This window comes from Bombina bombina, chromosome 2 (assembly GCF_027579735.1).
Source record: "Bombina bombina isolate aBomBom1 chromosome 2, aBomBom1.pri, whole genome shotgun sequence".
Classification (NCBI taxonomy): Eukaryota; Metazoa; Chordata; class Amphibia; order Anura; family Bombinatoridae; genus Bombina; species Bombina bombina.
Genome location: NC_069500.1, coordinates 777173540 through 777317718, shown reverse-complemented (window position 1 = coordinate 777317718; position 144179 = coordinate 777173540). Strand labels below are relative to the sequence as shown.

General features: G+C 37.7%; 1 protein-coding gene across 1 annotated transcript; it reads left to right on the top strand.

Annotated features, from left to right (window-relative positions):
• Positions 1 to 34211: 34211 nt before the first annotated feature.
• On the top strand, positions 34212 to 98574 carry IL12RB1 (interleukin 12 receptor subunit beta 1). Its single transcript, XM_053700053.1, has 11 exons — positions 34212 to 34226; positions 34386 to 34452; positions 39567 to 39691; positions 56462 to 56669; positions 57761 to 57937; positions 67682 to 67771; positions 67909 to 68064; positions 73464 to 73607; positions 80265 to 80361; positions 84207 to 84291; positions 98206 to 98574. The coding sequence occupies exons 1-11, from the start codon at positions 34212 to 34214 to the stop codon at positions 98572 to 98574; spliced, it is 1533 nt and encodes a 510-aa protein (XP_053556028.1).
• Positions 98575 to 144179: the final 45605 nt, after the last annotated feature.

Below are 144179 nucleotides of genomic sequence, written 5' to 3'. Positions count from 1 at the left end.
TGTGGGTGGCATTAAAGGGGAGTTTGGGCATTTCTTTTAAGTCTAGTACAGACTAGAGAGTGTTGTTAACCCTTGCACCCACTGAACTAAATCACAAGCTGGTCTGGTGTGGCTAGATTGTGACATATTAGTGAGAGTACAAGGGGTCTGATAACCCTTTCTGTGCCAAATAAGTGACTGGCGCAGGGTTGGATAACCTTGGTTCATCATAAATTGGTGGGCAGCGGTGTAGATCAATTTTTTTAATAGATTTTAGTGCTTGTGGATTTGCTAGTTTGAAAATCCCGGTACTAAAAGAAATTGTTTCTTAAAATTTCCAAAGGCTAAAACTCAGTGCATTATATAGTCACACATTGCAAACAGTCCCCTTCCCTATTCTCTGTTTTTCTTTTCTATTTTATTTTTGCTATGGAGTCATATGAGCAGCAGACTAAAGAAGTGTTAACTCTTATGCCAGGAGCGTGATATTCCAACACGTGGAAAGAACAAAGATGGACTAATACAAGCTCTTTTGGAAAATGATAACAGCCAAGCCGCCTCAGGAGAGGTATCTGCAGCTGTGGGCAGTGATTCATCAGGATCTGAGGATCCATTGGACTGTTATTTGCAAACTGCTCTGATACATATGGGCTCCGTGGATGCAAGTTTGCGCATGGAGCTGATTGCCAAATTTTATGAGAGACAGGTTGCTGAATGACAGGCTGAGAGAGAGTATCAGCTACAGCTTGTACGGTTGGAGAGAGGGATGGTCTCACCTGTTGTTAGTGAACCTAGAGACCCACCTGCTCCCAGAGTGCGTGCAGAGAATTTTCCCACTCTGGAGAAAGATGGCGATGTGGATGTATTCCTGCGTAGCTTTGAGAAAGTTTGCAGACAGTTCCAGCTGCCAAGGGAGCAGTGGGCCAAGTACCTTACCCCTGGCCTGAAAGGACCTGCACTGGAGGCTTTTGCTGAACTACCCCCGAGTTTGATCAGAACTATGATTCCATTAAAGCTGCACTGCAGAGGAGGTATAATCTTACTCCTGAGGTGTACAGGAAGAAATTACGTTCCTCTGCAGAAAGGTTTGTCAGAGAGCTATACTGCAGCTGTTGGGGACTTGATGACAGCCTTTAAACAGTGGGTCAGAGGATTAAAAGTTGCCACTATGGAGGAGCTGGAAGATTTGATCGTGAAGGAGCAATTTATGCAGCTGTGCCCAGCAGAAGTTCAAGAATGGGTTTTGGACCGTAAAGCCATAACAGCATTGGAAGCTGGTGAGCTGGCTGATTTTTACACAGCCAACAGGTCACCAGGGAATGGGAGAAAATCCTTTTCTAAGGGGGGATCCACCTGGAAAGGAGCTGCTGTATGACCCCCCTTAACAAAACCTGCTGTGCCTTTATCTAGTGTGTCTGCTCCCTCTGGGAAAGGAGGGGCGGGTGCTGCACCTGGGCAGGGAGATACCCGCAAGTGTTTTGCTTGTAAAAAAAATGGTTCACATCAGCACTAACTGCCCAGAGAGGAAGAAACCTTCAGCATCAGCAGGAGGCGGCCGCTCCTCAGGATTATCATCTTCGGTTTTGTTTGTAACCCGGCCACAGGAAAGTACCAATGAGAACCTACAACCTGTGACTGTTGGAGATAAGGTAACATTGGGGCTTAGGGACATGGGTGCAGAAGTGAATATTGTGAGTCCAGAGCTAGTGAGCTCGGAGGACATTATCCCTGGAAAGACTCTAGCAGTAAAATGGATTGGGGGAGTACAACCTGCAGCGCCTATGGCACGAGTATATCTAGATTGGGGAGCAGGAAGAGGGTTAAGAGATGTGGGAGTGTCAGATAATATTCCTACAAATGTATTGCTTGGTACTGATTTGGGTAGATTATTGTCACAGTATATACCTGATCATGATACTTGTGGCCTAGGTAAACAAGATAGGGGTCCTAATGTATCAGAGACCATGTGTAACCATGCCCAGATATGAACTGAAGGGGAGGGGGGCAGGGTGTGTGTATGATGCAGCCTTTACCTGAACCAGACATGTCTGTAGGGCCCTGTGAAGATATGGGAGGAGGCACTGACAGAAGGAGGTGAGATTGACAAGGGAGAAAATGACTAGGTGACTGGGCCGCTGGATGATGTGTGCCAGTCTGTGCCAGGGCCAATTCAGTTCCCTGTGAAAAGACACAATATATGGGATAAATGGCAGAAGGAAGATGTGTGCTTGTCTAAACCAGTGTCAGAAAGATCCCAGATTCTGTGTGAGGACGCAAAATGGCAGACTGACTGTGAGAGAGAGCAGGGGGAAAAGCTAACCCACTCTATGACAGAAGCAGCAGAGCCATAGATTTCAGAGTGTGTGGGGGAGGAGGGTACAGGATACTCTTTGAGGGGCCCCCAGAGTGAGTGTGAAAGATTGTGGGTGACAGAGACCCCAGTAACCTCAGCTGTGACCTATAAACAGACTGCACAGACTAGGGGACAGAGACTGACACAGACTGCAGGCACAAGGGGGGGGGGAGTACAGAGAAGTGTATTTACACAGCCCCACAGTGCCATTCAGCAAATACACTGATAGGTGTGCAGCATCAGGGTCCCCAGCAGGCTCAGCAGCTAGGACCCACAGTGGAGAGGAGGGGGGGAAGTTAGTCAACCCCCTACCAACCATAACAGAGTGCAGGAGTACAGAAATTCTACTCCAAGCAACTTAAGCAGCAACTGACAGCACACAATATGTTCAGAGAGTACACCATAGGTAGCAAGACCCTAGGCTTCACAGGCACCTCTGTAACAGGGGATGATGTGTTATTCAGGGATAAGATGCAAGCCTTATTGGGGGAGGTACCTGCAAAACCCAGAGATGCCATATTCCCACAAAAACAGTTGCAGGATTTTACTGCCAGAGAGGGAGTATATGAGATGGAGCAAAATGTTCTGGTACTAACACCCATGAGGCAGAACCAGCTACAGGCTGCATGGGAGGGGCCCTGCAATATATTAAATCAGTTAGGTAGAGCAACTAGTGTGTCACTTTTAAAAGGAGGGCATCCTGCTGGCAAAACTGCTATGTGCAATTTGTTTGGCAATGGTGTTATCACCGCAAGGGAAAGCTCCCTTTGATACGCATCGGGAGTGGCTCGTAGCCACCCCCTTTTTCATCTCTTATTGGGGGAGGTGTCACGAATACCTCAGGATTCAGCTGAGAAAGGGTTAATTCTGTTTAGTTGTGAACTAAGAACAGTTGTTTGTTTTTTAAAAATAGCTGTGTACAGGGTTTGTTTGTGTTCTCTTTGATGTGCCAGAACCCCTCATAAATAGTTTCTAAAAAACCCTTCCTCCAAATGTTATTGTGTATGCGTTGAGTCAATCTGTCAGCGCCAGAGACACCACAGTGCTTCTCCCCCATATCCTGATGAGGTCAATAAAAGAACATTGGTCTAGCCTATATATGTTTAAAGACAGGGGGGTTTCTTATCCCGCCCAGGAGGGTGTGGTCAGGCAACCTGATCTATGGAAAATAGGTATAAGAATCTTATTTTTCAGCTATGAGATATCATTCTTACAAGGGAGGCTGTGACAACACAGAGTAAGGACCCATTTGCTTCATGCCATCTCTCTGGTAACAGATTCCAAAGACTAGTACAGTGTAAGGTTTCTAATTTTCTTCTTTGTATTTTGAAAAACTGTTTGCTAATGTGTAATTTTATTTGTAACAACTTTTTATTAATAATGCATTGTGCATAATATTTTTGGCATAATAAATAATTCTTTTATTAAGTTTGGCCTTTGTCTAATAATTGAACCACGTTACTGAAAGAGACTGGAATATTAGAACTGCATAATTTAGGTTATTTTCTGCTAAATGGTACTCAGAAAGTTAATGTGCAAGGCTGGGTTTTTCCTTAGGATTTTCCCTTTAATAAATCATAAGTGGTGGCAGCATTGTTAGTTTAGTGTGGGTGGCATTAAAGGGGAGTTTGGGCATTTCTTTTAAGTCTAGTACAGACTAGAGAGTGTTGTTAACCCTTGCACCCACTGAACTAAATCACAAGCTGGTCTGGTGTGGCTAGATTGTGACATATTAGTGAGAGTACAAGGGGTCTGATAACCCTTTCTGTGCCAAATAAGTGACTGGTGCAGGGTTGGATAACCTTGGTTCATCACAACTACTATGACATGTTTTTTTTGTGTCATCTGTTGAGTATGTATCTTTAAGTAAAGTTCTTCCCTTAAAACATTTTTGTTTGGTTTTATTTTTATTATAGTGGATTAAAATGATTGTCCTTTCTTTTCACATATTTTGTTATCTAAAAAAATGATTAAAGTGAATGTCAAGTTTGATGAATTAGTTCCCGGTTTTTAAAAACCCTATTAAAAACAGGGCCACTTTCAATCATCAAACCTTACACTTTACTCGTTTTGTTAAAATACTTACCTTTTAATCTTTAAAGCCGCTCCAGCGCAAGCCTCTTCATATGTCAAAAATGATGAATTCGGCTTCCTCCAATCATATTGTTGCGTCAGGCAATTATTCCCCTCGGGGGGAAGCCATGATTGGAGGATGCCGTATTCGTCATTGCTGATGTATGAAGTGACGAGTGGCAGGAGGGGGAATCACTGGAGAGGCTTTCAAGATTAAAAGGTAAGTATTTTAACAAAACCAGTGAAATGTAAAAAACGAATTCTGAAAGAAAAAAGCACAAAAAGAGACTCAAGTGCAATAAATAACACAGACGCTGCTGCTCTTAAAAAAATGCACTTACTCTCAGGGCTACGGTAGCCCTGAGAGTCCAAAAAGCAGAGTGTTCTATTCTTAGACTCTTCATCCTCTTGAGAAAGTCTGCACGATAGCAGAAGAAACGCGTAGAGGTACCACAGGACTGAATTTTGGATCTGCAGAGGACTCTCAGGGCTACCGTAGCCCCATCAACAAGGATTTCCCTTACACTGAAAGTTCCGGTGGACATTAGAAGGGAGCGGACATTGAAAGGCTGTGAAAACAGACCGGAGCAGCTGAGTATTTGGATTAATTACCTTGAAGGAGAAAACTGTTTTATACCTGCTTTATTATTAATAAACATTGTAAGTGCATTTTTTTAAGAGCAGCAGCGTCTGTGTTATTTATTGCACTTGAGTCTCTTTTTGCGCTTTTTTCTTTCAGAATTCAAGTTTTTTGCCCTACTTCATTTGGTGTGAAGGATCCATTTGGTTAACAAGCAGCAGAGGACTCTAGTGGTTTATGGACTGACATTTCTTTGGAAAGTGGTAAAACGTTTTTGTTATTCCATTTGTTCTATTTTTTATTTTTATACTCTTTTAAATATCATATAATTGTATACAGGTTTTTATCTATTTTTTAGAAATCACACATGTGGTTGTAAGAATTTACAGTAAGAATTGACATTAGTGTTTTTATTATATTTAAAGAGGGTGTTAGCGCCACTGTTATTTATTTTCTTTGTGTGTTATGCAGTGAAATGTAAAGTTTGATGAATGAAAGTGCCCCCGTTTTTAATAGGGTTTTACAAACCGGGCACTGATTCATCAAACTTGACATTCACTTTAAGACCAACAATTTGGTTTTAAATATAGGAAGAGTTTTCAGTGTGTGATAAGGGCCTACACTAACACAACTCTGTATACCTGGCTGCATTGTCTCTGCTGTATGAGGATAACTTAGAAAATTACACCACCGTCTTTTGGTCATCACTTGCAGATCTAATGGTAGATTGTGATTTTTACCTTCTGTCTCTCTCTCTGTCTGTCTCTCTCTCTCTGTCTGTCTCTCTCTGTCTGTCTCTCTCTCTGTCTCTCTGTCTCTGTCTGTCTCTGTCTGTCTCTCTCTCTCTCTGTCTCTCTCTCTCTGTCTCTCTCTGTCTGTCTCTCTCTCTCTCTGTCTCTGTCTGTCTCTCTCTCTGCCTGTCTCTCTCTCTGTCTGTCTCTGTCTGTCTCTCTGTCTGTCTCTCTCTGTCTGTCTCTGTCTTTCTTTCTCTCTCTCTGTCTGTCTCTCTCTGTCTCTCTGTCTCTGTCTGTCTCTGTCTGTCTCTCTCTGTCTGTCTCTGTCTTTCTTTCTCTCTCTCTGTCTCTCTCTCTGTCTCTCTGTCTCTGTCTGTCTCTGTCTGTCTCTCTCTGTCTGTCTCTGTCTTTCTTTCTCTCTGTCTGTCTCTCTCTGTCTCTCTGTCTGTCTCTGTCTGTCTCTCTGTCTGTCTCTCTCTGTCTGTCTCTGTCTTTCTTTCTCTCTGTCTGTCTCTCTCTGTCTCTCTGTCTGTTTCTGTCTCTCTGTCTCTCTCTGTCTGTCTTTCTGTCTGTCTGCCTCTCTCTCTCTCTCTCTCTCTCTCTCTCTCTCTCTCTCTCTCTCTCTCTCTCTCTCTCTCTCTCTCTCTCTCTCTCTCTCTCTGTCTCTCTCTCTATTTGTCTAACCAGTAAAGTATGTTATTCTTGTTATTATAGGAGCATTAAACTCCAAATTGTAATCCCTAACAAAGGCCTAGATTTGGAGTTTGACGGTAGCCATGAAAACCAGCGTTAGAGGCTCCTAACGCTGGTTTTAGGCTACCTCCGGTATTTGGAGTCACTCAAAAAAGGGTCTAACGCTCACTTTTCAGCCGCGACTTTTCCATACCGCAGATCCCCTTACGTAAATTGCGTATCCTATCTTTTCAATGGGATTTTTCTAACTCCGGTATTTTGAGTCGTGTCTGAAGTGAGCGTTAGAAATCTAACGACAAAACTCCAGCCGCAGAAAAAAGTCAGTAGTTAAGAGCTTTCTGGGCTAACGCCGGTTCATAAAGCTCTTAACTACTGTGCTCTAAAGTACACTAACACCCATAAACTACCTATGTACCCCTAAACCGAGGTCCCCCCACATCACCGCAACTCGATTAAAATTTTTTAACCCCTAATCTGCCGACCGCCACCTATGTTATCCTTATGTACCCCTAATCTGCTGCCCCTAACACCGCCGACCCCTATATTATATTTATTAATCCCTAATCTGCCCCCCACAACGTCGCCGCCAGCTACCTACACTTATTAAACCCTAATCTGCCGTCCGCACGCCGCCGCCAGCTACATTATCCCTATGTACCCCTAATCTGCTGCCCTAACACCGCTGACCCCTATATTATATTTATTAACCCCTAACCTGCCCCCCACAACGTCGCCGCCAGCTACCTACAATAATTAACCCCTAATCTGCCGACCGCAAAGAGCCGCCAGCTACATTATAGCTATGTACCCCTAATCTGCTGCCCCTAACACCGCCGACCCCTATATTAAATTTATTAACCCCTAATCTGTCCTCCCTAACATCGCCGACACCTAACTTCAATTATTAACCCCTAATCTGCCGACCGAATCTCACCGCTATTCTAATAAATGTATTAACCCCTAAAGCTAAGTCTAACCCTAACACTAACACCCCCTAAATTAAATATAATTTTAATCTAACGAAATTAATTAACTCTTATTAAATAAATTATTCCTATTTAAAGCTAAATACTTACCTGTAAAATAAACCCTAATATAGCTACAACATAAATTATAATTATATTATAGCTATTTTAGGATTAATATTTATTTTACAGGTAACTTTGTATTTATTTTAACCAGGTACAATAGCTATTAAATAGTTAAGAACTATTTAATAGCTAAAATAGTTAAAATAATTACAAATTTACCTGTAAAATAAATCCTAACCTAAGTTACAATTAAACCTAACACTACACTATCAATAAATTAATTAAATAAAATACCTACAATTACCTACAATTAAACCTAACACTACACTATCAATAAATAAATTAAATACAATACCTACAAATAACTACAATGAAATAAACTAACTAAAGTACAAAAAATAAAAAATAACTAAGTTACAAAAAATAAAAAAATATTTACAAACATAAGAAAAATATTACAACAATTTTAAACTAATTACACCTACTCTAAGCCCCCTAATAAAATAACAAAGCCCCCCAAAATAAAAAAAATGCCCTACCCTATTCTAAATTACTAAAGTTCAAAGCTCTTTTACCTTACCAGCCCTGAACAGGGCCCTTTGCGGGACATGCCCCAAGAAGTTCAGCTCTTTTGCCTGTAAAAAAAAATACGATAACCCCCCCAACATTACAACCCACCACCCACATACCCCTAATCTAACCCAAACCCCCCTTAAATAAACCTAACACTAAGCCCCTGAAGATCATCCTACCTTGTCTTCAACTCACTGGGTATCACCGATCCGTCCTGGCTCCAAAATCTTCATCCAACCCAAGCGGGGGCTGGCGATCCATCATCCGGTGGCTGAAGAGGTCCAGAAGAGGCTCCAAAGTCTTCATCCTATCCGGGAAGAAGAGTAGATCCGGACCGGCAACCATCATCTTCCAAGCGGCATCTTCTATCTTCATCCGATGAGGACCGGCTCCATCCTGAAGACCTCCACCGCGGACCCATCTTCATCCGGCGACGTCCAACTGAAGAATGACGGTTCTTTTAAGGGACGTCATCCAAGATGGCGTCCCTCGAATTCCGATTGGCTGATAGGATTATATCAGCCAATCGGAATTAAGGTAGGAATATTCTGATTGGCTAATGGAATCAGCCAATCAGAATCAAGATCAATCCGATTGGCTGATCCAATCAGCCAATCAGATTGAGCTCGCATTCTATTGGCTGTTCCGATCAGCCAATAGAATGCGAGCTCAATCTGATTGGCTGATTGGATCAGCCAATCGGATTGATCTTGATTCTGATTGGCTGATTCCATCAGCCAATCAGAATATTCCTACCTTAATTCCGATTGGCTGATAGAATCCTATCAGCCAATCGGAATTCGAGGGACGCCATCTTGGATGACGTCCCTTAAAGGAACCGTCATTCTTCAGTTGGACGTCGCCGGATGAAGATGGGTCCGCGGTGGAGGTCTTCATGATGGAGCCGGTCCTCATCGGATGAAGATAGAAGATGCCGCTTGGAAGATGATGGTTGCCGGTCTGGATCTACTCTTCTTCCCGGATAGGATGAAGACTTTGGACCCTCTTCTGGACCTCTTCAGCCACCGGATGATGGATCGCCAGCCCCCGCTTGGGTTGGATGAAGATTTTGGAGCCAGGACGGATCGGTGATACCCGGTGAGGTGAAGACAAGGTAGGATGATCTTCAGGGGCTTAGTGTTAGGTTTATTTAAGGGGGGTTTGGGTTAGATTAGGGGTATGTGGGTGGTGGGTTGTAATGTTGGGGGGGGGGGTATTGTATTTTTTTTTTTACAGGCAAAAGAACTGAACTTCTTGGGGCATGCCCCGCAAAGGGCCCTGTTCAGGGCTGGTAAGGTAAAAGAGCTTTGAACTTTAGTAATTTAGAATAGGGTAGGGCATTTTTTTATTTTGGGGGGCTTTGTTATTTTATTAGGGGGCTTAGAGTAGGTGTAATTAGTTTAAAATTGTTGTAATATTTTTCTTATGTTTGTAAATATTTTTTTATTTTTTGTAACTTAGTTATTTTTTATTTTTTGTACTTTAGTTAGTTTGTTTCATTGTAGTTATTTGTAGGTATTGTATTTAATTTATTTATTGATAGTGTAGTGTTAGGTTTAATTGTAGGTAATTGTAGGTATTTTATTTAATTAATTTATTGATAGTGTAGTGTTAGGTTTAATTGTAACTTAGGTTAGGATTTATTTTACAGGTAAATTTGTAATTATTTTAACTATTTTAGCTATTAAATAGTTCTTAACTATTTAATAGCTATTGTACCTGGTTAAAATAAATACAAAGTTACCTGTAAAATAAATATTAATCCTAAAATATCTACAATATAATTATAATTTATGTTGTAGCTATATTAGGATTTATTTTACAGGTAAGTATTTAGCTTTAAATAGGAATAATTTATTTAATAAGAGTTAATTAATTTCGTTAGATTAAAATTATATTTAAATTAGGGGGTGTTAGTGTTAGGGTTAGACTTAGCTTTAGGGGTTAATACATTTATTAGAATAGCGGCGAGATTCGGTCGGCAGATTAGGGGTTAATAATTGAAGTTAGGTGTCGGCGATGTTAGGGAGGGCAGATTAGGGGTTAATACTATTTATTATAGGGTTAGTGAGGCGGATTAGTGGCTAATAACTTTATTATAATAGCGGTGCGGTCCGCTCGGCAGATTAGGGGTTAATAAGTGTAGGCAGGTGGAGGCGATGTTGTGGGGGGCAGATTAGGGGTTAATAAATATAATATAGGGGTCGGCAGTGTTAGGGGCAGCAGATTAGGGGTACATAAGGATAATGTAAGTAGCGGCGGTTTACGGAGCGGCAGATTAGGGGTTAAAAATAATATGCAGGGGTCAGCGATAGCGGGGGTGGCAGATTAGGGGTTAATAAGTGTAAGGCTAGGGGTGTTTAGACTCGGGGTACATGTTAGGGTGTTAGGTGCAGACGTAGGAAGTGTTTCCCCATAGCAAACAATGGGGCTGCGTTAGGAGCTGAACGCGGCTTTTTTGCAGGGGTTAGGTTTTTTTTCAGCTCAAACAGCCCCATTGTTTACTATGGGGGAATCGTGCACGAGCACGTTTTTGAGGCTGGCCGCGTCCGTAAGCAACTATGGTATCGAGAGTTGAAGCTGCGTTAAATATGCTCTACGCTCCTTTTTTGGAGCCTAACGCAGCCTTTATGTGGACTCTCAATACTAGAGTTATTTTTATGGTGCGGCCAGAAAAAAGCCGGCGTTAGCTACGCGGGTCCTTACCGACAAAACTCTAAATCTAGCCGTAAATGTTTAATAACTTAAAAATAAAACAACACTGCAATATGAATTCATTATTTGTTTTTTGTAAAATACCTCTGAACATTGTGCTTATTCCACTCTTTCCAGAGATGTTGGATTCCCTTCATTACAATTAATTATGGATGTGGAATAATTAATTGATTCTGACCTGCAACATTCTGCATTATAATTAGTTAGATCATCACACAAACTCATATGCCTGTGTTATTGGCCTCAGCAAATAAGAAGAGGAACATGAATTCACCCTTTTTCAGTCATTCATTTATGAACTGCTCTGGATTCACAGAATATTTATTTCCTTAACAGATCTTTTTTTGTGCAGAATTTAATTTAAACATTTAAAGGGACACTGACACTTTCATGATTCAGATAGAGCATGCAATTTTAAGCTACTTTCTAATTTACTCCTATTATAATTTTTTCTTTGTTCTCTTGCTATCTTTATTTGAAAAAGAAGGCATCTAAGCTATTTTTTGGTTCAGATGCCATGAAAACCAGCGTTAGAGGCTCCTAACGCTGGTTTTAGGCTACCTCCGGTATTTGGAGTCACTCAAAAAAGGGTCTAACGCTCACTTTTCAGCCGCGACTTTTCCATACCGCAGATCCCCTTACGTAAATTGCGTATCCTATCTTTTCAATGGGATTTTTCTAACTCCGGTATTTTGAGTCGTGTCTGAAGTGAGCGTTAGAAATCTAACGACAAAACTCCAGCCGCAGAAAAAAGTCAGTAGTTAAGAGCTTTCTGGGCTAACGCCGGTTCATAAAGCTCTTAACTACTGTGCTCTAAAGTACACTAACACCCATAAACTACCTATGTACCCCTAAACCGAGGTCCCCCCACATCGCCGCAACTCGATTAAAATTTTTTAACCCCTAATCTGCCGACCGCCACCTATGCTATCCTTATGTACCCCTAATCTGCTGCCCCTAACACCGCCGACCCCTATATTATATTTATTAATCCCTAATCTGCCCCCCACAACGTCGCCGCCAGCTACCTACAATAATTAACCCCTAATCTTCCGACCGCAAAGAGCCGCCAGCTACATTATAGCTATGTACCCCTAATCTGCTGCCCTAACACCGCTGACCCCTATATTATATTTATTAAGCCCTAACCTGCCCCCCACAACGTCGCCGCCAGCTACCTACAATAATTAACCCCTAATCTTCCGACCGCAAAGAGCCGCCAGCTACATTATAGCTATGTACCCCTAATCTGCTGCCCCTAACACCGCCGACCCCTATATTATATTTATTAACCCCTAATCTGTCCTCCCTAACATCGCCGACACCTAACTTCAATTATTAACCCCTAATCTGCCGACCGAATCTCGCCGCTATTCTAATAAATGTATTAACCCCTAAAGCTAAGTCTAACCCTAACACTAACACCCCCTAAGTTAAATATAATTTTAATCTAACGAAATTAATTAACTCTTATTAAATAAATTATTCCTATTTAAAGCTAAATACTTACCTGTAAAATAAACCCTAATATAGCTACAACATAAATTGTAATTATATTATAGCTATTTTAGGATTAATATTTATTTTACAGGTAACTTTGTATTTATTTTAACCAGGTACAATAGCTATTAAATAGTTAAGAACTATTTAATAGCTAAAATAGTTAAAATAATTACAAATTTACCTGTAAAATAAATCCTAACCTAAGTTACAATTAAACCTAACACTACACTATCAATAAATTAATTAAATAAAATACCTACAATTACCTACAATTAAACCTAACACTACACTATCAATAAATAAATTAAATACAATACCTACAAATAACTACAATGAAATAAACTAACTAAAGTACAAAAAATAAAAAATAACTAAGTTACAAAAAATAAAAAAATATTTACAAACATAAGAAAAATATTACAACAATTTTAAACTAATTACACCTACTCTAAGCCCCCTAATAAAATAACAAAGCCCCCCAAAATAAAAAAAATGCCCTACCCTATTCTAAATTACTAAAGTTCAAAGCTCTTTTACCTTACCAGCCCTGAACAGGGCCCTTTGCGGTACATGCCCCAAGAAGTTCAGCTCTTTTGCCTGTAAAAAAAAAAATACGATACCCCCCCAACATTACAACCCACCACCCACATACCCCTAATCTAACCCAAACCCCCTTAAATAAACCTAACACTAAGCCCCTGAAGATCATCCTACCTTGTCTTCACCTCACCGGGTATCACCGATCCGTCCTGGCTCCAAAATCTTCATCCAACCCAAGCGGGGGCTGGCGATCCATCATCCGGTGGCTGAAGAGGTCCAGAAGAGGCTCCAAAGTCTTCATCCTATCCGGGAAGAAGAGTAGATCCGGACCGGCAACCATCATCTTCCAAGCGGCATCTTCTATCTTCATCCGATGAGGACCGGCTCCATCCTGAAGACCTCCACCGCGGACCCATATTCATCCGGCGACGTCCAACTGAAGAATGACGGTTCCTTTAAGGGACGTCATCCAAGATGGCGTCCCTCGAATTCCGCTTGGCTGATAGGATTCTATCAGCCAATCGGAATTAAGGTAGGTATATTCTGATTGGCTGATGGAATCAGCCAATCAGAATCAAGATCAATCCGATTGGCTGATCCAATCAGCCAATCAGATTGAGCTCGCATTCTATTGGCTGTTCCGATCAGCCAATAGAATGCGAGCTCAATCTGATTGGCTGATTGGATCAGCCAATCGGATTGATCTTGATTCTGATTGGCTGATTCCATCAGCCAATCAGAATATTCCTACCTTAATTCCGATTGGCTGATAGAATCCTATCAGCCAATCGGAATTCGAGGGACACCATCTTGGATGACGTCCCTTAAAGGAACCGTCATTCTTCAGTTCTTCAGCCAATCAGAATCAAGATCAATCCGATTGGCTGATCCAATCAGCCAATCAGATTGAGCTTGCATTCTATTGGCTGTTCCGATCAGCCAATAGAATGCGAGCTCAATCTGATTGGCTGATTGGATCAGCCAATCGGATTGATCTTGATTCTGATTGGCTGATTCCATCAGCCAATCAGAATATTCCTACCTTAATTCCGATTGGCTGATAGAATCCTATCAGCCAATCGGAATTCGAGGGACGCCATCTTGGATGACGTCCCTAAAAGGAACCGTCATTCTTCAGTTGGACGTCGCCGGATGAAGATGGGTCCGCGGTGGAGGTCTTCATGATGGAGCCGGTCCTCATCGGATGAAGATAGAAGATGCCACTTGGAAGATGATGGTTGCCGGTCCGGATCTACTCTTCTTCCCGGATAGGAGGAAGACTTTGGACCCTCTTCTGGACCTCTTCAGCCACCGGATGATGGATCGCCAGCCCCCGCTTGGGTTGGATGAAGATTTTGGAGCCAGGACGGATCGGTGATACCCGGTGAGGTGAAGACAAGGTAGGATGATCTTCAGGGGCTTAGTGTTAGGTTTATTTAAGGGGGGTTTGGGTTAGATTAGGGGTATGTGGGTGGTGGGTTGTAATGTTGGGGGGGGGTATTGTATTTTTTTTTTTACAGGCAAAAGAGCTGAACTTCTTGGGGCATGCCCCGCAAAGGGCCCTGTTCAGGGCTGGTAAGGTAAAAGAGCTTTGAACTTTAGTAATTTAGAATAGGGTAGGGCATTTTTTTATTTTGGGGGGCTTTGTTATTTTATTAGGGGGCTTAGAGTAGGTGTAATTAGTTTAAAATTGTTGTAATATTTTTCTTATGTTTGTAAATATTTTTTTATTTTTTGTAACTTAGTTATTTTTTATTTTTTGTACTTTAGTTAGTTTGTTTCATTGTAGTTATTTGTAGGTATTGTATTTAATTTATTTATTGATAGTGTAGTGTTAGGTTTAATTGTAGGTAATTGTAGGTATTTTATTTAATTAATTTATTGATAGTGTAGTGTTAGGTTTAATTGTAACTTAGGTTAGGATTTATTTTACAGGTAAATTTGTAATTATTTTAACTATTTTAGCTATTAAATAGTTCTTAACTATTTAATAGCTATTGTACCTGGTTAAAATAAATACAAAGTTACCTGTAAAATAAATATTAATCCTAAAATATCTACAATATAATTATAATTTATGTTGTAGCTATATTAGGATTTATTTTACAGGTAAGTATTTAGCTTTAAATAGGAATAATTTATTTAATAAGAGTTAATTAATTTCGTTAGATTAAAATTATATTTAAATTAGGGGGTGTTAGTGTTAGGGTTATACTTAGCTTTAGGGGTTAATACATTTATTAGAATAGCGGCGAGATTCGGTTGGCAGATTAGGGGTTAATAATTGAAGTTAGGTGTCGGCGATGTTAGGGAGGGCAGATTAGGGGTTAATACTATTTATAATGTAAGTAGCGGCAGTTTACGGAGCGGCAGATTAGGGGTTAAAAATAATATGCAGGGGTCAGCGATAGCGGGGGTGGCAGATTAGGGGTTAATAAGTGTAAGGCTAGGGGTGTTTAGACTCGGGGTACATGTTAGGGTGTTAGGTGCAGACGTAGGAAGTGTTTCCCCATAGCAAACAATGGGGCTGCGTTAGGAGCTGAACGCGGCTTTTTTGCAGGTGTTAGGTTTTTTTTCAGCTCAAACAGCCCCATTGTTTACTATGGGGGAATCGTGCACGAGCACGTTTTTGAGGCTGGCCGCGTCCGTAAGCAACTATGGTATCGAGAGTTGAAGCTGCGTTAAATATGCTCTACGCTCCTTTTTTGGAGCCTAACGCAGCCTTTATGTGGACTCTCAATACCAGAGTTATTTTTATGGTGCGGCCAGAAAAAAGCCGGCGTTAGCTACGCGGGTCCTTACCGACAAAACTCTAAATCTAGCCGTAAATGTTTAATAACTTGAAAATAAAACAACACTGCAATATGAATTCATTATTTGTTTTTTGTAAAATACCTCTGAACATTGTGCTTATTCCACTCTTTCCAGAGATGTTGGATTTCCTTCATTACAATTAATTATGGATGTGGAATAATTAATTGATTCTGACCTGCAACATTCTGCATTATAATTAGTTAGATCATCACACAAACTCATATGCCTGTGTTATTGGCCTCAGCAAATAAGAAGAGGAACATGAATTCACCCTTTTTCAGTCATTCATTTATGAACTGCTCTGGATTCACAGAATATTTATTTTCTTAACAGATCTTTTTTTGTGCAGAATTTAATTTAAACATTTAAAGGGACACTGACACTTTCATGATTCAGATAGAGCATGCAATTTTAAGCAACTTTCTAATTTACTCCTATTATAATTTTTTCTTTGTTCTCTTGCTATCTTTATTTGAAAAAGAAGGCATCTAAGCTATTTTTTGGTTCAGATGCCTGGACATCACTTGTTTATTGGTCGGTTAAATTAATCCACCAATCAGAAAGAACAACCCAGGTTTTTCACAAAAATTGGGCCGGCATCTAAACTTACATTCTTGCTTTTCAAATAAATATACCAAGAGAATGAAGAAAATTTGATAATAGGAGTAACTTATAAAGATGCTTAAATTGCATGCTCTATATGAATCACAAAAGAAAAAAATTGGGTTCAGTGTCCCTTTAAGTTGTAATAAACAGCTATCCTTTCTGGTATAAAAAAAATCTTACATTCTCCCGTGACATAGACTTAAATTCATGGTACCTTCTCTATTTCAGTAACAACAGAGACCAGGGATCAACATGCTATATCTGTTATACAGTGAACCAAACCTATTACAATATTCCGGAATATGTCATTTATTTCTCAGAGCCTATTACCATGTGGGTGGAAGCTACTAAGAATGGTGAAGTTTACAAATCTAGAAATATCACAGTGCTACTAAACAAAGAATGTAAGTAACAGTTCTATGAAATGTTTGTCTTGTAAAGGATAAGCAAAAGCATACTGTTAACATAAGGCTCTATTCACAAAGAGATGAATTGCAGGTAACTCTGCATTATCAAGGGATAAGCCCAGTGAGTATCTCCTGCAAGAAGAGCTGAGTTAGCGCTGTACATTGCATAGTTTATGCTAAAAATGATTCACCTGCAATTCTACTATTTTAGGTAAATTGTGCACAGCATTAACAATGCAATGTGCAGGGCTAACTCAGCTCTTCTTGCAGGAGATCCTTACTGGGTTTAGCCCTTGATCATGCATGGTCAATGGCAGGAATTGAAATGTTTCAATTCACCTGCCATTCACCCCTTAGTGAATAGACCCCATTGTTTAATTTTTAAATATGCTGTCTTTGAAATTTATAACAGCTTTTCTAGTAACTTTTACTATAAGTATTGGTCAAGTGCACACACATTAACCACTTGTACATGCACCAAGGGGTAGAGGTCATGCGTCACGTGACATCACAAGCACTCGGCGCATGCATGAAGAAATAAACATTCATGTGTTTTACCTCTGTATCACTACTGGGGTTGAATCCAGAGTCCTTTTACTCTGTTTTTTTGCTGTTATAGTTTGGATGGTCCAGTTGTTACATGCATATGGAGTACCATACAATATTCAAACAGCTTCTCCTTTCTTCCTGCAATACATAATGTCTTGCTATTGAGTAAAAAATGTTTTTACCTAACTCTCATTAAAGAAACCATAAATGAGATTCTGCTATTTAGAATTTCAAAATTCTGCAAATCAAATTGATGTTTTAGGTAATTTGCCGGATTTGGAAAACCTAGGTTATAGATTTAGCCTTTTTTGGGCTCGCTAGGGAGTGTGTAAATGTTTAAATTACTAATGAAGTCCCACTAACCCATATTTTATGTAGGCAACGTGCAGAAACTCAAAATTATATTTTCCTGTTCCAGTAAAGTTGGATCCCCCGGAAACAAATGACATCCAGTTTACTAAACAAGGCAGCAACCTGAAGATGCAATGGAAAAGAATAGAACACGAGTCTGTATCACACTTCCATAAAGAAGCGCAGTACAAGGCCTGGGGAGATTCGCAGTGGATAAATGTAAAATTTACAATTACCTTTATAGAGGAAGTATACATCTGTGCAGCATAGTGTTGGTTTTGTAACATTGTTTGTATCTGGGGTGGAATTACTCCACTTCACAATTAAACTTTTATAATTCAGTGTACAATGAAAAAAAAGAAAAATACATTTCAATTTACTTTTATTGTTACTGTACTTCTTTCTCTCGGCCACTCCATGTCTTGAGCAGCCGTATGCAGTTTCCACAAAAAATGTTGCCATTCGGGTGGCAATATGAAGTAGCCGGGTGGGGGCCGTGTAATATTTTTATTATAAAATTTTCTGATATTTTATAAATATTACTTAAGCTGTCTAAAGCACAAATTAATTAAATGATTTAACAAACACTCATTTAATGAATGAACAAATGTAATACTCGCTAATTTTAGCTTAATATTGGCTTACATTTTTGCTGGATTGTGTGTGCCTATGGGCCAGATTACAAGTGGAGTGGTATTTAACGCTCCCGCTCGAGCATTAACTCTGCTAGAAGTAAGCTGTTTGCGCACGTATTACAAGTTTTAAAGTAAACTATTTTCACTTGCGTGCTAACCCGTAGCGTGTAAAAAGACGAATTTAGAATATCGAATACACAATAACGTATTCCCCCATAGAAGTCAATGGAGCAAAAAAGTGGAAAAAAAACATAATATCCTACTCTTCTGCAAACCTGATTGCATATTCTCAAATGCGCAAACCAAACATGAAAATATGAATATTTCACATTTCAATGTTCTTCACATAGCAGAATATGTTCTATTAATTCAGAAATATATATATATATATATATATATATATATATATATATATATATATATATATATATATATATATATATATATATGCTTTTTGGGTACAATATATATCTATACCTATGATTTTATATATATATATATATATATAGTTATAGATATATACAGATATATGTAGGAATCTCTATTTAGAAATGCATAGAACATATTCTGCTATGTGTGGAACATTGGAATTTGAAATATTTACATTAAATACAGTATAACATTTTATAAAAAATTTTGCATACATGTTTTCATCTACTTAACTGCAAAGTCCTCTGATTCACTTCTATATATGTCTATATATGTGTACATATGTATTTATGTGTAAATATGTGTATATATCTCTGTAAATACATAAATGCTTCTGTACACACATACACACACACACACATATATATATATATATATATATATATATATATACACATACATATTTAGACATGTGTATGTATATATCTCTATGTTAAATCCCTTTGCCTGCCTTTTTTGAGACCTCATATATTTGAGCCCTTTTAACTTTTTTGTGCTTTTTTTTTTAAATTAATTTTATTCGATACTGTTATTGTACGTTGTAATGTATTTTTAATATGTTTTGTGACACTGAAAAAGTTAACCAGAGCTCTGAGGATATGCTATACCGACACGCGTTAACTTCAATTGTGCTCAAGCGATAGCATTTACTTTCATCTTGTAATATGAGCGAAAAACCCAACGTGCGCAAACAGCCGTTATAAACTCTTTTTCACTTGCGTGTAACTATGAGCGCTACACTCGGAATCTGGCACTTAATAAATCCTGTGGAGAACACTGTAAGCAGTGTTTGCATCAATGTTTCAAAGAATGTTATTCATTATTACATACACTGCTGACATTCAGTGTTCAAGGCACATGCACGCTCCTTAACCTACCTATGCATGTTATAATGGACAGAAGATAAGTTTTAAGAAACAAGGCAATTAGGTACATTTTATAACAAGTAAATTGGAAGTTTTTCAAATTGCATGCTCTATCTTCCATTAACATCTTTTTCTGCACCAAGACTATGAGCGAATGTTTTGCAAAATTTGTTATAATACGATTGATTTCTTGGAAACCTGTTTTTCCTGTTTTGAGCAGCATTTCCTGGCTGTTCGCAGAGCTCTCTTTCAATATCACTGTTTTTTTTTACATATTGAGTTCACACTTTAATTGTAAATTAAACACTAAATAAATGCATTCAAAGCAAATCTTATATTGAGAATACTATGAAGAGGTATTTGTAAAAATGATATTACTTGTTTAAAAATTAAATAAGAGTAATGCTGTTGTCTCCTTAAAGGGATATGAAACACAAAACATTTTCTTTCATGCTTCAGATGAACATGGAATTTTAAGCAACTTTCTAATTTACTCCTCTTATCATTTTTTCTTCATTCTTTTGGTATCTTTATTTGAAAAGCAAGAATGTAAGCTTAGGAGCTGGCCCATTTTTGGGTAGCGCTTGATGATTTGTGGATAAATGTAGCCACCAATAAGCAAGTGCTACCCAGGTGCTAAACCAAAAATGGCCGGCTCCTAAGCTTACATTCCTGCTTTTTCAAATAAAGATACCAAGAGAACAAAGACAAATTGATAATAGTAGTAAATTAGAAAGTTGCTTAAAATTGCATTTTCTATCTGAATCATGAAATAAAGAAAAAACAAATTTTATGCTTACCTGATAAATTTCTCTCTTTCTGGATATGGTGAGTCCATGACATCATCAATTACTAGTGGGAATATCACTCCTGGCCAGCAGGAGGCGGAAAAGAGCACCACAGCAAAGCTGTTAAGTATCACTCCCCTACTCATAATCCCCAGTCATTCGACCGAAGGGAAATGGAAAAAGGAATAACACGAAGATGTATAATTTTGAAAAAGTGTGCAGAGAGGACCAAGTTGCAGCCTTGCAAATCTGTTCCACAGAAGCTTCATTTTTGAAAGCCCAAGAAGACGAGACAGCCCTTGCGGAATTAGTCGTAACTCTCTCAGGAGGCTACTGTCCAGCAGTCTCATAAACAAAACGAATCATACTTCTCAACCAAAAAGAAAGAGAAGTAGCAGTAGCCTTCTGACCCTTACGCTTTCCCGAGAAACAAACAAAAAGGGCAGAAGACTGGCAAAAATCATTTTTCGCCTGTAAATAGAATTTTAAAGCACACACAACCTCCAAGTTGTGCAACAGACACTCCATATGAGAAGAAGGATTGGGACAGAGAGAAGGAACAACAATTTTCTGATTAATATTTCTAACTGAAACCACCTTAGGAAGAAAACCCAACCTTGTACGCAGAAATCTCCTCGCAGAAGAAATAGCAACAAGAAACAAAACCTTCCAAGATAACAATTTAATATATATGTAATGCATTGACTCAAACGGAGCCTGCTGCAAAACCTTAAGAACAAGGTTAAGACTCCAAGGAGGAGTAACTGACTTAAACACAGGCCTGATTCTGACCAAGGCCTGACAAAAAAATTGAACATCTGGCACAACCGCCAAACGCTTATGCAACAGAATAGATAAAGCAGAAATCTGATGTTTCAGAGTACTGACTGACAACCCCTTCTCCAGACCTTCCTGGAGAAAAGACAAAATTCTAGGAAACCTAACCCTACTCCAAGAGTAGCCCTTAGATTCACACCAATAAAGGTATTTACGCCATACCTTATGGTAAATTTTTTGAGCAACAGGCTTGCGAGCCTGGATCATGGTCTCAATGACGACTCAGAAAAACCACTCTTAGACAAAACTAAGCGTTCAATCTCCAAGCAGTCAGTTTCAGAGAAACGAGATTTGGATGGAAGAAAGGACCCTGAGTTAGAAGGTCCTTCCTCAGAGGCAGCCTCCAAGGAGGCAGAGATGACATGTTCACTAGGTCTGCATTCCAGATCCTGCAAGGCCATGCAGGAGCTATTAGAGATACTGAAGCTCTCTCTTGTTTGATATGAGCAATGACTCATGGAAGGAGTGCAAATGGAGGAAACATATAAACTAGACCAAACCCCCAAGGCACCGCCAGAGCATTTATCAAAGCTGCCTGCAGATCTCTTGATCTTGAACCGTACCTAAGAAACTTGGCGTTCTGCCGAGACACCATCAGATTCATTTCAGGGTTAACCTGGAAAACACCTCCGGATGGAGTGCCCACTCCCCTGTGATGAAATGTCTCTCTGCTCAGAAAATCCACTTCCCAATTGTCCACTCCTGGAATGTGAATGGCAGATAGACAACAATCATGAGCTTCCGCCCACTGAATAATCCGAGCCACCTCCCTCATGGCTAAGGAACTCAGAGTTCCTCCCTGATGGTTGATGTAAGCCACTGAGGTGATATTGTCTGACTGAAATCTGATAAAGCGGGCTAAAGCCAACTGAGACCAAGTTATCAGAGAATTGTAAATCACTCTCAACTCCAAGATATTTATGGGGAGAGCAGACTCCTCCCGAGTCCATAATCCCTGCACCCTTAAGTCTCAGACTGCTCCCAAGCCTAGCAGGCTAACATCTGTGGTCACAATCACCCAAGAAGGTCTCCAGAAGCGTGTGTCCGGAGACAGATGTTCCTGAGAAAACCACCACAGAAGAGAGTCTCTCATTGATACATCTAGAGCTATCCTCTGAGACAGATCCAAATGGTTTCCGTTCCATTGCCTGAGCATGCATAACTGCAGAGCTCTCAAATGGAATCAAGCAAAGGAAATGATGTCCATGGAAGCGACCATCAGACCAATCGCCTCCATATATTGAGCTACTGATGGCCGAACAGTAGTCTGAAGAGAGAGGCAAGCAGAGAGAATTTTGGATTTCCTGGCCTCCGTCAGAAAGATTTTCATAGATAGGGAATCTATTATAGTCCATAAGAACACCACCCTTGTAGCTGGAACAAGGGAACTCTTTCCCAGATTCACTTTCCAACCATGGGAATGTAGAAAAGAAACAAGATCTCTGTATGAGAGCTTGCTTGTTGAAAAGATGGTGCCTGAACCAATATGTCATCTAAGTAAGGCACCACTGCAATTCTGGGAGCTGCAGCAAGGACAAACGGAAGAGCCACAAACTGAAAAAATGGAAGAGCCACAAACTATAAAAGTTTGTCTAGAAAAGCGAATCTCAGAAATTTGTGATGATCCCTGTAAATGGGAACATGAAGATATGCGTCCTTCAGGTCTATGGTCGTCATGAACTGACCCTCTTGGAGCAAAAGAAGAATGGACCAAATGGTCTCCATTTTGAAGGACGGCACCCTGAGAAACTTGTTGAGACACTTTAGGTCTAAAATGGGACGAAAAGTTTGGGAACCACAAACAGATCTGAATAGAATTATAGACCCTGCTCCTGTTTGAAAGCAGAAGAGGAAGACTTTTGACCTTTGAAATTACGAAAGGAATGAAAATTACTTTGACGTCCTTTAAATCTAATCTACTTGTCTTGCAGTAGAAATCCTTTTCCAACCATAATATCAGATATTATTTCTGCCAGTCCAGGTCCAAACAAGCGTCAAAAGGAAGGAAGCGTCAAAAGCTTAGACTTGGAGGAAACATCAGTTGACCAAGATTTAAGCCACAAAGCCCTGCGAGCCAAGACAGAGAAACCATACATCTTGGCCCCCAATTTAATAACTTGCATGTTAGCATCAGAAATAAAAGAATTGGCTAGCTTAAGAGCCTTAATCCTATCCTGAATTTCCTCCAACGAAGTTTCCTCTAAAATAGACTCAAACTAAGCATCTCACCAATAAGATGCTGCACTTGTCACTGTGGCAATACAAACTGCAGGTTGCCATTGAAGACCCTGATGCACATACATCTTTTTCAAATATGCCTCCAGCTTCTTGTCCATTGGATCCTTACAAGAGTAACTATCCTCTATAGGGATTGTAGTTCTCTTAGCCAGAGAAGAAATAGCCTAGGAACCGTGCGCCAAGAATCTTTAATGGATTCAGCAACAGGAAACATTTTTTTAAAAACTGAAGAAGGGCAGAAAGGAATCCCTGTTTTTTTCCATTCCTGTGCAATAATCTCCGTTAAATGATCTGGAACAGGAAATACTTCAAGAGAGAAAGGGACATCATATAATCTATTAAGCTTACTAGATTTCTTAGGGTTAACCACATCAGGAGAGTCAGAATCATCCAAAGTAGCCAATACCTCCTTTAATAAAACATGAAGGTGTTCAAGCTTAAACCTAGAGGCATATTTATTAGACTTGTGCGCAGCGAAAAAAATTGTTTTGGTTCGTTTCGGACTGATTCAGATTTTTTTCGAATTCAGATACATTCAGATACATTTTAATGCATTGGTTTCGGATTATTTCAGATTCTAATCCATTCTGATCTATTAGTTTCAGATTTGATTCATAAAATTCGGAAGTTTACTACTATTTCAAACAGTATTAGACTAGAAATACTATTTAAAATTAGAATGTTACATTCAAATTAGAATGTTACATTCGAATTAGAATGTAGCATTGAAATTAGAATATTACATTTATTAAACACAGTTGTAGACTAGAAATACTATTTCGAATTTGAATGTTACATTTGAATTCGAATGTAGCATTCAAATTCGATTACATTAATTAAACACAGTTGTAGACTAGAAATACTATTTTGAATTTGAATGTGACATTCAAATTCAAATGTGACATTCAAATTTGAATATTACATTTAGAATGTAAGGAATAAATCCGAACTAATTCGGATTTATTCGGTACAAATGCATTCGGATTAGTTTAATTTCATTGCTAGAGTAATTCAGAAATTCAAATCAATCCGAATCTGCGAATTCGTCCGAATTTTGATTTGGAACAAAACGCACATGTCTAATATTTATCAAACTTCGTATGGAGCTTGATGCCCCGTGTTTCCGGCGAGCCTGAGACAGAAGTTTTCAAGAAGTTATGAAGCAGCGGTCTAAAGACTGCTGCTCCATAACTTGTCCGCCTGCTCTGAGGCAGCGTACAGAAATCAGCCCGATCGAATACGATCAGGTTGATTGACACCCCCTGCTAGCAGCCGCGAATCTGCAGAGGGCGGGATTGTACCAGCAGTTCACAAGAACTGCTGATGCAACGGTGTCAGCATTTATCAAGGGGCAGCGATGTTCAGCGGACATGATATGCTACTTCATATCATGTCCGCTCGCACATTGTTAAATATGCCCCCCTAAAGTTTACTTCTTCCACCTCAGACAAAAGATTAACACTGTCAGAATCTGAGATTTCACCCTCAGAAGGAACTGAGGTAACGTCCTCCCTAGAGTTATGAGGAAGATCAAACTGTATAGTAGCAGCTGACACAGGCACCTTACTATCTACTAAAGGACCAATAAACACAGTAGCTTTGCATAATAACAAATGCAAGATAACAAGGCAATACAACTACATTTACTCTGAAGTTCAAATGAGCAGTAGATTTTTTTCTAACAAATTTCAAAGTTATGTATATTTCCACTCCCCTTGTACCATGTGATAGCAATCAGCCAATCACAAATGCATATTAGACATGTGCGATTCGGTTCGGTCCGAATCGAAATTCGGATGAATTTTGTCGAATTCGGAATTCGGATCGATTCGAATTTACGAATTGTAGCAGTGCCGAATCTACCGAATAAATCCGAATCGATTCGAATTTATTCGGATGGATTCGGATGGCCATGTATTACACTAGTATTGTACAGTATACTAGTGTAATACACAGCACATCCCACTTAACAGTGCCGAAATTCCGAAAATCCGAATCGATTCGAACTGAACCGAACCGAATTTCACATGAATCCGAAAGAATCCGAATGAATCCGAAACAAATTCATTTGATTTCTACCGAATTCGAATCGATCCGAACCGAAATTCGAATCGGTCCGAATCGATCCGAACCAAACCGAATTTTTCACGGCTGCACATGTCTAATGCATATACGTATAGTCTGTGAGTTCTTGCACATGCTCAGTAGGAGCTGGTGACTCAAAAAGTGTAAATATAAAAGAATGTGCACATTTTTTTTTTAATGTAAGTAAATTGGAAAGTTGTTTAAAATTACATGCTGTAACTGAATCATGAAAATTGAATTTGACCCGAGTGTCCCTTTAAGTGTTTACTTTTCCTCTTGCATTTTCCTAAAACAGAAAAAGCAGATAATGCTGCAGATACCGCAGAAGATATCTGTGCGGCGAAAACTGCAGGCAAATATACCCCACCAGGAGGTTGAGAGGAACCGCAGGGCACTGCATGTGATGCCATAGAGGCTTGGGACGTTTGAGGAGAAGGGTGCGACATTGCCTGAACAGCATCATCCTGAGAGACATTGAGCTCAGAGGGCAACAATTTATTTTTAAATTGAAGTGTTCTAGCTAAGCATGCAGCACAGAATTGCATAGGCAAAACAATTTGTGCCTCTATGCATAACACGCATTTGTCAAAAGAGAGACATTAGGATCATAGGGCAATAATTTTTCTTTACATTGTAGCGTTCTAGCTAAACAAGTAGTACAAGATTGCAAAGGAGAAACAATTTGTGCCTCTAAACACAATAAACACAATATCATCATTATACATGTCTATAGCTTAGAAAAATCAGACCCCAGGAAAAAAATGAAAAAATAAATTTGAATAAAGGAAAACTGTCACATTAAGAGAGACCTAAAAACAAAAAGCGTTATAAAAAAAGGGAAACTTGAGAACCTCTATACCTCAGCAGCGCTGTGGTGCCTACCGCAACTCCAGGAAACTTGAAGAGGACACAGAGATCAACACACAACTGCACATACACTGAGATAAACTGCAGAAACAACACAGACGCTGATCCGTTCCCTATAACGGAAACACAAGGATTACATGACCAGCACATCTGGAAAAACGCAGACAAGAAAGAGCGTGCAATCCAAAAAAGAACATAGCAACACCGTTACTAATATAAACAAAACAAAACATTGCTGTCAATAAATATCTCCAAGCAGCAACCGGTCTCAAAAATCACGCATAAGAACAAAGTGAAAAAAACATACTTCCCGGATAAGGGAAAAATTACCCCTAATCAAATAGTGCCTGCATACTGCCTATAGAATCCTATTTAAAGGATTACTAAATCACATAATGCAACATGCAGAATTTAAATAATGAATTTTCTAAAGTGCAATACTTAGAAGACAAAAAAGCACTTACCTGCAGTCTAGCTGTCCAGCAGGAAGACAGCTCACAAGGCGTGAAAAGACACAAACTCCTTACACAGACCTGTAGAGAAAAGTAAGAACAGAGTGACCAACTCTGGCATTCTATACCTAGGGCAGCAATATGTTAGGAAACTCTCGGCTAGATTACGAGTTTTGCGGTATGAGTGAAAAAGCAGCGTTAAACCTCATAACGCTGCTTTTTCACTACCGCTGGTATTACGAGTCTTGCAGGTTTAGGGGCACTGCACACTTTTTTGGCCTTAACGCAAATTAACTTACGCAATTTGCGTGAAGTCTTTTTTCAATGGGACTTCCATAGCGCCAGTATTACGAGTCTGCCTGGGAGGCCAAAAAGTGAGCGGTACAGCCTATACGGCCAAGATTCGTAACGCATTCTAAAGTCAGTAGTTATGAGTTTTATGCTACAACGCCGTAACATAAAACTCATAACTAAAGTGCTAAAAAGTACACTAACACCCATAAACTACCTATTAACCCCTAAACCGAGGCCCTCACGCATTGCAAACACTAAAATAAATTTTTTAACCCCCAATCTCCCGCTCCGGACATCGCAGCCACTAGAATAAACATATTAACCCCTAAACCGCCACACTCCCGCCTCACAAACACTAGTTTAATATTATTAACCCCTAATCTTACACTTAATAACCCCTAATCTGCCGCCCCCGTCATCATCGACACCTACATAATGTTATTAACCCCTAATCTGCCGCTCCTGACTTTGCCACCACTAGAATAAACATATTAACCCCTAAACCGCCACACTTCCGCCTCACAAACACTAGTTAAATATTATGAACCCTTAATCTGCCGCCCCTAACATCGCCGCCACCTACCTACATGTATTAACCCCTAATCTGCCGTCCCCAACGTCGCAGCCACTATACTATATTTATTAACCCCTAAACCTAAGTCTAACCCTAACACACTATAAATTAAATATAATTAAAATAAATGTAAAGAAAACCTACTATTAATAACTAAATAATTCCTATTTAAAAATAAATACTTACCTATAAAATAAACCCTAAGATAGCTACAATATAACTAATAGTTACATTGTATATAGCTTAGGGTTTATTTTTATTTTACAGGCAAGTTTGTATTTATTTTAACTAGGTAGAATAGTTACTAATTAGTTATTAAGTATTTAATAACTACCTAGCTAAAATAAATACAAATCTACCTGTAAATAAAACCTAACCTGTCTTACACTAACACCTAACCTTACACTACAATTAAATAAATTACCTAAATTAAATACAATTACCTAAATTACAACCCCCCCCCCACTAAATTACACAAAATAAAAAACAAATTACAAGATATTTAAACTAATTACACCTAATCTAATAGCCCTATCAAAGTTAAAAAACAAAAAACAAAATAAAAAAAACCCTAGCCTAAACTAAACTACCAATAGCCCTTAAAAGGGCCTTTTGCTCTATTGCTGCCCAAACCCTAATCTAAAACTTTTTTAGGTTAGGGCTTTGGGCAGAAATAGATATACAATTTTTTTAGGCTACCCTTAACCACAACAAGAAAGTATTAAAGTATAATACTTCTTATCTATGAAACTGAAAAAGGTACATATATTTTTCTCATTTCATGGATTTTTTATTATTATTATCTAGTACTGCTGAGTCCTGACTGCAAATACAGGAAATCTTTAGAAATGTGAGACCAACACAATAATGAATGCAACTTTCGGGGAAAATGTTCGCTTATTAATCTTGAATCTTTAAGAAATAAGAAAAATAAAATATTAATAATGTGACACTCTTCAACACTGCTTCTCTGCATCAGACTTTATTTCATACACTGTTTTTGTGACTCATATCGCTACAGCACAGTTTACCAGACACACTCATTTAGATCAATTAAAGGGATACCGAACCCAATTGTTTTTCTTTCATGATTCAAAAAGAGCATGCAAATTTAAGCAATTTTCTTATTTACTCCTATTATCAATTTTTCTTCGTTCTCTTTGTATCTTTATTTGAAAAAGCAGACATGCAAGCTTACGAAACGACCCATCTTTGGTTCAGCACCTGGGTAGCACTTGCTGATTGGTTGTTAAATGTAGCCACCAATCAGGAAGCGCTTTCCAGGTGCTGAACCAAAGTTGGGTTGGCTCATAAGCTTTACATTCCTGCTTTTTCAAATAATTCACTTTAAAAAAGGTTTACCAAAAAGTATTTCATTTTACTGTAGCAATTATTTGGTACTTTCTCTGTTTTATATGTTGACAAATTCTCACTTTGAGATAAACTATTTAACTGAATTTAGCTGATTCTAAATCAGGACAATAAAAACAAAGAACTGATGGGAATTATTTTAAGTTTTCAAAGGTTTTTAAACCTTCTTGTTACATTTTCTTCTCATTTATAAATTTCCCTAATTACACTAAGCAGGGATAAGTTAAAGGGACAGTCTAGTCCAAATAAACTTTCATGATTCAGATAGAGAAAATAATTTTAAACAATTTTCCAATTTACTTCTATCACCAATTTTGCTTTGTTCTCTTGGTATTCTTAGTTGAAAGCTAAACCTAGGAGGTTCATATGCTAATTTCTAAGCCCTTGAAGGCTGCCTCTTATTTAAAGGCATTTTGACAGTTTCTCACCACTAGAGGGTGTTAGTTCATGTGTTTCATATAGATAACACTGTGCTCACAAACGTGGAGTTCCTATGAGACAGCACTGATTGGCTTAAATGCAAGTCTGTCAAAAGAACTGAGATAAGGGGCAGTCTGCAGAGGCTTAGATACAAGATAATCATAGAGGTAAAAACTGTGTTGGTTATGAAAAACTAGGGAATGGGTAATAAAGAGATTATCTATATTTTAAAACAATAAATAGTCTGGTGTAGACTGTCCCTTTAAGATAGGAGAGATACAGCTATAAAGATACGTTTTTTTTTTTTTTTTAAATATATGATAACGTTGTTACAACTGGACATTGACCGTTTTATATAGTGAATACAATTTTACACTCATTTCTTGAATATGTAAATTGGTTGTATATTTTGGCAAATGGAGCCCATTTATCAGCATTTGAGCATTTGAGGACTGTTAAGAAGTGTTAATAGCGACATTGTTAGCACAATTAACATTATTCAAATCAAGAACAGTTCAGGTTATACTCCTGTAGAAAAGCCAGGTGGAATCCAGGTTCCTAGTCTTTATTGCTGTGGCAAATCAGCCTGTGCCCTGAGGCAACCAGTTATTGTGTAGTGCGTAGCAGCGTCAGGCAAATTTAATCATTTTCATCTAAAACATCTGCTAAGCTCATAAACATAAATAATTTGTACATATGGAAGATTGGAGAGTTCAGCCTCGTTTATGAAAATGTTGTTACAGATTATAAACACATTTAATTGATACCACCTTAAGGGCAAAATAATTATATAGGGCTATATTAAAAGCAATATCGAGTTTTCACATGCATCAAAAATAGCATGCGTATTACAAGTTGAAAGTAAACGTGATCGCAAGGGAACAGTTTGTCATGTTAGCTAACTGAAACCCTCGCGTAAGGGTAGTGAGTTAAAAAAAGTTGCATAAAACACAACATAAATACATTCAAAATTACTTTCACACTCATATAATATATTTAACATTCCAATATTCTTCACTTATAGGATAATGTAAATTTTATTGTAAATACATATTTCTATATATATCTGTATATACCTATACTTATATAGGTAGGTATATATATTTATTTTACATAATCATTATCATATATACTGTATATATAGAAATATATATTTAATAATAAAAATTATATTTTTTTCTATGTGAAGAACATAGGAATGTAAAATATGAGTAACGAGCATCAGGGTTTTTGCTTTAGGTCTAACACGATGTCGGTTAAGCGCACATGAATTACTAATCTTACATCACATTATTGAAATATTAAATATGAAATATAAAACAAAAATATAATTGTTACAAATTATTATAGATTCTGTAATATATATATATATATATATATATATATATATATATATATATATATATATATATATATATATATATATATATATATATACCGGTATATATATATATATATATATATATATATATATATATATATATATATATATATATATATATATATATATATATATAAATTTGCTATAATAGTTATTATTAATTTTTAAAAATATTTAGGGCTAGATTACAAGTGGATTGCTAATTTATCGCGCGTCCGCAAATGGGCATTTTTACCTGTTTGTGGGCGCACAATAAATAGCCAGCCATTACAAGTGTCTGGTTATTGCTACTGTGAGCTTGCAGCAGCAATTAGCGCTTATAAAAATTAACCAGAGAGCAGATCTCTGGTTTATTTTATAAATGTGCCCCAAATGCCCCCAACATACAATGTAGTGTATTGTATTAACAAATAAAGATAGCAGCATTTTTATTTTTTAATAAAATAACTGCACCAGGGGGGTAAAGTTGGTGGGTGTGGGGTGTTAAAAAAAAAAAGGTACTGAAAAGTGCCTTTACATTGTGATCTATGGGAACTGTATGTTCCCATAAATATATATTTCTATGCTTATATACATATATATATATATATATATATATATATATATATATATATATATATATATATATTTATAAGTTAATATGAGTGTATCTATATATTAACAGGTAAATATTTATGTTTAGAAGCATATACATATATATTTAATATTGCTGCCATCCGTGCTACTTATCCCCTTCGCTTAGGTTCTGATGCTGTCCCTGATGGCATCAGAATGAGGCTCCCATTGGAGCCTATGGAAGCGTGCTCTCGTGAGTGCAATGCTTCCCAGCAATGTGAATGCGACCTCACATTCGTGTTGCTGTCAATTTCTAATAGCAGCGCACATTAGCGTGAGCTGGTATTACTCAGTGGAGCGCAAATATAGCTTTCATCTGGCCCTTAATATTTAATATTTCAATAACATGATGTAAGATTATTAATTCTTCATGTGTGCTAACCCAACACTGGAATTTAGGTGTAACGCAGTGTTCGGTTAGCGCAAATGAAGAATTGTTAACCTCAATGCGCATTTAAAATATTAAAAAATATTAATAACAATTATTATACATACTGTAAAATGTCTTTATATATTCTCTGGATTATTTAGAATTGTTTACAGTATATATCATTTTTAATAATTGTTATTAATATTTTAAAATATTTTATATGTAATATTTCAATAGCGTGCATTGAGGTAAGCAATTCTTCATATGCGCTAACCTGTCACTGCATTAGACCTAAATCACAAAACCTGAGGCACGATGTGTGCATATTTTATATTCCTATGTTCTTCATATAGATTTTTTTTTCATTTGTATTATTAAATATATATTTCTCTCTCTCTCTCTCTCTCTCTATATATATATATATATATATCTATAGATATCGAAATAACAGGAGTTTTGCATTGAGCAATGATACTTTTTTTATTGGACTAACTATACATTTATAAGTTTACAAGCTTTCGGAAGAGTTCCTTCCTTTATCAAGTCTAAAGCAATACTGACCAATTCAATGGAATTTACAGATTATATCTTAAAACACAGAATAGCTAAGAAGACAGTGCAGGGAGAGGAGGAGGTCTCGTACAAATCATGAGGGGGGCTTAGGTAACAGGCAGACAGTGTCCAGTGTAGGAGAACAGGCAGGGGAAATATATAGCTTTACATAGAGCATATACTGACATAAAGTTATATATCAACATTGAATCAATATCTATAAAGATGTGAAATGTATATACAGGGGGAATACAAAAGTTAAAAAAAGACAAAAGTGTGGACATAGGCTTACCTGTGTACCTATGTATAAAGAATGTGGAATATACAATGTAATTGACTAAATGAAAGTACATTACAAAAATTTTTGATAATGTGCTAAGAATCCAGAGTCCACATTTAGTCCAGAATTAAACAGGTTGAAGTGCATTATCATTTTCATTTCAAAGGTTTTTCTTTCCATGGTGTTTTTGAAGTTGCCTCGGAGAATTTTGATTTTGAGGTTTTGGATGGAGTGGTCAGGTTGGGTGAAATGGTGACCAACAGGGGTGCAGTATTTTGTTTCACAGTGGTTTTTGATTGAGTGTCTGTGTAAGTTCATTTGAAGGTGCATTTTTTTGTCTTGTTTCTCCAATATAGCATCCCATTTCACATGCAGTGCAATGTATCATGTATACCACATTTGGAGATATACATGAATATGCCCCTTTAATGTTATAAGATTTATTATTGTGATTTGCTCTGCTGCTTTCACAAACGTGTTGACACAGTTTGCAGAGAGCTTTATAGCAGCACTTGGTTCCATTTTGAGTGTTCCTTTTCTCAAGGGGTAGCTTCCTATGTACCAGTTTCTGCTTTAGGTTAGGTGGTTGTCTGTATGCCAGGATTGGGGGTTTTGGAAAGATTTTTTTGAGTGTGGGATCCTCTAAGAGTAGTAGCTGTAAGTCTTTTATGATTTTTCGTATCCCTTCCACAGCAGGGTTGTATTTGACTACTAGTGGGATACGTGATATGTTTTTCTTCTCCCTGTATTGTAGTAAGTGTTCATGTGGAGTATTGAGGGCAGAGTTAATTTTTTTATTTATAATCCTTGTTTTGTAAACTTTTTCTTTGAATGATTGGGACAGTGTGATGAGGTGTTTGTCACGGTCCTTGGTATCTGAGCAAATTCTGTGGTATCTTGTAGCCTGACTGTAGATTATGGATTTGTTTATGTGATTGGGGTGGGAGCTGGAGCTGTGGAGGTAGCTGCATCTATCTGTTGGTTTCCTGTATACAGATGAGTGCAGTTTGCCATTTGTGATGGATATTGTTGTATCCAGGAAGCTGAAACAGTCTCTAGAAAAGTTCATTTTAAGCTTGATTGATGCATGAAATAGATTAAATGATTTATGAAAATGTTCAAGGTTTTTTTCTCCTTCTGTCCATATGATGAAAATATCATCGATGTAGCGAAAGTATTTGAAGGGTTTGTGAGGGTGAGTGGCTAGGAATCTCTGTTCTAAGTCAGCCATGAAGAGGTTTGCGTACTGTGGTGCCATTTTGGTGCCCATGGCTGTTCCCATGGTTTGTAAGTAGATGGAGTGGTTGAAGATGAAATAATTGTAAGTATAAATTCTGTAAGTTTACTGACTGTAGAAGCACTATATGTCTGGTTAGGGCTGTTGGAGGAAAGAAAGTTTAAGCAGGCATCAATACCATCTTTATGTGAAATATTTATAACTCCTGTCGGGTTAGCAAGCGAGTTATAGATGTAAAGTTTTATTTTCTCCATTAACGCGTTAACAATATTTGGTTAGCACATGACGGGTTTCTCTTGTGCACAAACTTTTTACTTTCAGCTTGTAATACACGTACAACCTGATGCAAAGTTTATGCTCAAGCTAAAGTGCTAAATAGCACGCCACTTGTAATCTAGCCCATAATAGGATATACAAATATGTTCCTGAAGAGGGTAAATGAGAATATTTTTCTCAGAACAACCACCTTGAAATATTTAAGATTTACTGTTATACTTTTTGTGCATAGGTGCTAATTAATCTGTGGCAAATGCATGCAACATAATCATTTTTACTCCCAATGTAAATTGATTTTATATTTCTTTATTTTATAGCAAACATGTGATGAGGAAGACATCTCAAACTGTGAAAATACAGATGTGAACAACGGAGAGAAGATAGGTGAGCAGAAGTTAACTGAATATTCTATGTTGTGCATTTTTTATAAGCACAGGTTTGCAATCATACCTTGGGCCTTGATCCCAATCTCCCAAACTTTTTGATCAATAATCAAAACAATCACAGTCTTGTCAAGTCAAACACAGTCGAGCTTGATAACTCCACGAGATTCGCTCTATGTTTATGACCAATAATGGCTGTTAATCACCGAAAAACATGAAAAATACAACTGCTTCCCAGGCTGCCCTGCTACGCCAACCAAATGACCAGACCAATCATACTTAGTTTGCAGGTCCAGCATTTTCTTCCTTCTCCTCTCACTCTGCATGTCACAATTATTGATATCTTGTAAACAGTGGCGTAGCGTGGGTTGTCAGCGCCCAGGGCAAGGCAAGTATTGCGCCCCCTAACCCATAGAAACAGGATCATATTTCACAGAGCAGAGTGTGAGAAGGCAGATTTTTTTAGCGCCTTTGTCTCCAAAGGCTAATAGATTACCCTAAATCCCAGCAAACACACAGCACGCCGCACACTACAATACCCCGTGTGCACACAGCACGCCACACTACAATACCCCGTGTGCACACAGCACGCCACACTACAATACCCCGTGTGCACACAGCACGCCACACTACAATACCCCGTGTGCACACAGCACGCCACACTACAATACCCCGTGTGCACACAGCACGCCACACTACAATACCCCGTGTGCACACAGCACGCCACACTACAATACCCCGTGTGCACACAGCACGCCACACTACAATACCCCGTGTGCACACAGCACGCCACACTACAATACCCCGTGTGCACACAGCACGCCACACTACAATACCCCGTGTGCACACAGCACGCCACACTACAATACCCCGTGTGCACACAGCTAGGGCTATTAGATTATTGAACGAGTCAGAACGACTTATTTGCAGAGTTGCTACCTGCTGCTCAAATTATCTTTATAACGCATGAGCGGCATGACTCAAGAAATACCCTATTTACTATTATATTATTTACATTTTCCCCAAGTGCACACATGTACTTTGCAGCACGTATCACATATTTAGATTGCTTATTTCTATTAAGTTTATACTTATAGCTATCAAGACAGAGGTTAATTTATTCAACGTATAATCTTAATAGAAATAAGCAATCTAAATATGTGATACGTGCTGCAAAGTACATGTGTGCACTTGGGGAAAATGTAAATAATATAATAGTAAATAGGGTATTTCTTGAGTCATGCGAACAACCCCAGGCTGGATTGCTAAAGTGCACGGCCACTTTATAAGTTTTTTTACCTGAGTCTGACTCTGACAAGTGCTTCCTAAATTAAATCCGAATCCGTTCCACTGTCTCTATCAGTCTGTATCCACAGAGCACTCTCGCCGGCGCCGCTCATACCCCCAGCCCTCCACAGACAGTACTGTACATTTGAGAGTCCACCTGCCCCGCCCATCAGAAAAGTTACCGGGCAAAAAAAAACAACGTTTTTTTAATGTAAAATAACGAATTGTCTTGTCAAAATTGTAAAATGTTTTTTTAATAACCCCACATATTTAGTGCACTGTTACCAGTTAAAGTTCTACGGGCTAGGTGGCAGTAATAGCAGCAGTACTCAAAGAGCAAGGAGCCTCATGCCTGCATTGGCTGCTGTGATCCAATAACAACATATACATGCTGATACACGATGTCTCAGTTACTTTGGCACGTGCAGCAGCAGGTATATGTGATTGGAGAAGAATGTGCATCACATGGCAACGTAGGAGCCAATAGAAAGGCATTTTTTTTTTATTTCTAGTACAGCGCAGAGTGGCTCAGGGGTCGGGGGCAATGCGGGACTGTAGGGTGATCATGTCAGTGCGGGACAGACCCTTAAATTTGCTAATAGTGACAGTTGGGAGGTCTGCAATAAAATACATTTATATATATATAAAAAAAAAGATATATTTTTTTTAAAGTTTCCTCCCTTAGTGCTGCAGGAGGTATGATGTGAGACAGTAAGAGCGCAAATTTTGCGCCCCTAAGAATTATGCGCCCGGGGCAACCGCCCCTGTGGCCCCCCCCACGCTACGCCACTGCTTGTAAATATGTTTTCTTGAAGCTTTTACATTTAATTGATGTTGATGATGTGTTCAATATTGTTTTTTTATTTAGCGTGATTCAATTGTCATCAAAAAGGGCCATGGGCAGTGCCATTATGCACTTATCAGTGGCTGATATCATTAGCGTTTATCTGATCTGTGAGTGCTTTATCAAGGGCTTTTGGTTGCTTTTGGTTGTTGATTATAGTGTGTCCATTTTGTTGTTTATATTTAGTTGATAACTTGTGGTTCGGTATCAGGAGCTGAAAAACATGATTGACTAGACTGGAATCGACCCCGTGCTGTGTTCAGAATCTCTCTTAATGAATATATAATTGATTTTTAATACAGATTAGAAAAAATACTCATGGTCCATCAAATAAACCTAGTGTTTATGTTTAATTCTCCAAGTGGGTTACCTTTCATAGGGTATGATTACAAGTGGTGCAGCAAATCAGTTGCAAAAACACCACGCACGTTATGGCTTTTTCGCGATTCGGGTTGCGCAGCTATTACAAGTCGCAAAATAACTTTTTTTGCGCGCGGGTTAAGCCGCGTAATTGCAAACAGCCAAATCACGTGCACATTCACGTATTCCCCATAGAAGTCAATGGAGAAGACAAATAGAAAGAAAAAACACACAAAAAACCTTATATGTTGTGCAAAGCCCTTGACGTATTCTCCTCGAAAAGTGTACATGAAAATGCGAATATTTCTTATTGCAAAAATGTTTTCGTAATGAAAATATTTCTCTATATATGTGATGATTTTTGGAATGATATATCTATTTATAGAGAGATAAGTATATGAATATATATATATCTAGATATCTCGAGATCTACATGCGAATATCACATTGAAAATCCCTCTGAGATATTGTTTAATGTGCATAAGATTGTAATGTAAAATATTTTCATTATCTCCATAATTAAACATATATCTATACATATAAATCCATGTATCTCTATGTATTTGTATGTATAATGTAAAATCCCTGCTTCAATTTTTTTTCTAAAACCCAAGATCTCATATCTTTGAGCCCTTATATCTTTTGTGCGCAATTCATTTTAAATAATTTTTATTAGACAGTGTTAATAAGTGTAACTGTACTTTGTAATGTATTTTTGAAGTGTTTTGTAAAACTTTTATGTTGCACAAAACTGTTAACTACAGCTCATAGAGCAGGGTAAGGATTGTTGTGTAAAAGACGAATATGCGCACGTAATTTTTCAAAACTTGTAATATCTGCGCAATGGAAATTGATTGCATAAATACTACATAGGGGCATATTTATCAAGCTCCGGACAGAACGTGATGTCCTGTGTTTCAGGCTCGCCAGAAACAGCAATTATGAAGCAGCGGTCACAAAGACAGACATCGCCGGAAATCAACCCGATCGAGTACATCGGGTTGATTGACACCCCCTGCTGGCGGGTGATTGGCGCGAGTCTGCATGGGGCAGCATTGCACCAGTAGCTCTTGTGAGCTGCTGGTGCAATGCTGAATACGGCGAGCGTATTGCTGGCCGTATTCAGCGAGGTCTGTCGGACCTGATCCGGATCAGGTCCGACAGACCTTTATAAATTGGGGCCATAGTGCGCGGAAAACTCTTCATCCCGGCGGCTTCAACTTCTTCCAGACGGCATCTTCTATCTTCATCCCGGCGGCGTCTTCTATCTTCATTCCCGCGGCACGAGCGGGTCCATCCTGAAGACATCCGGCGCAGAGCACCCTCTTCATACAGTCGCCACCGTATACTGAATCTTCAATGCAGGGTACGTGATTCAAAATGGCATCCCTTGCATTCCTATTGGCTGATTTGATTTTTGAAATTCAAATCAGCCAATAGGATGTGAGCTTCTTCAAGCACCTATGCGACTGTGGTACTGTTCTCTTCCCCTTAAAAACTATAGTGTGCCACTCACCGGACAGTTGGAGACGGCTGTTAAATGAGCGCAAGTTGGTTCTTGAATTAAAATTCAGTTACACTTTCCATATCAGTGGGCAGTATGGTCTGCAGCTAGTGAATTTGCAAGTCTTATTAATATTAAATAAAATAAAATATTAAGGGCTAGATTACAAGTGGAGTGCTAAATTATCGCGCTTATCAGCCATTACAAGTGGCTGGTTATTGCTACTGCGAGCTCGCAGTAGCAATTAGCGCTTATCAGATCTCTGGTTAATTTTTTTTAAATCTGCCCCAAATGGCCCCAAAATACAGTGTAGTGTATTTATTAAAAAATTAAGATGGCAGCATCTTTATTTTTTTAATAAAATAACTGCACTATGCAGTATTTTGGCGTCTAAAGTTGGTGGGAGTGGGGTGCTAGAAAAATAAACGGCACTGAAAAGTGCCTTTCCATTGCGGTCTATCAGAACAAGGCTTTCATAGGAGCCTATGGAATTGTGAGCGCAATGCTTCTCAGCAATGCGAACGAGAGGTTAGCGTGCGCTGGTATTACCCAGTGGAGTGCAAATATCGCATTTTATTAAATATTTAGCGCTCCACTTGTAATCTGGCCATTAATATATTTATTTCAAACTGTCAATTGTATTTGCTGCCCACTGTGAATGATTAATATTTATCCAACTTCAAATACACTTTTCACATTGGTTACAAGATATGATGTTTAATGGTCCTTTAATCTACAATAGCACTTTGTGATGTGTGCATTTAACACACTCATATCATTTTGTGTTAGATTTTTAATTAACATTTTTTAAATGTCTATTGAAGTGTAATATGAACATACAGTCTGCTGATAATATTTTACACGTTTCATAGTTTAAATGTGTAATTTCAGTAATTTGGTTATTTTTTTTTTACTAAAATAAATAATGTTCCTGGAATATTCTACATTATTGAAATGATTCTTTTTACTTATCTAATAGACAACAGGGTGAAGAACAATTGCGTATAGTGCCACTGGCATATTCTAGGTCTGGAAGCTGCTGTGTAATTACACTAAGCATGAATAACTATTTATTTTAGCTGGTAAAAAGTGAACTATAAATGACTTACTTTTTTTTCAGAATGTTGCTTATTAGTCCTTCAAGGGAACACTGCATATAGCATACAGATACGTCAGAAGTATGAAGAAGGCATTTGGAGTGAATGGAGTGACTCTGTATTTGTACCTGCAGGTGATCATAGCTCTGTATTAATATAATTTAAAGGTACAATTACATGCTATAATTTGCAAGAATTATCTTTGAATATTTTTGAACTACATCAATTTTGCCAAGAATGTTAAACACATAGTAGAAGTACTACTCAGGATCCGCAGAGTACTTCTGGTCCCGAGCAGAAACTGCCTCTTATCCAATCAGCAGTGACTCAGCTGTGTGACTAAAGTGGACAATTGGATAAGCATTCTTTAGAGCATGTCATTTTAAGACTAGTGAGCCTGCAACTCTATGTATTTAACCCCACTTAGGGGTTAAACACGAAGAAAAAGTACCACTAGGGAACTGCAGAGTCCTCCAATTAGCTGCACTAGTCACACAGCTGAGTTGCTGCTTATTGGATAAGTGGCTGTTTCCACTTGGGTCTAGCAGTGCTCTGCAGGTATTGAGCAGTTATTTTACTATGTGTTTAACCCCTTGCAGGGGTTAAATACATAGCACTTGTAGGGTCGCTAGTTTTAAAATTACATGCTCTAACGAATGCTTATCCAATCGGTAGCACTAGTCACACAGCTGAATCGCTGCTGATTTGGATATGAGGTAGTTTCCCCTCAGGACCAGCAGTACTCTGTGGATCCTAAACAGTACTTCTGCTATGAGTTTAACATTCTTGGCAAAATTAATACAGTTAAAAATTGAAAGATAATTCCTGATGTTTTCTACCATCATATGGTCAATGTTATAATAAAAAAAAGAGTTTAGGAGGCTCTAATCAAATGTTTGATTTCTGCATTTGTCAATTTTAACAATAACGCCAAGATATAATATTGGTATTAGCAACCAGCTTATGAAAAGGCCATTAAAGAATTTTTTTCTTGGTTGAAGCTAAAAAGAGGGCATTTTTAAACATATTCTATTTTGACTTTTTTCTTCATGAACAATGCCCATTGATTTTCAAAACAAATCTTCAAAATAAATGTGATTGTTGTTTACTTACATACGGCTAGATTACGAGTTGTGTGTTAGGGTAAAAAAGCAGCGTTAAGAGGTCCCAATGCTGCTTTTTTACGCCCCCTGGTATTACGAGTCTTGCAGGTTTAGGGGAACCGCACACTTCTTTGGCCTTACCGCAAAACTATTTACGTAAACTTCGTAAAGTCTTTTTTCTATGGGAATTCCATAGCGCCGGTAATACGAGTCTGTCCTGGGAGGCCAAAAAGTGAGCGGTACAGCCTACCCTGTCAAGATCCCTAACGCATTTAAAAGTCAGTAGTTAAGAGTTTTATGGTACAACGCCGTAACATAAAGCTCATAACTAAAGTGCTAAAAAGTACACTAACACCCATAAACTACCTATTAACCCATAAACCGAGGTCCTCCCACATCGCAAACACTATAATAAAAATTTTAACCTCTAATCTGCTGCTCTGGACACTGCCGCCATCTACATTATATTTATGAACCCCTAATCTGCTGCCCCCAACATCGCCGACACCTACATTATATTATTAACCCCTAATCTGCCGCTCCGTACACCGCCGCCACCTACATTATAGTTATGAACCCCTAATCTGCTGACCCCAACATCGCCGACACCTACATTATATTATTAACCCCTAATCTGCCGCTCCGGACACCGCCGCCACCTACATTATAGTTATCAACCCCTAATCTGCTGCCCCCAACATCGCCGACACCTACATTATATTTATTAACCCCTAATCTGCCGCCCCCAATGTCGCCGCCACTATATTAAAGTTATTAACCCCTAAACCTAAGTCTAACCCTAAACCTAACACCCACTAACTTAAATATAATTTAAATAAATCTAAATAAATATTCCTATCATTAACTAAATTATTCCTATTTAAAACTAAATACTTACCTATAAAATAAACCCTTAGCTAGCTACAATATAACTAATAGTTACATTGTAGCTATCTTAGGGTTTATTTTTATTTTACAGGCAAGTTTGTATTTATTTTAACTAGGTAGAATAGTTATTAAATAGTTATTAACTATTTAATAACTACCTAGTTAAAATAAAGACAAATTTACCTGTAAAATAAAACCTAACCTAAGTTACACTAACACCTAACACTACAATATAATTAAATAAATTTAATAAATTAAATACAATTACCTAAATTAAATTAAATTAGCTAAAGTACAACCCCCCCCCCACTAAATTACAGAAAATAATAAACAAATTACAGATATTTAAAGTAATTACACCTAATTTAATAGCCCTATTAAAATAAAAAAGCCCCCCCAAATTAAAAAAAAACCCTAGCCTAAACTAAACTACCAATAGCCCTTAAAAGGGCCTTTTGCGGGGCACTGCCCCAAAGTAATAAGCTCTTTTACCTGTAAAAAAAAATACAACCCCCCCAACAGTAAAACCCATCACCCACACAACCAACCCCCCAAATAAAATACTATCTAAAAAAACCTAAGCTCCCCATTGCCCTGAAAAGGGCATTTGGATGGGCATTGCCCTTAAAAGGGCAATTAGATCTTTTGGCACCCAAACCCTAACCTAAAAATAAAACCCACCCAATACACCCTTAAAAAAAACCTAACACTAACCCCCGAAGATTCACTTACCGGGAGACATCTTCATCCAAGCCGGGCCGAAGTCCTCAACGAAGCCGGGAGACGTCTTCATCTAAGCCGGGTGAAGTGGTCCTCCAGACGGGCAGAAGTCTTCTTCAAGATGGCATCTTCTATCTTCATTCGCCGGATGGATGAAGATAGAAGATGCCGTCTGGATGAAGACTTCTGCACGTCTGGAGGACCACTTCGCCTGGCTTGGATGAAGACTTCTCCCGGCTTCGATGAGGATTTCGGCCCGGCTTGGATGAAGACGTCTCCCGGTAAGTCGATCTTCAGGGGGTTAGTGTTAGGTTTTTTTAAGGGTGTATTGGGTGGGTTTTATTTTTAGGTTAGGGTTTGGGCGGCAAAAGAGCTAACTGCCCTTTTAAGGGCAATGCCCATCCAAATGCCCTTTTCAGGGCAATGGGGAGCTTAGGTTTTTTTAGATAGTATTTTATTTGGGGGGTTGGTTGTGTGGGTGGTGGGTTTTACTGTTGGGGGGGTTGTTTGTATTTTTTTTTACAGGTAAAAGAGCTGATTACTTTGGGGCAATCAGAAAAAGAGTTCTGGAGCCGCAATAAAAAGTATTTTCAACTTTATTCCATAAAACAGATGTGATACAAAAAGACAAAAGACATGCCCTTTAGTGTGTAGATCATCTTACGCGTTTCAGCATATTTGCCGTACTCATAGCTTCCTAATCCCTTGTGGCTAATGGGCTTATTAAAGGGTGTAAAAACATTCAGTTGGCTAAAGGGCATTTAACAGGATTAACTCTTTCATCACTGTTTAACCTATTATAGACCTGAGGTATCTTCTGTACACTGTCAATTTAATGACTTGTTAAATTCTATCACTACTTTCCAGGTACTAAGGTACCACTCAAAAGCGTTATCTTATGTATAACTGGTGTTAGATATTATTTAAATAAAAGGGAAATATTAAGGGGAAATATTAATATGTATAATAAACCATTTGAATAGGATTATAATTTTATGTCACTATATTTCATATATCCTGATTCTAAAAAATGATTATTTTTATCTTGTTGCAATACCTATTCATTGTTTCCACCCTTACAATTTGTCAAAAATAAATAATTATAGTGTTATATTTGCCTTTCACAAAATCTATGAGCTAGCAAAAGCATTTCACACAGAATGTAATACTAAGTGCTGCTTCTATATTGTTAGAGCTCACAGATTGCACACAAATGCAGATCTGCCTTTATTATAAATATCACCCTATTATTCTTAATTCTAGCCCAGATAAACCTCTAATGCCAATGATTTATAAGGTCATAGGCTGAATTTAATCCAGTTGGATGCCTAGTCCTTAATTGGAAAATCCAAAACACCTCTCTTCCAGCAAGTGTTGCTTCTCTGTCCCCACCTCTTCGTCCAGCTCTTCGCCAAGTTTGCGCCGTCTTTCGCCAACCTCTATATGGGGTGGTGGGAGCTGTCCCGCATCTATGGAGATAGGAACCCCTTCAGGAGCAGCATACAATTTTACAGACGGTACATTGATGATCTGCTCCTGGTGTGCAGGGGAACGGAGGAAAGTGCAAAAATGTTTGTGGATTGGCTAAACAATAATGACATTGGTTTAGAGTTCACTTTGAACTCAACAAAAGAAAGATACATTTTTTGGATCTCACCTTGAGAGGGATCCCCAATGTCGGTATTGAGACTGAGGTATATAGAAAGACAATAACCGGTAACACGCTCCTCCACGCTAGGAGCAGTCATCCGCAACAGGGTTTTAAGTCTGTTGCAAAGGGTCAGTTTACTAGACTCAAAAGGAACTGTAGTAAGGCTGAACAGTATGAAATGCATGCAGACCAATTGTCTGACCGCCTTAAGAAAAGAGGGTATAAGTCACATGACATCTGTAAAGCTAGAAAGGACTTAGTATCCAGTAATAGAGAGAAATTACTAAATAAGGTAGGACCAAAGAAAGAGAAAAATGAAGGAGTTTTCTTTGTAATGGATTTTAGTGTACAATATCACAAAATCTGCCAAATAGTGAAAAAACATTTTAAACTATTGGCTGCAGACAATGCTCTGGCAGAGACAGTAGAAAAAGGATGCAAATGCTCCTTTAGGAGAGGAATTCCTATGGGTAATATTCTCGCCCCTACGCAACTTAAAAGCATACAGAAAGATGAGCCCAGTTCTTGGCTTAGATTTAAGGGCATATACAAATATAGCAATATAACATGTAAGGCGTGTGAACACCTTTTGATAGGTGAAGGGTTTAAATGCAGTGTCACCAACAAAAGGTATAGTCACAAAAAATGCATGAATTGCAGAAGTAAATTTACAGTATATTTAGCAGGCTGCACGGCCTGTGACCTACAGTATGTAGGAATGACAACCAGGGAGACAAGAGTACGTATTAGGGAACACCTCTCTGACATCAAGGCAGGCACCCTGACTACCCCGCTCGTACAGCATTTCAAATTGGCACATAATAAGGAGAGTGTAACTTTTAAATGGACCATAATAGAAACTGTGGATGCTGGACGAAGAGGTGGGGACAGAGAAGCAACACTTGCTGGAAGAGAGGTGTTTTGGATTTTCCAATTAAGGACTAGGCATCCAACTGGATTAAATTCAACCTATGACCTTATAAATCATTGGCATTAGAGGTTTATCTGGGCTAGAATTAAGAATAATAGGGTGATATTTATAATAAAGGCAGATCTGCATTTGTGTGCAATCTGTGAGCCCTAACAATATAGAAGCAACACTTAGTATTAAATTCTGTGTGAAATGCTTTTGAAAGCTCATAGATATTGTGAAAGGCAAATATAACACTATAATTATTTATTTTTGACAAATTGTAAGGGGGGAAACAATGAATAGGTATTGCAACAAGATAAAAATAATCCTTTTTTAGAATCAGGATATATGAAATATAGTGACATAAAATTATAATCCTATTCAAATGGTTTATTATACATATTAATATTTCCCCTTAATATTTCCCCTTTATTTAAATAATATCTAACACCAGTTATACGTAAGATAACGCTTTTGAGTGGTACCTTAGTTGGAAAGTAGTGATAGAATTTAACAAGTCATTAAATTGACAGTGTACAGAAGATACCTCAGGTCTACAATAGGTTAAACAGTGATGAAAGAGTTAATCCTGTTAAATGCCCTTTAGCCAATTGAATGTTTTTACACCCTTTAATAAGCCCATTAGCCACAAGGGATTAGGAAGCTATGAGTATGGCAAATATGCTGAAACGCGTAAGCTGATCTACAAACTTAAGGGGATGTCTTTTGTCTTTTTGTATCACATCTGTTTTATGGAATAAAGCTGAAAATACTTTTTATTGCAGCTCCAGAACTCTTTTTCTGATTGAATCCATTGGGACGTATGTATGGAGCCAGCAATTTAATCCCAGCAACAGTGTGCTCACTCTTTTGGATACGGTTCTACGAGGTGGAAGAGCCAGGACCAGTCATTGTTCTAGGATACTGGGAACAACTTACCCCCCTAGAGTCGGCAACCAGCGGTGACGTCACACCTGTAAGCCAGGGAGAACGAGAGGCGGGCGGCGTCTGACGCAACAGCTTGTTTGAGCGTGGAGGCTCCAAGCTCGGTGCACGGTACAACAATCGCCCAGGAAGCAGGCCACTCCACCAGAGGTTCTGGAACAGGTAACCGCTACAGAAGGGATAGCCGTGAAGACGGGAGTAAGCTGATGCATTAGCACATCACTGAGTATCCACACAGCTGACGAGTCACAAAAGGTTTTTGCTCCCTAGGGAACATTTTGTTGTTTACTTTGGGGCAATGCCCCGCAAAAGGCCCTTTTAAGGACTATTGGTAGTTTAGTTTAGGCTAGGGTTTTTTTTTAATTTTGGGGGGGCTTTTTATTTTAATAGGGCTATTAGATTAGGTGTAGTTAGTTTAAATATCTGTAATTTGTTTATTATTTTCTGTAATTTAGTGTGGTTTTTTTTGTACTTTAGCTAATTTAATTTAGGTAATTGTATTTAATTTAGTTAATTTATTTAATTATATTGTAGTGTTAGGTGTTAGTGTAACATACACTTAATATGAGATGCGTACACTTAATATTATACACTTAATATGAGACGCGTCCTGTTGCGCGTTTCACTCCCGATCTGCAGATCGGGAGTGAAACGCGCAACAGGACGCGTCGGCCGTGGGATACCCCTACTTCTTGTATGCAGAACAGCACATCCCAGTAGGACTGATTTGTTACTTCTGCCGGTCAGAGAGTTGGTGGTTATTTGTGTGGTGCGGTCGTAAGTAAGATCTGGAGGATCGCATGTGTGATCAGCATCAGGGGCTCTGAGTATTGTATAAACTGCCTTTCATGTGCTTTATCTATTTGCTATATACTCGCCCCCAATTTGAACTTTCATTTGAACTTTCATTTGATAAATTCTCCCCCACTTCTCCACCTATATGCTATTGATACACTGGTTGCTGTTTTGCTTTGTACTGTACACCTGCAACTTCACCTAGGTCATTTGATGTGTGGTCATCTTCATCATCAACCATCTAATCCATCTACTCATTTATCATCAATATTACTGAACAGTTCATATTGATTGTTCCTGCCATCATCATAATTCATCCATTCATTGCATTGGTTTGCTGTCATGTCATTTCTCATTTCATCAGTACATGGATGAAGTCTTTTGCTATGAACTTTTATTTGCCGGCTTAGGTCTAGTTCAGAGTTGCAAGTGGGGCCCATGTGAATTGTCTGTCTGTCCCTTGTGTGTATGTGGGGGTGTTGGTATGTTTCTGTTTCTTGCTGTTGTATTTCTTATTTGAAATTTACAGAAGCATTTATTGTTTGGTGTTCTTTTGTATTATAAGGACATTTGTTATTAATAAATCGCACATATTTTTGACTTATTATAGTATTTCATTAATTATATAGGCCTAGATTTGGAGTTTGGCGGTAGCCGTGAAAACCAGCGTTAGAGGCTCCTAACGCTGGTTTTAGGCTACCGCCGGTATTTGGAGTCAGTCAGGAAAGGGTCTAACGCTCACTTTTCAGCCGCGACTTTTCCATACCGCAGATCCCCTTACGTCAATTGCGTATCCTATCTTTTCAATGGGATCTTCCTAACTCCGGTATTTAGAGTCGTGTCTGAAGTGAGCGTTAGAAATCTAACGACAAAACTCCAGCCGCAGAAAAAAGTCAGTAGATAAGAGCTTTCTGGGCTAACGCCGGTTCATAAAGCTCTTAACTACTGTACTCTAAAGTACACTAACACCCATAAACTACCTATGTACCCCTAAACCGAGCCCCCCCACATCGCTGACACTTGATTAAATTTTTTTAACCCCTAATCTACCGACCGCCACCTACGTTATACTTATGTACCCCTAATCTGCTGCCCCTAACACCGCCGACCCCTATATTATATTTATTAACCCCTAACCTGCCCCCCACAACGTTGCAGCCAGCTACCTACAATAATTAACCCCTAATCTGCCGACCGCCACCTACGTTATACTTATGTACCCCTAATCTGCTGCCCCTAACACCGCCGACCCCTATATTATATTTATTAACCCCTAATCTGCCCCCCTCAACGTCGCCTCCACCTGCCTACACTTATTAACCCCTAATCTGCCGACCGGACAGCACCGCTACTATAATAAAGTTATTAACCCCTAATCCGCCTCACTCCCGCCTCAATAACCCTATAATAAATAGTACTAACCCCTAATCTGCCCTTCCTAACATCGCCGACACCTAACTTCAAACATTAACCCCTAATCTGCCGACTGGAGCTCACCGCTATTCTAATAAATGTATTAACCCCTAAAGCTAAGTCTAACCCTAACACTAACACCCCCCTAAGTTAAATATAATTTAAATCTAACGAAATTAATTAACTCTTATTAAATAAATTATTCCTATTTAAAGCTAAATACTTACCTGTAAAATAAATCCTAATATAGCTACAATATAAATTATAATTATATTATAGCTATTTTAGGATTTATATTTATTTTACAGGTAACTTTGTATTTATTTTAACCAGGTACAATAGCTATTAAATAGTTAAGAACTATTTAATAGCTAAAATAGTTAAAATAATTACAAATTTAAATGTAAAATAAATCCTAACCTAAGTTACAATTAAACCTAACACTACACTATCAATAAATTAATTAAATAAAATACCTACAATTACCTACAATTAAACCTAACACTACACTATCAATACATTAATTAAATACAATATCTACAAATAAATACAATGAAATAAACTAACTAAAGTACAAAAAATAAAAAAGAACTAAGTTACAAAAAATAAAAAAATATTTACAAACATCAGAAAAATATTACAACAATTTTAAACTAATTACACCTACTCTAAGCCCCCTAATAAAATAACAAAGACCCCCAAAATAAAAAAATGCCCTACCCTATTCTAAATTACTAAAGTTCAAAGCTCTTTTACCTTACCAGCCCTGAACAGGGCCCTTTGCGGGGCATGCCCCAAAGAATTCAGCTCTTTTGCCTGTAAAAAAAACACATACAATACCCCCCCCCCAACATTACAACCCACCACCCACATACCCCTAATCTAACCCAAACCCCCCTTAAATAAACCTAACACTAAGCCCCTGAAGATCTTCCTACCTTATCTTCACCATACCAGGTTCACTGATCGATCCAGAAGAGCTCCTCTAATGTCCTGATCCAAGCCCAAGCAGGGGGCTGAAGAGGTCCATGATCCGGCTGAAGTCATCATCCAAGCGGGAGCTGAAGAGGTCCATGATCCGGCTGAAGTCATCATCCAAGCGGGAGCTGAAGAGGTCCATGATCCGGCTGAAGTCTTCTATCAACGGCATCTTCAATCTTCTTTCTTCCGGATCCATCTTGCAGACCTCCGACGCGGAACATCCTGCTGGCCCGACGGACTACCGACGAATGAAGGCTCCTTTAAGGGACGTCATCCAAGATGGCGTCCCTCGAATTCCGATTGGCTGATAGGATTCTATCAGCCAATCGGAATTAAGGTAGGAAAATTCTGATTGGCTGATGGAATTTTTTTTCAGCTCAAACAGCCCCATTGTTTCCTATGGGGGAATCGTGCACGAGCACGTTTTTGAAGCTGGCCGCTTCCGTAAGCAACTCTGGTATAGAGAGTTGAAGTTGCGTTAAATATGCTATACGCTTGGAACATGACTAAGGGGTATTGACCCCGAAACGTTGTGGTGTTCTGTGTCTGATCCTGTTCAAATAAAATTTTGGTATTTTTAGCAAGAGGAGCTACCCTTGTTTTTCTTCTTCATATTCTGGCTAGAAACAGAGTTTAGGGATATGATTGATTGTGTTATATAGATCAGCTTTTAATGGTAATAAAATTAAATTAAATCCAAAGTTTCTTATGTGATTCAGCCAGTGCATAGATTTAAATAGAAGTACTTCTATTATCAAATTTGCTTTGTTCCCATGGTATTCTTTGTTGAAGAGACACATAGGAAGGCATCTGGAGCACTACATGACAGGGAATAGTGCTGCCATCTAGTGCTCTTGCAAATCAATAACATTCTTGTAAAACTGCTGCCATATTGTGCTCCCAACATGTGCACGACCCTGAGCTTATGTCCTGCTTTTCAACAAAACATACCAAGGGAGCAAAGGACATTTGATAATAGAAGTAAATTAGAAAAAAATTGGGTTTCATATCTCTTTTTTAATTTAAGCTAAAAAAAAGTAGGAACTATATAGTTTGAACTTGATCGACTTCTTTTAAATTCATCTACTATTTTATTATTATGGTAATGTAACATTTGGAACAAATATAAATGCAGAGCTAGATAATAAAACATGGAAATTATTTTTTTTTACTGGTTCTGATGTAGCTTGGCAACCCTTTTTATGAGTTATAAGGTTGACAGCTATCTCCTATGATGTTTACATAGAGTATCATTTTCTTTTTATTTCAGAAATTGGTAAGAGCCCTGAGATAACCTATACAGTGGAGAAACTGCAAAGAAGTGGAACAAGGAAACTTTGGATAAAATGGAATGTTTGTACAGGTTTCCTCTTTCACTTTAAACTGATATCCCTTATATAATTCATTATTTGTAATACAATTATTATGACTATAAGAAGGCACTATTACTCATACACATCTAGCAGTACACATACACATATACATCTAGCAGTACACATACACATACACATCTAGCAGCACACATACACATCTAGCAGCACACATACACATCTAGCAGTACACATACACATCTAGCAGTACATATACACATCTAGCAGTACACATACACATCTAGCAGCACACATACACATCTAGCAGTACACATACACATCTAGCAGCAGTACATATACACATCTAGCAGTACATATACACATCTAGCAGCACACATACACATCTAGCAGTACATATATATATATATACATCTAGCAGCACACATACACATCTAACAGTACATATATATATACATCTAGCAGTACACATACACATCTAACAGTACATATATATACATCTAGCAGCACACATACACATCTAGCAGTACACATACACATCTAGCAGTACACATACACATCTAGCAGTACATATACACATCTAGCAGTACACATACACATCTAGCAGAACACATACACATCTAGCAGTACACATACACATCTAGCAGTACATATATACATCTAGCAGTACACATACACATCTAGCAGTACACATACACATCTAGCAGTACATATACACATCTAGCAGTACACATACACATCTAGCAGAACACATACACATCTAGCAGTACATATATACATCTAGGAGCACACATACACATCTAGCAGCACACATACACATCTAGCAGTACATATACACATTTAGCAGTACATATATACATCTAGCAGCACACATACACATCTAGCAGTACATATATACATCTAGCAGTACACATACACATCTAGCAGTACATATACACATCTAGCAGTACATATATACATCTAGCAGCACACATACACATCTAGCAGTACACATACACATCTAGCAGCACACATACACATCTAGCAGTACACATACACATCTAGCAGTACACATACACATCTAGCAGTATACATACACATCTAGCAGCACACATACACATCTAGCAGTACACATACACATCTAGCAGTACATATACACATCTAGCAGCTCACATACACATCTAGCAGCACACATACACATCTAGCAGTACACATACACATCTAGCAGTACATATACACATCTAGCAGCTCACATACACATCTAGCAGCACACATACACATCTAGCAGTACACATACACATCTAGCAGTACATATACACATCTAGCAGTACATATACACATCTAGCAGTACATATATACATCTAGCAGCACACATACACATCTAGTAGTACACATACACATATAGCAGTACATATACACATCTAGCAGTACATATACACATCTAGCAGTACCCATACACATCTAGCAGTACACATACACAACTAGCAGTACATATACACATCTAGCAGTATATACACATACACATCTAGCAGCACACATACACATCTAGCAGCTCACATACACATCTAGCAGTACATATACACATCTAGCAGCTCACATACACATCTAGCAGTACATATATACATCTAGCAGCACACATACACATCTAGCAGTACACATACACATCTGGCAGTACACATACACATCTAGCAGTACATATACACATCTAGCAGTACACATACACATCTAGCAGTACATATACACATCTAGCAGTACATATACACATCTAGCAGTACATATACACATACACATCTAGCAGCACACATACACATCTAGCAGCTCACATACACATCTAGCAGTACACATACACATCTAGCAGCACACATACACATCTAGCAGTACACATACACATCTAGCAGTATACATACACATCTAGCAGCACACATACACATCTAGCAGTACACATACACATCTAGCAGTACACATACACATCTAGCAGTACATATACACATCTAGCAGCTCACATACACATCTAGCAGCACACATACACATCTAGCAGTACACATACACATCTAGCAGTACATATACACATCTAGCAGCTCACATACACATCTAGCAGCACACATACACATCTAGCAGTACACATACACATCTAGCAGTACATATACACATCTAGCAGTACATATACACATCTAGCAGTACATATATACATCTAGCAGCACACATACACATCTAGTAGTACACATACACATATAGCAGTACATATACACATCTAGCAGTACATATACACATCTAGCAGTACCCATACACATCTAGCAGTACACATACACAACTAGCAGTACATATACACATCTAGCAGTATATATACACATACACATCTAGCAGCACACATACACATCTAGCAGCTCACATACACATCTAGCAGTACATATACACATCTAGCAGCTCACATACACATCTAGCAGTACATATATACATCTAGCAGCACACATACACATCTAGCAGCTCACATACACATCTAGCAGTACATATACACATCTAGCAGCTCACATACACATCTAGCAGTACATATATACATCTAGCAGCACACATACACATCTAGCAGTACACATACACATCTGGCAGTACACATACACATCTAGCAGTACATATACACATCTAGCAGTACACATACACATCTAGCAGTACATATACACATCTAGCAGTACATATACACATACACATCTAGCAGCACACATACACATCTAGCAGCTCACATACACATCTAGCAGTACATATACACATCTAGCAGCTCACATACACATCTAGCAGTTAAATATACACATCTAGCAGCTCACATACACATCTAGCAGTACATATATACATCTAGCAGCTCACATACACATCTAGCAGTACTTATACACATCTAGCAGTACATATACACATCTAGCAGTACATATATACATCTAGCAGTACACATACACATCTAGCAGTACACATACACATCTAGCAGTACATATACACATCTAGCAGTACATATACACATCTAGCAGCACACATACACATCTAGCAGTACACATACACATCTAGCAGTACATATACATATCTAGCAGTACATATATACATCTAGCAGTACACATACACATACAGATCTAGCAGTACATATACACATCTAGCGTACATATATACATCTAGCAGTACACATACACATTTAGCTGTACACAAACACATCTAGCAGTACATATACACATACACATCTAGCAGTACACATACACATCTAGCAGTACATATACACATCTAGAAGTACACATACACATCTAGCAGTACATATACACATCTAGAAGTACACATACACATCTAGCAGTACACATACACATCTAGCAGTACATATACACATCTAGCAGTACACATACACATCTAGCAGTACACATACACATACATATCTAGCAGTACATATACACATCTAGCAGTACACATACACATCTAGCAGTACACATACACATACACATCTAGCAGTACACATACACATCTAGCAGTACACATACATATCTAGCAGTACACATACACACACACATCTAGCAGTACACATACACATACACATCTAGCAGTACATATACACATACACATCTAGCAGTATTCATACACATCTAGCAGTACACATACACATCTAGCAGTACACATACACATACACATCTATCAGTACATATACACATACACATCTAGCAGTACACATACACATACACATCTAGCAGTACACATACACATCTAGCAGTACACATACACATACACATCTAGCAGTACATATACACATACACATCTAGCAGTATTCATAGACATCTAGCAGTACACATACACATCTAGCAGTATACATACACATCTAGCAGTACACATACACATCTAGCAGCACACATACACATCTAGCAGTACACATACACATCTAGCAGCACACATACACATCTAGCAGTACACATACACATCTAGCAGTACACATACACATCTAGCAGTACACATACACATCTAGCAGCACACATACACATCTAGCAGTACACATACACATCTAGCAGCACACATACACATCTAGCAGTACACATACACATCAAGCAGTACACATACACATCTAGCAGTACTCATATACATCTCGAAACAGGCAAGTTCTGAGTTGATACAGCTAAACATATTTGCCAGATTTAATGAAGATTTTAGGGATGACAGCCCAGGTATAACAATGCAAGAAAAGGTTGTTCTCTCTAACATTCAGGTAAATAATTAATGAGACAGAGGGGGCATATACCAGAGAGGGCCCATAACAGGTGCTATTAGTAGTGGATTCAATTATAAGAAATGATGAAAGGCAATTTGTTGACTAGATTCATTGAATAGAACAGTTTGCTGTGTGCCAGTTGTTCAGGTTTGGCATATTATGGACAAATTGTTGGAAGGATCTGGAGCTGAATCTGCAGACATGGTACATATCCGTATCAATAAAAAAGTTTTTTTTGGGGGTTTTGTAAGAAATGACTTTAGTGAGCTAAGAAGAATAGTACTATTTTGAGTAATTGAAACTGAACAATTCTTATGTTAGGTAGAGCATTTAGTTTTAAAATACTTAAAATCCCATTTATTTCCATTATCAATTTTTTTATTCTCTTGGTACCCTTTGTTCAAGATTAGACCATTCACAGTAAATATATGTCTGTGATTGGCTGACAGCAGTCATGATATACAAGGGACAGAGAAATTAAGGGAAATTTTGAAGTTTGTCAAAAGAAAATATGCTGTTCATCTGAAATTTAAATCAAGTATTATTGCATTTGTTGATCATGCAATTAGACTGTATGTGTGTTGTTTTTTTAGTATAAGAATATTGATTTTCTATTTAGTGATAACATTTTTTTCTCAGATATTAACACACTGAAACTGTCACACAAACTGATAACCAGAAAATACTGATGCACAATAGTATTGATAGAATGGCAACCAACGATTAATACACATAGGGCCAGATTATGAGTGTTGCGCTATTTTATCACTTTCACTTGCACACTAACTGCACCAGAAGTAAACTTTTTGCGCACGTTGGGTTGCGCTCGTATGCCGCAGTTTGAATATTTTAGCCGATAACTATTCCCCCATAGAAGTTAATGGACCCCACTCTCGCGCTAACCAGAACGCCTATTCTCAAGTGTGTTATCCCGACATAAAATATGAATATGTCACATTCCAATGTTTTTCACATAGCACATAGCAGAATATGTTCTATTTATTCATAAATACAAATTTCTACATATATATGATGGTATTTTGGTACAATATATATGTAAACCTATATATAGATGATTATATATAGCTATAGATATATACAGATATATATATAGTAATATCCATTTAGAAATACTTAAAACATATTTCCCTATGTGCAAAACATTGGAATGTGAAATATTTACAGTAAATAAATAGTTAAAACATTTATTAAATATGATTAATGCATACATATGTTTTTACATGTTTTCATCAACTTGACAGCAAAGGGCACAATGCACTTATATGTATACATATGTATTTTTGTGTTTATATGTGTATATGTCTTTAAATACATATATACACATATGAATACAAAAATACATATATACACACATATAGACATATATTTATATATATACATGCAAATATATATTTAGACATGTGTATGTATGTATCTCTAACACCTGAGACCTCATATCGTTGAGCCTTTATAACTTATGTGTGCAATACTTTTTTTTAACCATTTTATTAGGTAGTGCTATTGAGTGTAACTGTACTTTGTAATATATTTTTGATGTATTTTGTGCCACTTTTAGTTTCTAAAAACAGTTAACCAGAGCTCTGATGTCGCAGTAATCCGTCTAGTGTAAATTGCGCTCAAGCAATCGCGTTTACTTTCAACTTGTAATACAACTTGTATTACAAGTTGAAAGTAAACGCGATCGCTTGAGCGCATTATACAAGCTCCACTCATAATCTAGCCCATAATGATGCTATTAATAATACTTCTGATACACATAAAGATATAGAATGACAGTACGGTGGTTTACTGAAACTAATGCTTATTGATTAAGAACCTTGGTAAAGCACATTGTATATTGATACTAGGTAGCACAGACGTAAATACATGTACAGAAACTACTAAATACTTTCTTTTGTATGTATAGTGCTCTTACTAAGAAGAAAATAAAGTATCACACTAACTAATATGTGTATACTACAGGATACTGGACAACGATATGGACGGGTTACGTATATGATTACTCTAACCTTGCTGCCTTGTGCTTGGAAAACATCAGAAAATTACTACACTGGAAAATATTCATCTAATGTAAAGATATCTGGAGCAGCCTACAATATAACAGCAGTGGCTTTTAATAAAGTTGGAATTTCCCCTATATGGTCAACTATTATTGAAGAAGATCAACCAGGTATAAATATAGTAACACACTGGATAGTGGGGGTACAAATAAAAAGAATGGGCTAATATTTAATATTTTCCACTAATTATATTTTGCATGTTATAAGATATGGCAAATAAATGCCCACGCAGCTCACATTTAAAGGGACATGAAACCCACATTTTTCCTTCATGATTTAGAAAGAGCATGCAATTTTAAACAACTTTTTAATTTACTTCTATTATCTAATTTGCTTCATTCTCTTGATATTCTTAGCTGAAAAGCATATCTAGATATGCTCAGTAGCTGCTGATTGGTAGATGCACATAAATGCCTTGTGTGATTGGCTCACCCATGTGCATTGCTATTTCTTCAACAAAGGATATCTAAAGAATTAAGCAAATTAGATAATAGAAGTAATTTGGAAAGTTATTTAAAATTGTATTCTCTACCTGAATCATGAAATAATTTTTTGGGGTTTAGTGTCCCTTTAAGGGCAATTAAAGTCAAATTTAAATTTTTACAATTCAGATAGTGCATGGAATTTTAAACAGATTTCCATTATATTTATATTTTCTAATTTTTGTGGTTCTCTTGGTATCCTGTGTTGAAAAGCATACCTATGTAGGTTTAGAAGCGGCAATGGACTATGGGGAGCAAGATACAAGTTTTTTTGTGCAATATTTTTTTGTAATAATTGTTATTATATAGTGTTATTTTAACTGTACTTTGTAATGTATTTTTGATGTGCTTTGTGACACTTCAAATGTGCTCAAGCGATCGTGTTTACTTTTAACTTGTAATACGAGCAATAAAAAAATGCAATAAACACCTTATCGCTCACGCATAACCATTAGTTCTCCACTAGTAATCTAGCCCTAAATTTGAAAAAAAGTTCTCAGCAATTGAAAGAAAAAAAAATGGCATGTAATATAGAGTAGACTATCAAACTTTAAATATGTTTGCAGCCACAGTATATCAAACAGTATATTTCTGTAAATGTCACATATAAAATGCGTAAATTTGAGAAGCACTGCTTTATTAACATAAAAAAGTAGAATTTGACTTTTTGTGGTTGGATGTAATATAATGTCTCTAATGTATGCAATCTGCCCCTTTAGGAATGTTTTCAGGAAATCTAAGTTTACATGGAAGTAATGCATTGAGACTCCAATGGGTAGTACAGAAAAATAAAAATGTTAATTATTGCATTGAGTGGAAACCCACTGCAACCAAAGAACTTCCAGTTTACAATTTAACAGGCAATTTTAAAACTGGAGATGTAACTATATCTACAGGTAAGTGCACTACATTTGCATGTTAGTTTTCTAACTAACATATGTCAATTAAGAGATCATTTATTTACCCTGCACAGTGGAAAATATAGTGGTGATTTGAAATGTGACATTTAATTACTATAAATTTTGGACAAGCTCATTGTGTAACCTAACTATATTGTGTTGGTATGATGACGAATATAAACTTGAGAAAGTGAGACGAGTTAAACAAAATAAACTATGCATTGCGCAGACATTGTGCATTGCTTATAAATTAATCAATAAATGAATAGGTTAATAATTAATAAATCAATAGATCAATAAGGATCACTTTACAATGTTGCATATTGACTTATTATGAATTTTGCATATTAAATAATGTACTTATCACTATGCAAAGGATATATGATGTGTGCCACTGACTTATACGGTGTTGATTAAAATTAAAGGGACAGTCTACATCAGAATTTTATTGTTTAAAAAGATAGATAATACCTTTAGTACCAAATTCCCCAGTTTTGCATAACCCACACTCTTATATTAATACGCTTTTTACCTCTGTGATTACCTTGTATCTAAGCCTCTGTAGACTGCACCCTTATTTCAGTTCTTTTGACATACTTGCATTTAAGCCAATCAGTGCTGACTCCAAGGTAGCTCCACGGGCGTGAGCACAATGTTATCTTTATATAACTATCTCCGTCTAGTTGTGAAAAACTGTCAAAACACATTCAGATAAGTGACGGCCTTCAAGGGCTAAGAAATTTGCATTTGAGCCTACCTAGGTTTAGCTTTCAACTAAAAATAGCAAGAGAACAAAGCTCACAAATTGATTATTGATTATAAAAGTAAAGTGGAAAGTTGTTTAAAATAACATGCCCTATTTGAATCATGAACATTTGCTTTTGACTAGACTGTCCCTTTAAGTATTCACCATTGGTACCGAACTGTGCACAAAAGTAGACTACTTATATCAGTTAATGGAAACAAATTATTATATCACAACAGAATTAGCGTACAATCCAAACTAGTGCATGTAATTATATATAAGGTAATTAGGTTATTACCTGGTTTAATGACTGTAGCCAATGAAGCAGGAGATGAGTTGCAGGAACCAGGCAGAGTCAGGGTGTAGAAAAATCTGAACAGGTGGTAGTATGTGTAGGAACACACAAGTGAATCAGCAGAGTATTCAGTAGGGAAGCCAGAGGTCAGCACCAAACAATTTTTCAGAAGCCGTGCATCACCACAACAATAGGAGAAACCAAGCTCATAAGCCAGGGTACAGTTCCAATGGTCTTTAGCTAGAAGGTCAATTCTCAGGTAATAATGTAGATAATGGTTAAACAGAAAATAGAAGCCAAAGAATTTACCAGGGTCAAAACCAGAAGAGCAGGCCAGGGACAGGATTACTAGAGTCTTCAAACAAAATAACTAAATGGGAGACAGAAACCCTCCTTACAGACTTGGCACCAAAGACACTGCAGAGGTTATTTCCTGTAAAGTGCATAAATAGCACTATCTTAGAGCACATACAAAGATGCAGCACAGATAGCACATACCATACCGTCTGCCCCGCTAAGCTGAAACTTTCTTAGCACAGCTTCAGGACCCAACGCCTGGTAGCGCAGTCCTTACTGCACCTTAACCCCTTAATGACCACAATGTACCCTGTATGTCACTGGTCGTTAAGGGTTTTTTCAGGACATAATAGCACAAGTCTAGCAAGAACACGCTATTAATGCCCTCCCTCCAGCAGGCTTTGTGGAATAGAGAAGTCTCAATGCTGGTGGTAAGACCGCGCTATAAAACAATCAAGTCCCAAAAAAAGGCCAGCGACATACAGGGTACGTCGCTGGTCCTTAAGGGGTTAAGGCCTGACATTATATGTTGCAAATAAGGAAGAGTGTGTACTATATATACATATACATCATAGTGGAAGCAACTGCAACAGCATGTCACTGGCGTAATAAAGAGAGTATGTCACAAAGAATGTATACAAGAAAAGGGGGGGGGGGAGAGTGCTGGACTTAAAAACACATAAGCCTCTTCTTAATCTATCCTCTTCTTGGATAGGATAATAAAAGTTTAGTAAAAAGTATAGAAGGGCACTAAAGCACTAAGTGTTAAAATCAGGAAATTGTATAACCTAAATGTTGAATAAATCCGGTGTCTTAAACTAATAAGATATAGACTTGAACAGTGCCTTTATATTAAAAACAACACACAAGTGGTGCCAAATCTAAAGTAGAGTATTATAACGATTTAATATGGTAAAACATTGAAATAAAATCTGCAATATCGATATATGAATTATCATAAGAACATACAAAATAAAGCATATAAAAATGTAAGAGCCTAAGTGCATATTCAAGTTTCTGTTTGTTACAATCTCTCAGTTATAAAATGGTCTCAACGTCATATCTTTTTCTTTTTTTTGTTATATAGGAGCAATTCACAAATCTTTTTTTGCGTTAAGGTAAAAAAGCAGCGTTATCAGGTCCTAACGCTGCTTTTTTACGCCCGCTGGTATTACGAGTCTTGCACATTTAGGGGCACCGCACACTTTTTTGGCCTTAACGCAAATCAACTTACGTAAATTTCGTAAAGGTTTTTTTCTATGGGACTTCCATAGCGCCGGTATTACGAGTTTGTCCTGGGAGGCCAAAAAGTGAGCGGTACACCCTCTACTGCCAAGATTCCTAACGCATTTTAAAGTCAGTAGTTATGAGTTTTACGCTTCAAAGCTGTAGCATAAAACTCATAACTAAAGTGCTAAAAAGTACACTAACACCCATAAACTACCTATTAACCCCTAAACCGAGTCCCTCCCGCATGGTAAACACTAAAATAAAATTATTAACCCCTAATCTGCTGCTCCGGACATCGCCGCCACTATAATAAACATATTAACCCCTAAACCGCCGTACTCCCGCCTAGCAAACACTAGTTAAATATTATTAACCCCTAATCTGCCGCCCCTAACATCGATGCCACCTACCTACATTTATTAACCCCTAATCTGCTGTCCCCAACGTCCCCGCCAGTATTCTAAATTTATTAACCCTTTAAACCTAAGACTAACCCTAACCCTAAAACCACCTAACAAATATAATTTAAATAAATCTAAATAAAATTACTATCATTAACTAAATTATTCCTATTTAAAACTAAACACTTACCTGTAAAGTAAACCCTAAGCTAGCTACAATATAACTAATAGTCTTATTTTTATTTTACAGGCAAGTTTGTATTTATTTTAGCTAGGTAGAATAGTTACTAAATAGTTATTAACTATTTACTAACTACCTAGCTAAAATAAATACAAATTGACCTGTAAAATAAAACCTAACCTAAGTTCAGGGATAGGCAAGGTGTCCGTACACGGACACTGGTGTCCGTGACTAGCCCTTGCAGTGTCCGCCACAACCTTAGTATATCTTTTCTTTCGGATTAAATAATAGGAATAAAAACAAATACGTAGTGTAAATAAAGTAAGTGGCTTGTCAAGAGACTGCTAGTGATATTGGGTGCTAAGTTATGGAATAAATAAAGCCTGAGTGAAATACTGGATGTGTATCTGCATCTGTATAATAACACCCAGCTCTATACAAAGACACAGAAGTGACACTGGCTCATCTGTATAGCCAGACAAGGGTTGGTTATAGAATCAGTGGTATCTGCATCAGTATAATAACACCCAGCATTATATAATGACACAGTAGTGACACTGGCACATGGGTATAGGCAGAGGAGGGCAGGTTATAGGGCCAGTGGTATCTGCATCAGTATAATAACACCACACACTATAAAATAATGTTTTTAATTTCAAATGTACCTTGGTGTCCTTCACTAAGGTCTGTACTTTGGAAAATGTCCGCCACAGCCTTTGTCTGTGCTTATCCCTGCCTAAGTTACACTAACACTTAACACTACACTACAATTAAATAACTTTCCTAAATTAAATACAATTAAATAAATTAAATACAATTAGCTAAATTACTAAAACAAACAAACACTAAATTACAGAAAATAAAAAAACAAATTACCAGATATTTAAACTAATTACACCTAATCTAAGAGCCCTATCAAAATAAAAAAGCCCCCCCAAAATAAAAAAAAACCTAGCCTAAACTAAACTATCAATAGCCCTTAAAAGGGCCTTTTATGGGGCATTGCCCCAAAGAAATCAGCTCTTTTACCTGAAAAAGAAATACAAATAACCCCCAACAGTAAAACCCACCACCCACACAACCAACCCCCCAAATAAAACCCTAACTAAAAAAACCTAAGCTCCCCATTGCCCTGAAAAGGGCATTTGGATGGGCATTGCCTTTAAAAGGGCATTTAGCTCTATTGCTGCCCAAAGCCCTAACCTAAAAATAAAACCCACCCAATACACCCTTAAAAAATCCTAACACTAGCCCCTGAAGATCCACTTACCGGGAGAAGTCTTCATCCAAGCGGCAAGATGTCCTCAACGAAGCGGGCAGAAGTGGTCCTCCAGACGGGCAGAAGTGGTTCTCCAGACGGGCAGAAGTTTTCACCCAGACGGCATCTTCTATCTTCATCCTTCTGACGCGGAGCGGCTCCATCTTCAAGACATCCGGTGTAACATATCTCAGCCTAATGTCACTATCCCTTTTAGAAATCCTTCTCTGACTGCTGCATTTGGGCAGTATTCACATTCAGCTTGCCTGCCTGCCTGATTAATCATTCATGCACCTGATTACCTCAGCCTCTTTTTAAGCCTTTTCAGGTCTAATGTGCCTGACATTAACATTGAAGTGTGATCCTGAACAACAGAGGTCTGTGACTGTTTCCTGTATGAATTTACCAACTATTTCAACCTACAGCATTTTCTATTCCAATGCCTAAAATCATCAAATCGCAAGTATCCAAATAATTCCATTTTCTGTTTCCTGGACACTGCTACTTAACAAACTCAGAACTTTATTATAAATCAAGCATACTTTTGGTTATCATCACTCTCTAATTACAACAGCATCCTACTCAGAACTTTATAACTATTTCTCTGCTACAAGTTGTCATTGCTGAAATATCCTGCTGCAAATATGTTAACATATTCTGAACTCTGCATCTATGTGTTCAATTAAAAGCTTTCCTGTGATTCTCCAATATATGTTCAAACAGTAATTGATGCCTTAAACTTAACTTTCACCTGTGCTGCTCTGCTAATTACTGACATACAGCTCTTTATAATAATATGTACTGTGAACCTGCAACAAACCAAGTTTGCATCTAAATGCACAAACAGTAATTAATGCCTAAACTTGCAGCTTGTCTAAGTACCTGTGCAGCTGTGCTTAAACTCTGACATACAGCTTTATATATTATGTAATGTGAACCTGCAACAAACCTTAGTTTGCATCTAAGTGTCAATCTTTTACCAGATTACTCTGAAGCCTGAACATTCCACTTTGCTATATTTTTCTCTCATTGAATCCTGCAGTTACTTCTATTAACTAACTATAAGTCACAGTGAACTCAGAATATATTGTATACAAATGTTGCACTCTCCATTTATTCTACAATAACTTCTAGCAACTATGAATCACAGAATATCATCTATCCACGTCCAGGATACTCTTCCCCGGGTCAGGGGTCGGTGTCTTCAAATCCCTACCACTGCCCCAAGGGTCTGTGTCCTGAGCGCATGTACACCGGATCATGACATCCGGCACGGAGCATCCTATTCAAATGACGTCTTCTTGCTGAATGAAGGTACCTTTAAATGACATCATCCAAGATGGTGTCCCTTAGATTTTGATTGGCTGATAGAATTCTATTAGCCAATCGAAATTAAGGTTGAAAAAATCCTATTGGCTGATCCAATCAGCCAATAGGATTGAGCTCGCATTCTATTGGCTGATTGGAACAGCCAATAGAATGTGAGCTCAATCCTATTGGCTGATTGGATCAGCCAATAGGATTTTTTCAACCTTAATTCCGATTGGCTGATAGAATTCTATCAGCCAATCGGAATCTAAGGGACTAACCCTAACCCTAAAACCACCTAAAGTTTGTATTTATTTTAACTAGGTAGAATAGTTACTAAATAGTTATTAACTATTTACTAACTACCTAGCTAAAATAAATACAAATTGACCTGTAAAATAAAACCTAACCTAAGTTACACTAACACCTAACACTACACTACAATTAAATAACTTACCTAAATTAAATAAAATTAAATAAATTAAATACAATTAGCTAAATTACAAAAACAAACACTAAATTACAGAAAATAAAAAACAAATTACAAGATATTTAAACTAATTACACCTAATCTAAGAGCCCTATCAAAATAAAAAAGCCCCCCCAAAATAAAAAAAAACCCTAGCTTAAACTAAACTATCAATAGCCCTTAAAAGGGCCTTTTGCGGGGCATTGCCCCAAAGAAATCAGCTTTTTTACCTGAAAAAAACAACAACCCCCCCAACAGTAAAACCCACCACCCACACAACCAACCCCCCAAATAAAACCCTAACTAAAAAAAAATAAGCTCCCCATTGCCCTGAAAAGGGCATTTGGATGGGCATCACCTTTAAAAGGGCATTTAGCTCTATTGCTGCCCAAAGCCCTAACCTAAAAATAAACCCACCCAATACACCCTTAAAAAATCCTAACACTAGCCCCTGAAGTTCAATCCTATTGGCTGATTGGATCAGCCAATAGGATTTTTTCAACCTTAATTCTGATTGGCTGATAGAATTCTATCAGCCAATCGGAATCTAAGGGACGCTATCTTGGATGACGTCACTTAAATTATATTTAAGTTAGGGGGTGTTAGGGTTAGACTTAGGTTTAGGGGTGAATAAATTTAGAATAGTGGCGGCGATGTAGGGGGCGGCAGATTAGGGGTTAATAAGTGTAAGATTAGGGGTGTTTAGACTCGGGGTTCATGTTAGGTTAGGTTAGGTGTAAACATAAAATGTATTTCCCCATAGGAATCAATGGGGCTGCGTTACTGAGTTTTACGCTGCTTTTTGGCAGGTGTTAGACTTTTTCTCAGCCGACTCTCCCCATTTATGTCTATGGGGAAATCGTGCACAAGCACGTATAACCAGCTCACCGCTCACTTAAGCAGCGCTGCTATTGGAGTGCAGTGTGGAGCTCAATTTTGCTCTACGCTCACTTCTTGCCTGTTAACGCCGGGTTGATAAAAATCTGTAATACCAGCGCTGCAGGTAAGTGAGCGGTGAAAATAAACTGCAAGTTAGCACCGCACCCCTGTTACCGCAAAACTCGTAATCTAGCCGTTTGTTAGCTAACACCATAAGTAACAATCCTCCAAGGGTAGTAAATTACAATGGGTATCGGTAGCAGTGGCCAGCAACTACCATACCTTATAATTTCAGGAGTCCTTTCTGTAATCCTGTTACACTGGTGGTAATAACATAAAAGGATATTTCTTCTGTTCCGGGTGCTTAACTGTGTTATCCTAGGTTAAGGCTACACACCTAGAGGCAAGATTATAACAATCCTGAAGTGCAGGTAATCTTACCACTCCTGGTGTCTGCTTCACTCTGGATACTTCTCTCGTTGGCCGCGGTAGCGTCCTTTGATGACGTCACAATTTGCTGGTAAAGTGATTCAAACTTGCGCAAGTTCTCCAAAGGTTGATTTAGTCTCCTATCTCCTGCACTTAGTACAGTCTGTACGGAGGGATACAACTTTCCTTTAAACCATGTATGGTAATCAGCAGTCTGCCAGGTGACTTTTTCTTCCCGTGGCAGAGTCTTTGAAAACAGTGCTAAAATGACACAGCTATGATCTACGCATTTCACCCCACGTTGGGCTTTTTCAAGATAATTTTTATATGCCTTATTTTGTATATTCTTATACTATTCATATATCAATATTGCATATTTTATTTTAACGTTTTTACCATATTGAATCATTATAATTGCTCTACTTTAGATTTGGCACAATTGTTGTGTTGTTTTTAAATATAAAGGCACTGTTCAAGTCTATATCCTATTAGTTTTACCACACCGGATTTATTCAACATTGAGGTTATACAATTTCCTGGTTTTAACCCTTAGTATTAAATATAAACAAAGGATGACTAAATCTAAATATTCATGACATGATAAAAGACATCCATATATAAATGTACAATATACAAATACATACACAAACTAGTAGACACCAAGTGCACAAAAATTGAAGTATAAAGTAAGACATAGGGCGCCATGTACTAAGCTTCGAAGTGACCGTCCGTCTGTATTTCCGCGTCAAAATTCGCTCACGATCTGCTTCTCGTATGTATCAATCTGCGATCTGCTCGAAAAACCACTATTTTTCATCAGCGATCGTAATTTTACTTAACTCATCGTTCCGAAGCCTTTTTCCACTTACTACATGTTCGATCGCATGTAAATTCGCTGTAATCGGAAATTATGAATGTTACAACTAATCCGCCCGCTCCAACTTTCACTGTAACTTCGCGTGATTTGCTTCGCGACCATTTAGGTAGCGAATACAATAGAAAACTATAGGGGGTATCAACCTGACGCCAGGTAGAAGTACTTAAGTGAAAGGACTAGACTACTATTTTAGCATTATTGGTTTTTGGATCAGTGAATGAAGATGGAGACAGTTTTACACATGTTTCTTTTCCGATTAATTCAATTACGAGGAAGAAGGGCTATACAGGCACCGGTTAACAACTTGCAGAGAAGGAGAGGTAGAAGAATTAGAGTATTCGAGTACTAGATCAACAAGTACAACATTCTGTTGATGCGAGAAGTTAGGGTTGCGAGTCTTCTTAGAAGTAGCAGAATCTCCGGAGCAAGCCATCTTGTCAAAGTGAATACCGAAAAATAAATAAACAATATTCTAAGATTTCTGGGAAAATGCACATTCTTATACATGTCAGCAGCCAGACGTTGCCGCTTGTCTGGCGATTATGACACCTAGATCGTCACGTGGGTAAAGAACTAAACCAATCAGGTCGCAGACTGCTTCTTAACTTTGCTCTTTCGCGCCGAACGAAGCTTCAAAGTTATCAATAATCCGATTGTCTTCGACACACAATAGACGCAAAATTTTACGGCTTGGTTTTTAGTACATTCATGTAACGAAGTGCCATCCGCATGGTGCGAATGCCGGCGGGTTATTTCGATACGGTCTGTGCGAAAAAATTGACGCCTTAGTACATGGCGGTGCCTGTATAGCCCTTCTTCCTCGTAATTGAATTAATCGGAAAAGAAACATGTGTAAAACTGTCTCCATCTTCATTCACTGATCCAAAAGCCAATAATGCTACAATAGTAGTCTAGTCCTTTCACTTAAGTACTTCTACCTGGCGTCAGGTTGATACCCCCTATAGTTTTCTATTGTATTCGCTACCTAAATGGTCGCGAAGCAAATCACAAGAAGTTACAGTGAAAGTTGGAGCGGGCGGATTAGTTGTAACATTCATAATTTCCGATTACAGCGAATTTACGTGCGATCGAACATGTAGTAAGTGGAAAAAGGCTTCCGAACGATGAGTTGAGTAAAATTACGATCGCTGATGAAAAATAGTGGTTTTTCGAGCAGATCGCAGATTGATACATACGAGAAGCAGATCGTGAGCAAATTTTGACGCGGAAATACAGACGGACGGTCACTTCGAAGCTTAGTACATGGCGCCCATGGCCTGATTGCTGAAGTAGTTTTTCCTATATTCTGATATATTGATATTTGATGGTTATAAAGAATGTCTGAGTTAATTAGATTTATTCTCTTTTACAGAAAACTTCAAGCCCATGCAATGTTACCAAATCACATTCCATAAATATAGGAACACTTACAGAACATTAGGATCAACATACTATTTCAAAAGTAAGCTTTCTTTTTTCACTGACCCCTAATAATGGAAAATTTGCATTCTACAAAATGAATCTTCAAAAATATTTATTTATACTTTGAAAACATTAGAAAAAAGGTCTCCAATACAAACCTTTACTTTTCTCTCTCAGCTTCAATGAATGTCAAACCAGGAAATTTCACCTTGACAAACCTCACTGCCCAATCTGTTCTACTTCAGTGGGATGGATTTGACCTCCATAAATGCAAAGAGCTTCTGAAGACTTGGGTCATTATCATCACGGAGCAAAATCAAAATATTTCAAGAGGTTAGACAATAATTTACAAGAAGTTTTTGTAGTGTGGAAAGGTTATGATTTTGTAGATAATTGACAACTTTCAGTTAAGATGATACTGAGATCCCAGAAAACAACAAAGATAAAGTAAAAACAAGGTTAGTATTCAACATGATTTTGAAACTTTTACTTCTATATTCAATAAAGATCATAGCAATATATTCATATATGAAGTAAACCATTTTGAAATCCCTAGAAAAATATGTTAGAAGTGAACAAAATGTGTGAAATTACATATAACTTGACTTACCCTTAACATTTAGCTAAGTAGCCTGAGATTACAGCTAAAATGCTATATCTCAAACTCTGAGGGCCCAATGACCAAAAACTCGCTGGCATGAAGAGAGATCACGCAAAATCTTTGGTGGCTTTCGTTGTGCATTATATTGTAACGTAGGTGTTTCTCGTTCTTATCCAAAAACCTGTATGGCGAGATTAACAATTCTCAAGCTAAAATGTGCCTTTCTAAAATTGTTTGAGGACCTCACAGTACTGACGAGACTCTATAGCTAATAATCTTACCAGACCAGAAAGCTTTAGATCATCAGTCTCTAAGGCCTAGATTTAGAGTTTGGCGTTAGCCGTGAAAACCAGCGTTAGAGGCTCCTAACGCTGGTTTTAGGCTACCTCCGGTATTTGTAGTCACTCAAAAAAGGGTCTAACGCTCACTTTTCAGCCGCAACTTTTCCATACCGCAGATCCCCTTACGTAAATTGCGTATCCTATCTTTGCAATGGGATTTTTCTAACTCCGGTATTTAGAGTCGTGTCTGAAGTGAGCGTTAGAAATCTAACAAAACTCCAGCCGCAGGAAAAAAGTCAGTAGTTAAGAGCTTTCTGGGCTAACACCGTTCATAAAGCTCTTAACTACTGTACTCTAAAGTACACTAACACCCATAAACTACCTATGTACCCCTAAACTGAGGCTCCCCCACATCGCCGCCACTCGATTAAATTTTTTTAACCCCTAATCTGCCGACCGCCAACTACGTTATCCTTATGTACCCCTAATCTTCTGCCCCTAACACCGCCGACCCCTATATTATATTTATTAACCCCTAATCTGCCCCCCACAACGTCGCCACCAGCTACCTACAATAATTAACCCCTAATCTGCCGACCGCAAAGAGTCGCCAGCTACATTATAGCTATGTACCCCTAATCTGCTGCCCCTAACACCGCCGACCCCTATATTATATTTATTAACCCCTAATCTGCCCCCATCAACGTCGCCTCCACCTGCCTACACTTATTAACCCCTAATCTGCCGAGCGGACCGCACCGCTATTATTATAAAGTTATTAACCCCTAATCCGCCTCACTAACCCTATAATAAATAGTATTAACCCCTAATCTGCCCTCCCTAACATCGCCGACACCTAACTTCAAACATTAACCCCTAATCTGCCGACTGGAGCTCACCACTATTCTAATAAATGTATTAACCCCTAAAGCTAAGTCTAACCCTAACACTAACACCCCCTAAGTTAAATATAATTTTAATCTAACAAAATTAATTAACTCTTATTAAATAAATTATTCCTATTTAAAGCTAAATACTTACCTGTAAAATAAATCCTAATATAGCTACAATATAAATTATAATTATATTATAGCTATTTTAGGATTAATATTTATTTTACAGGTAACTTTGTATTTATTTTAACCAGGTACAATAGCTATTAAATAGTTAAGAACTATTTAATAGCTAAAATAGTTAAAATAATTATAAATTTACCTGTAAAATAAATCCTAACCTAAGTTACAATTAAACCTAACACTACACTATCAATAAATTAATTAAATAAAATACCTACAATTACCTACAATTAAACCTAACACTACACTATCAATAAATAAATTAAATACAATACCTACAAATAACTACAATGAAATAAACTAACTAAAGTACAAAAAATAAAATAGAACTAAGTTACAAAAAATAAAAAAATATTTACAAACATAAGAAAAATATTACAACAATTTTAAACTAATTACACCTACTCTAAGCCCCCTAATAAAATAACAAAGCCCCCCAAAATAAAAAAATGCCCTACCCTATTCTAAATTACTAAAGTTCAAAGCTCTTTTACCTTACCAGCCCTGAACAGGGCCCTTTGCGGGGCATGCCCCAAGAAGTTCAGCTCTTTTGCCTGTAAAAAAAAACATACAATACCCCCCCAACATTACAACCCACCACCCACATACCCCTAATCTAACCCAAACCCCCCTTAAATAAACCTAACACTAAGCCCCTGAAGATCATCCTACCTTGTCTTCACCTCACCGGGTATCACACCGATCCGTCCTGGCTCCGATATCTTGATCCAACCCAAGCGGGGGCTAGACATCCACTGAAGAAGTCCAGAAGAGGGTCCAAAGTCTTCATCCTATCCGGGAAGAAGAGTAGATCCGGACCGGCAACCATCATCTTCCAAGCGGCATCTTCTATCTTCATCCGATGAGGACCGGCTCCATCCTGAAGACCTCCACCGCGGACCCATCTTCATCCGGCGACGTCCAACTGAAGAATGACGGCTCCTTTAAGGGACGTCATCCAAGATGGCGTCCCTCGAATTCCGATTGGCTGATAGGATTCTATCAGCCAATCCGAATTAAGGTAGGAATATTCTGATTGGCTGATGGAATCAGCCAATCAGAATCAAGATCAATCCGATTGGCTGATCCAATCAGCCAATCAGATTGAGCTCGCATTCTATTGGCTGATCGGAACAGCCAATAGAATGCGAGCTCAATCTGATTGGCTGATTGGATCAGCCAATCGGATTGAACTTGATTCTGATTGGCTGATTCCAACAGCCAATCAGAATATTCCTACCTTAATTCCGATTGGCTGATAGAATCCTATCAGCCAATCGGAATTCGAGGGACGCCATCTTGGATGACGTCCCTTAAAGGAACCGTCATTCTTCAGTTGGACGTCGCCGGATGAAGATAGGTCCGCGGTGGAGGTCTTCAGGATGGAGCCGGTCCTCATCGGATGAAGATAGAAGATGCCGCTTGGAAGATGATGGTTGCCGTTCCGGATCTACTCTTCTTCCCGGATAGGATGAAGACTTTGGACCCTCTTCTGGACTTCTTCAGTGGATGTCTAGCCCCCGCTTGGGTTGGATCAAGATATCGGAGCCAGGACGGATCGGTGTGATACCCGGTGAGGTGAAGACAAGGTAGGATGATCTTCAGGGGCTTAGTGTTAGGTTTATTTAAGGGGGGTTTGGGTTAGATTAGGGGTATGTGGGTGGTGGGTTGTAATGTTGGGGGGGGTATTGTATGGTTTTTTTTACAGGCAAAAGAGCTGAACTTCTTGGGGCATGCCCCGCAAAGGGCCCTGTTCAGGGCTGGTAAGGTAAAAAGAGCTTTGAACTTTAGTAATTTAGAATAGGGTAGGGAATTTTTTTATTTTGGGGGGCTTTGTTATTTTATTAGGGGGCTTAGAGTAGGTGTAATTAGTTTAAAATTGTTGTAATATTTTTCTTATGTTTGTAAATATTTTTTTATTTTTTGTAACTTAGTTCTTTTTTATTTTTTGTACTTTAGTTAGTTTATTTCATTGTAGTTATTTGTAGATATTGTATTTAATTAATGTATTGATAGTGTAGTGTTAGGTTTAATTGTAGGTAATTATAGATATTTTATTTAATTAATTTAATGATAGTGTAGTGTTAGGTTTAATTGTAACTTAGGTTAGGATTTATTTTACAGGTAATTTTGTTATTATTTTAACTAGGTAACTATTAAATAGTTCTTAACTATTTAATAGCTATTGTACCTGGTTAAAATAATTACAAAGTTACCTGTAAAATAAATATTAATCCTAAAATAGCTATAATATAATTATAATTTATAGTGTAGCTATATTAGGATTTATTTTGCAGGTAAGTATTTAGCTTTAAATAGGAATAATTTATTTAATAAGAGATAATTAATTTCGTTAGATGTAAATTATATTTAACTTAGGGGGGTGTTAGTGTTAGGGTTAGACTTAGCTTTAGGGGTTAATACATTTATTAGAATAGCGGTGAGGTCCAGTTGGCAGATTAGGGGTTAATAATTGAAGTTAGGTGTCGGCGATGTTAGGGAGGGCAGATTAGGGGTTAATACTATTTATTATAGGGTTAGTGAGGCGGATTAGGGGTTAATAACTTTATTATAGTAGCGCTCAGGTCCGCTCGGCAGATTAGGGGTTAATAAGTGTAGGCAGGTGGAGGCGACGTTGTGGGGGGCAGATTAGGGGTTAATAAATATAATATAGGGGTCGGCGATGTTAGGGCAGCAGATTAGGGGTACATAGGGATAATGTAAGTAGCGGCGGTTTACGGAGCGGCAGATTTGGGGTTAATAATAATATACAGGGGTCAGCGATAGCGGGGGCGGCAGATTAGGGGTTAATAAGTGTAAGGTTAGGGGTGTTTAGACTCGGGGTACATGTTAGGGTGTTAGGTGCAGACGTAGGAAGTGTTTCCGCATAGCAAACAATGGGGCTGCGTTAGGAGCTGAACGCGGCTTTTTTGCAGGTGTTAGGTTTTTTTTCAGCTCAAACAGCCCCATTGTTTTCTATGGGGGAATCGTGCACGAGCACGTTTTTGAGGCTGGCCGCGTCCGTAAGCAACTCTGGTATCGAGAGTTGAAGCTGCGTTAAATATGCTCTACGCTCCTTTTTTGGAGCCTAACGCAGCCTTTATGTGGATTCTCAATACCAGAGTTATTTTTATGGTGCGGCCAGAAAAAAGCCGGCGTTAGCTTTTCGGGTCGTTACCGACAAAACTCTAAATCTAGCCGTTAGTGTTTTTATGTCTGTATTCTATGAGGCTCATTTATCAAGCTCCCTATGGAGCTTGAGGGCCTGTGTTTCTGGCGAGTCTTCAGACTCGCCAGAAACACAAGTTATGGCACAGCGGTCTAAAGACCACTGCTCCATAACCCTGTCTGCCTGCTCTGATGAAGCGGACAGGAATTGCCACAATACAACCCGATTGGGTTGATTGACACCTCCCTGCTGGTGGCCCATTGGCCGCGAGTCTGCAGGGGGCAGTGTTGCACAAGAGCTGCTGGTGCAATGCTGAATACGGAGAGCGTATTGCTCTCCGAATTCAGCGATGTCTGTCGGACCTGATCCGCACTGTCGAATCAGGTCTGACAGACATATGATAATTCTGCCTCATTATGTCATATATTGTAAGAACAGTATAAGAATTATGATTTGATCCTTCAAAATGGTTGGTCAGTTGCTGAGCTAATTGTGCTATTGTTGATATATAGCCATAAAATCATGCTTGTCTGAAAAGTCTAGTAGACTGGAGAATAAAAGTTGACTTTAACAACATTGCTAACAAATATATCTTTCTTAAACAGTATTTTATACAGATGGTTTAATGACTCAGTACCTTGCAAGAAACCTGTCTTCAGAAACCTGTTATACATTGGAAATAAAAGGCATCACTTCATATGGGGAGGAGACTGGAAGCATCCACACATCTGTTATTACTCCCAAGGAAGGTAATCATACAATATAAGAGTAATTGACTTCATTACATTTGTAGAGCAATGCAGTAATCAACAAAATTATTTTTATTTTTTTATTTTAGGTTGAAATTTTTTTTATTAAACATTTTAATTTTTTTCACAAAGGTTTTACGTTTCGTTCAAGAGTGAATATGACAATAACACTACATTTGAACACCACTTAGACCATTATGAATGTTTTCATATACGCAGGTTCACCTCTCCGAATAGAGACTGTTTGAAGAGAGTTCAATGTGTGTTGGAACTGTGGTCTGAAGGGGTATCCAAACAATACCTTTTTTTGCTTCATATTTTTGCTAGCTCCTGCTGGATCTCCTTACCATAATTTGCCCAAAGTGGTGAGAACATGAACATATCTCAACACAACGTTCAAAAGAAGCATAACTTGTAAAAACCAATAAAAAAAAAAAGATCTAACTAATGAAACCAACTATTTGTCATGATGTGCATCATTTTACAGCTGAATAAGTTTTAATACACCTACCTGCGTATCAAGAGATCTCTGAGAAGTTCTACCATAGAAACTGTAGGGTATGAATGGCTAACGTGATTTCATTCAGGATTACCAGACTCCCTATTTCGTACAAACCTAGTCTGTAGCTTATCTTTATGAAACAATCAATAAGACCACACCTTATAGAATTTATGATTTCCCCCCCCCCCATGTAGGGACTCCAGTATTCCAATATTTTGCTATATTGATTCTCACAGTGGTGCAAATTATTTTTACAAAGTCCTTTATATGGGAGTTATACCTTGTGAGTCTATTGTTCACCAAGGCTTGTGTGATGGAAAGTGATATATGCTTGTCTAATATAATGCTTAACAGTATTGATATCTCAAACCAAATCTTGCGAACCAGGGGGCATTCCCACCACATGTGGAGATAGGTACCAACTGCATTACACCCCCTATTACAGTTTCTGGAACCTCCTGATATTAAGTGTACCATTTTCACAGGTGTGAGGTACCAACGGAATGATGTCTTAATGCAATTCTCTTTCATGTCCATACTAATTAGGCCCCTGGGAGAATTGAACAAAATTTTGTCCCACTGATCCATGTCTTTCACTTCTCCTATATCTGCCTCCGATTTTAAAAGGAAAGGATGCTTACTTTTTTTGGAGACTGATGGAAGAGCTACATACATATGGGATATCTCATGTTTAGGTCTGGATTGGGAAACACAAATTCGCTCAAGGGCATTAAGCTTAAAGGATTTTACATTTGAGATAAATTTGCGAACAGCTGAGGTAATTTGCAAATAAAGGAACGATTGTAGTGGAAGTGGGTCAATTGCCTGTTTAAGCTGATTGTAAGTCATGAAGGTATTATGAATGAGTATGTCAGCAACTCTATAGAGTCCCTTATTTTCCCACTTCTGTATCTCGGGCCTATAATCTTTATGTATCAAGTATTTCATCTGGGTTATAATTGAGTGAGAAGGCATAAGGCCACTGTTTTTGTTGAAGGATGTCCATTGTTGTGAGGATAGTTTAGTAATTGGGGAACAAAGATCACCCCCCCGATCCCCCCACTCCACTCCACAACACATCTTCTGATGATCCCAACCCTTCTATATTGGACTCCAGGAAAGGCCAAACCAAATTATTGTCATTTCTACCAAAAATAGAAATCTGGGCCAACCTAGCAGCCTTGTAATAATCCTCCAGATTCAGGACCCCCATCCCTCCTAGTTCCCTATGTCGTGTGAGAGTGAAGAATGGGATTCTGTTTTTTGTCTCTCAGGAATGCATGCAGCTCTGACTGAAGAATATCTAGGTCTTGTTTGGGGACCTTTATAGGCAATGCCCTGAAAAGATACATGATCCTCGGGAGAGCATTCATTTTAATAATGGATAACTTTCCATACCAAGAAAAATCTAGTTTTTGCCATCTAAGGACATCTGACTTGATAGATTTATATAGGGGAGAAAAATTGGCCTGGTAAAGTTGTGAGGAATGTGAGGTTAGTTTAATTCTCAAATATTGGATACCTGATTTTGCCCATTTGAGATCAAAGTTAGCTTCCATCAATTTGATGGTGTTCTGTGGCAGAGTTATAGGGAGAGCTTCACATTTATCTAAATTAATTTTGTATCCTGAAATGGTTGAAAAAATGTCAATAACTTTATACAAGTTAGGGAGCGAGATCAGGGGCCTAGTGAGGTTGAGTAAGATATCATCAGCAAAAAGCATAATTTTGTGATGGATTGATCCGATTTTGACCCCCATAATGTTTGGTGATTGCCTTATAGAGACCGCTAAGGGCTCTATACAGATAGCAAAGAGTAGAGGGGAAAGTGGGCACCCCTGTCTTGTGCCATTGACTATTGCAAAATTTTTAGACTGATGACCTATCGCTCTAACATGGGCCCAGGGATTAGAATAAATGTTTTTGATGGCTGTCAAGAAAGGTCCCCTGAACCCCATTCTATCTAGTACCGCCCACATATAAAACCAATCGACCCTATGAAATGCCTTCTCCACATCCAGAGATAGTCTAAATAGTCTACAACCGAGATCATCCTCCTAATATTTTCTGGGGCTTCCCTATCTGGGATGAATCCCACTTGATCTGGATGAATAATTCTGGGGATAATAAGCTTAAGTCTATTTGTGAGAATCTTGGTGATTATTTTTAGGTCTTGGTTGATTAATGATATGGGTCTATAGCTGGAGCAGTGTTTGGGGTTCTTTCCTGTCTTTGGGATAACAACTATGTTTGCCTGTAGCAAATCTGTGGGGATAGCATTATATGGTTGGTGAACTTAGCCAAATGCGGCACTAAGGAAGTTTTGACAGTCTATAATATTCTCCTGGAAAACCGCCAGGACCCGGAGCTTTCCCGGGTTTCAGATCTTTAATGACAGATATTATCTCTGCGTGTGTTATTTTGGGATTTAGTGCATCTCGATCTGTCTCTGAAAAGGTACTTAAATTAATCTGTTCTAAGAAGGATTGTAGTGTGTTTCGTGTCTCATCTGTGTAGGCTGTTTTGTTACCGTCATAAAGGGTGCTGTAGTACTGTGCAAACCAATCTACAATTTCCTGTGGGTTGGATGTATTATTCCCTGAGGAATCCTGTATCACAGGAATAGATAAAGACTGGTATGTATCTCTAATGTTCTTGGCCAAATATCTATCCAGCTTATTTGCATAAATAAAATAGTTAGTTTTGAGCCTGTGGGCTAGTTTAACTGAATGTTCATTGAGATATGAGGCCAAGATCCGTCTTTTATTCTGAAGTGACTGAAATATCTGTATAGATTGTGTTCTTTTATGGTCTGATTCTAAAATCACAATGTTGTTCTGTAATTGTTTGATATGTGAAGTAACCTTTTTTTTTAAATATTGATTTTTCTTTAATAAAGATACCCTGTACTACCGTCTTGTGGGCCGCCCAGACAGAAATGGGATTGTCAGTCAAATCCAAATTAATTTGCCAGTACTCTCCTATTGCCTTGATTAGATTGTGTGACCTGATTTTTGAGTCATAAAGGATCAAAGGTCCAAGAGGGAGTTCTATTTGGGTCATTCATATTCCCCAGCTTGACTAAGGATATGGCATGGTCCGACCAGACACAGGGCACCACCTCTGACAATTTAAGGATCGGCTGTAGCAGTTGACTTACAAATATGTAGTCTGTTTTTAAATAAATGTTATGAGGTGCTGAAAAGAATGTAGTATCTGTGGTGACCCCATAGAGTGTCCTCCATGTATCTATAAGAGAAAAGGGTGACAGTAGGTCAATGACTTCCTTCGCTATAGAGCTTAGTCTCCTCTTTTTTTTTTTGTAATGGTGGGGGGTTGTATCTAAAAGCTTGAAGATCTATGTTAAAGTCACCAGCAAGAAAAATCCTCACCTTAGACCAGCCTGTAAGTAAATGTATGATGTTACGAAAGAAAGTATGTTGACTCTTATTTGGAGCATAGACGTTACAAAATAGCACATCTATTCCCCGCATCTAGCCCTGGACCAAAACATATCTACCCTCTCTGTCAGCAATTGTTTCCCTGTGCACAAATTGCAAGGAGGAGTGTATCAATATTGAAACACCTATTTTTTTTCCTTTTTCCGATATAGCGTGATAATGTTGTGGTAACTCTCTGGTCCAATATTTAGGAATGGTCATACTAGTGAAGTGGGTTTCTTGTAGGTATATGACATTTGCACGTAATCTTTTATATTGAGTGAGTGCAGTACATCTTTTAATATCTGAGTGAAAACCTCTCACATTATGTGAGAGCAAAGTAATATTAGGGTCAGTCACAAGAGTTGTTAAGTGAAATGGCTTGTTGCATCTAGAATCATATATGTACCCCTTGACATCATAGATGTATGTGGGCTATATTCCCTTAAAGATAACCTAAGTCCCTGGGAGCTCATTTGGTCAGTAAGTGAGTACCTCTCTTGTCTAGGTATATAGCATTTGATTGCATAAGCAGGTGTTTCATCATGACAAAAAAAAAATAACAAAAACAGAAACCAACATTAAAAAAAAACTATTTGACACTGTGTAACTGTAGACAAAGCTGTGTAATTTCGGGGGAGTGGGATACGATAGAGGAACAAAGGAAAAAAAATATATAGAGAGAGCATCAAGTAGGTGGTAGGAATGTCGCTTCTCCTGGAAGAGATATACAAGAAGGAGGGGGGTGGAGATAGGAGAGACAAGGTAGGGAAAGGGTGAGACCCCACAGCATGTAGAGAATCTGAAAGTTCAGATATCTCGAGTACAAGTAGTGCAAAACTATTAATAACATTTTATCAACAATATACATGACAGGGATGAGTATACATTGACTTAGAAATACAAACCAGCCCCCCAAATATAAAGGAGTTCGAGAAGGGGGTTAACAGAAGTCCCCTCATCTTTGAGTCTATTATTTGTGCATGTAATTCTCTTTATCTTGGCAAACAGGGAGAAACATAGTGCAGCCACAAGGAAACCCAGCATTGTGGGTTTGAAGAAGGGATGACTAATCCTCATGTCTTCAGGTGTTTTTTGGTGACTCTTGTCCAGCCTGATTTGGGGTTTGATTTTCTTGGATCCAACCTGTTGGGGCCTCTGTTGGTCTGCAGTGGTGGGGGTAACTCTGGTGTATCCAACCCTAAGACACCACAAACCGTTGGTATTTCCTCCGCTTCTTTAATGTTATGAAGCAGCATATAGAAGCGACCTGACCCTTATTGAGTCGCAGGATTGTGTAACAGCTGTTCCCCATATTGCGGGACAGGAGAGCCTCAGATTAGTTGCGTATGCTGTTGTTAGTTGCCATTAAAATAGTGCCTTACCCACGTGGTGTCAGTGTAAGCAGCGGGGGTGTCACAAGCAGATCTCTCCATCTCCCTTCAGGTAGATAACAGTGTGTGACAGCCACATGGGATCGCCTGGTGTGTATCAGCACAGACGTATCTTCCTCATCTCCTCCACAGGTATGCAGTGCAACCGCTAGTCAGAGTGACAGTCCGGCTGAGATTTAGGCCCCAAGCTAGAGGCTTCCGAAACTAGCATCTCTCCTCTGACTTTTCAGCCGAATTGGTATCCGCTAAGATCCCACTGGGCACTGCTAGTAGATGTAAGTGGTTTTGGACTGTTTGATATGGCCCTAACCACCTTTAGCTATCGCCACTACCCGGAGCGCCTGACTTACACCTCCATCTTCGTGCACAGTCAGGCCCAGATCCTCATTTTTTTATTTTAAAGGGACACTAAAGTTAAAATTAAATTTCATGATTCAGATTGAGCATCCAGTTGTAAGAAGCTTTCTTGTTTACTTCCATTTTCAACTTTTGCAAAGTATTTTATATTCACACTTTCTGATGCACCCTACTGCTATATACACTGTGAACTCTTACACGTGCTCAGTGAGCATGTGTAAGAGTTCACAGTGTATATGTATATGAGTCTGTGATTAGCTGTCACATGATACAAGAGGATAGCAAATTGAAATAAATGTAAAAATGTGTCTGTTGTGGTGGTAGTTTGCCTTCTCGTAGTGAACTGGATTATTAATTTTTTGTATGTATGGAAGATTTTATTCATGAATCATAAGTATTTAGGTGTTGGAAAGGGTTTAAATTAAAGGGACAGTCTACTCAAAACGAAACTTTCATGATTCAGATAGGGCATGCAATTTTAAACAACTTTCCAATTTACTTTTATCATCAAATTTGCTTTGTTCCCTTGGTGGTATTTTTGAAAAGCTAAACCTAGCTAGGCTCAAACTGATTTCTAAACAGTTGAAAACCGCCTCCTAGCTCAGAGCATTTTGAAAGTTTTTCACATGTGTCATATAGATAACATTGTGCTCACTCCCGTGAAGTTATTTAGGAGTCTTCCCTGATTGACTACACTGCATGTCTGTCAAAGGCACTTAGATAAGGAGGCTGTCTGCAAAGACTTAGATACAAGGTAATAACAGAGGTAAAAAGTATATTAATATAACTGTGTTGGTTATGCAAAAACGGGGAATGGGTAATAAAGGGATTATCTATCTTTTTAAATCAGAAAAATGTTGGTGTAGACTGTCACTTTAAACAAAAACATTGCAGTCTTGCTTTAAATACAACATTAACTTCAAATAAAGTTGATTGATTAATAGAGACACATTTTATTTTGCAGATATGAATGCAGAGATATGGCCATTCATACACATATGCATTGGAATTATTCTTAGTCTTATAGCATTCACAGGTCTCTTAGTCGTTGGTATAAAAAGGTAAGAAGTCTACTTAAATGAACTGCTAAGCTTTACCCTATACACACATTCGGCTAGATCACGAGTTTTGTCGGTAAGGCTGTGCGGTGCTAACAAGCCTTTTTTTCTTACCGCTCCCTTAAGACAATGCTGGTATGACAAGTTTTCTGTAAGCCGACATTAGCCTCAGAAAAGTGAGCGTTGAACAAAATTTAGCTCCACATCTCACTGTAATACCAGCGCTGCTTACGGTAGCGGTGAGCTGGCTAAACGTGCTCATGCACGATTTCCCCATAGGAAACAATGGGGCTGAGCTGGCTGAAAAAAAACCTAACACCTGCAAAAAAGCAGCGTTCAGCTCCTAACGCAGCCCCATTGTTTCCTATAGGTAAAGAAAATTTACGTCTGCACCTAACACCCTAACATGAACCCCGAGTCTAAACACCCCTAATCTTACACTTATTAACCCCTAATCTGCCGCCCCCGACATCGCCGACACCTGCATTATATTATTAACCCCTAATCTGCCGCTCCGGACACCGCCGCCACCTACATTATACTAATGAACCCCTAATCTGCTGCCCCCAACATCGCCGCAACTATATTAAATTTATTAACCCCTAATCTTCTGACCCCAACGTCGCCGCTACTATAATAAATTTATTAACCCCTAAACCTAAGTCTAACCCTAAGTCTAACCCCCCTAACTTAAATATAATTTAAATTAAACAAAATAAATTTAACATAATTAAATAAATTAATCCTATTTAAAACTAAATACTTACCGATAAAATAAACCCTAAACTAGCTACAATATAACTAATAGTTACATTGTAGCTATCTTATGGTTTATTATTATTTTACAGGCAACTTTGTATTTATTTTAACTAAGTAGACTAGTTATTAAATAGTTATTAACTATTTAATAACTACTTAGCTAAAATAAGTACAAAATTACCTGTAAAATAAATCCTAACCTAAGTTACAATTACACCTAACACTACACTATCATTAAACTAATTACCTAAACTACCTACAATTAATTACAATTAAATTAAATAAACTAAATTACGGAAAAAAACCCCACTAAATTACAGAAAATAAAAAAGAATTACAAGAATTTTAAATTAATTACAACTAATCTAATCCCCCTAATAAAATAAAAAAGTCCCCCAAAATAATAAAATTCCCTACCCTATACTAAATTACAAATAGCCATTAAAAGGGCCTTTTGTGGGGCATTGCCCCAAAGTAATCAGCTCTTTCACCTGTAAAAAAAAAAAATACAATACCCCCCCAACATTAAAACCCACCACCCACACACCCAACCCTTCTCTAAAACCCACCCAATCCCCCCTTAAAAAAAACCTAACACTACCCCCTTGAAGATCACCCTACCTTGAGCCATCTTCACCCAGCTGGGCACAAGTGGACCTCCAGAGGGGCAGAAGAGGACATCCAGACCGGCAGAACTCTTCATCCAGGCGGCATCTTCTATCTTCATCCTTCCGGAGCGGATCCATCTTCAATCCAGCCGACATGGAGCATCCTCTTCAAATGAAGTCCTAACGAAGAATGAAGGTTCCTTTAAATGATGTCATCCAAGATGGCGTTCCTTGAATTCCGATTGGCTGATAGAATCCTATCAGCCAATCGGAATTAAAGTAGGAGAAATCCCATTGGCTGATGTAATCAGCCAATCGGATTGACCTCGCATTCTATTGGCTGTTCCAATCAGCCAATAGAATGTGAGGTCAATCCTATTGGCTGATTGGATCAGCCAATCGGATTGAACTTCAATCCGATTGGCTGATTACATCAGCCAATAGGATTTTTCCTACCTTAATTCCGATTGGCTAATAGGATTCTATCAGCCAATCGGAATTCAAGGGACGCCATCTTGGATGACGTCATTTAAAGGAACCTTCATTCTTTGTTAGGACTTCGTTTGTAGAGGATGCTCCGCGTCGGCTGGATTGAAGATGGACCCGCTTCGCTCCGGAAGGATGAAGATAGAAGATGCCGTCTGGATGAAGAGTTCTGCCTGTCTGGATGTCCTCTTCTGCCCGGATTGGATGAAGACTTCTGCCCCTCTGGAGGTCCACTTGTTCCCGGCTGGGTGAAGACGGCTCAAGGTAGGGTGATCTTCAAGGGGGTAGTGTTAGGTTTTTTTAAGGGGGGATTGGGTGGGTTTTAGAGTAGGGTTGGGTGTGTGGGTGGTGGGTTTTAATGTTGGGGGGGTATTGTATTTTTTTTTACAGGTGAAAGAGCTGATTACTTTGGCGCAATGCCCCGCAAAAGGCCCTTTTAAGGGCTATTTGTAATTTAGTATAGGGTAGGGAATTTTATTATTTTGGGGGGCTTTTTTATTTTATTAGGGGGATTAGATTAGGTGTAAATAGTTTAAAATTCTTGTAATTCTTTTTTTTCCTGTAATTTAGTGTGGTTTTTTTTTCGTAATTTAGTTTATTTAATTTAATTGTAATTAATTGTAGTTAGTTTAGGTAATTAATTTAATTATAGTGTAGTGTTAGGTGTAATTGTAACTTAGGTTAGGATTTATTTTACAGGTAAATTTGTAGTTATTTTAACTAGGAAGTTATTAAATATTTAATAACTATTTAAAAACTATTGTACCTAGTTAAAATAAATACAAACTTGCCTGTAAAATAAAAATAAACCCTAAGCTAGCTACAATGTAACTATTAGTTATATTGTAGCTATCTTAGGGTTTATTTTATAGGTAAGTATTTCGTTTTAAATAGGATTAATTTATTTAATTATGTTAAATTTATTTCGTTTAATTTAAATTATATTTAAGTTAGGGAGGGTTAGACTTAGGTTTAGAGGTTAATAAATTTATTATAGCAGCGGCGACGTTGGGGTCGGAAGAATAGGGGTTAATAAATGTAGGTAGGTGTCGGCGATGTTAGGGACGGCAGATTAGGGGTTAATAAAATTTAACTAGTGTTTGTGAGGCGGGAGTGCGGCGGTTTAGTGGTTAATACATTTATTAAAGTGGCGGCGATGTCCAGTCGGCAGATTAGGGGTTAATAATTGTAGGTAGGTGGCGGCGACGTTGGGGGTGGCAGATTAGGGGTTAATAAATATAATGTAGGTGTCGGCGATGTTATGGGGCAGCAGATTAGGGGTTCATAGGTATAATGTAGGTGACGGCGATGTCCGGTCGGCAGATTAGGGGTTAAAAAAATTTAGTTTAGTGTTTGCGATGCGGGAGGGCCTCGGTTTAGGGGTTAATAGGTAGTTTATGGGTGTTAGTGTACTTTTTAGCACTTAAGTTATGAGTTTTATGTTCCGGAGTTAGCCCATAAAACTCTTAACTACTGACTTTCAAATGCTGTAGTAGTCTTGACAGGAGAGGGTGTACCGCTCACTTTTTCCAAGACTTGTAATACCGGCGTTAGGCAAATCCCATTAAAAAGATAGGATACGCAATTGATGTAAGGGGATTTGTGGTAGCCTCGAGTCGCAGAAGAAAAGAGAGCGGTACACCTGTACCTGCAGGACTCGTAATAACAGCGGGCGTTACAAAGCAGCATTGGGACTTCTCAACGCTGCTTTTTAAGGCTAACGCAAAACTTGTGATCTAGCCGATTGTTTGTATACTTTAAAGGGACATTAAACATTTTGTAATTACAAGACATTTCTGTTGTGTTGTTATTGAATAATATATCAGCCAAGTCTTAATGCTTTTAAATCATGGAGTAGTTGTGCATATATATTTACTTATGGTTGACTAGGTAATTTAACAGACATACGTACCGCTTCACTAATTTCATTCTTGTGTTTACATTAATTTGATTCCGTATTTTGACCGGTTCCTAATATTTGTCTAAATGTTTCAGGTTCAAAGTATACCTGTTTCCCATTGTTCCTGATCCTGGTGGCAGCACCGCAATAACGTTTTTCCCAAATGAAAGGAAATATCATGTGAGTATGGCTTTACGTTTCTTACTTCAAGCTTGAAATATTAAGGTTAGGTTTTTATCATTACAGACCTCTGCCTAAATATGTAGGTGTGCAACTGTTATGGTGCATGTGGCAGTAATAGGCATCACATCATCAACAAAGCACGTTTTATTGATCTAAGATAGTTTTTATATGTAGATACCTCATATAAGAAATATCTGTTTAAACAAACTCAAAACTGTATTAAAGTGACATGCTCTGCAGGCCTGGATTGAGCATTGGGCAGATCGGGCATTTTCCTGGTGAGCTGGGCTGGTTAGTTATTTTAGCACTTCCCATTGGTCAGCATTGTTATTTTGGTATGATTTACGATTAGCTTTGCCCTTCATCTCACTGCTTTGCTGCTTCTGTGTACTGCTCCACACACTCTTTTCTGTAAGCAAGCTTAGGGCTTTGAATGCTTCTGAGCTAACAACCCATCCGTATAGCTGAAAAGTAGTATCTGAGATTCCTTGCTTCTCTTGTTCCTCCTTCCCTACCCTTACACAATGTGATATCAGCATTTCACGTAAATTAGGATACCCCACGGGCATACTCTGCAGAGAAGAAACACATCAATAAAGTAAAAGGGCGGAAGGAGCATCATCTGTTTAACTGATTTACTGAGGCAAGCACAGGGATCTGTACATAGAGAGGTCTTAGAAAATAAAAATTCTAATTGAGAAGGGGAGCATTTCCAGCCAGCCCAGGTACAGATTTAGGGGTCAAGTTGAGCGGCAACGCATGGGAACAGAGTTCCTGCACTATTTTTGCAGGAGGAACAGGAAGAGAAATGCTTCAGTAAACACTGCTGCTGGTGGTGGGAGGAGCTGGAGCACAGTCTTTTTAGAGGGATAGTGAGATCATCTAGTAAAGGGCAGTAACACTTCCTACAATTCACTAAATTCAAGTCTGTCAGCGGTCTTGCTGCGTGATCAGCCTGCACTGTGTGAGGTTATTTAGCTCCCCTTAGCCGAAATAGGACAACTGCACCTTAAGTGGGTGAGACTCTGTGACAGAGGAGGATTCTCAGACCCAAAGGCAACCATTTAATACTTTAAAGGGACACTGAACCCACATTTTTTTCTTTTGTGATTCAGATAGAGCATGCAATTTTAAGCAACTTTCTAATTTACTCCTTTTATCAAATTTTCTTTATTCTCTTGGTATCTTTATTTGAAATGCAAGAATGTAAGTTTAGATGCCGGCCCATTTTTGGTGAACAACCTGGGTTGTTCTTGCTGATTAGTGGATAAATTCATGCACCAATGAATAAGTGCTTTCCAGGGTCCTGAACCAAACAAATAGCTTAGTGGCCTTCTTTTTCAAATAAACATAGAAAGAGAACAAAGACAAATTGATAATAGGAGTAAATTAGAAAGTTGCTTAAAATTGCATGCTCTATCTGAATCATGAAAGAAAAAAATTGGGTTCAGTGTCCCTTTAAGGGTAAGAATTATCAAAGGTTTGGCTGTAGGCTCACGTGAGATCGCTGCTTCTTAATCACCTTAGTCTATTGTTATTTAGTGTATCACAATCCCCACAGACTTTTTCAACCAGGGAGATTGACAGCACCTGTGTGCAAGCAGGGGGTGGCGTTGCACACTAGCCGGGCGGACAGGGGTGAAGATGCATGCCCCTGTCTGCTATACTTTGTTAAATCTGGCCCTAAGGATAAACAAGGGAAGAGGAAATGAAAAAAAAATATTAAAGGGACAGTCTACTCCATATTTTTTAATTGTTTAAAAAGAAAGATAATCCCTTTATTACTCATTCCAGAGTTTTGCATAACCAACACTGTTATATTAATATACTTTTTACCTCTGTGATTAACTTGTATCTAAGCCTCTGCAGACTGCCCCTTATCTTAGTTCTTTTGACAGACTTGCATTTTAGCCAATCAGTGCCCTCTCATAAGTAACTCCACGGGCGTGAGCACAATGTTATCTATATGGCACACATGAACTAATGACCCCTCTAGCTCTGAAAAACTGTCAATTGCATTGAGATAAGGAGTTCCTGCACTATTTTTGCCGGAGGAACTTTGTTCCCTCTGGACAGAGAAGAGATATACTTCAGTAAACACTGCTGCTGCTGGTGGGAGGAGCTGAAGCACAATCTTTTTAGAGGGATAGTGAGATCCTCTAGTAATGGGCAGTAATATTTCCTGCAATACACTAAATGCAAACCTGTCAGCGGCCCTGCTGTGTGATCACCCTGCACTGTGTGGAACACATGGTGCTTGCATTTCTGTGTGGCTTGCTCTGGGTTCATTTAGCTCCCTTCAGCAGAAATAGGATAATTGCACCTTAAGTGGATGAGACTCTGTGACAGAGGAAGATTTTCAGACCCAAAGGCAACCATTCAATACTTCATTGAATTTAATTTGCTTTCATTAACCAAAGTGTATGGATTATATACAAATAAATACAGTGTGTGTGTGTATATATATATATATATATATATATATATATATATATATATATACAGTATAATCAACCATTGGAAATATATATATATATATATATATATATATATATATATATATACACACACACAGTATAATCAACCTTTGTAAATAGAAGATCCAGAACATCCTCTTCTTGACCACATCTGACGACTTTAATTATGCTAGTACAATATTTGTGAACTTCACCTTTTAGTAAGCATACTAACATGAACCTACTTACTGGTTGAATGGTGCAACCCTCCGCTTATGTATAGGGGTACATGTATGTATATGTACAAGTGTGATAGAGTATATTTATGTTTAAGCAGAACAATCAAACAGTTTATATGCACGTAAATTAATATCTTCCTCACACTGGAAGCAACACAGATTTTAGTTGCTCTTTTATACCCTTACACAAGCAGGCTAGGCAAACCATCCATCACATTCATAAACATATAGGGGTTCATGGCCTCAAGGTTCTGTTTTAGACCAGCAACTAAGGCTTATACTGTGAATCAATAAATACATCACTCAAACAACATTATTTCCCGTTTAGGGCTATGTTTACATATATAGGAACATTGAGACCCCTTAATGCCCTTTGAGATTAATGCTATTGTCCCATATATTTGAACTATAGATGTGTCCTGTGCTAATATAGGTATATTGAATACATCCTAGAGACACTGTGAGGATAAAAGATCCTTAAATATTAAAACAGTGATCATCATTGTATATATAGACTTTGTTACTCTAGGGGGCATTTGGACATATATCATATACAAGATACACTAGTATATACAACATTTATCCCATGGCATATATGTATTGCAAAAGTTTAGTAATACACCGACCAGGGTGACTAATGGGTTAATTATTTTACAAGGTACTATTCACACACTCCTACCATCTAGATCAGCTGATTGGTCCTTTGGTAACCAATAGGAAGTGGGCACTGCTCTTAAATTGTTTTACAGCAGGAGCATTGAACAGCTACGATTACGGCCTCCTGGCCGAAACATGTCAGCATTCAATGCTCACTGCTGAGTGTGTTTAACCTATATCTGCTGTAGACCCTCCGGGTCTTTTTTTACCAATTATTGTTGGAACCAATAAAGGAACTGTTTTTATTTAACCAGCTTGCGAGAACTTTTTCGTCTTTTGCCTACATTATATATATATATACACACACACAGTATATATATATATATATATATATATATACATACATACAGTATATATATATATATATATATATATATATATACATACATACAGTATATATATATATATATATATATATATATATACATACATACAGTATATATATATATATATATACATACATACAGTATGTATATATATATATATATACACAAACAATATTAATTGTGAGGGGTCGTAAGTCTTGTTTTTTTGTAAGACTTGACCCCTGCACAGACTGATAGATAAGCTTCCACCCCCCTCCTCGCTTGGGCTGTGGTTGATATGTGCGGTGCTGCTCAGATGTAATGCTGTATGTAGTCTCTCTACTTGCTTATTTAACCTCCAAAATTTGAAAAAACAGGCTATTTGTAGTAACTCTCTCTGCTAGGGATGGTGAATGCCTCTGATGTAAAATTGAATTGCATTTGCATTGACATTTGTTCTGCTATTCTAAATTTGATTTTTGGCATTTTTAATTTAAAATTTGAATATATAATGAAATATATATAAAAGATTACAATGTTAATTCTATATTTCGAATGCTTTTATTTCAGTCAAAATTAAACTTTCATGAATCATATAGAGCATGCATTTTTAAACAACTTTCCAATTAACTTCCATCATCAAATTTTACAGGCTTTTATATGTGTAACAACTTTCTAATATACTTCTATGATAATGATTTCCTTTTCTTAGTATATTTTGATGAAAAGCAGGAAGGTAAGCTCAGGAGTGTGCACATTTCTGTTGCACTATATGGCAGTAGTTTGGCAACAATGTTATACATTAGAAAGAGCATTACATGGCAGCACTATTTTCTGCCATGTAGTGCTCCAGACATGTGCACGGTACATATAGCTATCTCTTCAACAAAGAATAACATGAGAATGAAGCAAATTTGATAACAGAAGTAAATTGGATTTTTTTTTTAAAATAGTGTGCTCTGTCTGAATCATGAAAGAAAAAAAAATTGTGTTTTATGTCCCTTTAAAAAAAGCATTTAGTTATTTCTAATTTAGCACAAAGGAGGTAATCCTTTGTTTTATAATGATGGTGTATGAGAAATGTTAATGTTTGTGTCATTTGTTAAATATATTTATAAAATATTTTAATGTTATCTGTGTGACAAACCAATACACCACACATTACTTCTTTTTCAAGAAACATCTGGACATTTTAATGGTTGTGAAAGTAATACAAATGGGCAATATTGCTTTAGTTTCTCCCCTGTAGCGAAATGTGTGCGGGAGCACTCACATACTGAGAATAATGATTTGGACTATTTGGCCTTTGGTTGGATTTATTACATAAAATAAGTATGAATATTGAAATGATACTCTTCTACAATTCTCTGGCGTAAGATGACTGGCTCCCAATTCACAGCAGAATTAAATTCAAACTCTCACCCTGACCTACAAAGCCCTCACCAATGCTGCCCCACCCTACCTGTCCTCACTCATAAACAAATATACTCCAGACCGCCCCCTAAGATCCAACAATGACCTGCTCCTTGCCTCCTCTACCATTACCTCCTCACATGCTAGACTACAGGACTTCCCTCATGCGGCACCAACCATCTGGAACGCACTTCCTCGTGCTGTCAGACTTGCCCCTAACCTCTCCTCCTTTAAACGTTCCCTAAAGACCTTTTTGGTCAGGGAAGCTTATCCCCCGACTCATTAACAAATTAACTTCACTTATCTAACAGTTGCCCTCATTTATCTCCTCACTAACATCATTTTCACCTTTGCAGTCCCCACCTCCTGTTTCCCATCCTCCTACCCATCTAGATTGTAAATTCCCACGGGAATAGGGCCCTCAATTCCCCCTGTATTTGTCTGTAAAATTTTGTCTTTTATTGTATTGTTTCTCCATTGTAAATTTATCCTTGTACCCATGGGCAGCGCTGCGGAATCTGTTGGCGCTTTATAAATGAAGAATAATAATAAATAATAATAATAATAATTGATGCAAAAAGATATAATTTATATTGATAGTTTATTATACAGAAATGTGTACTTTGTACTGTTTTGTTTGCTTAGCAGTTGTTGTAAATGTTTAATAAGAATCATTACAAATAATAAAGCTTGTTTATAATTCTGTATATGTATAATTTACATTTTTGTTACATATTTAGTCTGCATTTCCTAACTGGTAGATTTAAGGAGCTATTAGTTAGCTTAGCCTTTATTATGCAAAGTTATTTGTCATAAACCAGGAAGATATCCATTTTCCTAAAAAATCAAAAGTTAAAGTTGGATTATCATAGACTAGTTGGAAATGCTGGCTTGATGATGCAATTTAAATGGACATGCAACCTAAAATGTTTCTTTCATGATTCAACTAGAGCACACAATTTTAAACAACATTCTAATTTACTTTCGCCTAGATTTAGAGTTTGGCGTTAGCCGTCAAAACCAGCGTTAGGGGCTCCTAACGCTGGTTTTGGGCTACCGCTGGTATTTAGAGTCAGTCGGGAAAGGGTCTAACGCTCACTTTGCAGCCGCGACTTTTCCATACCGCAGATCCCCCTACGCCATTTGCGTATCCTATGTTTTCAATGGGATCTTTCTAACGCTGGTATTTAGAGTCTTAACTGAAGTGAGCGTTAGAAATCTAACAACAAAACTCCAGCCTCAGCAAAAAGCCAGGAGTTAAGAGCTTTCTGGGCTAACGCCAGTTCATAAAGCTCCTAACTACTGTGCTCTAAAGTACACTAACACCCATAAACTACCTATGTACCCCTAAACTGAGGCCCCCCACACCGCCACCACTCTAATAAAATTTTTTAACCCCTAATCTGCCAACCGCACACCGCCGCAACCTACGTTATCCCTATGTACCCCTAATCTGCTGCCCCTAACACCGCCGACCCCTATATAATATTTATTAACCCCTAATCTGCCCCCCCCCCAACGTCGCCGCTACCTACCTACAATTATTAACCCCTAATCTGCCGACCGGACCTCACCGCTACTATAATAAAGTTATTAACCCCTAATCCGCCTCACTCCCGCCTCAATAACCCTATAATAAATAGTATTAACCCCTAATCTGCCCTCCCTAACATCACCGACACCTAACTTCAAGTATTAACCCCTAATCTGCCGACCAGACCGCACCGCTACTCCCACCTAAATTAAATATAATTTAAATCTAACTAAATAAAATAAATCTTATTAAATAAATTATTCCTATTTAAAGCTAAATACTTATCTGTAAAATAAACCCTAATATAGCTACAATATAAATTATAATTATATTGTAGCTATTTTAGGATTTATATTTATTTTACAGGCAACTTTGTATTTATTTTAACCAGGTACAATAGCTATTAAATAGTTAATAACTATTTAATAGCTACCTAGTTAAAATAATTACCAAATTACCTGTAAAATAAATCCTAACCTAAGTTACAATTAAACCTAACACTACACTATCAATAAATTAATTAAATAAATTACCTACAATTATCTACAATTAAACCTAACACTACACTATCATTAAATTAATTAAATAAATTACCTACAAATACATACAAATAAAAACAATTAAATAAACTAACTAAAGTACAAAAAAATAAAAAAAGCTAAGTCACAAAAAATAAAAAAATAATTTACAAACATAATAAAAATATTACAACAATTTTAAACTAATTACACCTACTCTAAGCCCCCTAATAAAATAACAAAGCCCCCCAAAATAAAAAAATGCCCTACCCTATTCTAAAATTAAAATTGAAAAGCTCTTTTACCTTACCAGCCCTTAAAAGGGCCTTTTGCGGGGCATGCCCCAAAGAAATCAGCTCTTTTGCCTGTAAAAAAAAACACAATACCACCCCCCAACATTACAACCCACCACCCACATACCCCTAATCTAACCCAAACCCCCCTTAAATAAACCTAACACTAAGCCCCTGAAGATCTTCCTACCTTGTCTTTACCACGCCGGGTATCACCGATCGGTCCTCCAGAGGGTCCCGAAGTCTTCATCCTATCCGGCAAGAAGAAGTCCAGAAGAGGCTCCAAAGTCTTCATCCTATCCGGGCAGAAGAGGAGATCTGGATTGGCAAACATCTTCATCCAAGCGGCATCTTCTATCTTCATCCATCCGACGACGAGCGGCTCCATCTTCAAGACCTCCGGCGCGGATCCATCCTCTTCTTCCGACGTCCTAACACAGAATGAAGGCTCCTTTAAGGGACGTCATCCAAGATGGCATCCCTCGAATTCCGATTGGCTGATAGGATTCTATCAGCCAATCGGAATTAAGGTAGGAAAAATTTGATTGGCTGATGGAATCAGCCAATCAGATTCAAGTTCAATCCGATTGGCTGATCCAATCAGCCAATCAGATTGAGCTCGCATTCTATTGGCTGTTCCGATCAGCCAATAGAATGCAAGCTCAATCTGATTGGCTGATTCTTCAATTCTTTTCAACAAAGTATACCAAAGAACAAACAGCCAGATTGCGAGTTTTGCGTTATGAGTGGTTCGGTAATAACTTGAAAGTTATTTCCACTGCTCACCTTTAATAGCGCTGCTATTACAGGTTTTCCAAAAACCTACGTTTGCGGGCAATATGGCAACATTGAGCTCCATACCGCACACAAATACCAGCGCTGCTTTGAACTGGTTTTACCTGCTTGTGCACGATTTCCCCATAGACATCAATGAGGAGAGCAGGCTAAAGAAAAGCCTTAACACCTGCAATAATGGAACGTAAAGCTCCGTAACGCAACCCCATTGATTCCTATGGGGAAAGAAAATTGATATTTAAATCTAACACCCTAACATAAACCCCGAGTCTAAACACCCCTAATCTGCCACCCCTGGCATCGCTGACATCTACATTACACTTATTAACCCCTAATCTGCCACCCCCGACATTGCTGACACCTACATTACACTTATTAACCCCTAATCTGCCGCCCCCGACATCGCTGCCACCTACCTACACTTATTAACCCCTAATCTGCCGCCCCCAACGTCGCCGCCACCACTATACTAAAGTTATTAACCCCTAAACCTCTGGCCTCCCACATCACTAACACTAAATAAATATATTAACCCCTAAACCTAACCCTAAGAGGCCTATTTATCAAGCCGTCAACTGTGCTGTATTCACTGGCACCAATACCCTCGCCTAACATTGCGGCCGCAGACCTGAATACGCTCTCCTTATTTATCAATAAAGCTGTCAAAAAGAGGCTCCAAAGTCTTCATCCTATCCGGGCAGAAGAGGAGATCTGGATTGGCAAACATCTTCATCCAAGCGGCATCTTCTATCTTCATCCATCCGACGACGAGCGGCTCCATCTTCAAGACCTCCGGCGCGGATCCATCCTCTTCTTCCGACGTCCTAACACAGAATGAAGGCTCCTTTAAGGGACGTCATCCAAGATGGCATCCCTCGAATTCCGATTGGCTGATAGGATTCTATCAGCCAATCGGAATTAAGGTAGGAAAAATTTGATTGGCTGATGGAATCAGCCAATCAGATTCAAGTTCAATCCGATTGGCTGATCCAATCAGCCAATCAGATTGAGCTCGCATTCTATTGGCTGTTCCGATCAGCCAATAGAATGCAAGCTCAATCTGATTGGCTGATTCTTCAATTCTTTTCAACAAAGTATACCAAAGAACAAACAGCCAGATTGCGAGTTTTGCGTTATGAGTGGTTCGGTAATAACTTGAAAGTTATTTCCACTGCTCACCTTTAATAGCGCTGCTATTACAGGTTTTCCAAAAACCTACGTTTGCGGGCAATATGCCAACATTGAGCTCCATACCGCACACAAATACCAGCGCTGCTTTGAGCTGGTTTTACCTGCTTGTGCACGATTTCCCCATAGACATCAATGAGGAGAGCCGGCTAAAAAAAAGCCTTAACACCTGCAATAATGGAACGTAAAGCTCCGTAACGCAACCCCATTGATTCCTATGGGGAAAGAAAATTGATATTTAAATCTAACACCCTAACATAAACCCCGAGCCTAAACACCCCTAATCTGCCACCCCTGGCATCGCTGACATCTACATTACGCTTATTAACCCCTAATCTGCCGCCCCCGACATCGCTGCCACCTACCTACACTTATTAACCCCTAATCTGCCGCCCCCAACGTCGCCGCCGCCACTATACTAAAGTTATGAACCCCTAAACCTCTGGCCTCCCACATCACTAACACTAAATAAATATATTAACCCCTAAACCTAACCCTAAGAGGCCTATTTATCAAGCCGTCAACTGTGCTGTATTCACTGGCACCAATACCCTCGCCTAACATTGCGGCCGCAGACCTGAATACGCTCTCCTTATTTATCAATAAAGCTGTCAAAAAGTTGTGCACCAAGTACGGGGTGATTAGCAGCGGACTGTTGTTAACTAACAGTCATCGATCTATTCTGCTTTTTCCCAACTTTATTTATACCCTGTCACTAAACACCGCCACTATACTAAAATGTTTAACCCCTATCCCACCGCTCCCGGACCCCTCCGCAACTAAATAAAGTTATTAACCCCCATCCCGCTGCTCCCGGAGCTCACGCAACTAAAGTTATTAACCCCTATCTCGCCGCTCCCAGAGCCCACTGCAACTCTAATAAGGTTATTAACCCCTATCCCGCCACTCCCGGAGCCCATTGCAACTCTAATAAAGTTATTAACCCCTATCCCGCCACTCCGAAGCCCACCAGAACTCTAATAAAGTTATTAACCCCTATCCCGCCGCTCCCGGAGCCCACCGCAACTAAATAAAGTTATTAACCCCTAAACCTCTGGCATCCCACATCACTACCACTAAACCTATTAACCCTTAAACCACCAGCCCCCCACATCGCCATAAATTAAATTAAGCTATTAGCCCCTAAACCTAACAAGCCGCTAACTTTACATTAAATATTAACTCATCCCTATCTTATAATAAATGTAAACTTACCTTTAGAATTAAAATAAACTATATTAAACTAATAATTAACCTACCCTAACTATTATACTACATTTACATTAAACTATATTAAACTATTAATTAATCTACCCTTACTATTATACTAAAATTACATTAAATTAACAATTAAATTAACTATATTACATATTTAAAAACCTAACCCTACTCAAGCTATTTAAATCTACAATAAAGAATTACTAAGTTACTAAAAAATGACAACTAAGTTACAAAAAATAAAAAATAAATGATCAAATATTTAAACTATTTACACCTAATCTAATAGCCCTATCAAAATAAAAAAGCCCCCCAAAATAAAAAATCCTAGCCTACAATAAACTACCAATGGCCCTTAAAAGGGCCTTTTGCGAGTCAATGCCCCAAAGAAATCAGCTCTTTTACCTGTAAATAAAAATACAAACACCCCCAACAGTAAAACCCACCACCCACACAACCAACCCCCCAAATAAAAACCCTACCTAAAATACCTAATCTCCCCATTGCCCTGAAAAGGGCATTTGTATGGGCATTGCCCTTAAAAGGGCATTTAGCTCTTTTTCTGCCCAAACCCCTAATCTAAAATTAAAACCCACCCAATAAACCCTTAAAAAAACCTAACACTAACCCCCGAAGATCCACTTCCGGCAGAAGTCTTCATCCAGACGGCATTTTCTATCTTCATCCATCCGGCGCGGAGCGGCTACATCTTCAAGACATCCGATGCGGAGCATCCTCTTCTTCCAACGTCTTCTGAACAATGAAGTTTCCCTTTAAATTATGTCATCCAAGATGGCGTCCCTTACATTACGATTGGCTGATAGAATTCTATCAGCCAATTGGAATTAAGGGGGAAAAATCATATTGGCTGTTGCAATCAGCCAATAGGATTGAGCTTTCATCCTATTGGCTGATTGGAGCATCAGCCAATAGGATTTTTTACCCTTTATTTCCGATTGACTGATAGAATTCTATCAGCCAATCGAAATTCAAGGGACGCCATCTTGGATGATGTCATTTAAAGGAAACTCTTGAAGAGCCATCGAAAGAAAAGGATACTCCCCCGCGCCGGATGTCTTGAAGATGGAGCCGCTCCGCGTCGGAAGGATGAAGATAGAAGATGCCGTCTGGATGAAGAATTCTGCCTGCCTGGATGAAGACTTCTCCCGGATTCGATGAAGACTTCTCCCGGCTGGATGAAGATGGATGTCCGGTCTTCAAAAACTGTAAGTGGATCTTCGGGGGTTAGTATTAGTTTTTTTTTAAGGGTTTATTGGGTGGGTTTTAATTTTAGATTAGGGACTTTGGGCAACGTAAAAGAGCTAAATGCCCATCCAAATGCCCTTTTCAGGGCAATGGGGAGCTTAGGTTTTCTTTGGGGGGTTGGTTGTGTGGGTGGTTGGTTTTACTGTTGGGGGGTTGTAAAAATGCTGATTTCTTTGGGGCAATGCCCCACAAAAAGCCCTTTTAAGGGCCATTGGCAGTTTGGTGTAGGCTAGGGTTCTTTTTTTATTTTGGGGGGGCTTTTTTATTTTGATAGGGCTATTAGATTAGGTGTAATTAGTTTAAATATTTGATCATTTCTTTTTTATTTTGTGTAATTTAGTGTTTATTATTTTTTGTAATTTAGATAAATGTATTTTGTTAATTTAATTTATTTAATTTTAGGGTAATGTTAGGTTTTAGTGTAAGACAGGTTAGGTTTTATTTTACAGGCAATTTTGTATTTATTTTGACTAGGTAGCTAGTAAATAGTTAATAACTATTTACTAACTAGTCTACCTAGTTAAATTAAATACAAACTTACCTGTGAAATAAAAATAAAACATAAGCTAGATACAATATAACTATTAGTTATATTGTAGCTATCTTAAGTTTTATTTTACAGGTAAGTATTTATTTACTTTTAAATAGGAATAATTTAGGTATTAATTGTTATTTTTATTTGGGATTATTTAAATTATGTTAAAGTTAGTGGGTGCTAGGGTTACGTTAGGGTTACATTTATGGGTTAATAACTTTAGTATAGCTGCGGCGACATTGGGGGCAGCAGATTAGGGGTTAATAAGTGTAGTTAGGTGGCGGCGATTTTGTGGGCTGCAAATTAGGGGTTAATAACAGTAATGTAGGTTGCAGCGATGTTAGGGACAGCAGATTAGGGGTTAATAAGTGTATGTAGGTGGCGACGACATTGGGGCAGCAGATTAGGGGTTAATAATATTTAACTAGTGTTTACGATGCGGGAGTGCGGCAGTTTAGGGGTTTATATGTTTATTATAGTGGCGGCAATGTCCGGAGTGGCAGATTAGGGGTTAATCGTTTTATTTTAGTGTTTGCGATGCAGTAGGGCCTTGGTTTAGGGGTTAATAGGTAGTTTATGGGTGTTAGTGTACTTTGTAACACTTTAGTTATGAGTTTTATGCTACAGCTTTGTAACGTAAAACCCATAACTACTGACTTTCAGGTGACGGTACGGATCTTGTAGTTATAGGCTGTACCGCTCACTTTTTGGCCGGACAGGCAAACTCGTAATACCGGCGCTATGGAAGTCCAAATGAAAAAGGACTTTATAAAAAGTGCGGTAGTAACGTTGTGTGATGGCCAAAAAAGTGTGTGGTACAGCTGTACCTACAAGACTCGTAATAGCAGCGGTAGTGAAAAAGCAGCGTTATGAGGTTTTTTCACTCATAACGCAAAACTCGTAATCTAGCCGAAAGCAAATTACAAAATAGAAGTTAAATGAAAAGTTGTTTAAACTTGTATAATTTACCTAATGAGGACAGAAACATGTGAGGTTTGATCTCCTTTTAAGTCGTAAATGAATACAATGTATATGTTAATAAAATATGAATTATTAACAGTGAGATTTTAAGTGATACTGAACCCAAATGCAGCAACCAATCAGCAAGTGCTATCAAGGATGCTGAACCAAAAATGGGCCGTCTCGTAAGCTTACATTCCTTTTTTTTCAAATAAAGATACCAATAGAATGAAGAACATTTGATAATAGGAGTTAATTAGAAAGTTGCTTAAAATTGCATGCTCTATCTGAATCATGAAAGAAAAAAAATGGGTTCCTTTAATGTTAGAATGCGCATTAAGAGACAAAGTTTTTTTTTTTTATAAGGTGAAGAGCAGTTATCAGGTTAGCAGACCTGGTATGGTATAGGTCATTTTCTAAAGTCCATCCTAGACTACAAATTCAGTATTGTTTTAGGTTCTTTTTGCAGAATTATTACTTCTCTACAATGTGAAAATTGTACGTATTAACTTCCCTGTAAATGTATATTTTCAGATGAAAAACCCCATATCTATTATTGAGCCAGATTCTGAAAATGGTCCAGCACTGCCCCTGACAATAGAGCCAAGGACAGAAGAATGCTACAGTACTATAGTCATGAAAGCTGGATCAGAACAAAGGGACATAACTGAAGAGAAACCCCTAATTTCCAAAGTCTTTGTGACTGAACTTGAATCTGATCTTCCATTTGAATACAGGAGACAAATGAATCTGATGTCCACTGAAAGTGACAAAATAACCCAAGGCCAGGAATTACTGAGATGCTTTAAAGTTTACAATCCATTTCATCAAGATAATACCACTAAAGACTCATTGTTATCCCATATTGTAGTTACTGCATATGTGGAAGAAACTACAGTTTAAAATTGTGCAAAATTTTTTATTGATCATTTTAATGTAAAGGGACACACATAGAGAATTCCATGAATTATCTGGTAATATTAGATCTCACAAATTGTTTATATCATAGTTAGTTATGGTAAGTAGTGAATAAAATTCCACAGCTGATAAACGAGTTCAGTTTTTGTCGGTGTGGCTTATTTGAATACTTTTTATTTTGTCTGTATTATGACAATCATATAGATCAGGGGTGTAACTGCTGGGGTTGTCACTGCTACCAGACCCTCAGTCACTGCTCACTCTAAGCTGTGCTGCTTGTGCAGGTCAAGGGTCAGGTCACATTCCAGCTATTCCAGCTTTCCTGTGTGCTGCAAACAGAGGTGAGTGCAATGTTTTTAACCCTTTCTTCTCTCTCTCTCTTCAAGTTTCTCTATAGCATTTAGCATCTATAGCTGCTGTTTTGTAGTTTGTAATCCATGGATATGCCTCTAATGATTTGTAATAGTAGATAATGTTTACTAAATGATCACACTTTCAATGGGATATTCTTAAGCAGCTATTTTACTATGAATATGTTTGTGCATGTGTTTATGTATGTGTGTTTATGTATGTATTTGTGTGTGCCTATTTATGTATCTGTGTGTGTATGTGTGCATGTATGTGTTTATATATGTGCATGTGGATATGTGTATATGAGTATGTATGAGTGTGTGTCTGTATGTGTTTAAGGGTGTGTGTGTATATATATATATATATATATATATATATATATATATATATATATATATATATATATTTATATATATATATATATACACACACACAGTTCTATGCAAGCGTCTTAGGCCACCATTAGATTATTTTATTTATCAATGGTAATTATTTCTCAGTCTCTTTATTAGGATACAACCAGGAAATACAGGATATTTGTATGTAGTATTAAAAAACAGAAAACAATCAGAATTTTTTTTTTATAGGCTAAAGGGGCAAGTATTTAGTGTGACCTCCCCTTACACTTGAGCAATAGCAGGACCCTGGCTCTCATAAACCTAAATAGAATGGAACCTTAATTAATGTAATTGGTAACACCTGTATTTGTCCTACTATTTCATGTCAAAATTTCATGGTCTATTACACCAGGTTTGTGCAAGACATGCTTAAGTATTACATACACATGTGGTAAGAGTTAAATTCATTGGAAGCTTGCTAATAAGACCAACTTTTAATCCCATCATACAATTCAAAATGCCAAATATTACAGCATTTGACATAAAATCATACTTTTGTATCAGTAAGGCCACTCTCAAAGGGAAAGCAGTAAACAAACTGGATACTCAAGATGTGGTATTCAAGCTGTTTGAAGAACCAGGAGAGGTCAAGGACAAAAAAAAGGACTGGAAAGCCAAGAAAACTTTCAAAATATCTGATGAGAAGTTTCTCAGAGTTTCTTCTTTGAGAGACTGGAAGAAGTCCATCAAGGACCTAGCTCAGCATCTGGCAGCTTCATTGGGTTGCCAAGTTGACCCTTCTACAGTCCGAAGAAGCTTGATCAGGAATGGTCTTTGTGGAAGGGTAGCAGCTAAGGAACCACTTTTTCGGGAGAGGAATAGGGTGAAAAGGCTAAGATATGCTAAAACTCACAAAGATTGGAATAAAGATTAGTGGAAAGAGTATTGTGGAGTGATGAATCCAAGTTTGAAAATTGTGGGTCCAATTGTTGACAATATGTGAGAAGAAGAGTTGGAGAGAGATGGAAGAATGAGTGCTTGCAACCTTCCGTGAAACCTGGTGGAGGGTCTGTCCTGGTTTGGGGCTGCATTTCTGCCAGTGGTGTTGGCGATATTGTCCAAATTGATGGGATCATGGATGCTGAAAAAACAACTGGTAACTTTAAATATACTATGCCACAAAAAAATGACAGAGGTTACATTTTGAAGCAAACCAAAATAGACTTAAACAGGTTTTTTACTCCCAAAAGCAAATGTAAAAGCTCAATCAGACATATATACAGGGCAACAGATATCAGCTGAGAGCGACAAGAGGCAGGGAGAAATACATCAATTAATAATAATTAACCTATCTACTAAAGAACTTACCATTGAAGACGGGAGAGCGCTAAGTTATGGGTTAAACTTTGTACCAAGTAACACATTTAACTTATGCTTTTGGATGTCAATAGATTGACACGGAAAAAAACATTATTTTCAGGTACCACAAACTGATGATGAACAACATAATACTCAATTGAGAAACATTGAGAAATAAAAAGATACATGTCTGGAGGGACAATTTCTAGACTTCTCAGATATGTGTACTAAAGAGACCCTAAGAGAACTTGAGAGTGAACAGTCACTAATATGGAGTTAAAGGATAATCACACAGGATTTAGAAATAGATCTAATTTTTATCCTGTACAAACAAGCAGTAATATCTTGGAGTCATTTCAAACAAGAATAGAGGATGACTTAGTTGAGTTGTTTGAGAAAACTAAACAAAATAGCAATAAATATAATTTAACCAAAAATGAATGGAAAACAATAAAAAATTTACAATCAAGATCTGATATCATCATAAAAAGATCTGATAAAGGTGGAAGTATAGAAGTCTGGAATATGAATGACTATAATAAAGAAGTAAACAGACAATTAAATGATCAAAATAGCTATGCAATCTTAGGCACTAACCCAGTACACCTCTATAAACATCAATTAACACACATGATAGATGAAGGTCTAGCTTAAGATTTTATAGATAAACCAACATATTAATTTTTGCTAAATGAGTATCCAAAGCAGGACTGTTTCTAGAGAATCTTGCTCCCAGGGCGAAATTTCAATTCAAAATGCGCCCCCCCCCCCCCCATTTTCCCTCCTCCCAGGCATCCATAGAGATTTACACATACTAAACGCACAGAGACGCAGTACTCCCACATACATATATACATACATACATATATACATACACACACATATATCCATGCACACACATACATACATATATACATGCACACACATATATACATACATACACACATAGATACATGCACACATGCATACACACACATGCATACATACATACATACATATATACATACACACACATTTATACATGCACACACATATCCATGCACACACATACATACATACATACATATATACATACACACACACACACATTTATACATACATACACACATAGATACATGCACACACATACATACATACATACATACATATATACATACACACACATTTATACATGCACACACATATCCATGCACACACATACATACATACATACATATATACATGCACACACACATATATACATACATGCATACACACACACACATATATATATATATATATACATACACACACATACATACATACATACACACTAGTGTTATATTTCTATAAATGTGTAAAATCACTATTTTATACTGAACTTCTTTCAAAATCCATGGTGAGAATATATCCAATCTCAAGCCTAAATATGGATATCTTGAGGGTTAATTGGACATTTCTAATCAAGAATAACAATTAAATTGAAAGGGCCTTTTATGTTGGAAATAACGTGGAGTTTAAAACAAACATTTCAAAAATGTATACACATTCATGTTTGTCTCATCATATGTGTTTGACCCTATAATAAACCCAAATCATATAAACATACTTTTAAAGGGACAGTCTACTCCAGAATTTTTATTGTTTAAAAAAATAGATAATCCCTTTATCACCCATTCCACAGTTTTCCACAGTCAACATGGTTATATAAATATACGTTTTACTTCCTTGATTACCTTGTATCTAAGCCTCTGCAGACATTTTATGTTATGTGCACTAGCATTCGGTGGTTAAAAGGAATGCTTCACAATAAAAAAAAAAGGTTAATACGGAAATCTTAATTAGTTCCTGAAAGATGGGGACAGATTTATGGCCTATTCCTGCCTTAGTACATAGAGCTAATCATATATATATATATATATATATAGCAAAGAATGGGTTTGTGATATCAGCGCAAATTAGGTGTAAGTCTCAGAAAATTCCTATTAAAGAATGCTAATATAACACTATGCAGCCCCAAATTACCTATTAGGACTGTGGGATCCCCAAACCCCACAATCCTAATATAGAGAAAATATTGAGCCAAGACAAAGTAAAATATGAGGGGCGCTCAGTGTGAAGAAGAGTGTATGTTGACAGAAACTGGGTGGTATGAACTCAGCCGAGAATATTGTCAATAATCGCAATAAGAACAAAAGAAAGTGGGAACAATGTATCAAGTGGTATAAAAAGTGTTCCCACAGTTGGTAATAACCAAATGATTGAAGGTCGGAGGGGTCTAGTTGTAGTCGCTATAAATTGTTACAATATACAATATTAGACTACGATTCAAATATGGAGCACACGATAATAAACCATAAACAATAAACACTCATAGATAATATATTGTGCAAAAGACCCCAAGTGACAAAAATACAAATGAAATGCGCAAAGTACAAGTGTTAGACACACAAATAGTGATAAAATGACAGTCCTTAGATGATACTAAGTAGAAGTGGTGAGAGTCCCAAAGCTGTGTGGCACACTTTCCCCTCAGGGGATTCAACTTACTCTCCTTAACCTCAATCAGTATGAGGTAAGTGTCGCACAGGGTAAGTAGAATGAGCTCCTTCGTGGTATCAGGTGTCCACCGGCTTGGAAATGTCTCCCGGCACCTCCGCTCACATCAAACACTGACCTGGTATTCTCTGTGGTCAGGTATTCTATGTTGCTTGATGCTCAGCCCCTCATTGTCACCCTGAAAAATGGTTTTCTTCTTGTTTGATTGAAACCAGCATCCTGTACATGAGCAAATGTGGAGCCTTTGGCAGTAGTTCTATGTGCAGCTGCAACCTCTCCCTTAATCTAAAATAGGACATTAGTCACTTTTCTACTTACCCTGTGCGACACTTACCTCATACTGATTGAGGTTAAGGAGAGTAAGTTGAATCCCCTGAGGGGAAAGTGTGCCACACAGCTTTGGGACTCTCACCACTTCTACTTAGTATCATCTAAGGACTGTCATTTTATCACTATTTGTGTGTCTAACACTTGTACTTTGCGCATTTCATTTGTATTTTTGTCACTTGGGGTCTTTTGCACAATATATTATCTATGAGTGTTTATTGTTTATGGTTTATTATCGTGTGCTCCATATTTGAATCGTAGTCTAATATTGTATATTGTAACAATTTATAGCGACTACAACTAGACCCCTCCGACCTTCAATCATTTGGTTATTACCAACTGTGGGAACACTTTTTATACCACTTGATACATTGTTCCCACTTTCTTTTGTTCTTATTGCGATTATTGACAATATTCTCGGCTGAGTTCATACCACCCAGTTTCTGTCAACATACACTCTTCTTCACACTGAGCGCCCCTCATATTTTACTTTGTCTTGGCTCAATATATATATATATATATATATATATATATATATATATATATATATATATATATATACAAAACACAATGAAGGATCCAGCACACATGTAGAAAGGTTCATCAAACTTTGTTTGTATGGTGTGCTCGTACGTCAGAGGCTCCTGCACACCTCTCAAACATAAAGCAAGAAATCCAAAGAGGAGACGTCAGCACCACCAATTCATCAAGGTATCATCTTTATTTACAGTTACATGAAGACAAAGCAGCAGCGACGTTTCGAGTCCATCTGACTCTTAATCATGCTATAGAATACTACCATTCAATCCCTTATATAACACCTGTGTAGCACTTAATTAATTCACCTGTTCATTATATAACAGCATATACATTTCATATTCCTCTCTCGCCACCTACTGGCTGTATATAATTATTGCTCAGTTTAAATGAACTTTTTTCCTTTTCACTTTTTAATATTACATTTTTTGGGGGGTATTACTGAAATGGTAGTTTGGATTATGTACACAATATATAAATTCTATAAAATACTAAATAATTAAAAAACCTCTAAATGCATATACAGTATATAGTATCTAAAACATACTTATAAAAACAAATGTAGGTCATAATCCCTATTTAATCCTACTGGATGCAGAGTTTTTAAATTTTGTATCCACCAGACTTCTCTCCTTTTTAGTAGCAATTCCCTATCACCAACCCTTCTTAATTTTGGAATGTGATCAATTACTTGAAATCTAAGTTGGCTCACTGTGTGACCTGTCTCAATAAAATGGGCCGATACTGGGAGGGATTTGTCTTCACATCTAATAGATGATTTGTGGGCACTGATTCTATCTTTAATGCGATTTATTGTTTCACTGACATAGCCCCGCCCACATGGGCATTTAAGTAGGTACACTACATATTCTGTGTCACGTGTATAGACCATTTATATATCGTTTTTTTCTATCATTTATTTGTGCTACATGTTTGCCCTTGATCATAGAGTTGCAACGTGCCCAATGTAGGCAGGGATATGATCCTTTGTTGGAACTGGTTAAATAATGAACTTTCTCTTCCTTTTTAGTGCCTATATCAGCCTTAACCAATATATCTCTTATATTTTTTACCCTCTTATAGGCATGTATAGGGGGATCTTGAAATTCCCTAATGTTGGGATTGTATTTGTTTAAAAATCGTCCAGATTACAAGTTTTGCGTTATGAGCTGTGCGGTGCTAACAAGCAGTTTTTTCTCACCGCTCACTTACCTGCAGCGCTGGTATTACGGGTTTTTACAAACCCAGCGGTAAAGGCAAGAAGTGAGCGTAGAGCAAAATTAAGCTTCATACCGCACTTAAATACCAGCACTGCTTAAGTCAGCGGTGAGCTGGTCGTACCTGCTCGTGCACAACACCTAACACCTGCAAAAAAGCAGCGTAAATCTCAGTGACGCAGCTCCATTGATTCCTATGGGGAAACACATTTTATGTTTACACCTAACACCCTAACATGAACCCCGAGTCTAAACACCCCTAATCTTATACTTATTAACCCCTAATCTGCCGCTCCGGACACCGCCGCCACCTACATTATACTTATTAACCCCTAATCTGCTGACCCCAATGCCGCCACCACTATATTAAATGTATTAACCCCTAAACCTAAGTCTAACCCTAACACCCCGAACTTAAATATAATTTAAATAAATCTAAATAAAATTACTATAATTAACTAAATTATTCCTATTTAAAACTAAATACTTACCTATAAAATAAATCCTAAGATAGCTACAATATAACTAATATATTGGTTGGTTTTTTTCTGTTGGGGGGTGTTTTTATTTTTTTTTACAGTAAAAAGAGCTGATTTCTTTTATTTTGATAGGGCTATTAGATTAGGTGTAATTAGTTTAAAGATCTGTAATTTGTTTTTTATTTTCTGTAATTTAATGTTTTATTTTACAGGTAAATTTGTATTTATTTTAGCTAGGTAGTTATTAAATAGTTAATAACTATTTAGTAACTATTCTACTTAGTTAAAATAAATACAAACTTGCCTATAAAATAAAAATAAACCCTAAGCTAGCTACAATGTAACTATTAGTTATATTGTAGCTATCTTAGGGTTTATTTTACAAGTAAGTATTTAGTTTTAAATAGGAATAATTTAGTTAATTATAGTAATTTTATTTATATTTATTTAAATTATATTTAAGTTAGGGGGTGTTAGGGTTAGACTTAGGTTTAGGTGTCAATACATTTAGAATAGTGGCGGCGACGTTGGGGACGGCAGATTAGGGGTTAATAAATGTAGGTAGGTGGTGGCGATGTTGGGGGCAGCAGATTAGGGGTTAATAAATATAATGTAGGTTGCGGCGATGTCCGGAGCGGAAGATTAGGGGTTAATAAGTATTATGTAGGTGGCGGCGATGTTAGGGACAGCAGATTAGGGGTTAATAATATTTAACTAGTAGAGAAAAGGGAGACCAATGGCACTACATATGAGTAGAAACCCTTAATATCTTAGTACAATCCACTAATAAATATTTAGTGCATTAGATACGGTGCTGTGTAGTAAGAACAAATTGCAAAAGGGGTTAAGGAAAGGTGCAAGATACCTATTGCTTAAAAGGACTACACAAATAGCACTCAAGGGGTTGAATATTCAAATATAAACTATTGCACCATGTGCATTTGAGATCATAGTGCCCTAATAAAGGGGAAAAGACGGACAAATAGTAATGCTAATGGGATGGATGCTTTAAAACATAGCTTTTATTATACACAAATTTCAAATATAAAAATGGAAAAATTGTTAAAATCACACTTAGGTTTATTTTCCAGATGTATATTATATCATAAAAGATGATAACTGTGTGGTTAATGTGCTTAGCTCAATAGTGATGATGTTGGATAAAGGTAATAAAGTGTCAGAATTGTAGCATGATCATGTCAACAGTCTGTCAAATGACATGATAAATTCTGTATTCATAAGTAAACATGCTTAAATAATCTGGCACTATAAAAGTGAAGGACTTGGATATCCTATTCACAATTTCTATGTCGAAATTGCTCACTGAGGGTTAATAGTGTGAAAAATGGTTCTAACAATCAGCGGAAAGAACACTGAGTGATATTACTCACTGGTCACCCTATATGATGAAAGCACTTGTTTACGAATATCAGATAATAATTACCTGCTCCATAATATCAGGGGTGGTAACTTATAACAAAGTATATATGTGTGAAGTGCTTATCCTGTGTTCCAACAATCAACAGAAAGTACACTGAATGTTATTACTCACTGGTTACCCTATGTGGTCAAAGTACTTATTTGCGAATATCAGGTAATGATTACCCGCTCTGTAGTATCAGTGTGGTAACTTGTAAAGTATATGTATATGAAGTGCTTATCCTGTGTTCTAACAATCAGCGGAAAGAACACTGAATCATATTACTCACTGGTTACCCTGGTAAAAACACTTGTTTGCAAATATCAGGTAATAATTACCCGCTCCGTGATATCAGGGGCGGTAACTTATAAAAAATATGTATATGAAGTGCTTATCCTGTGTTCTAACAATCAGCGGAAAGTACACTGACTGATATTACTCACTGGTTACCGAGTATAGTACAAGTACTTGTTTGCAAATATCAAGTAATAGGTACCCGCTCCGTAATTGTGTTTGCACCAGATAAACAGTATATTGAGCAGGTTAAATTCCCATCTATTACACTTATTTCAAACGGATAGTGTTATTAAGTACCGGAATTTAAATAACAACCACCAACTGGTTAATTTAACACAAGATCCGCTATTAGTCAAGTGATTCTAAGCACATTATAAGTAAAGCAGTTGAACAGCCTGTGACAGCTGAATCATCCTGTTATTATTACGATCAAAAAGTGAACTACATCGGCAAATCAGCCTAAGGCCATCTAAAACACAGGAGCTCCAGGACTCCTCACCAGTACCCTAACTACCCTGACATGTTTTGCCTGACTGGCTTTCTCAAAGGGGATTATGCGAGCCACGTTCATGGCGACTTTTTATAGTTTGTTTGGATACGCCCACTTGCATCGTATCCAGGCAGCCAATCCGGAGGACATCTTGGCCATCCTGGGTTTGTTGCGGATTTTACTTTGAAGTATCCTTTGCTAATATTCTAAACAGCAATTTGCAAATTCTATTTTTAACTACTTTGGCCGTGTTTATTGTACAAACACATCGTCATGATATCAAGGGGAGGAAAAACTTAGGCATAACACATGACGATTTCTGTTTGCAATGCAATCGATGGATAACTATTAAAAGAGCTTTCAGTCTACATTAGGTCCCACTTAAATAGTAAAATTCTACTGTATCCACATCAAGTGAGATTACATGTAGTATGATTGAGGCTGTAATATTCTATGTTTTGAATAGTGGTTTCAAAATTTATATACAAGTTTGTTTCTTATATTTACTATATACATCCTGTATGAATACCATCTTAAAATACATGATCAATGAATGAAACAATATGTGTATTATGGCTATTATTAGTGATGAATGAAGAATAAAAAATAAAAAATAATTTATTTATTTATTCATTATTTTTTATTCTTCATTCGTCACTAATAATAGCCATAATACACATATTGTTTAATTCATTGATCATGTATTTTAAGATGGTATTCATACAGGATGAAAGGGAAAGGGAAAAAAAGTTCATTTAAACTGAGCAATAATTATATACAGCCAGTAGGTGGCGAGAGAGGAATATGAAATGTACTGTATATGCTGTTATATAATGAACAGGTGAATTAATTAAGTGCTACACAGGTGTTATATAAGGGATTGAATGGTAGTATTCTATAGCATGATTAAGAGTCAGATGGACTCGAAACGTCGCTGCTGCTTTGTCTTCATGTTACTGTAAATAAAGATGATACCTTGATGAATTGGTGGTGCTGACGTCTCCTCTTCGGATTTCTTGCTTTATATATATATATATATATATATATATATATATATATATATATATATATATATATATATATATATATATATGTATATATATAAAAGTTCAAAGTAGACAAGCACTCCAGAGATCAAATCACAGGTGCCCTGGGTGCAACAGATAGGGAAATAGAATAAATGAAGGAGTGCACTCGCCAGGACTTTTCAGATATTTATCCCAAATATGTGAACGTTTTCAGGGGTTTAGCCCCTTCCTCAGACATACAAAATAACAAAGTGTGTGTATGTATATATATATATATATATATATATATATATATGTATATATATATATATATATATATATATATATATATATATATATATATATATATATATATATATATATATATATATAAAACACAGGAATGAACCGCACTTACAGACTGGACTGGGTACACATCCTAAGCCACTGTAAACTCCACAGCCCTGAACACTGACAGACAGTTGCACAGTTCCCAGCAACCCAGGCAGTTAACCCCTGAGCAGCCTGGGTGACAGGCCCACAGGGAAGCATTAAAAACATTATCAACACAACACACAGAAAACCTGGCACTCGTCAGCAGATACACATTTACGTTTTAAAGCAAAACTGGGGGAAATCAGTTACATTTGGTGCCAAAGGATCAAGCCCAGGACCACGTCAAGGTCTCCCCCTTCCTGGGTCCGTAATCCAGCACCCACACAATGCATGCTTTCAAACAAACCAACTGGGAACCTCCCAGGGTGACACAGGCTTTTGTAATCTTCCCTATGTAAATGCAAAACACAGGAATGGACCACACTCAGTGGCGGCTGGTGAATTTTTAGGATGGGGGTGCACAAGACCCTGCCCCTTTTAGAAAGCCACGCCCCTTTGAAAAAACACGCCCCTTTTTAAAAACCACGCCCCCTTTGACAAGCCACACCCATTTTTAAAAGCCACACCCCTTTGTAAAAGTCATGCCCATGAAATGGCCCCACCCATTTGAACCAGCAGTGTTTTTGGTCATCTTCTTCTTGAAATATCCAGCCCCGGCCTGGGGGTAACTTCAACTGAAGTTTGTGACTGATTCCTCAACATTATTCTCAAGTATCTGCTGATATTGAGTGGAATCCATGAGACCCTCAACAATATTCCCAGTAGTACAGGTCTTTGGAGGTGGTCTGTGGGCTGTTTTTGACCGTTCTTATCATCCTTTGCCTATCCTATATTTTACTTGGCCTGCCACTTCTGGCCTTAACAAGAACTGTGCCTGTGGTCTTCCATATCCTCACCATGCTGACTATGTTCCTCACAGTGGACACTGACATCTTAAATCTATGCAATAGCTTTTTGTAGCCTTCCTCTAAACCATGATGTTGAACAATCTTTGTTTTTAGGTAATTTGAGAGTTGTTTTGTGGCCCCCATGTTGCCACTCTTCAGAGGAGAGTCATAGAGAACAACTTGCAATTGGCCACCTGAAAACCTTTTCTCATGATTGGATACACCTGTCTATGAAGTTTAAGGCTTAATGGGCTCACCAAACCAATTTTTTCTTCCAATTAATCAGTGCTAGGTAGTTACAGGTATTCAAAGCAACAAAATAACAAGGGTGCACAAATGTATGTACCTGTCTAATTTTGTTTTGATGCATATTGCACATTTTCTGTTAATCCAATAAACCTAATTTCACTACTGAATTTTTACTGTGTCCTTCATTTATTTGATAGATCAAAATGAAATTACTGATCCAAACAGCCAATTATTTATAACTGAAAATCCTGGAAATTGTCAGAGGTGCCTAAACTTTTGCATACAACTGTATATGATTTCATGCACTCAAACTGTATTAAAGTAATGTACTCAGATATGAAATATATTTTTATGAAATGTAACATCAATTATATATAAATACTATGCTCCAATACAGCTCACAGGCACGATATCTAAAAAATATACAAAAGGACCATTTGTTAAAGTTTAAGCTTCAAAAGATTCTTTACTTCATCGCTTAATGAGATTAGATCTCTACAAACAAGATAACCATGTTACCTCTCTGGGGTGACAGAGAAACAATTCTGTACTTTAGTTCAGATATGCTCAATCTTCAGGAAATTAAGTAATTATCCCTTGTATGATATACAAATGATGAGACTAACAATACTTTTGAAGGTGTGAATCCACATATACGTCTGGAAAGGTTTTCTAGGTCAGAATCGATGCAAGCATATAGAAGACAAAATTTCATATGAAATGACTTGTACCTAATTTTCATATAGTTTTATATACTCCTATACTTTATTAAGCAATGACTTCAAATATGGAATATATTTATATTAAAGTGGGATAATAAGGAAATATAAATATTGTTACAATAAATTAATCACTACAGAATTCTAATTAAATGCAATGTAATATCAGAATATGAAATGATTAATCAATTGATTTCAAATAGTTAATAGTATAGCTGATTATTATTATCATACTAAGTATTAAATTACAATCCTTTTAAGTCTCCCAATATGTAATGAATCATCGCGTTCATCATGTCCTCGAAGTGAAAGCTCAAATGCGCCGGAAAATAGAATACAATTCATAATTTTGGAAAGAACATAACGATTTGTGGTTACTTGATCATTGTGTTTTTTAACATTCAAACAATATGCACTGACAAGTTGTTGGCGAATATCAATCCTTCATAGCAAATTAAACTCTAATGGGGAGTATAAATGTGATTGGTAGCAATTATTTATATTTTTGGAGTTAAATGTGATAAATCGGCGACACCATAACTCACCCAACTTGAATCACCACTTTGTTTTTCAAACAGGAGACAATAAAAACAAGATCCTGTTTGCAAAATGACTATTAAATTAATCTCTTAAGATATTATCAGTAGTAAGTATATATATATATATATTTATATATATATTTATAATATTTAATATTATGACCATGTCTAATATTTACATTAATATACAAGAATCCATACTCTTCAGTATACTCATGTCTAGTCTTAAAATATACATGCTCAGTTAAATTATATAATAACATATATATTAACCAAATGATTAATCAAAGCTGCGAAATAATAAGTATCTTGAATGTACATTTATGAAAATATATATATTCCTGGATTTAAAGAACCTTCCACTTTATAGAGAAATAAAACCACATCTCAATTATTGTTGCCCTAGCCCCCAGTGTTCGATATTAGGCAATGCAGCCAAAGGCCGTGGCAACATTTATATAAATACACCAACATTTTACTTTCTACAAAAGAAGATTATTTCTATTACACTAGTGCTTAATAATTAACTTCAACGGTAAAGATTAAAACAGAATGTTGATAACTCAAGTACAATTTTTGTAAATTAAGTCAATCCGCCTGTCTTTTTTTGAGGCAAATAAATCAATAACATTTTCGGTGAATGTAGGCATGTCATTGATCAATTGTTTTTCAATTGTGAGCATGGCTAGAGCAGTCAGTCTTTCCTCAGTCATGGTGCTCCTTAGAAATGTCTTAACTCGTTTTAAAGTTGAGAAACATCTCTCAGCCTCAGCAGTTGTCACGGGAATAGTCGAAATAATTTGCAACAGTTTGTAGGTCTCCGAGAAAGTACTGTCCAAGTTATTTTCTATTACAAACTGTAGAAGACTGATGGCACCATTCATATTTCGGAAATCTGGTCTTCTGTAAATTACTCCTAGTTCAGTTTTCAGGCGATCTTTCTGTAATGTGTGATAAACCGCTGATGTTTGTTCAAGAAGCTGATTTGGAAAATTTTTCTCGTAATCCGCAAATTTTTCCGCTTGGAGGAGAGAAACAGCCGAGTAGTGAGTTATAAAAGAAAATCTATCTTTTACTTGATTTGTGATAACATCGCATATCTCTTTAGCTGCCACAGTCTGAGCAATGTGAATATTTTCTCTCTTCCTTTTCCTAGATGTTTCCTCTGTTTCTGATATCGTCATGGTCACTGTGTCCATTCTATTCCTTTCGTTTTCCATTGTCTGCTGGAAAGTGTTAATATGTTTTCGAATAAGTGCCGCATCTGTTTGTGTTTTCTGAAGTTGGTTGTATAACACATCTACATGTGGCATAATATTGTGAAAAACTGTAAGCCAAAACACGAATACCGAGTCTTGTAACATACGCCGAATAGCCCCTGCTTGATTTATAGCTATTTCTTTTTTCGATGTTGACTCTATTTTTTCCATGCATTCAATTAACTGTTCCTTGTTTTCAAAAACTGTATTGACGGTTCGACTCTTGAAATTCCACCTGGTGGCTGAACCATGAGGTATCCTTCTTCTAACAGTTTCATCTAGAATAGCTATCCTTTGTGGCGAGTTACTAAAAAAGTTAGTAATGTCACTTAGATTTGAAAAAAATACTCGAACTTGTTGATTTTGACTGCTTGCTTGGCTGACAATTAAATTGAGCTGATGTGCATAGCAATGCACAAAATGTGCATTCTTGTAGGTACGTTTAATTATAGCCTGAACACCTGCATGCTGACCACTCATCACGCTTGCACCGTCGTAACTCTGCGATATCAGTTTCTCTGGGTTGTCTATAACTTTTTCCAAAGTAGCTTGAATACACGTAGCTAAAGATTCTGCATCATGTCCAGCTGGATTAGTGAATTCCCAGAATCTCTCAACCGGTTGTCCGTTACCTATAATGTATCTAAAAACAACAACCAATTGGAAGGCAGATGAAACATCAGTAGTTTCATCTGCTATCACTGCTACAAAACTTGCTTTTGAGATTTCCTTTTTTATTTGGTTCTGGCAAACAGTAAGCATACAGTCTAATAAATCGTTTTGAATTTCTTTTGACGTTCCTTTAAAAACAGTGGCACTAGCGAGATGTTCTTTTAGAGATGCATCAAGTTCTGCTGAGAAGTTTATAAGACCTCTGAAAATGCCTGGATTTAATGAATCATCGCGTTCGTCATGTCCTCGAAGTGCAAGTTCAAATGCGCCGCAAAATAAAATACAATTAATTATTTTCGAAAGAACATAACGATTTTTCGTTACTTGCTCATTATGTTTTTTAATATTTAAACGATATGCACTGTCAAGTTGTTGTCGAATATCAACCCTTCCTAGCAAATTAAACTCTAATGTGGAGTTTAAATGTGATTGTGAACAATTATGTTTATTTATTTTTTGATTTAAATGTGATAAATCGGCGACACCGTAACTCACCCAGCTTGATTCACCACTTTGTTTTGCAAACAGGAGACAATAAAAACAAAAGAGTCTGTTAGATAATTCACAGCCACAAATCCATGGATATTTATCATATACCTCGGGTTTGAATTCTCTTTTGAAATCTCTAGTTTTACATTTTGTCACCTGGATAAGGTTAAGCATAGGTGTTGGCCTGAGCATTTTAATTTCAATTTTTCTTTCCATGGGTAACGTTGAAAAATGTAATTGCTTTAGCTCAGACACACTGATTTTACTAAGTGCCATCTTAACTGTTAGTTTACACACAAAGAACAGTCCTTTGCTGTTATAAAATATATAACTTTAACTAGTTAAATTGCCTTGCGGCTCTTATAAAATATATAACTTGTAGGTTAGTAGTTTTGCTGTTATAATATAGATATATATATATAACTTTGAGACAAGTAGTTTTGCTGTTATAATCTATATATAACCTTTAGACAAGTAGTATTGCTGTTATAAAATATAAAACTTGACTTAATAGGCAAGTAGTTTCACGGTTGGTATCAAATATATAACTTGTAGGTAATTAGCTTTGCAGCTGTTGTAAATTATACAACTTGTAGGTAAGTAGCTGTGAAGCTGTTATAAAATATATAATTGTTTTACAAACTATGAGACTCTCTGCAATCTGATAATAATTCTAAACTAAAATAGTGTTTTAAATAGTATTATTACAGCATGCAGCAGTGGCCGTGACAGCCGTCAACGGGCAAGGTCAACTACAGTCTAAAACTAGTAGGCAAATAGTTTTGCGGTTGTTCTAAAATATATAACTTGTAGGACTGTAGGTAAGTAGCTGTGAAGCTGTTATAAAATATATAATTGTTTTACAAACTATGAGACTCTCTGCAATCTGATAATAATTCTAAACTAAAATAGTGTTTTAAATAGTATTATTACAGCAGGCAGCAGCAGCCGTGACAGCCGTCAACGGGCAAGGTCAACTACAGTCTAAAACTAGTAGGCAAGTAGTTATGCGGTTGTTCTCAAATATATATAACTTGTAGGACTGTAGGTAAGTAGCTGTGAAGCTGTTATAAAATATATAATTGTTTTACAAACTATGAGACTCTCTGCAATCTGATAATAATTCTAAACTAAAATAGAGTTTTAAATAGTATTATTACAGCAGGCAGCAGTGGCCGTGACAGCCGTCAACGGGCAAGGTCAACTACAGTCTAAAACTAGTAGGCAAATAGTTTTGCGGTTGTTCTAAAATATATAACTTGTAGGACTGTAGGTAAGTAGCTGTGAAGCTGTTATAAAATATATAATTGTTTTACAAACTATGAGACTCTCTGCAATCTGATAATAATTCTAAACTAAAATAGTGTTTTAAATAGTATTATTACAGCAGGCAGCAGTGGCCGTGACAGCCGTCAACGGGGCAAGGTCAACTACAGTCTAAAACTAGTAGGCAAATAGTTTTGCGGTTGTTCTAAAATATATAACTTGTAGGACTGTAGGTAAGTAGCTGTGAAGCTGTTATAAAATATATAATTGTTTTACAAACTATGAGACTCTCTGCAATCTGATAATAATTCTAAACTAAAATAGTGTTTTAAATAGTATTATTACAGCAGGCAGCAGTGGCCGTGACAGCCGTCAACGGGGCAAGGTCAACTACAGTCTAAAACTAGTAGGCAAATAGTTTTGCGGTTGTTCTAAAATATATAACTTGTAGGACTGTAGGTAAGTAGCTGTGAAGCTGTTATAAAATATATAATTGTTTTACAAACTATGAGACTCTCTGCAATCTGATAATAATTCTAAACTAAAATAATGTTTTAAATAGTATTATTACAGCAGGCAGCAGTGGCCGTGACAGCCGTCAACGGGCAAGGTCAACTACAGTCTAAAACTAGTAGGCAAATAGTTTTGCGGTTGTTCTAAAATATATAACTTGTAGGACTGTAGGTAAGTAGCTGTGAAGCTGTTATAAAATATATAATTGTTTTACAAACTATGAGACTCTCTGCAATCTGATAATAATTCTAAACTAAAATAGTGTTTTAAATAGTATTATTACAGCAGGCAGCAGTGGCCGTGACAGCCGTCAACGGGGCAAGGTCAACTACAGTCTAAAACTAGTAGGCAAATAGTTTTGCGGTTGTTCTAAAATATATAACTTGTAGGACTGTAGGTAAGTAGCTGTGAAGCTGTTATAAAATATATAATTGTTTTACAAACTATGAGACTCTCTGCAATCTGATAATAATTCTAAACTAAAATAGTGTTTTAAATAGTATTATTACAGCAGGCAGCAGTGGCCGTGACAGCCGTCAACGGGGCAAGGTCAACTACAGTCTAAAACTAGTAGGCAAATAGTTTTGCGGTTGTTCTAAAATATATAACTTGTAGGACTGTAGGTAAGTAGCTGTGAAGCTGTTATAAAATATATAATTGTTTTACAAACTATGAGACTCTCTGCAATCTGATAATAATTCTAAACTAAAATAGTGTTTTAAATAGTATTATTACAGCAGGCAGCAGTGGCCGTGACAGCCGTCAACGGGGCAAGGTCAACTACAGTCTAAAACTAGTAGGCAAATAGTTTTGCGGTTGTTCTAAAATATATAACTTGTAGGACTGTAGGTAAGTAGCTGTGAAGCTGTTATAAAATATATAATTGTTTTACAAACTATGAGACTCTCTGCAATCTGATAATAATTCTAAACTAAAATAGTGTTTTAAATAGTATTATTACAGCAGGCAGCAGCAGCCGTGACAGCCGTCAACGGGCAAGGTCAACTACAGTCTAAAACTAGTAGGCAAGTAGTTATGCGGTTGTTCTCAAATATATATAACTTGTAGGACTGTAGGTAAGTAGCTGTGAAGCTGTTATAAAATATATAATTGTTTTACAAACTATGAGACTCTCTGCAATCTGATAATAATTCTAAACTAAAATAGAGTTTTAAATAGTATTATTACAGCAGGCAGCAGTGGCCGTGACAGCCGTCAACGGGCAAGGTCAACTACAGTCTAAAACTAGTAGGCAAATAGTTTTGCGGTTGTTCTAAAATATATAACTTGTAGGACTGTAGGTAAGTAGCTGTGAAGCTGTTATAAAATATATAATTGTTTTACAAACTATGAGACTCTCTGCAATCTGATAATAATTCTAAACTAAAATAGTGTTTTAAATAGTATTATTACAGCAGGCAGCAGTGGCCGTGACAGCCGTCAACGGGCAAGGTCAACTACAGTCTAAAACTAGTAGGCAAATAGTTTTGCGGTTGTTCTAAAATATATAACTTGTAGGACTGTAGGTAAGTAGCTGTGAAGCTGTTATAAAATATATAATTGTTTTACAAACTATGAGACTCTAATATAACTAATAAAAAATTATAAATTATATTTAAATTTATAATAAAATGTATAATAAAATTATAGTTAATATAGCAACACAGGCAGCAGTTAACTGCTTTTTTGAGAAAAAAAAAAACTTTTTTATTTTTTTACAAGTTTGCAATCTGCAAATTAATTAATGACCTGCTTGCTGCTAATTCAACAAATTAAACTTCTTTAACTTAAACAAACTGAGTACTGAGTCAGTGTCACTGTCTGTCACTCTGATAAACTGAGTCTGAGCACTCTCTGTCTGACAATTGACAAAATAGAAAATTATCAGGGCAGGGACAGGGCCCCAGCCAGGCAAGAAACTAAGAACTAAGGATTAGGAATGGGATCCTCTCTCAGAAAATTAAATATATATATATATACTAATTAATTATTAATTTCTGCAGTCTCAGGCTCTCAGCAGGTTAACAATAAATTCTGCCCAAAACTTAATTGTTAATAATATTACAGCAAAAGATATATTGCTCCGGCTCAGCAGCAGCCTCCACTCCCTCTCTGAGCTCTCTCTCCTAGGCAAGGGAGGCAATCAGGCAAGCAAGCCGCTCTGTCTTAGCTGTCTAGGGGGCCTCTACTCTAGGCTACAATATTCAGTATAAAAAGTATTGGATTTTAAGAACTAACTATCTAAACTAACTAGGTAGGTAAAGACTAGTCAAAGTCAGTAACACACTGGCTGCTATTAGTAGCTACTAGCTAGTAGAGATCGATTATTAGCTCAGGCTTAACAACTCTGTAGAAATTCGACTGAGACACTGTGAGTCACAACACACTCCTCTCCGCTCAACAGCAAACTCAAATATGAAGTTTTCCCGCCGTTGATGCGGGGGAGGAGCTGTTGTGACGTCACGACACGTACCCGGCAAAGTGGCGTGCAGGCGCAGCCTCTCCACAGGCTGGAACACTTGTCGGAAGATCTCGGCGGGTATCGGATTACCTCGGCTCGTCATAAGCAGCATCTTGTTGTTGACAAGTTGTCCCTGACCCGCCTCCCCACTCTCTGACGTTTACGTGCAGCCTATCAGGGCACAGGCTGAACTTGTCCCTCCCCACTCTCGCACAGTTCAGCCTGTGCGATAAGGCAATGTATACAGCCTGGTTGATGCCTGCAGTGAACAAGTTAGAAATCACTGACAGGCATGATAGGGCTCTAACCGCACGTGCGATAAGGGACAAAATAACATAGATAACAGACAGACACAGTGACACTGAATTTTTTTTTGTTTATTATAAAAATAAAATCAGAATTTTTATTATAAAAATAAAATCAGAATTTGATATTTGGGGGTTAAAAATAAAATATAAAACCTTCCCTATGTAAATACAAAACCTAGGCTGCTCAGGGGTAAACTGCATGGGTTGCTGGGAACTGTGCAGCTTTCTGTCAGTGTTCAGGGCTGTGGCGTTCCTCAATTGGTTTGTTTGAAAGCATGCATTGTGTGGGGGAGACCTTAACGTGGTCCTGGGCTTGATCCTTTGGCGCCAAATGTAACTGACTTGACCCAGTTTTGCTTTTAACCATTACTGTGTATCTGCTGGCGAGTGCCAGGTTTTCTGTGTGTTGTATAAATAAATAAATATATATATATATATATATATATATATATATATATATATATATATATATATATATATATATATATAGGTTTTTTTGTGGGGTACTCACTGGTTCTGAAAAAAAACACTGTGTATATATATATATATATATATATATATATATGTATATACACACACACACACATATTTACACATACACACATAAACCATATTAGAAGTTTATGCAGCAATCTCTAAAATAAACACCTACAAATTTATGTAATAGCAACAAATACAGAAATTTTGTGTCAGTATGTGCAATATAATTAGCATCGAACATGTATAAATGTATGGCTCAGGCATGACAAAATTCTTTGAAATCTAGAACCAGCATTCGGTATATTACAGTGGAGATTTTGTTATGACAATTCAAATCAATAGAGCATATGGGCCCAATATGGCCTCATTTGAAGAAATATAAGTTGGTAGGGAGCAGCACAAGGAAGTGATTATTTAAAAAAAAAAAAAATAGCACGTGCCTCCCTGTGTGCAATATCAAGACTCAACCTACAGAATTTATAATGTGGTGCCACTGCCTTACATAGTTGTAAAAATACTGACATGTTCTCCCACACTGTGATATATCAATGAGAGACAATTTCTGCATCTAATGTTAATAATATTATACCCTGAACTGCTTTACTGTGAATTAAGCAAGTATAGATGAGACACATATGAGGTAGGATTATGACTAGCTCTTATGTTGAATTATATTTACTTCCTAGTAGCTCAGAGAGCTCTGTCTTCCTGTCATAGGATAGGAACTCGCAGAATCTCACAGAGACAGCCAGAGCACATCATATTTGTACGTTATAGAGGGGAACTTTACTTACCGGTTTATTTTTTCCTTCCTAATACATAGCAGCAACTCTCTGCACAGATCTGTGTCTGGCAGGCAGTGGCCGGGGATAAAGATACACCGTGCACAGGCAGCACTTTGGAATCAAGTGGATGATGCTGATGATTGCTGTCACTGTGATTGCTGTCAGACAGGCACGAGAAAAAGGAAACTAATTCCTCCCACACTAACTGCCGCCGCATTGCCATGCCCTCTGTTAACACATTAAAAAATAATATTTTTTTTAAAGTGCTCCCCACTGCTCCCTATTGCGCCCCGGGCCACTGCCCGGTCTGTCCGACTCTGGAAACGGCCCTGATCCAAAGAGCCCAGTGTTTCACATTTCCCCTTAGCTCCATAAAAGTCTTGAAAATGTAAAGGGACGACCCATTATATCAGGCATAGGATCTTTATTAGAACCCCTCTCAGAATAGATAGACTCTATATTACAACCCATAGTATTAGAATTAACAAGTTACTTTAGAGACTCAAAACATCTGATTCAGATTCTAGAAAATATAGAATGGTCATAAGAAATCAAATGGTTGACTATTGATGTAGTGTCCCTATATAGTACAATCCCCATGAAAAAGGATTACAAGCCATACAATTCTTTCTTTCAAAAAGACAAAGAATGACAGATGAATTTCAAAACATTTTTGAGAATTATTGAATATTTATTAACACATAACTACAAATTTTACCTATGAGGGCAAATTCTATCTCCAGAAGTTTGGGACTGCAATTGGAGCAAAATGTGCTCCCTCTTATGCCAACCTATATATGGGTTGGTGGTAATTGTCCCACATTTTTGGAGAAAATAATCCATTTAAAGGTCATATAGCAGTATATAGATGCTTCATAGATGATCTGATCTTTGTATGGAAAAGGGATGAAATAGCTCTTAAGAAGTTCATTGAATATCTCAATTTGAATGACTTGAACCTGAAATTTACCTTTGAAACTCATGATCTTGAAATAAACTATTTGGATTCACGACTGTATGTTGACATAAACACAAAGTGGAGTCAAGTATATACAGAAAAATGATCTCAAGGAATGCACTGTTTCATGCAAGAAGCAATCATCCCCAACAAGTTTTTAAGGCCATTGCAAAAGGCCAGTTCATGAGATTGAAATGGAATTGGGATTATTCTAGCTAAAGTGTAGATATAATCTAGATTTTATTAGACATGTGCATGGCGAAAAAATTCAGTTCGGTTCGGATCGACTCAGATGTTTTCGAATTTCGGTTCGGATCGATTCGAATTCGGAAAAATTTGAATCAATTTGGTTCGGATTAGTTTCGGATTCATTCGGATTCGAATCAATTCGGCTGGATTCAGATTGATTCAGTTCGGTTCGGAAATTCGGAATTTCGGTATGTGCTAGGTGGGATGTGCTGTGTATTAGACTAGTATTATGTACTGTATATTAGGTGTAACCCATAGCAGAGTGATATAACCTAATATACTGTACAATACTAGTGTAATCCATGGCCATCCGAATCTACCGAATAAATCCGAACTAATTCGGATTTATTCGGTAGATTCTGCACTATTTCAATTCGGAAATTCGAATTGAACCGAATCTCCGAATTTACTGAATTCGGCCGAATTTCCGAATCGATCCGAAACGAATCTAGATTTTATTAAGGACAAGGAGACAAGTATTTTGCTTTACTTTCTTTACTACTACCAATGCAGCCATTAAAAGTAAAACAGAACATAAACAGTTAACATTACAGAGAGAAAAAATGCCAGACATATTGAACCAATGAGAGCATTTTCTTAACGAATTTACGGCTAGATTTAGAGTTCTACGGCCAAAGGGGTGCGTTAGCTACACGTGCTTTTTTCTGGCCGCACCTTTAAAATAACTCTGGTATTGAGAGTCCACAGAATGGCTGCATTAGGCTCCAAAAAAGGAGCGTACAGCATATTTAACGCAACTTCAACTCTCGATACCAGAGTTGCTTACGGACGCGGCCAGCCTCAAAAACGTGCTTGTGCACGATTCCCCCATAGGAAACAATGGGGCTGTTTGAGCTGAAAAAAAACCTAACACCTGCAAAAAAGCCGCGTTCAGCTCCTAATGCAGCCCCATTGTTTCCTATGGGGAAACACTTCCTACGTCTGCACCTAACACTCTAACATGTACCCCGAGTCTAAACACCCCTAACCTTACACTTATTAACCCCTATTCTGCCGCCCCCGCTATCGCTGACCCCTGCATATTATTATTAACCCCTAATCTGCCGCTCCGTAAACCGTTGCTACTTACATTATCCCTATGTACCCCTAATCTGCTGCCCCTAACACTGCCGACCCCTATATTATATTTATTAACCCCTAATCTGCCCCCCACAACGTCGCCTCCACCTGCCTACACTTATTAACCCCTAATCTGCCGAGCGTACCGCACCGCTATTATTATAAAGTTATTAACCCCTAATCCGCCTCACTAACCCTATAATAAATAGTATTAACCCCTAATCTGCCCTCCCTAACATCGCCGACACCTAACTTCAATTATTAACCCCTAATCTGCCGACTGGAGCTCACCGCTATTCTAATAAATGTATTAACCCCTAAAGCTAAGTCTAACCCTAACACTAACACCCCCCTAAATTAAATATAATTTTAATCTAACGAAATTAATTAACTCTTATTAAATAAATTATTCCTATTTAAAGCTAAATACTTACCTGTAAAATAAATCCTAATATAGCTACAATATAAATTATAATTATATTATAGCTATTTTAGGATTAATATTTATTTTACAGGTAACTTTGTATTTATTTTAACCAGGTACAATAGCTATTAAATAGTTAATAACTATTTAATAGCTAAAATAGTTAAAATAATTACAAAATTACCTGTAAAATAAATCCTAACCTAAGTTACAATTAAACCTAACACTACACTATCAATAAATTAATTAAATAAAATACCTATAATTATCTACAATTAAACCTAACACTACACTATCAATAAATAAATTAAATACAATTCCTACAAATAAATACAATGAAATAAACTAACTAAAGTACAAAAAATAAAAAAGAACTAAGTTACAAAAAAATAAAAAAATATTTACAAACATTAGAAATATATTACAACAATTTTAAACTAATTACACCTACTCTAAGCCCCCTAATAAAATAACAAAGCCCCCCAAAATAAAAAAATGCCCTACCCTATTCTAAATTACTAAAGTTCAAAGCTCTTTTACCTTACCAGCCCTGAACAGGGCCCTTTGCGGGGCATGCCCCAAGAAGTTCAGCTCTTTTGCCTGTAAAAAAAACATACAATACCCCCCCCCAACATTACAACCCACCACCCACATACCCCTAATCTAACCCAAACCCCCCTTAAATAAACCTAACACTAAGCCCCTGAAGATCTCCCTACCTTGAGTCGTCTTCACCCAGCCGAGCCAAATTCTTCATCCAAGCGGAGCAAGAAGAGGTCCTCCATCCAGTAGAAGTCTTCATCCAAGAGGCATCTTCTATCGTCATCCACCCGGAGCGGAGCGGCAGCATCCTGAAGACCTCCGACGCGGAACATCCATCCTGGCCGACGACTGAACGACGAATGACGGTTCCTTTAAATGACGTCATCCAAGATGGCGTCCCTCGAATTCCGATTGGCTGATAGGATTCTATCAGCCAATCGGAATTAAGGTAGGAATATTCTGATTGGCTGATGGAATCAGCCAATCAGAATCAAGTTCAATCCGATTGGCTGATCCAATCAGCCAATCAGATTGAGCTCACATTCTATTGGCTGATCGGAACAGCCAATAGAATGCGAGCTCAATCTGATTGGCTGTTTAATTGTAGATAATTATAGGTATTTTATTTAATTAATTTATTGATAGTGTAGTGTTAGGTTTAATTGTAACTTAGGTTAGGATTTATTTTACAGGTAAATTAGTAATTATTTTAACTATTTTAGCTATTAAATAGTTCTTAACTATTTAATAGCTATTGTACCTGGTTAAAATAAATACACAGTTACCTGTAAAATAAATATTAATCCTAAAATAGCTATAATATAAATATAATTTATATTGTAGCTATATTAGGATTTATTTTAGCTTTAAATAGGAATAATTTATTTAATAAGAGTTAATTTATTTTGTTAGATTAAAATTATATTTAATTTAGGGGGTGTTAGTGTTAGGGTTAGAGTTAGCTTTAGGGGTTAATACATTTATTAGAATAGCGGTGAGCTCCAGTCGGCAGATTAGGGGTTAATAATTGAAGTTAGGTGTCGGCGATGTTAGGGAGGGCAGATTAGGGGTTAATACTATTTATTATAGGGTTAGTGAGGCGGATTAGGGGTTAATAACTTTATCATAGTAGCGGTGCGGTCCGGTCGGCAGATTAGGGGTTAATAAGTGTAGGCAGGTGGAGGGGACGTTGAGGGGGGCAGATTAGGGGTTAATAAATATAATATAGGGGTCGGCGGTGTTAGGGGCAGCAGATTAGGGGTACATAGCTATAATGTAGGTGGCGGCTCTTTGCGGTCGGCAGATTAGGGTTTAATAAGTGTAGGTAGCTGGCGGCGACATTGTGGGGGGCAGGTTAGGGGTTAATAAATATAATATAGGGGTCGGCGGTGTTAGGGGCAGCAGATTAGGGGTACATAAGTATAACGTAGGTGGCGGTCGGCAGATTAGGGGTTAAAAAAATGTAATCGAGTGTCGGCGATGTGGGGGTGCCTCGGTTTAGGGGTACATAGGTAGTTTATGGGTGTTAGTGTACTTTAGAGCACAGTAGTTAACCCCTTAAGGACAAGGCCATTTTTCAATTTCTTTCCCTTAAGGACCAGGGCTATTTTTACATTTCTGCGGTGTTTGTGTTTAGCTGTAATTTTCCTCTTACTCATTTACTGTACCCACATATATTATATACCGTTTTTCTCGCCATTAAATGGACTTTCTAAAGATATCATTATTTTCATCATATCTTATAATTTACTATAATTTTTTTTTTTAAATATTAGGAAAAAATTGAAAAAAACACACTTTTTCTAACTTTGACCCCCAAAATCTGTTACACATCTACAACCACCAAAAAACACCCATGCTAAATAGTTTCTAAATTTTGTTCTGAGTTTAGAAATACCCAATGTTCACATGTTCTTCGCTTTTTTTGCAAGTTATAGGGCCATAAATATAAGTAGCACTTTGCTATTTCCAAACCACTTTTTTTTCAAAATCAGCGCTAGTTACATTGGGACACTGATATCTTTTAGGAATCCCTGAATATCCCTTGACATGTATATATTTTTTTAGAAGACATCCAAAAGTATTGATCTAGGCCCATTTTGGTATATTTCATGCCACCATTTCACCGCCAAATGCGATCAAATAAAAAATATTGTTCACTTTTTCACAAATTATTTCACAAACTTTAGGTTTCTCACTGAAATTATTTACAAACAATTTGTGCAATTATAGCACAAATGGTTTTAAATATTTCTCTGGGATCCCCTTTGTTCAGAGATAGCAGACATATATGGCTTTGGTGTTGATTTTTGGTAATTAGAAGGCCGCTAAATGCCACTGCGCACCACACGTGTATTATGCCCAGCAGTGAAGGGGTTAATTAGGGAGCATGTAGGGAGCTTCTAGGGTTAATTTTAGCTTTAGGGTAGTGTAGTAGACAACCCAAAGTATTGATCTAGGCCCATTTTGATATATTTCATGCCACCATTTCACCGCCAAATGCGATCAAATAAAAAAAATCGTTCACTTTTTCACTAACTTTGGGTTTCTCACTGAAATTATTTACAAACAGCTTGTGCAATTATGGCACACATGGTTGTAAATGCTTCTCTGGGATCCCCTTTGTTCAGAAATAGCAGACATATATGGCTTTGGTATTACTTTTTGGTAATTAGAAGGCCGCTAAATGCCGCTGCGCACCACACTTGTATTATGCCCAGCAGTGACGGGGTTAATTAGGTAGCTTGTAGGGAGCTTGCAGGGTTAATTTTAGCTTTAATGTAGAGATCAGCCTCCCACCTGACACATCCCACCCCCTGATCCCTCCCAAATAGCTCTCTTCCCTCCCCCACCCCACAATTGTCCCCGCCATCTTAAGTACTGGCAGAAAGTCTGCCAGTACTAAAATAAAAGTTTTTTTTTTATTTATTTTTTTTTTTATTTTTTAAAAAATCATATTCTGTTGCGTAGGATCCCCCCATAGCCCCCAAACTCCCTGATCCCCACCAAAAAGCTCTCTAACCCTCCCCCCACTAACTATTCCCCACCATTTTGGGTACTGGCAGCTATCTGCCAGTACCCACTTTGCAATAAAATGTCATTTGTTTTATAAAAAACACTCGCTTTTTCTGTAGTGTAGCTGCTCCCCTCCATACCCTCCCCCCTCCCCCTCCCAGATCGCTTTTGGAAAGTAACCCCCCTCCTCTTCTGCCACCCACCACCCTCTCTCCCACTGCCCAGCACTTAGAAATTTTAAATGGTCCTATGCTAGATCGCAGGTGCGCGCGCACGCGCACGCGCGCACCCGCCTCTCACCTCCCGCGGGCGCTCCCGCGCGCACCGGACATATCTGCTGCCACAGAACAGGAAGTTCCCCAGCGATGCGCACCCACCCGCCTCCCTGAAATGGCTCCCACCCACCAACGATCGGCACCATCGCTGGCCGATGCAGAGAGGGCCACAGAGTGGCCCTCTCTGCATCGGTGTGCCAAAAAAGGTATTGCAGTGATGCCTCAATATCGAGGCATCACTGCAATACCTTGAAAGCGGCTGGAAGCGATCATGATCGCTTCCAGCTGCTTGAAACCCTTAACGACGTACAGGGTACGTCGCTGGTCTTTAAAGACCAGTTTGTGTGTGACGTACCCTGTACGACATGTGTCGTTAAGGGGTTAAGCGTTTTATAAACTGGCGTTAGCCCAGAAAGCTCTTAACTACTGACTTTTTTCTGCGGCTGGAGTTTTGTCGTTAGAATTCTAACGCTCACTTCAGACACGACTCTAAATACCGGAGTTAGAAAGATCCCATTGAAAAGATAGGATACGCAATTGACGTAAGGGGATCTGCGGTATGGAAAAGTTGCAGCTGAAAAGTGAGCGTTAGACCCTTTTTTGAATGACTCCAAATACCGGCGGTAGCCTAAAACCAGCGTTAGGAGCCTCTAACGCTGGTTTTCACGGCTACCGCCAAACTCCAAATCTAGGCCTTAGAAAAGAAGAATCAATCAGCTCGCTCCTATCCACCATAAAGTGACCAATGACCCCCAATTATTCCTCTTTCAAATTTTCTGCTGAGATAAAACAGGAAAAAGTAATTGAAAAACAGAACAAACAGGAACAGTCCAAACATAAAGATGAAATGAAGAAACATTTCAATCCCAAATTGAGGAAGATGAAGAAAAACCATTTCGATGGATTATGGATGATGCATGAGATGAAACTTGAAATGTAGGAAACCCAGATGAAGAAGAGGAGGATCCTGTAGAAGAATGTAGATTTCTGGAGTGTGGATACATCTTAGACTGTAGGAGCTAGGTGAATAAACACAATAATTAGTAATATATAAAGACATATTAATAATATATCCTGAGGAAGGGAAAAAACTTTCATTATGGGAGGAAAAATACTTGTCTCCTTGTCCTTAAGAAAATCTAGATTATACCTACACTTTAGCTAGGATAATCCCAATTTTATTACAGGACAGGAGACTCCTATTTTGCTAGTTTAAAGCTGAGTCAAAAAGGAAGAAGAAGGATGAGAAATGGGTTTGAACTAAAACTAACAAAATGTGGAGTCAGAGGACCAATTTGCAACGTTAAGTATATCCTGAAGAGAAGCTGAATTTACAAAGGCTTTAGAGGCCACAGAACCTCAAACAGAGTGGACAGAAAATATGGAGTCCACACCAGCTTCTTTCATGATCCACTTAACCCAGGGGGCAATGGAGGAAGATGTAACAGGCTTGTGAGGAGGAACAAAGGATAAAAGAAGTTGATCAGATGATAAAGGAGAACAAAAAGGATTAGTTCTTTTGAGATATTCTTTAAAACAGATGACTACACAAAGATTGGGAGAAGAAGGAAAATAAGGATAAAATAAGGTGGAAGAAAAAGTTTTTGTCCTACAAGAGATGAAAAATGGTAAACCTTCAGGGGAAAAAGAAATATAATTTAAATCAAGAGCTCTGACATCTGAGACTCTTCTAAAAGAAAGAAGGCAAAGAAATGTAGCAGGTTTGCAAGTAAGTTGTTTTAAAGAGAGATCATTAGAGGGCCAAGAGTTGAAAAAAGAAAGAACCAAATCTATGTCCCAAAATTGAGAATGTTTGGGAATAGGAGGACGTTTGATTCTGATGGCTTTGAGAACTCTACAAATTTGTGGGTGCCGACCCACTGGAAAATTATTAATAAGAGAATGTTGAGAGGAAATAGCTGATCTAATAATATTAATATTTCTATAAGATAGACCAGACTCATAAAGAGAGGATAGAAAAATTATAATTTGGGCTAGAGGGGCTGAAAAGGAATCCAGGTTCCTTTCCAAGCACCAACGATTCCATTTAGATTGGGCTGATGAATAGGATCTGTGGGTACCAGGGGCCAGGGATTCTCGTAATAGTTGTAAAGCCCCTGACGAAAGATCAGAGACAGGGAAGGGATTCCTGATATCTTCCAGGCTAGAAGATGAAGGGATCCTTGGTGGACTAGGCTGTGGGGATTGTCATTCGGATCTAAGAGGAGATCTGGAGTTGACGGGAGAAGAAGGGAAAGTTCTATTGACATCTCCAGGAGAGAGGGAAACCATGGTTGGGAGGGCCAAAAGGGAGTGATTAGAAGCAGGGAAACGGATTCCAGACGAACTCTGGAAAGGATCTTGGGAATCAAGATTGAAGGAGGGAAGGCATAAGCTCCAGACAGAGGCCAAGGTTGGAGAAAAGTATCCTTTGCTTGCGCCTCGGGATCTGGATGCCAACTGAAGAATGGGCGAATCTGACAATTGAGGCGAGACACATACAGGTCTATCAAGAAGAGGCCTCGGAGATGAAGGAGGCAAAGGAAAATCAAATGATTGAGTTTCCAGTCACTCAAATCTTTGAGAAATCTGGAACCCCAGTCTGACGCCGAATTTGAAAGTCCGGGGAGATATTCGGCCTTTACCATAATGTTTTGATCCTTAACCTGAGCGTGTAACCGGCTTCTGCATATGTATGCAGAAGCCGGTTACACGCTCAGGTTAAGGATCCGGATTACCATTACCTGATGTTGTTTGACTAAGAGCTGCAAGGAGAAGGACCATCTGTGCCACTGTTACAGGAGCTGCAGACCCAAGGAGTTTTGTTTTAATGCACATCATTTATTTTTATCTAGTAAGCGCAATCATTATTGTGCGTGTGTCACTTTGTTATTAAACGTTTACACTTGAATCGTGCCTTGTGCGCCTGTTTTTTCTGTTTTGTTTTATATTCATATTTGTTTATGTATTATGTTTTTTCATTGTTTGATGACCCTTTGATGTGCAGTTCATAATAGTTTGTTTCAATGCATTATCTTAACTAGCTTTGGGGTTATTTCCCCATCACACTATCTTGAACTGCTCAGCTAACAGGATCATTCTGATTGGATTAACTCTATTTAATTATTTAATTATGGATTGGCTCGTTAACAGTATATAAGCCAGTGATGTCAGATTCCCATCAGCCTCCGAAGAAGCGCATGTATGCATACGTGAAATGCGTCAGTCTTTTCCTGACTTTGACCTGTACATGTATACCTATGGACTAACCCAATGAAGCCAGTTTTTTGGTTACTTCCAGTTTCAGCGTGTCCTATTTTCTTCTATCAATTTGTTAGACTAAGCAGGTACCAGACCTCCCAGAACTCTCTTCCATTTTTGTTTTTGGCCACTGCCACTGGGGAGTGAGAATTCTGACCTCCTCTTCCTGGAACATGCTAAGCGGCTGGGGAGAGAGGTCAGCTACCTCCTCTCCCTGTGCCCTGTTTTGTTGCTGGGAAGAGAGGCTGGCTACCTCCTCTCCCTGGAACTGGTTCTGCCACTGGGGAGAGAGGTCGGCTACCTCCTCTCCCTGGAACTGGCTCTGCTGCAGGGGAGAGAGGTCGGCTACCTCCTCTCCCTGGAAACCGCTCTGTTGCTGGGGAAAAAGGTCAGCTACCTCATCTCCCTGGAAACCGCTCTGCGGCTGGGGAGATAGGTCCGCTACCTCCTCTTCCTGGAACTGGCTCTGCCGCTGTGGAGAGAGTTCAGCTACCTCTTCTCCCTGGAACTGGTTCTGCCACTGGGGAGAGAGGTCAGCTCCCTCCTCTCCCTGAAACTGGCCCTGCTGCTGGGGAGAGAAGTTGGCTACCTCCTCTCCCTGGATTCCTGGAGCTGCTGCAGGTGCCCTGTGGCCATCTCTTCTTCTGGAGGCTCACCAGTCTGTCCCTTCTCAGAGGAAAAGTCTATTTAATGATCAATCTCTGGAGCTTCTGGCGGTGTAGAGAAATCGACTACCTCCTCTCTCTGGGACTCCAGAGATATCACAGGTGCTGGACAGAGGCTATTGGTGCTCTGCCCTGTTGCCAGTGCTTCTGTGGCAAGCTCAGGGCTAGGCTGCTGATCGTGGTCTAGCAGCTCATGGTAGCTCATTACTGGTTGCCACTCCTCTGAGGAAAAGTCCAATAAATCCTTGATCGCTGCACCATAGCCTTCTGCAGGCTCAGACGCATTCTGCTGAACAAGCTTTAACAGCCTTTTATATGCCTTTTCTAGCTCCCATTCGTGAGCAGCTAGGTATTCAAGATCAGGTTCAAGATGAGGTTCAGCCTCAGCTCTCTGTGTTCCAGTATGTGCTACTGACGCCATACTCCTGCAGTGGGGGATCCTGGGTGAGACTTTCAAATAGCAATCCAGGGCCACCAAAGTCATAGCCCTCTGTAGGATCATCCTTCTCCATCTTCGGACACACCTGGGCCACATACCACTGCAGTGCCCGGTACCCTTTGTCCACCTCCATCTCTGTTTAAACCAACACGTCCAATTCGGCTATCCATTCCTTCCGGGGCTGCTTTCCCAGGAACGGCATTTGTAGATCCATCTGGAGCCAGTATTACTGCTCTGGAGTAGGAAGTGACTTCCCCTGATAGTCCTGTTCAAACTGTTAAGCCTCTTACCAGAATTTTCGTTGAATCATATGCTTCCAGGCCAGTTCATCCTCTGCGGGTCTCGGTACCCCACACTGGGTATACCCACTAAAGTCAGTTTCCTCCCACCAAACTCCAACCAATGAATAATAATAATAATAATTATTATTATAGCTATCCTCAAGAACATTAGCCGAGACTGAATGCTTGAGGGTCAAAATAGGAACTTTCCAGCAAAGGGGGGTAGTCACCACATTATCAATAGAAACAAATATTATACAATGAGACAAACATCAGACAATGGTTAGTTAAACAAGATTCTAATCACATCCTGACTTACAAAAGGACAATGGATGACTCACAAAATAACAGAAGGACACTTTACACCTAGACTAGATATGCAGACTAGATATGCAGACATATAACAGCAGGAGGTCCCAGCATTAGAGCAGGAGGTTGCAATCAGCTCAAACATTCTGAGTCTCTGAGTTTGGGGGGGGGGGGGGGTTGGAGAAGGCAATGCTGGATTGGGCTGTCATCTTATACTACAACAAAACACAGGAACCAAAACTCTGTTTCAGGGCCCTCCAGTTCTCAGAGTCTTTGGGAATTCATGGAAACGGGGTAAACCTGAATCCAGGGTAAAATACTTAAAATGTACACTGGGCACCCGCCTCCCAAATCATAGAATCCCCTCAAGTTCCAGGGTCCATAGCCAGTGGGGAGGAGGCTGGCCTGCAGTCCTCTCCAAGTACAAAAGTAACGGAAGCTTCCGTTACAGTACCCTTGCAGATTGTACCTTTCAAAGGCAAATATAAAACTTTGATGACTAAATCGAACCTCAGTGCTATGGTACCATAATGTACCCTTAATAATGGTAGAAATTTGGCCTTTTAATGGTACTACTCCAGTAACAAGCCCTTTGTACCTTATAATGGCAAATTTGTACTCAACACAGCATAAGAAAAATGCAAAAAAAGCTGCTCAATTAAACATATTAAATTGCATTCATATGTACATTCACTTACTGGTCTCTTGCTCAAATATCTAAGAATAGGTCTATCCTTAAAGGGACACTAAACCCAAGCATCACATAGCATAGCATCACACTGTTATATTATTTATTTATATCCATCTACTATGGGATAACATTATGATATATGTACTGACCAATTAACCATCTTACAGTGGTAACTTGAGTTTTTACCATTTCACTGATCTGATCATTTTGAATTATAGTCAGTTTATATCATTATTTAGTGATCCACCAGAACCCTTTTGCACCTAGTATACCTGGAGCTAACATTCTTAGTCCTTAGACTAATAAGTGACGTTCACTCTCTCACCTGAGTGAATATTACAAGGAAGGTTTATAACAGTGGGGTTCACCCCATTATAACCAGTCTAGGTACTGGCAATTTGCTGACATTTTAGTTTTAAATTCCCTGATTTTAAATATGTTCTAATAAAGTTTATTTTTTATTGTGTGTGACTTTCTTCACTATTCATATACCTTTAGGGTTCTATTTGAGTGCTTATATAGTATCTTTTTTGTTTAGTTCCTTTTACTAACAATTTTTTGTATGAGTTTTTTGATACTAAGCACCAATACTACAATATTACTAGTTATTAGCCAAGGCCGTTTAACTTTAATCTGAACAGTCACGAGCCCTACTCTAATATATTATTAGTAAGTGGTGCCATCATTTTTTACTTTAAAGGGACAGTCTACACCAGAATTTTTATTGTTTTAAAAGATAGATAATCCCTTTATTACCCATTTCCCAGTTTTGCATAACTAACACAGTTATAATAATATACTTTTAACCTCTGTGATTATCTTGTATCTAAGCCTCTGCAAACTGCCCCTTTTTTCAGTTCTTTTGAAAGACTTGAAGTCTAGCCAATCAGTGCCTGCTCCCAGATAACTTCTCGTGCACGAGCACAGTGTTATCTATATGAAATATGTGAACTAACACCCTCTAGTGGTGAAAAACGGTTAAAATGCAATCTGAAAGAGGTGGGTTTCAAGGTCTAAGAAATTAGCATATGAACCTCCTAGGTTAAGCTTTCAACTAAGAATACCAAGAGAACAAAGCAAAATTGGTAATAAAAGTAAATTGGAAAATTGTTTAAAATTACATGCTCTATCTGAATCATGAAAGTTTATTTTGGCCTCGACTGTCCCTTTAAATTCAGAATAGAATTACTCACCAATAAACAAGTGCTGTCCAGGTCTTAACCAAAAAATAGCTTAGATGTCTTCTTTTTCAAATAAAGATAGCAAGAGAACGAAGAAAAATTAATAATAGGAGTATATTAGAAAGTTGCTTAAAATTGCATGCTCTACCTGAATCAAAAAAGAAAAAAAATTGGGTTCAGTGTCCCTTTAAAAGACATGCATTAACCACACTGAAGATTAATGATTTCAGAAATTGTAGTCAGTAAGCAGATCCCATGGGGTCAATTTATGAAGTTCCACCTGAAGCGGAAGTTAAGAAGCAGTGGTCCTAAGACCACTGATCCTTAAAGGGACACTAAGGTAAAATTTAATTTTCAGGATTCAGATACAGCATGTAATTTTAAACAACTTTCCAATTTACTTCCATTAAAAAAAATGTGCACAGTCTGTTATATTTACACTTTTTGAGTCACCAGCTCCTACTAAGCATGTGCAAGAATTCCGATTATCCTAGCTTAGTGAAGGAATAATCTAGATTTTATTAAAGACACAGAGACAAATATTTGCTTTACTTTCCATTACTACTAGTGTGCAGCATTTTAAAGTACAATAAAACACATTACATAAATACAGAGAAAAAAGAGACAAGGTAGTTAACCCATGAAAAGGCTACAGTAGATAACAGTGTAATAATGGACCAATCAGAAGACCCATACTGTCCATAAACTGACCAATGAGCTCCCCATCTTCCTCTTTCTTGTTTAAAACTCATGAAAAAGAAGTTCCCGAAAAAACATAAAACACAAAAAAGTCCAACAATTAATAATAAGATGAACAGGAACCAAAAAACTTGAAACAACTTTGGAAACACTTGATTCGAGGAGATCTGGTAGTTGATAGAAGATAGATAATTAATCCATTTCAAATTCCCAAATGAAGATCGAGATTTGATTGAAGGTGCGAAGCCCGTCTTAATTAGAGATATTTGAGAAGTTGGTAGCTAAAATAAATATAAAAAATATTAATATCATATAACAAAATTGGGAGGGAAAGACAGAATAGTACAGGAGGGAAATATTCGTCTCTGTGTCTTTAATAAAATCTAGATTATTCCTTCACTAACATAGGATAATCGGAAGACCAGAGACTTCATATTTGCTAGTTTAAAGCAGTTATTTAAAAAGATTTTGAGAGGCGTGTTGAAAATAAAAATAATTAAAATAAAAATGTTTAAATGTAGAATCAAAAGACCAATCCGCCGCCTTTAAAATCTCCTGAAGAGGAGCAGATTTTAAAAAGGCTTTAGAAGCGGCGGATCCCCTTAATGAATGAGCTGAGAAGGAACAATTAATTCCAGCTTCAGACATAACCCATTTAATCCACCTCGCAATGGAAGTAGGAGTTACAGGAGCATGAGGAGGAACAAAAGATAAAAGAAGTTGATTTTTTGAAGAGTCTCTAAATAAAACTGTTTTAGAATCATAAGATTTTAAACATGAAACCACACATAGAGAAGGTTCGGAAGGAAAATAAGGATAAAAAATAGAAGAAGACAGAGTTTTAGTTCTACGAGAGATTAGAAAAGTAACACCTTCAGGAGAAAAAGATTTAGAATTAAAATCAAAAGCCCAAACATCGGAGACTCTACGAAAAGAGATAAGACATAATAAAGTAGCGAGTTTAGCGGAAATTTGTTTTAAAGATAAAGAATCATTAGAAGGCCAAGATCTGAAAAGAGAAAAAATCAAAAAGAGTTATATTTAGGAACAGGAGGATTTTTAAGTCTAATAGATTTTAAAAGAGGACAAATTAACGGATGTTTGCCAATGGGAGAATTATTTATAAAATCATGTCTAGCAGAAATAGCAGATTGAGAAAGATTAATAGTTCTGTAAGCAAGTCCACTATCAAAAAGATGAGAAAAAAATTTTCAAACTTGAGTCAAAGGAGCTGAAAAGGGATCCTAGACAAGCACCAGCTAGACCATCTGGACCATGCGGAAAAATAGGATTTATGGGTTCCCGGAGCCCATGATTCCCGCATGAGAGACTTAGCTGATTCCGAAAGTTCATGGAGACCTCTGATTTCCCCGTAATTGACCAAGCTATCAGTTTGAGAGACTGGTTTAGAATAAGATTGTGAGGATTGCCTACAGGATCTAGTAGAAGTTCTGGGAACAGAGGGAGAAGGAGGGGAGATTTGAACGACATTTCCAGAAGGGAGGGAAACCAAGCTTGGGTTGGCCAAAGTGGAGTTATCAGAAGAAGGGATAAAAGATTCCTGCGAACTACTAAAATTGTCCGAGCGATCAGTGAAAAGGGGGGAAATGCGTAAACTCTGTGAAGAGGCCACAGTTGAAGAAATGCATCTATAGCTGAAGCATCCGGATCCGGACGCCAACTGAAATAATGAGGAAGTTGATGATTGAGTCGAGATGCAAAAATATCTAGAGAAAAAGGACCATGAAGGGATTGAATTGAAAGAAAAATGTCCATGTTTAACATCCAATCGCTGGAATCTGTCAGAAAACGGGAACCCCAATCTGCAGCTGAATTTGAGAGACCTGGAATATATTCTGCTTTGATGGAAATATTCCTGTCTAGACACACATGGATAAAGTCTTTGGTAATCTTGGAAAGATTTTTTTATTTGGTACCACCTAAGTGATTGAGGTATCTGACTGCAGAAATATTGTCCATACGAAGAAGAATAGAAGCTGGGGCAAAAGATTTTACAAAACCTTTTACAGCAAAAGATCAGGCCAAAAGTTCCAAACAATTTATATGTAGATTTTTCTCCTCTAAGGACCATTTGCCTCCTGTTATAGACAGACCACAATGAGCTCCCCATCCAGAGAGACTGGCATCCGATTCTATAATGATATCCGGAGATTTTCCAAAAATAGCTCTCCCGTTCCAAGCTTCCATATGAGCAAGCCACCATGAAAGCTCCTCTTTGGAATCTGAAGATAAAGGAATGAGATGAGAATAAGAGAAAACTTTTTGAAGGTAAGAGATTTTCAAACGTTGACGTTCGCGATAATGAAGAGGGGCAGGAAAAATAGCCTGAATGGAGGATGAAAGTAACCCAACAATTCTGGCTATTTGTCTGACAGAAACTAACGGTTTGGAAAGAGTTCTTGAAATTTCTTTCTTTATATTCTTTATCTTCTCTTGAGGAAGGCTCAACATGGATTTGGAAGTATCTATAAGAAAACCTAAAAAGATCGGGGGGCGTGTCTGGACAGCAGCTAAGATGGCTGCTTTTCTTTATGGCTAAGGACAGGAGCTGGTGAATCCGCTATTTTCCGCTCCTTAGATTTGTTTTCTGAGTGCAACAATTTTACTCTGAGAAGTCTAGCAACTGTGGAGCAACTGGATACCCTTTATACGACACAACTTAGCCCGGGAGACCTAAATAGATGAAGTGCGTAGCGGAGGCTAGTTACTAACCTAGGCCTTCATCGCGCCCTCCCCATTTTCCTGTAGTAACAGGTGGAACAGCATGATAAGCTGTATACTTTTAACCTGCTTTTGCTTTCGTGTGATAGCAGCTTCCTCCGTTTAAGGTATGACTACTACCGATCACTCTAATCACATCATGGAAAATATATGCTTCAAAATGCAGACAGTGTTTTCTAAGTTTGAAGCAGAGATGCTTCAGAGTATAAGAACATGTTCAAAGGGATGCCAGTCGACGGACATGCAAGAGAGAGATATCCTGCAATATCCCATACAACCAGAGACACATTTGGAGCAGCAGCGCCCTACTACTTATGTTGAGGCATTATCTTGGGCTAACTTTCTATTTATCCCATCCCAAACATCAGCTAAGCCGTTTCAGTTCCCAGCATGTACTGTGAAGGCTGTGGTTGACCCTCTGGAATGGAGCCTAAGTATTTTGTGGGACCGGAGAGATGGCACAGAGGTCTTATACAGCAGCAGCTCCACTTTGTCACCCCAGCTTAATATGAAGTGGCATGCAGCTGGGGACCGCGATTGCACGGCAAAGATTGAGGAGTTCCCAATCGGAGTTGGAATCTTGGAGAAGGACTCCGCTACTTACCCTCAACTCTCTTGGCAGCAGTACATTACTTCACTTGGACTTAAGATTAGGCGAGTAGGTGTGGGGTAAGCCTGAAAATTCTATGTACCCCCGAAAGCTCCTCAAAATCATCCTACGGAGACTTTTCAATATAGCTATCTTCAATGTGGAGCCTATCTTGACTACCCCATGATCTGAAGCCTGGAGTTCACAGATGTGTCAAAGCTTTAAGGTTTCGGGACTGCCCTATTTTCATTTAATATTTAGCCAAATACCATACGTGTTTTATATTATAATGGGTCTGGCCAGAAGCTAATTAGCTTGCTTCCTCCCGCCTAGTGTAATGCTATAACGCTCATGCCAGAAAAGTTGTTTTACGTCAGATCATTTAGCTTCTATATATTTGACTGCTTATCTAAGACAACATTATTATTTGCCCATGGGTGGGGAGCGCTAGTCTTGTTCCATTTGTGTCCTATGCATTTATTATCTAATTGATAACATTGTTTATTAACCTTTGTTCCCTGCTATACCGTACATGAATATGTTTACCTAAGTCAGTGTCTGTTTATATGTTAACATGCATCAGGGGTCTTGTACTCTCATTAGTCCTGCTTAGAGCAACTTTACTATATATGTCTGAATAGCCTAATTACCTTGCTCAACAATACATGCCTCGCTGTGTTTGTTTAGGGGAGCCTCATTGACATGCACTATTTAGTACCTTCTGCCTACATTGACATCTTTTAATTGGTAGTCTAAACTGAGCTAATAAGTTCCATTAGCATTACTCACATACTTGGGTTGTATATATCTGCAGAGTCCAAACTGCCCATAGCTTTGTAACAAGCACATTAGCCAGAGCAGAAGTACCTATATCTGCAATAGATATGTTTGCTCTGTAGTATCTAACATAGAGAAATGAAGGTGACCTAAACAGAGTTGAAATGCAGTATTAGATTTTTTTTATTTTATTTTTTCTATTTTTATTTCTGTTATTAGGAGGTAGTGCAGACTCTTCCATGGTCCATAATTACATTATGTGGTCAGCCTGAACAGTCAGCAAAGTTAATCTTTGCTTGGTATAAGTATTCCCAACCTTAAACCCTTCATATATGTGTTTTATCTTTTGTTTTGCCTTCTGCTGATTACTTTATAAGTTATCAGAGGTCCAAGAGTGGCCCAATTTGTAGCAGATGGAAGATATATGCAACAGGGACAAAATCTGAGGTCTTATACTGTGCATACTCCCAAGTTAGAATTTTGGCCATACCTATATAATTTTATTTTGAGAATGTTGTATCCAATGTAATTACCAACTGGGATGGGTTCATAGATACTATAGATGTCTTCCATGTCATTATGTTTTATTTAGAATGTACTATGTTTTTTTTTGTTTTTTTCTTTGCACTGGCGATATGTTTTATCACTCAGATGCGACTGTTTAGACATATGCTTATGTCAATAATTGCATTGCAACCTTCCTAATGTTTATGTACTGTGTGACCTCAATAAAAAACTTCTTTACAAAAAAAAAAAACCTAAAAAGATCAGATTCTTGGTAGGAAATAAGACTGATTTTTCTTTGTTCACCAGGAAACCCAAGTTCTCCAAGAGATTGATAGTTGTAGATAGTTGAGATTGGAGGGAAGATAAATTTTGATTCATTAACAGAATATCGTCTAGATAAATAATTAGACGAAAACCCCTCTGTCTCAAACAGGATACTACTGGTTTGAGAAGTTTTGTGAAGATCCAGGGGGCCGAGGAAAGGCCAAAAGGAAGACAAGTGAAATTCCAAATTTGATTGTCCCATGAAAAAGTTAGGTATTTCCAATGTTCCGGGGAAATGGGAACAGTTAGATAAGCATCGGACAGATCCAATCTGACTAACCAGTCGTTGTCTAAAAGACAGTCTCTTAAGAGATGGATACCTTCTAATTTGAAGTGTTGTAGGAAACAAAAGCGTTTAACGATCTGAGATTTATTACTGGTCTGAATTGACCGTTTTTCTTTTTTACAAGAAAAATATTGCTGAAAAAGGCTAAATGAGGATTTAAACTTGGGGATATAGCATCTTTTAAATGAAGATTTTTAATTTAATTTCGAATTTGAACTCTGTCTTTTAAAGAGAAATAAATAGGAAAAGGGAGAACATTTTGAATTGGAGGAGATACAAACTCTATTAGGACTCCTTGGACTGTTTGAAGAATACAAGGATCTGATGAAAGGATCTGATGAAGAAAATAGAATTAGTCTTCCTCCAACTTTTGATGGGAAAAAAGGTAGAGAAATAAGAGGTATTGAATTTACCTGCAGATGAGCGTGATCTTGCTCTGAAGCAGGATCCTCTTTGTTGCCAAGGTCTGGCGTGTGGTGGGAAAAAATTTGAGGGATAATTTTGTTCTTGGTAGGTTCTGTTGAAATTGTACTTTGGCTGTTGGAAATGAGGTCTGGAAAGAAATTCTGAGATTGCAAAATTTTTCTCATATTATTTTTAACTTTATTAAGAGTTGTAAAAGTATTGGCATACTGATTAAGATCTTTCAAGAAAACATCTCCGAAAAGAAAACCATCCTTATCTGAATGGAGTTCATTATTTGCGAAATCGCAAATTTTGGGGTCAATTCTACGTAAAATATTTTTACGTCTTTCAATAATCATGTTCGCATTGGTATTACCAACAAAGGATAAGATTCTCTGAACTCATTCTCTAACTGTATGAGGGTCCATGCTTGTGTCATTTAAAACAGCTTCCTCTGAGAGTTCAAACAATTTAGTTATTGGGCCGATAGTATCCAATAATCTGTCCTGGCAGTTTTTCCAGGATATATCAAGGCCCTTTTTTAATTTATAACCAGGCGATCCTATGAACTTAATAACTTTAGGATCAATACTTGGAGTTAAATTACTGTTATGTGGGAGAAGAGGTCTAGGGCATTCTGCCCTCATATTATTTCTTGCACATTTCTTTAAAGTTTTCTTTAACTGAAAATCTACGAATTTAGCTATATCAAGGGATGGAAACCATTCAGAGGAACGGGTATGCTGTAAAGTATCCGCATTGAAACGCGGATTCCCCAAGGGGTCATTAAAATTTTTCTCATCCTCAGAAAAATTTTTGTTATGTTTTTTAAATTTTTTCTTCTTAGGTTCTGAATCTGAAGAATCAGATTCATAATTAGAAGAATTTTTGTCAGATAAGTCATAAATGGAATCAGAATTTAATGATGTAGATGAATCTGAATCTATTTCTCTACCAATAGATTTTGTATTTTGTTTGACTGCTCCCTTTTTATGCCCCCTGGGAGTTAGGGTAACGGGTTCTCATTGCGGATGTTTTAATTCCTTTGCCGCCAGGAATAGGAATATCAGACAAGGTTTGCCTGGATTTTGAAATTAGTTTTTTACTTGTTTTAACTGCAGCTGAAGCAGTTTTCCTTTTTATAGCTTTCTTTTGAGGTGATTTGGACAATAAATGTGTCATATGGGACATTAATTTCCCTAAAGAGTTATCAATCATCATTTGGACTGATTGTTCAGTCAAAAGGACCTTTTGTCAGACACACACACAAGGAGAAGAACGCATGACAGTCAGAAACTTTCCTTTATTACTACTTACAGTAACCAGTATGAACAGATCAAAAGGATTGTAAAAAAGCACTTGCCTATTTTAAGGGGTGACAATGATCTTTTTGATGTCATTAAAGGATTACTTTCTGTTATAATTTTTAAGCTAAACAACTAACATATTAAAGTTAATAAACATTAATTAAAACCTACTGACCTATATTTTCTCCAAAACGAAGTTTCATAACGTTCTAAAAGTTATATCTTTTATTCGCCGATGATGTCACGTTATCCTGCCCACTATTTTCAGCACTGCATGTTCAAAATACTTAAACCAATAACTTTGTGTTTAAAGCGCCATTTTGAAACCTAGGTATTGTAAACGGATTGGTACAGAGCAAAGGATACCCACGGAGTGGGTTTGGAAAACAATTAAATTTGCAGACAAGATTTCTGACATACGGTAGAGATATGTTCATGAAATGCTATTGATAAAAAGCGTATTTGGGGTAGTTAGTTAGTAACAGGCATAGAAAATATTTACCTATAGTGGCCCTTTAAGGATGGCTGTTGCTTTGTCCCTAGGAGAAATCGTACCTTGGGAAACTATCTTTCACCTAGTATGATAGGGGATAAAAGTGGGAGCAAAAGGAATTGGCTATCCTGTAAGGGCCACTTCAAATGTAGTAACTTTATTTGCAAGGCTTGTAGCCATGCACAGGTTACAAAACATTTCCAGTCTTATGTTACTCAGAGAGTTTATGATGTAATAGACTTTACCAACTGCAGGACCAAATATGTGGTTTATCTGGCACAGTGTACTGAATGTAAAATGCAGTACGTTGGCATGACCACCAGGGAAGCAAGGGTAAGGATCAGGGAACACCTGAATGACATTTCTACATCAGATCCCTGTTCTGCCCTTGCGGAGCATTTCATAGTGAAGCACAAAGGTAATGTTACCACATTTGTATGGTTAATTATAGACAAAGTTAGGACCCCAGAGAGGGGTGGAAATCTGGAGAAGCTTTTAACCAGAAGGGAAGCCTTCTGGATCTTTACCATGCACTCCAGACTGCCATATGGATTCAATACGGAAGCAGACATTATTATTTGTCTGGAAGTAATTGAAAAATGTAAATAAAAATAAATGACAAAAGAACTAATCTCCTCCACCCAAGGTATATTAAGGAATTTATAATCACTTTTGTGACATGAGATTTTTATTTAAGTACCCGTGGTGGTCCCTATAGGGCTGTAAATGAGACTTTGGGCGTAATAAATAAATAATCTCTGAATTGTACTATGTATTGGGAAGATTGTATATACATATATATTTCCCATGAACAAGAGTAATTAAAATGGGTCTTTTACATAAGAATAACTAGTAGCTAGTAAATTAGTTTGGAATTGACATGTATGAGGAAGTGCTAGTTGGTAACTAATGTCTGATATTTGGAACAAGAATAGATTTTTCAGAATATTGAATTATAAAACAATATTTATTGAATAAGTTGTTTAATATTAGATCTTTCAGTATACCTAGCACTTTTGAAATAATAAATGTTATATTGTATATAGGCCTTTTAATAAGGGCTTAATGTTTTGTCTAGGCATCATTTGTTACACTTGTTACATGTTACCTATGGGTTAAATGGGAGGGGACTTAAACACAGGTGATAATCTGGAGAAATCCAATCAGTATGAAGCAGATACCTTTATAAGGTAACAATTGTAAGACATATGTAGGTATCTGATGACGGCACAACGCCGAAACACGTAATACCGTTTTTCCTGTGCTTGCAAGCCATTTTATGGTTGATAATTTGTTTTATCCTATTGCTAAATAAATAATTATATTCTAAAGTGCTTTTCTGTGCACCGCTATCTTTTGTTTTTTCTACTATAGTAGATGTTGATGTGTCTTGAGACATATTGAAAGAAATAAATATGTTTATATAAAGTAATTAATATTGCCAATACTTATTATAACTATCAATAAAATAATTAATAAAATAATTAATAAAATAATTATTATATAATTAATTTTAAGTCTCTAATATTTTTCTGGCAGAAAAAAAAATATTTATATAGAAAAAATAATGCAAGTTTTAAATAGTGAGAATATTTTTTCCCAGTAATAAACAAATATGGCCACCAGAGGGCAATGAAGACCTAAAAATGAAGAAAAACACTTTATTATGATGAGGGAACAAATTGAAAACAATGTTGAAACTTGGAAATTTATTTTTTAACTTCAGGAGTACCCGAGAGATGCGTCCGTCGATGGAGAAGATCAGTGACGCACTAAGAAAATGGGCGGCGGTACGTCATGATGACAATGCCCACAACATGGCGATGAAACAAATAGAATAGAAAAAAAACGGAGCTGTAGGAAAAAGAAAACACGGAAGAAGATAGATATAAAACGAAGAAAAAAAGCGGTAATTAATAATGAACAATAGGAATAAGGGTCAAGAAAATAAACAATTATTTACAAAAAACAGAGAAAAGGGGTTTTTGCAAAAAACGGCATTTAGACAAAGAAAAAACGACCTAAAACGAACTATAATAATAGAAAACAAAATAGAAGATGATATAAATGGGAAAAAAATAATTAAGAGAAGAATATAATAAATAAAATAAAATAAAAACAATAAATTTAAACAATAATATATATTTTATATGAGAGAAAAAATAAGGCACACTTATCTTTTGAATGAGCAGCAAAAGAAAGAGGAAGATGGGGAGCTCATTGATCAGTTTATGGACAGTATGGGTCTTCTGATTGGTCCATTATTACACTGTTATCTACTGTAGCCTTTTCATGGGTTAACTACCTTGTCTCTTTTTTCTCTGTATTTATGTAATGTGTTTTATTGTACTTTAAAATGCTGCACACTAGTAGTAAAGGAAAGTAAAGCAAATATGAAGTCTCTGGTCTTGTAATAAAAATCACTGACTATACGTATATGCATTTGTGATTGGCTAATTGCTACCACACGGTACAGGGGGAGTGGAAATATACATAACTTTGAAATTTTTTAGAAAAAAATCTACTACTTATTTGAAATTCAGAGTAAATGCTATTGTATTGTCTTGTTATCTTGCATTTGTTGATTATGCAAATCTACTGTGTTTAATGGTTCTTTAACTAGTCTGCCACCTCTGAGGTGGCGGACAGCAATCAGCCCGATCGAATATGATCGGGCTGATTGAAAACCCCTCCGAGCGGCCGATTG

Excerpts from the sequence above, each read along its gene's own strand:
- IL12RB1 (XM_053700053.1), top strand. Across the intron at positions 39,692-56,461 it reads CTGCAGGTGATCATAGCTCT|GATACTGGACAACGATATGG; the intron begins GTATTAATATAA and ends TGTATACTACAG. Across the intron at positions 56,670-57,760 it reads TATTGAAGAAGATCAACCAG|GAATGTTTTCAGGAAATCTA; the intron begins GTATAAATATAG and ends CTGCCCCTTTAG.